This window comes from Porites lutea, chromosome 7, assembly GCF_958299795.1.
Source record: "Porites lutea chromosome 7, jaPorLute2.1, whole genome shotgun sequence".
Lineage (NCBI taxonomy): Eukaryota > Metazoa > Cnidaria > Anthozoa > Scleractinia > Poritidae > Porites > Porites lutea.
In genome coordinates, this window is record NC_133207.1 from 34,383,859 (window position 1) to 34,507,892 (window position 124,034).

Consider the following 124,034-nt stretch of genomic DNA (forward strand, 5'->3'; position numbering starts at 1 on the left):
AGACTGTAGATAAATTTCACAAAACATAACCCCGCCCCCTGTACTGAGCCCTAAATTTAAGTTAACTACTCCGAGTCTGACTGAGTCAGTGATTGTTTTGACGAGAAACTGAAATTTTCCTGGAAAAATGGCTTTATACCAGTTATACTGTGATAAAACGCATGCTGTGTACAGCTCTACCATTGTACTCTCTGAGATCGCGTAAACATCAACTGTATGCAGGAGCCGATTACGGCTCCTGCTGTATGAAGATACTGAAAGCAGATACTAAGCAGCCATGGAACGTGTAATTACTTTCACGCAATTTTGAACGGAAAACAAATTCAACAGGAATACTCGTGAACTGATTTAAATGTCTGTTGAATAAGCTTCTGCTATAAAACTTACACACTTTGCCTGTGCTGAACAAAAAGTGTACCGAGCCGCATCTTGTCCGCTACATAGAAGGTACATATATTTATACTAATATTAAAAATCAATGGTCAGTTTTTTGAGTGTAAAATCCTTGAAAGAGTTCTTCTCACTGGAGAATATCAAATGCAGAAGGTTTTCTTGTCTCTTCTTGCAATTTTACGTTTAACACTCGTTTTGTATTCCAAACGAAAAAGCAGCTGACAATAAAACTTATCTCCAAGCAAGCGAGACTCACCGTTACTAAGAGCGTTCTTGTTTATTATCATCCATCTCTGCACGATGTTTACATGAACTAAATTGTTTTATCTCACATAGTATGCAACAGTTTTCCTTTCTTTTACTTTCTTGGGGCGAACGTTAAGTTTTGTTTTATTGACAAACTGCCTGACTATAAGCTATGCTAACTGCGGGTTGTCAACGTCTGTAATACTGTTAATAAAGGTGCTGTTTAAGCCTTAAACTCCTTACCAGTATTAAAGATCTTGAATGGCTACATGCTTTTTAAAAATATTTCGCAACATAGTGTTTTTTTGTGTGTATTTCGAAATTGAGAAATAAAAGGATAAACAATCCTTCGAAAAGATAGAGGAGCTTTCATAAAAGGTCTCAAACATTCCAAATTAGTTTTTGCACGTTGCCGTTAATGTTAGTGTTGTCGTTGGCTTTTTGAAGCTTAGCTGTGTCGAATTCGGTTGGAGTTAGGAATGGCCAAACTATTTTCAGCAGTTACCTTCGGCCGTACATTTTAACCAAATTATTTGATTAAGCATAATGCTACTGTATTTTGAGGACTTTAAGTCATAGAACGGCAAATCCTTGACCCCTTAACTAATTCGTGCATAGGAACACGATTCATTTTGCAAACAGTCCAGATACACAATCCAACTTACCTAGGGAACTCGTTGCAAGCTTAGTTCGATTTACAAAGGTTGTTATTCCCTGTTGGATCAGTAAGACCATGAGGAGATAACGAAGTTTCACAGCTTTCAACTCCATGATCCAATGACTAATGGTGTGAGTCTTAGGTCACCCAGTCACTTGCTGATTTAATCAATTCAGTATCAGCTTTTGTGGCTCTGGATCACAAACAGTGGACATGTTAATGACCATGATCTTGAGTAATAAAAACAATCAGACCGCAGTGTGACGTCAAAAGCTTATATGCTTGAGTTCGCACGTGTCAAAGAAGTGAGGAGCGGGGCTTTTCAGTGATACAAGACAAAGCTATACTTCATCATCGATTATACATAAAAATAACTACCTAAAAAAAAGGAAAATTACCAAAGTTTCCGTTTAAAATTCTTCTGATACCAAGGGGGGGGGGGGGGGGGGTTCCGGATTTCAAGTGACAGGGATGATCGAATGGGGGCAAAAATCAAAACCCAAAAACATCTCTAGGGTTTCATACAAAACCTAATAAAATCCCTGGACCAAAATTTAACCCCCAAAAAATCCCATGCCGAAATTCCGAGCCATAAAAATTTCAGTTTACTTTATTCGTGGAACTACGAGGCTGGGCGTACGTGGCAACTATCACGAATCTTCAGATTGTTTTGAATACCCAAAAAATTCCCACTTAAATCAGGCTACTCAAAATAAAAAAAACTTGCCAAAATGTCCCTACCAAAAAAATTCCAGAATCAAAAACTTCAAACCAAGAAAAATCATTCGATCATGGCTGTCACTTCAAATCCGGAGTACCCCCCCCCCCCCCCCCCCCCCCCGTAGGCTTTTTTACATATGATCAAAGAAGTTTCTAAACTGATTAATGTTTGCCTAAGACTTTTGTGTCACGTTCACTAGATTGATTATCATTTTGAATGACGCCTTTAGGCCCCTCTGATCAGATGTATCCCAACCTACAAATATTGCTTGCAGAATATTACAGCTTAGCTGTTATGATTTTTGTTAAAATATTGTATTATAAATGTAGTTAAACCCGATTCCGGGTGATGGGAAGAAAACGGTTTCCTTATCACCTGCTTATTCCCGGCTCTGAAGATATCTCAACGCTTTTTTTAGCTAGGTTTAAATGCCGACTAGCACGAAACCTAAAGTGAAGTTATAAAACAAACACCATCAAATGAAATCATTGAGAATAGTTCTCCCCTTTCTAGTTCCTCTCCTCGCGGCCGTCTCCTTCCTCTACACGCACTGCCTAAAAAGTCGTATGTAAGGGTCAGCTCCCAGAGGTTGGTCGAGTTGTTGCGGATGATATTATTCTTATCATTCAAGTTCCCTTTTTCCATCAGCCACTGCTGCAATAATTTAGAATGGAGCCCACTGACTGACTAGGCTACTAAATACGTTCGTCCGGTGTTATTCCATTCACTACCGACCAAAACGAACTTAGTGGCGGGAAGAGAACTTTGTTTCTCTTACCTACACCAAAACAAAGACTATAAAACCAATCACTATTTATCTGGGTGAAATTTTGAAAAAAAAATGTTATTGATTTGTCGTTTCCACTTCATCCCACTCCTTGCGAGAGAATTGTAATTAGTGTTTCTCTACCCCTTATCCTCAAATGTCCCTTCGATTCGCCGGAAAAAGATAATTATGTTCCTCCACTTCTCCGGCCCTTCACCCTCAAGCAAGTTTTTTTAGCATCACAAAGAGAAGCCGGAGAATTAACGTGCAGAAAAACGTTTTCCACTACCCTTAGCATGAGTCAGCGCTTGCTTGGAAACTGACACGGGAAGATTAAATGCTCAATATATTTTAAGACATTGAAAACATTTCGAAAAAAAGAAAACTTTCAGTTACTTATTCCGGGCAAGTGTTTTTCTATTAAATTAAATTAAATTGCCTCAAGGATCTCCGTAAGTATCCTGTATGCGTGTGAGTAAATGATACTTTAGAGGAGAAACTTTTAAAAACCTCTTCCCCAATATAATGCCCCAATGATGAAATATCAAATGGTGGATTTATGTCAGTTTTGAGTCTGTAAACGAAATCCTATAAGGTTACCATTCAAATGAAAGGTCCTCGTCAGTAGTTGTTCCATATGATACTATTTTTTGTTAGCATTTTACAAAATGAAATTTGCTAATTTTGTTGAATTTTGACATTTTGGCCACAGTTTGGAAGTGAAATTGTTAAACACTCAAAATCCGACAAACTGAACTCCAAGATTAAATAGGTGATTTTCTTTAAATTCCAGATCCCTCTTATTCCACGAGACTCAGAGAAGATCAAGGCAGATTCTTCAAACACATTTCGTTAAATATGCTTTCAAAAAGAAAGCGTTCTGTTGTAGACCATTAAGGCAAGGTGTTTATTAATTCGATAGTTCACCAGCTGACTCGCACACTGTGTTTTGATATCAGCCGTATGGAAATTAGGTTCAGATTCATAGACGCTCAGCAAGTATTGACTACCATTTTTTTGCCAACGAAGACTGCCTTAAGGAAGCTTAGAAAAATAAGAAAGACTTTTAGAAGAAAGGTTTCACAAGGTAAAAAACTGATCATTTATTAACAGTCTTGCTCTGTGGCTAGTTCTATTCCGCTAAATTGTCAGTGTCTGACGGCGTATTCACGGCCGGTTGCTCGACTGTTTCAGAAAAGCAATATTTTTGTGGAAACAGTTTAATACCAAAAATGTTAGGTTTTATTCCTTTTAAATGTCGTTAACTGTACACATCATTCACGCTAGAAACAATACTTTCCTTTGAAGCAAAGAATTCTATAATATAAGCGCGCCTTTTTCACTTTTTTTATATGTGGTTGGGAAATTAAACGCTGAAGGCCGTAACAAGGCGGTATCACGAAATATTTCGTTCAAAACCGAGCTAAACTGATGAGTTTATTTGCCGTTTAATACAGTTTTTTGTAAAACTAGAGTACAAATGTGTTCAGTCACATAAAAAAATTCAACTCGGAATCAATTAGCAATGTTAAAGTGAACTTGTAAATTATTATGAGCTCTTCTCTTTAATCTCTTGGATGTTCTGGAATATTGCTTCAGGTATCTTATATCTTCGTTTGACTGCTTGGATCAGTCGTTGTGACAGAAAAAAAGGAAGAAAAAATTTTGAAAAAGAACGTCACTTGATCAGACAAAGCGAAAAGCGTAAAATTTGCATCTTGTCAGTTATTTTTCCGCCCATCAAATATTCCAAAAGATGGCAAAAAAGGAAATAAGACGCGCATCTGGCGTGAATAGCTTTTGAAATAAATTAGTGCGTCTAGTTTAACATCACGTTTTCTCTGATTTGCCAACAATGACGGAACAAACAAAGCATAAAGTGGACAGAACCTAGACTAAAAGACCGAACAACGTTGCAAATTCTTTATTTGGTTAGCGAATTATTTGTTCACGATTTCTCGTTTATTCTTTATGAGAATTAAGCAGTCAAGTTTGAACAAATATAAATGTCAAAATTTACTCATTGCTTCAAAATGCGTGTATAAAGCTAGCTGAACGGTGTAAATTATTTTAACTCCGTTCTTTGGTTGGTACTTCAGATTTAGCGTTGTTGGTTTACGAAATGATGTTGTTGAGCCGAGCAGTAGTAACTGTGGTCATCTTGGCGTCAGCATGTGATGTTTCTTTTCCCTACAGCAAGAAAAGGGTCTTGGGTAAGGAATTTCAGTTTTTTATTTCTGATCTCTGTCAAAAGATGTAGTTATAAAGTCTCGTTTTATTGACAGCAGGTGATCTGAGGTTGACTAAACTCGCTCCTTATAAATTCTCTCTTGTAGCGAGTGTGAAATAAGCAATAAAACAAAAGTGAAGAATCGTATACACAGCAACTATTAGAAGATTGTTTTGTTAGAGGGTCCTGAAGCGGGGGGGTACCAATCCCATTTCCCAGCCCATTTCTTCTCGAAATCCCACTTCCCAGTGCCCAAATCCCATTCCCAATAGCAGAATTCGGAAAAAATCCCAGTGCTACACATACCACCTCTTTTCGCTTCGCATCTGCAGAATTATGGCTTAACCCAACAAAGACCCAAAAAATTCACGAGGATTTACAAAGACGTTCTGAAGACGAGAGGATCACTTTAGACAGTAATAAAACTTGGAAGTGGCGAGTTTATAGCGATTAGCTCCTGTCACTTCACACTCCTGTCATTCCTGCCTGGAGGAAATCTGCCATTCGACTAGTAAGTGTTCTTACAGGCTTCCCAGTCTGGTCAGACGGATCATGTTCATTGTCACTCGCTTCAAAGTACCTGTTCTACCTGTTCGTTGTTAGGAGACTCTAGTACTCTGGTGGTAAACTAGCATCCTACTTTTAATTAGGTGGCTCATCACTTTCGCTTGGAACTCTTTCTACGCCTATCAGTAAATTCAAATTGACTGGTTTCAAGACCGTTTCAGTTTCATATAAGTTCAGAGGCAAAGTGCCCACCCTGTTCATGTGTTATCTTGTCTTACATTTCGTTGTCGTCTGACGGATTTAGGAGAACCACACAAGTATCGTTGACCGCAAATTGGGGCCATTCAGGGGAAATCTGGATAAAAATGCTAAAAATTGACTAGTCCAAGGTGCATGGACAATTTTCTCAAGTTTCTTAACTCCAGGAAATAAGTGACGCCTCGACTGGTCATGATTCCAAACTATTTATCTCATTCCCATTTTTGACATTTTATTCCCAATCCCAGTGACTTAAATTCCAATTTCCCAGGGCAAAAACCAGCCGATCCCAATTCCAATTTTACTTCTAGTTCAGGACCCTCTTGTTTATCTGGCGACAAGAAAAAGACCATATCTCCCGGCTTAGTGGATAAAGTCGGCTCAAACAATTCTATAGTTTAGACAGTTATTCGCTGTCAGTTTAAAACACTCATATGTGTTCATTGTAATGGGTTTCCAACAAAGAAAACTACTTTCAGACAGTTGTTGTTGAACACATGAAAAACGGAAACGTTTTAGAAAGATTTCCGCACCGCCTAGAGAGTGAAGCTATGAGTCGAAGACTGAAACATGAAACCAGCCTAAATGGAGTGAAGCACAAACGGAGAGAGAATGTTTCTCTTTCTGCTTAAATACCCAGGTTTTTCTATCAATTGTTCGCACTCAAACAGACGGAAAAGCAGTTTCCTTATTGGTTACTTACCATCTATACAAATCATAATGCTAGTATCTTGTTTTTATATATAGCTAAGCTTAAATGCAGTACAGGAGTTTTCCAGGGGAACACTACTACAGTTCCATCGTCGGGTTTTACATAACGCTTCCGGCTCAGCATGAATGAACAGAGCAGGGAAAACTAAGGCGGAGCGGGCCCGCTTTTTTTCAGCTTAATTCATGACACTTTCTATGACCTTCTATTCTCTCTGCAGGCAGGAAGAGACATTTACGGCAAAATCAGATTCAGGTTGACAGTTTCTCAAACTTTTTAGGAAACGAAATGATAAAAACTGTACGAAACAATACTTTTAGATAAACTTTGCAGCATGAAACTTCTTATTTTCGAGTAGATATTGAGGATAGTAAACGGCAAATGAAGTGAAAACTTTGTTGGTCAAGTTGAACGAACTGTCGTTGGCCGTCTAAGCGCTCGCTCTCCAAAAATACACCGACAAGTATTACCTAGTATAATGATTATTTGGCCGGCATTCTTTGTTGCTTGCGTCAAATCAGCTCAGCTCCGCCGAATTTTTTTTCAGAAGAACCCAAGTGTGGCGTGAGATTCCTAAGCAATGATTTAGAAGATAAGCGAATTGTTGGAGGGCATGTTAGTTCTCCTGGTGCTTGGCCCTGGCAAGTGGCTCTTCTTCTAAACGATAAACAGACATGTGGAGGATCGCTTATTTCTCCTCAATGGGTGGTGTCAGCTTCACATTGTTTTGTTGGTAAAAAAATACACTTCTTATCTGTGTTTCGCCAAATAGTATACAGTAGAATCCCGATTTCTCGAATCCTTGGTTCTTTCGGCAAAATCCCCGATCATTTAACTCAAACCCAACTTGCCTTCACCAGTCAAACACTAACCCCCCGATTTTTCAACCTCCCGATAATTCGTAACAATTTGCTTTTCCCGGCCTTCGAAAAATCAAGAATCAACTGTAATTGTCTACTACTAAACTAGAATGTGATTAAGACAAGATTTTCCTCAACCTAGGTGATTTGCTATTCATCTTAGTCAATTAATTAATTCAGCTTTTGTAAATAAAACGATCCCATTTATCGATGAAAAACTAGATTGTAGAATTTTGGCTCAAAGATTGAGAACTTAGTGTCGCTTCTGGTCCGTACGGAGCGCCACCATTTCTTCGGTTTTATGTAGAATTAACGCTGCCATGGCTCTGGTTGACCTGGTTATGATGGTTTCAGGTTCCCTGTTATCCAAAGATCCTAAAGACTGGACTGTGACACTAGGAGAACATCATCTCAAAAATGAAGACTGGTTTGAACAAACCAGAAAGGTAAAGGCAATTTACCTTCACCCAGAGTACAAAGAACCCGAAAATAAAGTCGCCGACAACAAGTTACATAGCATTCCACCAGACTATGACGTAGGTAAGATGGTTCCGTCATTTGTATAACAGATCCCCCAGGGTGTTTTAACGTTTTAAGATCTTAAGATGGCCAACAACAAAATCAGCAAAGATAGATCTGTCCACAGGTCCTGCCTCAACTAACAAATTTTGACCAATCCTGACAGAATTACACTCCAAATTGGCGAGCAACATTCAGGGAAAAAATCGCTGTCAATTTTGCTATTCACCTGCTGTTCTTTGCAGAGTAGATTTGTCCCTCTCCTAAAAAATTAGCCAGCCAAAAGTCCATGCAAAAAAAAAGAAACGATAAAGTGGGCAACAAATCGGGCTATAACGAGGAAAGACAAAGGGAAAACAAGAGAGTGAGCAAGAAAGATGGAAATAGATTTGCAGAAAAGATGACCAAGACTAATTAACATAGCGCTTTGAAAATAAAAGTATTAAAAAAAGAAGGAAAAAGTAAACATCAAAGAAATAAAAAGAAAGATCAACAAAATAGCTGAGTAATATGTTTTCTCAATGTTAAATCCAAGATAGAACTTAGTGAAAGTAACTTGTTTCGCTTTTCTACAGCTCTGTTGCAATTAGAAACTCCAGCCATTTTTGACAACTTTGTGTCGCCAATCTGCCTGCTTCCTCAAGGTGCTCAGTTCCTCGCTGGTAAGGAATGTTACGTCACAGGCTGGGGTCACACGCAATGGAGAGGGACTAAGCCCGACATTCTAAGAGAAGCTAAAGTAAAGCTTGTACATGAAGACAAGTGCAACGCAGAAAAATCATACGGCGGCGCTATACATAATAGGGCATTATGTGCTGGCTTTGAGGAAGGTGGGGTTGATGCATGCCAGTACGACAGTGGAGGGCCACTGGCTTGTCAACATGAAGGGCTTTGGTATTTGACAGGCGTGGTATCCTGGGGCCATAACTGTGGCCATCCACATAAGTATGGGGTGTACGCTGACATGCAAGTCATGACAGATTGGGTGCGGAAGATTATCAATGAAAATTAAATTTAAAAAAAACTTTAGGCCTGTTAAATTGCTAGACATTAAAAACATTAATATGCAACTATGACAACATTTGCAACCAACATAACCATAGGAAAACACCAAATATGTACGTTTATTGCTCAGTGGCAAACTAGTTTGAGCGAGTGTTGAAGCTGGTTCAACTGTCAGTGCTTTGGCTCACTAGAAATAATATTGTTGCTACAGTAACATCACCTCATCCATCAAACCATAAAACAAGATTTTAAAGCATTTATAGTAGACTAAAATAAATTTATAAATGATTTTTTTTTAAAAAAACATAACAATAATAAAAGAGAAAGTGAAAAAACAGTGAGAAGTGCCAGAGCATCTTGTGTCGATCTGAATCAGTAAACATCTTAATACTAAGTAAAAAAAAGTAAAGTGAACTTAACAGCAAGAAGACTGAGACAATAAATAAATAAATAAAAAACGAAAAAACAGATGGTAACTTGTATTTGCCCGATATTCCAGTTCGCAACACAAGCCTCCAAGGGGGAAGGTTTGTGTTGCAAAGACACTTCAATGAGTAAAACAAAGTTTCTTCATCTAATAAGCATGTGCGGTTCTGTCCATATCTGGAAACTTCTGAAAATGTGGAAGAAATTATTTCTCCGTCACCAAATTCATATTTTCTCTGCTCCACAATAGTTCAGTGAGGAATGCATTGGAACTCCACAGCAGAATGAGAATGCATGAAAACTGAAACAACCGATGCCTCCACACACTTTCAGTGGATTTTCAATAAAAAAAGCCCTTTGAGCCTTTGTAGAGGAGAGGGTATAACACGTTTGTCAATGTTTTCATATTAGCTTGAAACAGAAATCTTTATCAAATCAGGTCTAGATTAGTCTATGCAGAACTTCCAAACAGGGTACACATGAAGATGGTGAAGTTCTCTAGTAAAGTTCCTGTGGAAGAGTTCAGGTCCGTAATTTCTTTGGTTGAGGTTCCTGAGCTTCTCCGTTTACTCTTTCTGCGTCTTCAGAATCATCACTGTCATCATCTTCTTCATCACTTACTTCTAACAGAGGCATGAAATAAGAATTTTGTCAGTATACAGATAACTAATAAAAGGTGATGATAGTGGCTCAAGGATTGCTGATGGAACTCCATGAAAAAGCTATCAGTTCTGTGTTTAGAGAGCATCATCAAAAATCAAATTTTAGCAGCATAGCTTAGTCTGCCTGTCATCTTCCTGTGAGAAGACATATTATGTGTCCTCACGTGATAAAAAATAAACACCTTTAGATACATTGTTTGTTGTAATACATGAAGATAAATTACATGTAGACTGCCCAATAATAAATTAAATGAGGTGTACGATTTGAAAATGGTATCATTGTCCCACTGGGTAGGGAAATAATACCATTGTCAGAATTCATCAAACACTAAGCTCTATCAGATGGAAAATATATCCCTGTACTTGCACCTGTGGGCAGTATATCTTTTAAGGTCTCCTTAAGATACTATGCACTTGCAGTCCACTATCCACCCCAGCATGACTTTACTACAACAAATAGGTCCACAGGTACCCCAAGCTCACAAGTGAGAACAGTGTTATAAGGGTTTGTATGGGGATTTAAGTGATCATTATTTAGGGGTCAAAAATACCTCAGAATTTCTTACCTTGTGTCCTTGTCTAAATTTATGGTGCTTTCTTAGCATTTTTGGCCGATTCAGCAGGCATATGCACAAACTCTCGTATAAAGGCCCAATGTCTGAAACAAACTATCACCTATGCTCATTTTTCCCAAATACCATTATGGACTGGAACAGCCTATCCCTGAATGTTATTGAGGTACAATCCAAAACTCTTTCTGAACCCAGCTGGACATGTTTTGATTATTCTTATTTTATTCTTATTATTAGTTATTACCATTAGTAAGGCTGCTGACCTCTTGATAAGAACCATCGTATAGATGGAGAGCATGTACTTGGAAAATAAATAAATAAACTCTTATAAGGGTGACCCAAAAACACTAACCCCCGGTCCATGGACCCCCCCACGGACCTGGTCCATGGACCACTGTAAAAAAATGACAATTATAGATTTGACTTACCGTTTGTTTTGTTTTTTGTTATTGTTGCCTCCTTCACTGTGGCGATGAAATGAGGACCTGTCTACTTCGAAAAAGACCGATAACTTAGCTAACTTGTGTTTTTCCTTGTGCATTCGCTGCTACCACCGATAGCCTCTGCCATTTTGTTTGGCTCATTCCCCCACGTGCTCACTGACTCGTCCCAGGCTTCACAAAATCGTGCTCCTTTGAAAAAGAAAGATGCCGATGTCCACTAGAGAGCAATGCCCCTTATTTTCTTGACAGTTATGTGTTTAGTTGCCAAATCTTTCGGCAGAGCGACTTTGTGATGACTGATAGAGGAGGGAAAATACTGCAGACAGAATATTCCACACATCAAAGGCAGCAAGTTTTGTATAACCAGGTCTCCCTCAGCCTCACTCCTGTTCAAAGGCTTGGGAACTAAGTAGCCAACTGTCAAGTGGACATCACTATTAGAGCATTGAGTTGGACAAAGTATTAACATGAAACTTAAAAATAAGGAAGGTAAGAATTTTTTCTGCATTAGGTACATTGCATCTCTTTTTTGCCGAAAGAGCTTTTTAAAAACTCTTTTGTGTTGAAGAATTCAAGATACAGGACAGCCAACAGCAGCGAAAATGTCATTTAAAATCCACCTTGCTTTGCTTCACACTTCATCAAAATAATTTGAGTCCAATGATTCAAGAAAAATGAAAGATGGTTGAATCCTACTGCAGTTGAATTTTTTTTAAGGAATCTTTTGCATGAAAACAAGGGATGATACTGTGTCGTAGTTTTGAGGTCTGGAAAAAGTCACTGAACACAAGGAGGAATGAGCCGAACAAAATGGCAGAGGCAATCGGAAGCCAGCAGCAAAAACACAAGTTAGCTAAGTTATCGGTCTTTTCCGTAGTACGCAAGTCCTCCTTTCATCGCCACAGTGAAGGAGGAAACAATAACAAAAAACAAAGCAAAACAAATGGCAAGTTAATCTCTAATTGTAATAATTATTTTTATTATTGTCTTTTTATGAGGGGTTCATAAAGGGGGGGTCCATTGGGGGGGGTCCGTGGACCAGTCCATACAGTGGTCTGTGGACCAGGTCCATAGGGGGCTCCATGGACTGGGGGTCAGTGTTTTCGGGTCACCCCTCTTATAATATTTCTGTTACACAACAACGATTCTCACTTGTGAGCTTGGGGTACCTGTGGTAGGTCAAGGTTCATTATCCACCCCACTTCCAGGTTGACAACTAAGTCGCCAAGCGCATGACAGAAGCACGACGTCTGATTGCATTTGGTACAGCAGAGCGGTGGAGTTATTTTTAAAAGTTCAACAAGATCTGCCGTGCTACAAGACTAATTTGGCACGGCAAGATTTTCTTAGAGTTAAGAGAAAAACAAAAATTCTGAGGGTTATTACACATAATAAAAAATTTTCTGAGGGGTTGGATATTAAATAGAAAGGCGCTAAAACAATGAAAACAATGAAAAGCCTAACGAATTCGAATTGATTTTTACCTTTTGCAGGGACTGTTGATGTACTCTCTTGGTTAATGATGTCCGTTAAACAAGAATTAACATCATTTTGAAGCTTTTTAAGACACTGAGATAGGCAGCGTAAATGGTCATTCTTTTCCTGACTGTTTTCAGTCAAAACATGCCGAAATTCTACCAAATTGCCGCTTCTTCCAGTTAACACACCACTGACCGCCATATTGTATAGTGCACTGGTGCCCAGACTCTAGACCATCTCGGCCACAAAAACGCTCTTGGCTAAAGGATACGTAGCAGCTCGGTCCTTCGACTTTATTAAAACCTACTCTCTCACTCCGACATGAGTAAAGTGGAAATGCGAGTTGTTTGGTCATGGTTTACTAATTGGACTGACCAACAGAAGCATCAGTTTGTAGATATCCTGGTCAGCAAGGCGGTTCCTCGCAAAGTTTCATCGTTGCTCGGAGCAATGGAGTCGCTCTCTCTTCAGCAAACGCCGAACCAGAAAGATTTATTTCACTGCCAGCTTAGAATGTTCAAGGAATGGTTCGTGCGTTGGAGTGACGAGGAAAGAAACTTGTTCTTAAATGGGTTGGAAGAAAGAGATTACCAGGCAGTTCAGTATTTTTACGAGAAAGTATCACAGACTGCTCAGCTGGAATAAAATGTTTAAATGCCTGTCACGTGACTATTCGCGTGATCATCTCCCCGAGTAGCCTCACAGGCGTTATTTGTTTGCATTTTCACGCGAACAAAGGTACGCGCGAGGTGGGCATGGAGCACGAGACACAGACCACATACTGGACACATGTACCTTGATGTTTCTGACAGAGATAGATATGTCACCTAGGAGATATATCTAGGAAACAAATCAAAAGTTGGACATGAAGCTGCTAGCATTAAGGGTTGACAAACTGAGTAGACAGGGCTTGATAAAGCTTAGCCACTTTGAAGTTCTAGTCACAGCCCCATTGGCAAAATAACATCAATGTGTACAGTTTTGGCTACAGTAACAGTGGCTTGAGTTGTTAAATGTGACTTATGTTCAATCAACTCTTGCGTTACAGTTAGCTCACTGTTACAGACACCCCTGTAATATCGACAGCAGCTGATTCCCGTGAAAAAGTTAAGTAAAAATGTTGGACAGAAATGAACATCCACTTATAATGGACTCATGCTATTCAGTGACATTAACTCACAGCCAGGGGGTATCCTCAATAACGAGAGTTAGCCTGTGAACAGACTCTCTGTTTGGGGAAGGGGTGAAAAAATCGCAGTGAGGGAAAGGAAAGGCAGAGAACCTGTAGACAAACCTTTGAGGCCACTATTCTGCCATCTTGTAATTGCTGTTCAAAATCTGTCAGCAAGATTGTATTTATCACTTGGATAAATTGGAATGTTTTGATTTTCTGCGGTTATTGTTTCTGGTCAGCATTGTTTGCCCTCTGATGCAAGAGCATTTTCTTTGACCCCTTTTGAAATGTAAATCTCTTCATTGTGGTTAAATAAGGGTTTTAGGTTGTCTAATTTTCTCCAAAGTGCCTCCTGGAATCAATTTTCTTTTTTCTGTGAATGTGATGCCTTCCCGCTTTTCCTGATCCCCAGTTTCCCCCTTTCACTGAAGGCCTGTTCACAGGCTAAGGGAATTGACTACACTTATCACTACAAGTGTGGTTCCAGAAAATATCCATGCCCACCCAATGGAGGGCCATTGCAAATTCGATGGGGAGGGGGAAGGGTCTTTAAGGCCAATATTAATTTTAAAGGCACATCTGAGGCTAAACTTGAATTTCCAGAGGAGTGGGGTTTCAAATAAAAAAAATCCCTCTAAGGGAAAGTTTGGATCACTTTCATGAACGACACAACACAGAAAAAAAATTATAAAGAATAAGATAAAAAATATATTGGACACTTGATTCAGTGGAAGTTAGCCTTTTTTGTACTAAGAAATGGTCTGCTAAATAATAAGAAGCAACAAATAATTTGGCATATGACATATCTTTGTTTGAGAAAACATTGTTAAAGATTGTTGAGTTTATATGAAAATAAAACCATGCAGGATTTATTGACTGCTAGTCTAAGAGCAAAGGGGGGGGGGGGGGGGGGGGTGGGATGGATGGATAAATGAGAAAACAGTATCTTTTTGTTTTTCCTTCTGCTCTGTGCTCGCTTCCTTCATGCACTCACAAAATTTGTCTGTGGACCGCCTACAAAGAATCCAGATGTATCTGTTTTGATTGTAGTTTCCTGGTTTTGAAATAAACTCTGACCAAATATGTTAGACACTCAAGATGCGAACAGTATGCATCAAAATATCTTCTGAACAGTGAGGTTGATGTAACTGTTCCTTGTTTGAAACTCCAAGCAAGTCATTCATTGTCTTTAGACTCTCTTTGCTTTAACAAGGCATCTCTTCTTTTCAAAAGTTCTTTTCTCCTTTTTTGCCGCTGCTCTACTTCCTCGGTTCCCATAACCTGCCACACAGGTTTTTTAGATTTCATGTTTTCATCAAGAACTGTTAAAAACTGTTCAGTTCTCCTATTTGCAGCAGCTAATGCCTCTGGTGAACTTTCCTCATCTGGAAGGTTCTAAAAAAAATCAAAATATTAATTATTAGTTAGGCCATCCTCTTTTTTTTCTCCATTTACCATCATCCAACCGACCCAAATTTTTGCCATTTTCAAAAAGAAAAAAAAAGTAACAACGTAGTTACACCATTTTTCACTTGAAATAATTCTTTTAATCTGAAAAATGAGCATAGTAACAGCATACAGAAAAACAGGAACAAAAACATGAACATTTTTCACAGTATATTGTACATTTTGTTAATCCCAATATGTGAATGTTAACTTCTAACGTTGTCATGGGGTACCAGGGCCTACTATTCCGAGACTTCTTGTGATTTTTTTTTAGGTTGTTTTTTTTCAATCCGACCGGCCGACCCAATATCGCCCCATCTCATTATTACCAATAGTCTCAAAAGTCACTGAAAGGTTGGTACATGGACAACTTATGGAGCATCTAATTAGAAATAATAAACTGGCAGCACATCAGAGCGGAAATAGAAAGCTTCACTCGACAGAAACAGCTCTGTTGTACATTACGGATCAGTTGCTCCAGGCTATGGATAGCAAGAAAGTTTCCATCATGGTCTTATTAGATATGTCTAAGGCATTTGATAGTATTCGACACGACATCTTGTTATCCAAGCTACAATATCTCGATTTTTCCCAGGGTGCGTTGGATTGGTTTCAGAGTTACCTTTCTAACCGACAACAGTGCGTTCGAATTGGTGACGCAGTTTCTAAAGTACTCCCACTTGAGTTCAGAGTTCCGCAAGGCTCCATTTTAGGTCCGGTTTTGTTTACAATCTATGTTAACGACCTCCTCTCTGTTCCTAAACGTTGTCTATCTGCCCCCTATGTTGATGACTGTAAATTGTATTTGTCCTTTTCACCTGCCGAATTACCCACGTCCATCCTCGCCTTAAACGAAGATCTTACGAGAATATCTCAGTGGTGCTGTAAAAACTCTCTTTTGATTAATCCGGACAAAACTAAGGTTCTAGCTGTTGGATTACCACAACTTTTAAAGAAACTGTCATCATTCAGTATAACACTTTTTGACAAGGAAATAACACCTGCGCCTGTCGTTAAGGACTTGGGTGTTCTTCTCGACACACGCCTCAGTTATAACCAACATATCACTGAGACTGCCTCGAAATGCCTTTTTAAATTGTACCAAATTAACAGAATCAAGTATCTCCTGGATAGGAAAACACTTTTGTTAGTAATAAATTCATTTGTCTTTAGTAAACTCCAATATTGTAATAATAGACAAACTCGATCATCTGGTGCTTTAGATATACCTTTATGTCGCCTGTCAACAGGGCAGCGCTCCTTTGCTTTCAGAGGAGCAAAACTCTGGAACTCCTTGAATGATAATATTAAGTCCTTAAAATGCCCCAGGAATTTTAGACGTCATCTTACAAATGTTTTATTAAGTTGATATATTTTTTGTAATTATAATATTATGGCTTACATATTTAGTTAATTTATATAAATTTGTATTTTTATTCTATTGAGCTGAAAAGCCCACTTAGGGAGCATCAATAAAATGTATGTATGCATGTATGTATGTATGTATGTATGTATGTATGTATGTATGTATGTATGTATGTATGTATGTATGTATGTATGTATGTATGTATGTATGTATGTATGTATGTATGTATGTATGTATGTATGTATGTATGTATGTATGTATGTATGTATGTATGTATGTATGTATGTATGTATGTATGTATGTATGTATGTATGTATGTATGTATGTATGTATGTATGTATGTATGTATGTATGTATGTATGTATGTATGTATGTATGTATGTATGTATGTATGTATGTATGTATGTATGTATGTATGTATGTATGTATGTATGTATGTATGTATGTATGTATGTATGTATGTATGTATGTATGTATGTATGTATGTATGTATGTATGTATGTATGTATGTATGTATGTATGTATGTATGTATGTATGTATGTATGTATGTATGTATGTATGTATGTATGTATGTATGTATGTATGTATGTATGTATGTATGTATGTATGTATGTATGTATGTATGTATGTATGTATGTATGTATGTATGTATGTATGTATGTATGTATGTATGTATGTATGTATGTATGTATGTATGTATGTATGTATGTATGTATGTATGTATGTATGTATGTATGTATGTATGTATGTATGTATGTATGTATGTATGTATGTATGTATGTATGTATGTATGTATGTATGTATGTATGTATGTATGTATGTATGTATGTATGTATGTATGTATGTATGTATGTATGTATGTATGTATGTATGTATGTATGTATGTATGTATGTATGTATGTATGTATGTATGTATGTATGTATGTATGTATGTATGTATGTATGTATGTATGTATGTATGTATGTATGTATGTATGTATGTATGTATGTATGTATGTATGTATGTATGTATGTATGTATGTATGTATGTATGTATGTATGTATGTATGTATGTATGTATGTATGTATGTATGTATGTATGTATGTATGTATGTATGTATGTATGTATGTATGTATGTATGTATGTATGTATGTATGTATGTATGTATGTATGTATGTATGTATGTATGTATGTATGTATGTATGTATGTATGTATGTATGTATGTATGTATGTATGTATGTATGTATGTATGTATGTATGTATGTATGTATGTATGTATGTATGTATGTATGTATGTATGTATGTATGTATGTATGTATGTATGTATGTATGTATGTATGTATGTATGTATGTATGTATGTATGTATGTATGTATGTATGTATGTATGTATGTATGTATGTATGTATGTATGTATGTATGTATGTATGTATGTATGTATGTATGTATGTATGTATGTATATCGGGAAATGCATTCAACGTTAAATGAAGAAAAAAAGGGGATGGCCTTAACAATTACTTGTTAATGTTTGGGTGAAACATATGACTGAAACTGAAATAAACTTACTTACTCATTGGTCAATTGGGAACAAATGGAATTCTTCAGGGATATGTTATAAAAATCGAGAATTTCTTAAGGGGTAGAGTAAACAAAATATGGAATTTTTTGTGGGTGAAATTTTAATTTTCATGAAATTCTACAGGGGAAGACCCGTGATAGTCTTCAGGGATTGACAAATTTTGGACAAGGGGTAGACTCATATGAATGCGATTTTAATTAATCTTCAGGGGCAGGGGCAAGAAGAAAAGGTACGTCCTCAATGGCGGGGGGGGGGGTGGGGGGGCAGGGGGGTACGGATATTATGCAATAGCCCATTCAGATATACAGCTGTGGCTTAAGATAACATAATCTTATAAATACATGACCTGAGAGCCGTGGAAGGTTATAGTAAATTAGCAAAACAGATGGGCCAACCAGTTGCTCGCATTTCTGTATCAATGGTGCAAAGCTTTAAAAACTCAATACATTTTATAAAGCTTAGCTAATTTATGACATAACCTAATTTATGTTACTGTTTCTCCAAAGGCTTCAGTGAGCCGTTACCTTTAACATTTCTTCTTTAGATGGTACAATCATCTTCATAAAGAGCCAAGCCAGGCCTAGACCACCGGCAGTAAGGCCTGAACTTAGCAAAAGCCTGTAGGTTTTGTCGCTTATGGGCATATTCCCCGGTTACTCTGTTCTGTTCTTCCAAATAATATTGATTTTTCATGTATGGCAACACCATTGATCTCCAATGTCTGAGACCGCTGACAGAGCTGCAGTCTCACGAAAGCCCTATGCCCTAGTTATGTGCGTGACAAAGAACACGTTAACCAATAAAACATGGCGCTGTCTGACGCAGATGTTGCTTCTTCCTTGACCGAACCAGACCCTAGTACAAAGGACTTTATCTTTCAGCAGACTATGCTGCGAGTAAAGGATCCTAAGGCGTCACTGGATTTCTACACCCGTGTAATGGGCATGAGGTAAGCTTATGTAAAATGACAAAATATATAAGCTTAAGTCTTATATAAAGGCAGTCATTGCCCTAATAATGGGCAATAGGGTTTTGAATTATGCATGAGGGAGAAATTTTGGTTTAGAAAAGCTAGTTCGGGTGCAATTTGGAGAGGGTGATACCACTTACGTTATGCAGCAGGCTCTCCACACATCGCCATTAATTTAAAAATTTATGGTTGGTAGGGGTGGGGAGGGGGTGTGTCATCAAGTCAGCTGAATGGGGTGTACAACAGTTTTTCAGAAGGTGAAAAGTTCAAATCTTACTACAGTGTGACTTCTGTAACCGGGGCCACTGAGACAAAGTTGAATGATTGGATCACAGGGAAATAACATTAAATTCCGAGAAAGTTGGTCATGGGCCAATCAGCCGCTCATAAAAAAAAAAACAAAAAAACAATTTACTCGAAGCACAAAATTTTAATATCGACAGCAAGCATTTCTCAAGAAAGGAAAAGTGTTTCACCAAAAAAATGTTTTTCTATTCGAAACTTTACATATAACACCCAGGAGATATATTTGTTCGACACAAGTTGTTATTTTGTTATCTACCAGCAATTTCGTCGCTACCAGCTGCGCTTTCATCGTGACCTCAAGTCAAAAATTAACTAATATTTATATTTTTTGTTTGCATCATCCACTCTATCAGACCTCTCAGGTAACATGGTTTTTTTTTCAGAGGGTTCAAAAGGTCACATCTGTAGGTTGTAATTGGTTGATTTTGATCCATGTTGGGTCAATTGGATTATGATTGACAACTAACTTTCTCAGAATTTATTGTTATTTTCCTGTAATCTGATTGGTCAACTTTGTCTAGGTGGCCCTGGTTATAGTAGTCGCACTGTAAGTAAGCAATAAATTTTACTTAAGTGAATCAGGTCTGTCACTAAGGGCCAAGGGCTTGAAATTTCTGCTTACTATGAGCGCTACCCCCAGATACTTTAATAGAGATGAAACAAAAGGAAAATAGAACATAAATCACTTTTTAGCTGTTCAATTTCCTGCCTACTAATTGCATCCCTACCAAGCTGCTTTAAATCTACCAGATGACAGCTCTGCTTGATGGTTGATGCCAGTCATTTAATAACAACAATCTTCCAAATTTGGTCAGCTCTAGCTGGTTATGACAAATTAGGAAGGGGATTGAGGTCATTCAGAAATGGTTTCCCCTGAATGAATAACAATCCCATACACTTCTTAGTGCTGGCTTAAAATTGAAATCTGCTCTCCCTGTAAATTTTTGATTTTCACTAGAGTGACCTCTGCTACGACAATAAATCAGTGATGTGGTTAGCGTCCTGCATCCCTGGCGCATAAAAATCCCCAAAAAGGCAAAATAATTCATGGCATGCCTTTCTTAAGATGCAAAAATTGATTGATCGATCTGAACATGTTTTTTGTGAAATCATCCTGTTCATTAATTTCTGTGGCAGTTATTATGGCTTTTGTTTAACTATGCATATTTCTTTAAGCCATTGTTGTGCCTTAAAATAGAAGGACTATATTTTTATTTTAGTATACTGTAATATAGAGTTTTGGAGTCTGTCTTCAGATAAACTGTCTGGTTACATAAATTAAGGCCAAGCATTTTCAATTTTGGACTCTTTTTTTTTTTTTTAAACTGGTTCTGGACAGGGTCTCATGATTTTTCACAAGATGAGTCCTAGGACTCAACGTAACTATTTGTAACAAAATCACTGAATAAATGACAGCTATATTTTGCTTTTTTATGTACTTAGGCTTCTTAAAAAGTTACATTTCCATGAGATGAAATTTTCCCTTTATTTTCTGGGATTTGTGGATGCAGCCAGTATTCCAAGTGATGAAGATGAACGAACCAAATGGCTTTGTGCCCAGAAAGCAACTTTGGAACTAACTCAGTAAGCTGTGTCAACCTTATTATTAACTTACATTGCATAGAAGTGAGTAAAATGGGCTTTAAATTCATTGTTTCTTAATAAATCGGTAATACACCTATAAGGCTGTATCCCATTTGGGTGGGGTCACTTCCTTATTTAGCCTGCACCTGGGCAAGCCTCAGGGCAGGGTATAGGATTTGTCCTGTCAGTCCTGTCACTGATTTTCTGCCAGTGTTAGGTTTTGTCCTTTGTCATAAACAGGAAGCTATTCAGAACAGATGTCATTGACGTATACAGGGTGTTTAAATTATGTAGGATGAGCAGTATCCCAATGCCCAAATTTGGATCAAGTACCCTCTCCACCCCTGGAAAAGTTCCTAATTTGAAATTGTTCTGCTTTTAATCCTGACAGCAACTGGGGGAGTGAAAGTGATGATACAGTCAAATACCATGATGGAAATTCTGAACCAAAAGGATTTGGTGAGAAAATACTCGGCAGTAGTCCCTTCAATCATTCTTTTAATAACAATACCATACATCAATATTACGAACAATCAAATTTGATTTCAGGTTAATTTCAATTTAACCTAATTGTACGTTTAAAATTTTAACCTGAAATCAAATTTGACCAGTAACATAAACACCTTCATGTATGAAAGGCATCTAAGTGGTGTTCATCAGTTATCATCACCGTCTTATTATTCTTGTCTGTCCAGGGCATATTGGTTTTGCTGTACCAGATGTGGACAAGGCATGTGAACGGTTTGAGAAGATGGAAGTAAAGTTTGTAAAGAAACCTAATAATGGTAACCATGATTTTCTTGAGATTTTCCTTTACCAGGAGCCCATGTATGCCTATAATTTACTTAATATGAATGTAATTTGCAGTCAAATAACATTGCACTCACTGTCTTTCTTCTCACCGGTTAAGATCTTTCAAGTACAGTTAATATAATTTTGGAAAGCAGCACAGTGTAGAGATTAGTCACTGTCTAATCTGCTAGCAGATATAGGTGAATAATCTGTAAGGTGCAATGTATGTTTTCTACGAGAGAATGATAATTATGTTTCTTGTATTGGGAAACTTGTTGTTTGTGTCTTTTAGGCAATGTATTACAGTTATTAGGTTTGGTTTTATGACATCCAAAATAATCAAGGTCTTGGTAAAAGAACAGCTGAGGCATAACCTATTCCAGACATCACAATACTAATAATTTATATTGCTTAATAAAGTAACAAAATTTGGTTTTATCCAAGCAAAATTCTGATAAAGTTCTAGGTTTTGTAGGTTGTTTACTCGACTGTTCACAGTCCCCTATTTTTCCGTAAGATTGTCGAGATTGAGCGCTTTGTGTTACGGGCTGCCATCTTGCGTGAGTGTCAAAACTACTTAGGGGGTGGGGGTGGATGGGAGGAAGCGAGAAAAATATTTTTCACCCCCCCTGTATTTTTAAAAGCAAACTAATTTAGTTTTATTTTTATAAGTAGTTTTTAATAGTTTTTAATAGTTTTGTATATTTTAGTATAGTTTTATTTATTATTTGGCGTGATGTCCCAAACGATTTTGCCGACATAACGATATTTAGATTTAGATTTAGATTTAGAGCTATAATCCCGGATGTCCGCCCCCTCGGTACATTTGAAAATCAAAATGGCCACCATTAATGCTAAGATGCACTATATCTCGATGATCTCGCTGAAAAATAGAGGACTGTGAACAGTCTAGTTGTTTACTTACACGGTTGCTTTATGAATAATGTAAAATTTTAATGTTACTTTTGTCCTGGTTACAGGTAAAATCAAAGGCATAGCATTTGTTCAAGATCCTGATGGCTACTGGATTGAACTTCTTAATGGGGAAAACCTGCTGAAGGCTTCTAAAGAATGGTGTTCATAAAACTGCAGGACTATGACACCCTTAAAGTCCTACCACTACTGTCATAAGAAATGTATCAGATGCAAGTTATATTCTACGAAACTCTAGGTCAATATGGTATTTCATGTGATATCTAAAAACACCAAGGAGTGAATTTGGAAATTAAGGCACATCCAAGATGTTAAACCCAACAATGAGGCATTTGGATTTCAAATGAAACACTCTTAGCTTTAAAGGGATTATTTAGCTTCTGATATGATCAAAAGAAGAAATTGAAAGGTAAAGTGAAAGACATCATGGTTTGGGTCCTTTTGAGATTTACAAGCCTGCTCCAGGATATAAAGCATTCAAAGTAGTTTGTAGGAAAGCTATAAAACTAAAAAGCAATAGGTTGTCAGCAGACCAGCTTTGAGAAGGTCATTAATTTTTATTTAATGTAAGCACTGAAAATAACCAAATCCTGGGTCATTAAAATTCAAAGTTTTATACAAGGAGTAAGTCTTCCTGTTTAATTTAATCATTACTGATAACCCAATAGAGTATTTTCACTCCAGGGGCAGGGGAAGGGGAGGGTACTCTATTATATGGCCTGTATGGGGATGTGCCACTGGACTGGGTATGGTTTTTTATCTCTCTGTCCTAAACAGGGTATATAATTTCATGTGAGTCTGTCAACAGGGTCTTGCCTGCCTGATTGATTAAATTTGCCAGATGAAATTTGAGTGTACTCCAACTCTACAAAAGCAATGACCTTAATAAATTTGCTCTATTAAAAGATGGAGTGCATTTTCTATGTATGTATTTTAGGAATTTTTTGTCCTAAACAGGGTCAGGTTTTCAAACCCTCAGCAGCTCACCTATAGCCAAATATTCGTAGAGTACCCCATCCCCTTCCTGGGTTTCACTCACATGACAAATTGATACCAGTAGTTAAATGGAACAAAAGAAAGTGTGGACTAGCCCTCCGATCATGGGATTGACTTGCTAACAACACTGACAATTCATCATTTTGATGCAACAATATGGTCGATGTGGTTCCGTGAGGAAATGCTCTATAAATAATTGTGCAGCAGAATCACACAATCTTGAAAACAGAACTCTGTTGCTTTCTTTTTTATTATAACCTTTAAGCTTCTAGTAGAAAACTAAAGGAATGTGCTTTGACTGTACTTTCTTGTATTCATTTGTCACTTATGACTTATGAAGCCTTATTTCGAGGAGATGACATAGTTATGGGATAACTTGCATCTCCTCGTGCAGCCAGTGTTGCTTTGAACTGCTGGGGACTGCTGTAAATAGTCTTGGTGCCTTGGTTTAAATAAGGCATGTTGTGAGGAGTTGACTGCAGGCTGGGAATATTAAGCTTTGAGCCACTTGAGCTTCGTATCCAGTCATCTTTAAAAACTTGAACAGTAAGGTAAGTTACATGGCTGGATAACTTGTTGGTAACATGAGCAAGCACCATCTGTAAACAAAGAATGATATTTCAACAAGGCCTTTGTCTTCCCAGATGGTAGTATTCATTGTTACAAAGGTTAGAGGGGGTAAGCAAATGACTGAAAGAAATGATAAAAATTCATCATAACAAGGTCAAGAATCTCAGCTGACCAGAGGTGAAACAATTGGTTATTGCTGCCACGCGAGCAAGCCTGGGCAGCAGACCTAATCTGTTCAGGGACAATCTGTTCAGGGACAAAACTTTTCAATTTCTACCCACACTGCATCTGGATTTTTAACCACAATGCACTTTTTTTACCACCAGATTAGAATACGCAATTGAGTAGAAGTACAATGCCTTGATGTCGCAATATATAATGTACCATGATCATACCCAGCATGTTTAGTACCACTCCCCAAGTCAGTGAAAATCTGGTGTATTTCAAATACTGAATGATATTCAAGTGCAGAATGATGATAGACATCAGACACTAGACCCAGCTGAACTGAATGTGGCCTTTTAAAACTTTTACAATGAAAATGAATTTTAAATTTTTTCTTTTTAAAACTTTATTGGAACTTCTCATGCATGGTTGCCACAGGTCAGGGAAAAGTCAGGGAATTTCACCTAAAGTCAGGGGAAAGTTAAGTGTTTGAAAGAAGTCAAGGAAAAGAGAAAGTTTTAAGAGTACATATTTATTCTTTTCCCTCTACTTTTACTGTTTTCTAACATTAAAATTTTCTTGTACATTTTACAGACATGAATCGTGTTGTATTGGTAGAATATTGTTCATGAAATTGAATGACAAGCCGATGTTGGCTTACGTTGTGTAAACGAACTGTCAATTCATGTACAGTGTACTGACAGGGGTTTCTTTACAAGTAGGACGCTGGACACACATCTGGTTGTTTGATGTGTAAACATCCGGTAGTTCACACACAAAAATAATTTTTTGAATTATGAAAATCGTTTCCTTTTTTTTTCAATTTTTAAAATATTAAATAAAGTAAAAAATGGACAACTGCAAACAGACAGTTATAATGGCCAAATCAAATATTTCATTTTTTGTGAGCCTTTTTATTGCCTCAAAATACCTTTCTGGTTAACCAATTGTGATCCAGAGAATGTATGAAATTGCATTTTAGAGACTCCAATCATAAAAATTTCCAGGGGGAAGATGCCTCCTGACCCCCCCTAGAAGTTTTTGACTCCACCACTCAACATTAGCACCTGTGGCACAAAAGGTGCGAGTCCCCCAGATAAACCTCTTCATCCAGTACTTCCAAATGCTATGGATTAACCCTGATGCACACTGCACATGACTTGCTGAAAGCATAAATAAATAGGTTGAGGCAGGAGATGGCTGTGAGAGGAGAGTTGAGTCCATCATTATTCAGTTGGTCAGGGAATTTCAGGGAAAAAGTCAGGGAATTTCAGAAACCTCTGACTGTGGCAACCATGTCAAGGTCAGCATGCACATGCCATGTTTTTCTTCAATTTCATTTGAACATAACATTGTGTGTACATTTTTTCAGTTTCCTTTAAACCTTGGAGGAAAAGGGAGCACATGTCATACATTAAACATTACATCTTTGTTTTGAACTTTACTTGAACATTACATTGGACGTGCATTTTTTAGGTGCTTTTAAACGATTATTTGTGTCACCCAGTTTTTGTGACACTTCAGCACAGTTCACTAAGAGGCAAGGTAAGATCCTTTTCTTCATGGATTTATCTTTTTCTTTTCTTAACATTTTCGAATTCTTTCTCATCATGTCCTTGTGTTAATCTCTACACTCGTGCTTTTATTTACTGATATTTTTTTTCCTTTTTATTTGTCGCTGCGGTGCGAACGAGCCTGACACAGGCAAGCAAGGCAGCAGACCTAATCTGTACAGAGACAAAAATTTTCGAATTTTTTTTGTCCTTTTGATTATCTTCTACACCCGTGGTTTTATTAAACTATCATTTCACAATACTTTCACGAGATAATGTTCGAATAAAGCAGAGTAAAACTTCTGACGACTAGGCTAACAAATTGTGTCCTAAATGCTAAACAAGACGTGTTTTAATGGGCCATTTCGGAGTTCCCCCGGGTCTCTGTATCAAAATGAGGTTCGGTGCTCAGGCTTTGATATGGAAATGATTTTTCCTTTTCATGCAAATAAAACTCATTTTCACAAGAAAGGTTGTGCACTTGGCATCATTCTGAAAGTGAGGGTTTTTGGAACTCGGATGTGGCCTGTTGCACATGCTAGCTGAATCTCTCTATTAGGTACACTAGTTTATAAGTGTAGTTGAGGAGAAATCCAGCTTACAACCAAGGCAGAACTTAAAAATGAAGCCTTTGAAATACCGTAAAATTCCGAAAATAAGCCCCGGGGCTTATATTTTTCAAAGGCCCTTTTTGAGGGGCTTATTTTTGGAGGGGCTTATATTCGGAGGGGCTTATCTACGGAGGGAAATTTGCGTTTCAAAACCGATTGGGTTAGACTTAAAGTTGGACGTAAATTTACCATTTTTGCTTTGTTTTACTTTGTATTTGAGGGCAATTTTTCAAGTACAAGCCCCCGGGGGGCTTATATTTGGAGGGGCGATTTAACTGAGGGTTTTTTGCGTTACCGGTTTGGGGGGCTTATATTTGGAGGGGCTTATACATGGAGGGGCTTATTTTCGGAATTTTACGGTACATATTTAATGCCCTGATAACCATAATCCCTGGCTATGCTTCCTACTCTTCAAGTGGCCAAAATTAATAGTCAAAATTAATGGCCACGGGAAAAGAGAAACTTACCTGTTCACTGGCATCTCTCCTGATTCTAACATGCAGGGAGCCTGCCTATCAAGAAAGAAGTATCTCTTTTAATATTATTATGTAACTACTTATTAAATTCCATTTGTAGGCTCTGTGAGATGGAAGTGCAATATACCAGTGTAACTAAAATAATACACAGTATTTATCAGTTAAAAAGGATTGATTTTTTTTAACATCAAAAATGTTTGGTTTTTTTGGTTTGCATGGGTTTATAACAATTATTTAAAAAGGCACTCGGACCAATACTTATTGATCACATGGAACATTAAAGTCATATTGCTATAGCAGCAGTATTCTTTAGGCATTATTCTCTATCTAGGATCGAAGTGCCAGAGACCACAATACATGTATGTTTAAGCTTACTAACCATGCGACCAAATGACACTGTCCAGAAATGCTCATTTCTAAATTCTAAAACACCATCCAAGGTTGAAGCCTGAAAAAAAGGAGCCAAAACAGTTGTATGCACACATTAGTTCACTGAACTTACATGTATTGTCAGCTTTTTATGGCTGAATTAGCAAAGTTGCTGTTAAGAGGTCAAAAAACTCTTCTGCTCAAAGAAATTCTGTTGTATCTTACCTCACGGAGGCACTTGTCTATTTGGCTCATTATATCAGTGGGGCATGTCTAAATTTAAAAAAAAATTAATAGCAAAAAATTAAGGAAACCACAGGGCATTACTGTAGCAATTGTAGAGTCTCCCTAGATGGAAGAAGTGTGGAGAGCAAGACTGCTGTTGGAAGTGAAGAAATTCCAAATGTGAAGGAGATCTCTACTCTCCATAACTTTAACTCAGGAGTACTGCCTGATGGTGGGGAAAGGATATGAGTGTTTGTCTGGGTTTGTATTGTTTCATTTCTTTGTCAGAGCTATTGGGACAAAGGTTCAGGTTAGGGTTAAGTTAAAAATAATCTTTATCGCTAAGATTCACTTTTTACCTGTAATAATATCTGGCCACTGTATATACTGAGTGGAAACATGGTAGCCCACATCATAAATGCTGTCACTATTGCACAGAAACTATCAGCTATAAATGATTTACTGCCAAAGAGAAATACATTACAAAATAGTTACACCAGTGCTTATAAATTTGAAAATTGATCAAATACATGAATCCAGCAAAAATGAATTTGCCAAAATTAATAAATTATTAATGAGACAAGTATTCTGAATGAAGTCAACAAAGCTCCATTGTTTCAGTGAGTGATGCAATTGACACCCTTATTGATTAAGCTTGTTAGTGCAGTTTGCTCAAAGATTATAATTTACTTGAGAAACGTTTTGTCAAAGAGTACTGCTTCTTGTTCCTGGCAGAATCTTTGGCTCTTTCACCTCACCTCACCTCACCTCACCTCACCTCACCTCACCTCACCTCACCTCACCTCACCTCACCTCACCTCACCTCACCTCACCTCACCTCACCTCACCTCACCTCACCTCACCTCACCTCACCTCACCTCACCTCACCTCACCTCACCTCACCTCACCTCACCTCACCTCACCTCACCTCACCTCACCTCACCTCACCTCACCTCACCTCACCTCACCTCACCTCACCTCACCTCACCTCACCTCACCTCACCTCACCTCACCTCACCTCACCTCACCTCACCTCACCTCACCTCACCTCACCTCACCTCACCTCACCTCACCTCACCTCACCTCACCTCACCTCACCTCACCTATCCTATCCTCTTTGTGCCCCATGACACATAAGGCCTTGATAGAGTCCTACAATTGCCATCCTGCCTCTGCACTTTCCTTTTCAACCGTTCATCTGCAGGTGGTTTTGGTCTTCCTCTTCTTCTTTTTCCTTCTAGTGCCCAAGTTATTGCTATGTACAGTGTAGCAGTCGCTACTTTGGTCCTGTCTTAGTCTATGTCCAATCATCTTCCATCCATGCTGCTTCACCTCTTTACTCACAGGTTTCACGTCAGCTATCATAATCATTCCTGGTTCTTTGCATTAATTCTTATCACCTTTGTCTTAATTCTCATGACTGTTGTCTTTTACATGTTAATCCCACTCATCTGGCTTTGTCATACATTCTTGCTGTTTTGTCTTGAATCTGCTACTTGGTAGAGGATATTAGCACTACATCATCTGCAAAGTCTAGGTCGTCTAATTTAAATGTGAATTTCCACCTAATACCAATTCTCAGCATGATCAATCAAGAACAAAAAACCTGACATATTACATGTACATCCTGTTTGACGCCAGTTTTGATGTCAAACCACTCGTCTTTTTCTCCCTGGTCGTCTATAGCACACTTGAAGTCTTCATAGAATATTTTTATCATTCTAATGACATTTTCTGGGACTCCATATTTCTTCATGATTGCCCACATGCTTTCGTGGTGGATAGAGTTGAACACCATTTCAAAATCTATGAAGTTCAGATAGAGTGTTGCTTGCCACTTGTTAACCTGCTCATTGAAGTTCCGCAGTGTAAATACCTGTACTGTCGTCCTCCTGCCTTTTCTATATCCTGCCTCTTCTTTCCTCAACCTGTCATCAACTCCACTTCTCATGCTTTCAATAATAATCCTGTATAGCATCTCTCTCACAACAGAGAGTAAGGTTATGCCTCTCCAATTCGTGCAGTGTTTGGTATTTCTTTTCTTTGCTACATGTAGTCTGATGATTAGCCCTCACCTCAAACTCTTCAAGATCTTCTTATACTCCAATATTCTCATAATACCTTCAGTTGATGTATTTTCTCTGTTGAAAACTCTGTGTCACTCTGCTTTCTGTAACTCTGCTGTTATGGAGTCAATTTCCCATTCTGTAATCCTTTTATTGCAGCATTGACTTTGCCTAGTGTTGGTTCATTTACTGCTATCTCTTCAACTGTGTCACAGATGTCATCCTCCTGATTATCAGTTATTGGGTTTGCTTGTTCTTCTCTATTAAGCACCTCTTTAAAGTGTTCAGGCCATCTTGCCTTTACTTCACTTTACTACTGATGAGGTTTCCATTCTTGTACATGTTGAAAGTCACACTCTATTTCTTCATCTTCTTCTTTTATTGCTAGCCCTTCATCCTCAAGCACCTGGTATCTGTTCTTCAGGGCTATGCTAAATGTCTTCAAGATGTTTCCATTTTTCCTTTCCTGTTTTCCTTTCTTTTCCTTCGGTTGGTTCCTCATACACCTCAATTTGACTGTTGTGCATTACAAGACAATGGTACCTCTAGATGTCTGCAGACCTGTAAACCCTGGTGTCTTTCACTGAATTCCTTAATCGAATCTTATCAGTACATGACCAATCTGATTCCTGGTTATCCTGTTTGGTGATACACATGTTGCCTTGTGTATATTCTTATGTGGGAAGAGTGTTCCTGTGATAACTAAGCATATCACAAAGTTCACAAAACCCTTCTCCATCATCATTTTGCTGTCCCAGCCCATGCTTGCCCATCACTCTTTCATAATCCCAGTTTTCTTCTCCCATCTTACATGTAGCGTTCATGTCTCCAGTGACTATCATCAAATCATGTTTGTTCCTTTTGTCTGGTATATCTTGCAGCCTCATGTAGAATTCCTCTTTCACTTGCTCGTCTGCCTCTCCTGTGGGTGCATAGATGTGCACAATATTATTGTTAGCTTGATTTGTTGGGAATAGAACCATGCCTGAGTGATCCTTTTACTGATTGAAGTCCAGTCCATGAGGGCTTTTGCTGCACTTCTTGACATCAGTATACGACCTACTCCTCTATTATTGTCGTCATCTCTCCCAGAGTAAATGATGGTTTCTCCTTCTGTCAGTTGCATTTTTCCTTGCCCTGTCCAATGTGTTTCATTAATACCCATGATGTCTATGTTTCTACCAGTCATTTCTCTTGCTACCTGTGCAATTGTTACTACTTCTGTACGCTGTACATACATTCCAGTTTCCGACCTTCATGATGTTTTTGGAGTGTACCAATAGCCTATTGAGCTCGGTGGCAACCTGTTGGCTTTGGCCGCCGTACATCATAGAGTTACTCCGGTTGTGTGGACCACCTCTTTATTAACTGGTAATTAAAGTTTGTAAAAAGATATAAATAGATTAGCAGCAACACAAGAGATACTTACTTGTAACTTATCAATGCATCAGTAGTAAGCACTGACACTGCTCCTGCCATCCCCACAAGAGCTATGGGGTTAAACTTTTGAATGAGAACTTTGCCTAGGAATGGAGCAAACCCACAGACACTGCAAGTAACAGATCACAAAATCAATCAGCAAGTTAATTCTGTCTCTCATTGATCTGCAGTAACTTACAGAAACACTCCTTAAGAACGCTTTACTTTGTTCAACTAACTAAAATCAAGGAGAATCCCAAAGCAGAGAACTTTCTCAAAATAGACAGAAAAAGCTTTTCATATTTGTAAAACATTTCCAGGAGATTTAAGCTTGAACAACTCACCTATGTCCAAAATCATTCACAGCATCCTGGAGCCAATTGGACGATGCAGCTAAAACACAAAGTTTATGTAAAGAATTTTTTAGTAAGCATAAAGAGACTACATGAAAGTACAAAACTTGTCAAACTTTAACAAACTTTTCTCTTGTCTGGATTCACAGGCACGTTCTTTAAAAGAAGGACAAAATGTTCTTCCTGGTCTGTAAATGCATTTAGAATAAAGGATTTCTTCTAGTCACAGCATGTATATATACATGAACAATAACGTAGTTTTTAAATAGCTTACCTTGGGACACTATGATAAACGGTTTGTTTGTAACACCATATGTCACAAGTAAATGTAACAATAATCCAACTACTGTGACTGGAAGAAGGTTTTCCCTATTAAATAAAAAAACAGAAATAATGTATAATATGGAACTCTGCAAATCAACTCCATAATTAGAATTGTTATATAGCAAGAATTTTTTTTCCCAACAGCACATGCTCTCATTGGTTACTTCCACGTCACATGACATCTAACTATGAATTGTCTCCTGCCAAAATCTATGAGCGGGCAACTTTGCAAAATCTATGACGTCAGAGGATAACAGTGTCTGTTACCTGCGAATGTTGACCACCTGCGAGAGTCACTTTCATAAATTAATAATTATTTGTACATGACAAATCACTTAAAGACAGGTCCCTCACGGGGTAACAATCAATTTTGTTTCCTGAGAATCTCAATGTTTCAGCGAGATTCTTGGGAAAAAAATTAACCCTTTTCCTCAGGACCAGTTATCAAGTGCGTAATATTAGACAGTATTATGAAAAGTGTTACTAAAAATTTCCCAGTTTGTCTGGAATGCAAAGAAAATAGTTTACTAATCTTCTGCTAGTGATAGAACGAAACAGATTTAAAGCGATATAATTAATTTTGCAAACTTACGTTGTAACTTCTGGGGGCATAAGCATCCTTTCAATGCTGTAAAGTAAAAAATTCAATAGGAAGGCTTAAGAAAGTTCAAAATGTAAAAAACGCAAAAACCTTCTATGTTATGGTTCATGCCATGTGTGATCAAGAAAAGGACTAAGCTGAGTGGTAATAATTATACATAGTACAACTTCACGCCAAAAATATTGCAAAAAATAATAATAACAAAAAAGAGAGAATGCTCAAATTTTCAGAGGAGATTTAGTTATATCAAAAGGTAGTTTTCAATAAAATCTCCATGTATGATGGCAAAAAAGTACATTTAGATGTGTTACCTTTCTTTCACAATAAAAAGTGCTCCAAACATAACAAGAATAGTACTAGTAAACACAGCCAGTACTTCATATCTCTGATACCTAAGCAAGGAAAAACAATATTAACACACTAGTTATCACCTGTGTTTTGTCAATTTATTTTCTTTACATGTACATTTTTGTGACTTTTTTCAAAAAGTATTCATTATTGCAAACAACGTACAACAAGTCATGTGTGTACTGTTTAAAAATGAGCAGGAGTTTACTATCCCGTTTAAAAACTCGTGGCGAAGCCAAGAGTTTTTACACCTGATAATACACAACTGCGAGTTTTTTGAACGGCTTCAAAATCTCTGATATACATCAACTCATTCTTGCACTAATATTTACACTTGGGGTTATTTTGGTCTAAAAAATTGGACGTAAAGTTTAGCCACGTCTTTATCAGATATAACGACACTCATTAAACATTAATTTATTTTGTTTTTTCTTATGAATCATTAATAAGTTATTGAACTGTGAGTAATGTTTTCTTAGACATTTTTGGATTTTTATATTTATAATATTTGGTAAATGCAATGACAATAAATTATAACAAAATTCCTCACCCAAAAGAAAAGGAGGAGGAAGGTTTTTGAAGTGACACCCACAGAGATAAAAGACATGTAAAAAGACTGTAAATAAAAAGAAAGAATTATGGTTAGCTCATAGCAAGGAATCTGTTAGTAAAATTACAGTTTCATTAACCAAAAAATGAATTTCTTTGACAGTAGAGATTTCAAGAAAGAACATACCTTAATAGATCAAATATTGTCAAGTAACTAAATGATGTGAGAGCTGAAAAAAATATGAGAAAAATATGAGCTCATGGTTAATGTGCTGGCCAACATGTATAATTATGTAATAATTTATAATGTACCAGTTACCCTTCTGTTCGTAAGAGTCATTGATGCAACTTTTTTCTGTTACCTAAGCTGTTTGTTGATCCACTGTATACAAAAAGTCCAAAAGAGCAGAGTAAATTCAAAATGATCAGCCAAAATATTTTCCAGCCCTGAAAAAAAAACAAACAAAGGGGTAAGTTTGGATTGTTTATAAAACAACTCTTAAGTGCAGACTGTATCTTGTTTATTGTTCAAGCTTCACATCCATTTGTGTGTTGGTTCTGGATATAAACAACATGTGAGGATCCTGTAAAACAAGAATTACATTTTTCAAAGAAATAACAGCTGGGCTAAACCTCCAAAAATGAAAGCTTCCATACTAATAGAACTAAAAGCTACTCCACTATTTTCTTGTTTGATAACTTAAAGTAGTCTTCTTACCTGTCGCTCTGCAAGGACACTCTGAAGTTCCCTCTTAACTCTCTTCATGATTGGGTAAGATCTTTGTGGAAAAGGCTTTATAGCACTCTAAAAGGATAAAAATTTAATACATATATTATCATTACCTTGTTATTGCTTAATGTTATAGGTTTTTTTCTCTTCAACCAAGGCTGTGGTCTTAGAAGGGAGGGTGGAGGCAAAGGGTTAAACCTCAAGATGTCTAACATTCCATAATTTCTTGTTAAAATGCTAAGATTTCCCTCTTGCCCGAGTGAAATATCATCATGGAAGGATGGTGGCCAAGCAGTTGATGTCTTGCTGGTCACATTGTTTCCTTAGACAAGAGAGTTTTCTCCACTGTCTCTCTTTATGGTTTACAGGATGTATAAATGGATATCTGACAGTTGAATACTGCTGGGGACTGGCAACCCAGTTTAAGGGTGGGGGTGGGGGAGGATGAGCAATGCTTCAAGCATTTCATGCTATAGAAACTGGGTTGAGGTTCACCTGGACCTTCAGGGCAAAAGTGTGTGGCGAAGGGCCACCAAAGACATGCGAACTCCTGCAAACAGACACCTCACATAGGTGAACAACAACTAAGAATCTTAAAAAAGACACTCAGTTATGGTCCCATCCACATACAAACACGATGTTATAAATCTCCCTTGGGCAGAAACCTCTCATAAGAAGACTCTCAGCTGTGGTCCCAATCACATAAAAACACTGCATTTTAAACCTCCCTTAAGTGAATACCTGTTATACAGCTGTAAGGAGACACTCAGTTATGGTCCCATCCACATACAAACACTGTGTTTTAAATCTCCCTTAGGCAGACATCTTTCACAAGTGAACACTCAGTCATGGTCCCAACCACAGATAAATACTGTTTTTTATTTAAACCTCCCTGAGACGGGGACCTCTCTCCTTGAAGTGCCAGACACTTTTCCTGCATCTAGAGAGTCTGCTTGTGAGAGGTTCAACTAAATATTGCAAGAAATGGAGTTTGGTAAAGAGGCCAGTTTAAAGTAAACAGAATTTCAATGTGACAATATAAACTCCCATAAAAACTTAGGAAATAAATGAAATAATTTAATGCAAGCCAAAGCTAAAAAAAAAAACTTGACCAGTTACTTACTGATAGAGTGGATCTGTCATTATCGTTCATTGTTCCTCTCATTCTTAAACTATTTGCTGTTAACAAGTACATAAAGCAACATTATTTCATTTATTCTAGTAATGAAAATAATTAATTTTTTTATCAATAATATACACCTTTCATTGTTTGATTAATATATTGTGAAGAGTCATGTCTAAAGTAGGTTCCTGGTTACTAGCCTTTCAACAACCTATGCAGTAAAAATCTTCATAGTCAAAGTGAGTTGTGTGTCATCAGTTTCTTCTATCTTGAACAGTTCTAGAATTTTTATATGTCAAGACCTGCACCTTTATGGAATTTTGATCCCTATTTTGTATGGATGTTGCTGCACTGTTCATCAAATCAGTTCTGTTAGTTTTTAGTTCAATCAGTCTATTGTTGTATATTTTGCTTTTGCTTGTCAATAAATTGGTTGCAGTCTGTAGAATACATAAAGCATTTGGCCAAGTCCCATTCAATGAAAGAGTCTGTCTGTACACATGTTTTGTATGTGGCGTTAAACTAGCTACTACGGGCTGAAATTTACAGTGCTTAGTGGTATTAACGCATCTCTTCAAAATGGAACCAATCCAAAAAAGTACTTGTTTGAATCACAGGAGATTGATTGATTTTTGAACATATTATTACATGTTTTTGAGAGTAGTGTAATCCCAAAGTAACTGGCATTTAAAAATTCTTTCGTGCATATAAATATACTTAGGTTTCGTATAAGAGTTGTAGGCGATTGAGAGCAAGCAAGCGCTTTTCATTCTAGAATTTCTTAAAAATTTAAATTTCAAATGCTATATGTAACCCTTTTTATCACGCGATCACTTTTCTTGATGTAGACCCTGACGCTTCAGTGTCATAATGGAGTTTAACTGAAGAGTAGGTCACCTTTTCGGTGGCCTACGAAACAGGCTTGTATTAAACACCATGCACTCAGGATTTGAGTAGTTCACGTACTGGTCTAAATATACTTATATGTATATACTATATTAATATACTCTATATAAGATGGACTTTTATTATGTAGCTGTATCCGTGAGCTGGCAAGATAAAGCGAATCGAATCAACGTGAAAAAGAACCTGGCCTACATCCTATTATCTTGACCTTACTCTTCTAGGTCAATAATGCATATGTTAGCCCGCGTAAACAGTTGTTTCTCCTCTCTCGTCACCACTAGAGATGCTTCACCAGGAGAGACGTTTGTATTTCAGCGAAAGACATTCCATACTGACAACGCAAATTAACATTAAACAAAATTCATCTGGTAGTCATGGATTTGTTTGATTTTATGTTTCTCCAGGTCAAATTTGGTAACGTTTTGCGGCCTGCAAAAACGAGCTCTAGCAAAACTCAAATGCTTCTTCTAGAGAAGAATATATTCCACAAATATTGACTGTTTTGTTTTTGATTCATCGCGTTTACATTAGACCTTTGTGGCCTTTTGTCTTTTGTCTGTCATTTGTAAAGAGAAGCTAAAACAATATAACTACTATGTCAACCAATCAGAGCTCCTGACTAGATTTCAGACAGATTTTATGTTGGACTATGAGCAGTCTCTCTTTTTTCTTAGTTCATTAGCAAGACGCGCAAGACACACAAATGACCACACGCATGACTGAAGGCATGAGATGGGAGAGACTTTTTGAGTTACTGCCCTCATTTCTTGCGTCTTGCAGCTTTGCGCGTGCACTCTCCGCACTAAATCCAAAGAAAAAGAGAGACTGCTCATAGTCTAATTTTACATCATCAGCATGAAATTTCTGTCCAGAAGGCGCAGATGTCTCTCCAGGTGAAACGTCCCAAGCGGCGAGGAGTGAGGAGAAACAGCTGTTTCTCAGGCTACGGATATGCATAATTTTATGTACAATTGCAAGAGACTGTTGGCTTTTGATTCTGAACACCTTTGATAAAACTAACCTCCTTCATCCTTCAAAGCATCTTGATTTCCAGTCAGGCTTCCTGTTTCTGGAATATCAATGGCAACTTGCCGAAGCTCTGTTTGTTTTTTAGGTAAATATCTGAGCAGTCTGTCTGTTCCTATAGTCGGTGCAGTTGCTGTGGCCGCACTGTTGTAGGAATGCAACAGTTGGGAATTATCCATACTTAGCGTGCTTGATCTCTTCTTCGAAGTTTCAAAATTTACGCTTTGTAACGATTTTTAACTTGCAATCCTCATAAGAGCCGTCATCTATACAGAGCAAAACGGAAAATCGCTATCATCTTGGTTTAGTGAATTTCGAACAGAAAGTCGCCATTTTGACGATTGAACCTGCAGTCAATCGCAGACGACACGTAAGTAGATCCCAGATCTCCTCGCACTCATGCTTCTGTCTCGTTGAGAACGCCTATACAATTTTTACTGTTTTCAGTCGTCATGTTTGGACAGACTAATTTTCGAAAATTTGTCAAAGCTGCGATAGTTGGGGAAGTGGTTCTCTGTTTGGGAGCGTACAGAGTTTGGCATCAGATGAACACTAGCAGAGGTACGGGTAATGCTTGTAACATCTGAAAAGCGTTGGTCAATACACAAAACTCTGAGAAGTTGTGGCAGTCGTCCCTAAATGGCCGGCCGCAGTGGTCCCTTACTGGTTGATCATGAAAATTGATGAATTTTGTAGCGAGCCCATGGTACGGAGAAAAGGAAATGCTACCTTTTCTCACGAAAAACCTTTTATCCCAACGAAATCCACAATGCACCAGTCATTTGACCCCCCCCCCCCCCCCCCCCCCCCCACACACACACACACACACACACTTCCCTTCTCGGGTATGACTGGTGCATTCACTTTTATGCAAGTGAAAGTATGTCCCTGGGGCTAAAGTGAATGGTGAACCCTTCTTGCCTTTATATGTCCCCACACACAGTACTTCATATGTCAACTAGCGGCTACTGTGACATGTAAAACCCCCGATGAAGGTTTCAAATGAGTCAGTGAGCCACCTTAACCCTAACCCTAGCCTGAGTCATACCACTGATAACACAAGGTTTCTCAGTCAGGTTCCATGCATCTTCTCTGTACTGCGCTTTTCAAAAACATGCAAACTCTGACACTCACAATTACGTTTTTTGCCGCCGTCAATCATACAATGTAATTATGATCACAAGCAACAAACTTTGAAACACAGAAACACACAAATGGATCAAAATCCACCAATCTCAAATCACAAACCATGACCTATTGAATCCGTTGAAGTAAACTTTTGTGTCCTAAGGGGTCCGCTAAGGTGATCAACAGCAGTGAAAAAAACAAATGTCAGTTGGCTTTTGAACTTCAGAATTTGCATGTTTATGAAAAGCACAGTAAACCAGATTTGCTTTTCTCTTCGTACCTCAGATGCTGCATCTTTACATCAGGTGGCTCATCCCTCCCTCCCTCCCTTCTCCCTGTTTATATCATAGACCCATCCCTGATTAGCCTTTTGATATTCCTTTTATGGTGTAGAGATCCTGATGATTTGTTTTGTTTTGCATGTTACAGATTATAGAAAGTGGATGAATGAAAATTACCCATCCATACTAGAAGGTAAATATGGGGACTTCTCCTATAAGAAAGAATGACTACAGAGTCTAGCACCATCAAAGGGTGTTTGGTAGATTTGGTGAGCATTATGGTTTATGAGTCCTCATCAAACTCAACTAAGTAACATACAGTGTGGTCTTGGTTGCCTTGGTTCATGGTCTTGGTTCAGAGTCATATCCACTCTGTGTCTTGGGTATGACCCAAGTTGTTGGAGAGGTTCATTTGACTTTTTGGCTACCTCACTGAATATCCTTTATCATAAGAGCTAGGAAAAGATTAATGTTGTTCTCCTCGCACACCACTCACTGTGATGTGTAATCTTTCATTCTTCTATTTTCTCTTTTCAGCCTTTTACAAAACAGCAGAGATAGGTGGTTACACTGGAGCACGTGAGGCTGATGCAGAGGCCTGGGCCAAATAAACACCAAGTTGCTTGACTCTGGAGATGAGGAAGTTGTTCACTGATCACCTGCCAGCAGCATCTACATTTGATCAAATATAGAAGAGTTTCGTTGAAAGAGGAGTGAGTGAAAACTGAAACGGCAAAAACACTCAGTACCTAAGCAGTACTAAATTGCAAACAGTCCCTTTTCAGTCACTCACGTCAATGCTTAGCAGAACTGGAGACAGAGCACACTTGTGTCTTGTTCACTCACTTGTAGATTGCATGTATAATAATCATGAGACATCATACTTCAGTACCGGATCCAGACCTTGAGATAAGGGGGGCCTAAGGGGGAGCTGGGCCCCCCAGGGCCCTCCCCTGGATCCGCTATTGTGCTTTCATGTTCAACATAGAATCCTGTTTGGTACCATAGTCGAGCAAGATGCAGAAGATGACTATTGCAAACCAGTGACACCATTTTCAAACAGGCTAGTGTCGTGTTATCATATTATGATAATATGCTTTGAGCTTTAAAAAAAAGTTACGACTGAAGTTTTATGTGCCATTTAGACTCACAGAAAATAATGTTGATCGGTAAGAAATGCTAGAAATGGTTGGCTGTGAAATAGTTCCAACATATGGCATAAGTTTGGAGCCCTCAAATAAAATGAGTCGACATATGGAAGTACAGTGTGGCATATCTCTGTTTTATTCTAGAGTGACATGTTAGTCAGTGGTCTGGAGTATTGTAGTCCTGTGGCTTGTTCAAATGCAAAATAATAATCTCTAATAAAAACTCTAATAAGGCTGTAAAAGCTAATACATAGTATACTTTCATTTCTTTTCATTTCCAAAGGTATAAAGCAGCTGAGGAGAACATCTCATTCAGTAGGATTTATCTTTCTGCAGGGCCCCACTGAAAACCGCTAAGGCGAGTGGGCTCCCTGGATAAATATTATTATTATTATTATTATTTGAGTGTATGTTCATTCTGAAATCTCTACTGATTACAGGTCATTACTTTACTCATCAGTAAATTAGTGTTCTGAAACTTCTCATTCGAATCTCTCATTTGGAATGCAAAAACAATAAGTGCAATTATTTTATTCAGTTTTATCATATTCTGTAGATATTCTTTTCCCGACGCAATAAGTTTTTCAGGGTTTGTAAAGCCATAATGGCAGTTGGATAGGAACAACAAAGGTGTGGTGGTGAAGAAATAAAAATATGGCAGCGTTGGTAGCAAACAGAAATGTAGAGTGACTAGAATGAAAGAATGTTAGACTAGCTCCTGATTGATGAACGAGGGAAATGAATAGAAGAAAAAGAAATGTTTAGTTTGAAGATGCTAATGGCACGTTCTCTCTTTTTTCGTAGTTTGTTTCAAAAAGTGTATTTTTGACTTTAATATCAAACCTCTCTTGTAATACGGACACCTGGTTAATACAAACACATTCTGTGCTCTACCGCATAGTTTCTGAAACCTCCATGGCTGTCACTGGCATCCGCATAACCAACATTAAAATAGCTGTTATTTTCATTTATTTCATCTATGTTTTATTTTCATCTATTGTTGCCTGATACAAGTGATTCTTGATTCCTCTGCTTTGCGGTAACTGTGGTACTTTTAGGAAGAAATTGATTGTCTTGTAAGCAAACAAAAAAGTAAATAAATATCCTGTCGCTGTAACCGTGACAGTTTGAGGGAGTTTATTCTTCCATTTATTTACTTTTCTTTTCGTGTTCAGTGAACTCCGAATATCTTACTAAACCAGTGGAGTAGTATAGCGATGTTTTAAACCCCTTTTCCGAAGTAGAATCTCATTAGTTTGAAATGGAATACATTTACTCCCATGACGTCATAGTCTTTTGTCTTTATCTCATAGATAAAATGCGAGTTGAATCCTTTAAAGATAAAGTCAAATGTTATGCGACATGTGACCCTCCACTTAAGACAAGGCGCAGCTTGGTTGCATTACAGAAAGTCTAACCTAAATCACCGTTCTTGTGTTTGAACAGAAGCCATATCCGGTACAGTTCTCGTGCCTGCACAAAACCTATCCGGTATACCTGAAGTGTTAACATAACCTAAGAAAGTTCCCGGTCTAGTCATTAATAAGTGGCCCAGGGCTCTCCCCCCTTGGGCGGAGCACTTAGTCCCCAGGGCTCTCCCCCCTTGGGCGGAGCACTTAGTCCCCAGGGCTCTCCCCCCTTGGGCGGAGCACTTAGTCCCCAGGGCTCTCCCCCCTTGGGCGGAGCACTTAGTCCCCAGGGCTCTCCCCCCTTGGGCGGAGCACTTAGTCCCCAGGGCTCTCCCCCCTTGGGCGGAGCACTTAGTCCCCAGGGCTCTCCCCCCTTGGGCGGAGCACTTAGTCCCCAGGGCTCTCCCCCCTTGGGCGGAGCACTTAGTCCCCAGGGCTCTCCCCCCTTGGGCGGAGCACTTAGTCCCCAGGGCTCTCCCCCCTTGGGCGGAGCACTTAGTCCCCAGGGCTCTCCCCCCTTGGGCGGAGCACTTAGTCCCCAGGGCTCTCCCCCCTTGGGCGGAGCACTTAGTCCCCAGGGCTCTCCCCCCTTGGGCGGAGCACTTAGTCCCCAGGGCTCTCCCCCCTTGGGCGGAGCACTTAGTCCCCAGGGCTCTCCCCCCTTGGGCGGAGCACTTAGTCCCCAGGGCTCTCCCCCCTTGGGCGGAGCACTTAGTCCCCAGGGCTCTCCCCCCTTGGGCGGAGCACTTAGTCCCCAGGGCTCTCCCCCCTTGGGCGGAGCACTTAGTCCCCAGGGCTCTCCCCCCTTGGGCGGAGCACTTAGTCCCCAGGGCTCTCCCCCCTTGGGCGGAGCACTTAGTCCCCAGGGCTCTCCCCCCTTGGGCGGAGCACTTAGTCCCCAGGGCTCTCCCCCCTTGGGCGGAGCACTTAGTCCCCAGGGCTCTCCCCCCTTGGGCGGAGCACTTAGTCCCCAGGGCTCTCCCCCCTTGGGCGGAGCACTTAGTCCCCAGGGCTCTCCCCCCTTGGGCGGAGCACTTAGTCCCCAGGGCTCTCCCCCCTTGGGCGGAGCACTTAGTCCCCAGGGCTCTCCCCCCTTGGGCGGAGCACTTAGTCCCCAGGGCTCTCCCCCCTTGGGCGGAGCACTTAGTCCCCAGGGCTCTCCCCCCTTGGGCGGAGCACTTAGTCCCCAGGGCTCTCCCCCCTTGGGCGGAGCACTTAGTCCCCAGGGCTCTCCCCCCTTGGGCGGAGCACTTAGTCCCCAGGGCTCTCCCCCCTTGGGCGGAGCACTTAGTCCCCAGGGCTCTCCCCCCTTGGGCGGAGCACTTAGTCCCCAGGGCTCTCCCCCCTTGGGCGGAGCACTTAGTCCCCAGGGCTCTCCCCCCTTGGGCGGAGCACTTAGTCCCCAGGGCTCTCCCCCCTTGGGCGGAGCACTTAGTCCCCAGGGCTCTCCCCCCTTGGGCGGAGCACTTAGTCCCCAGGGCTCTCCCCCCTTGGGCGGAGCACTTAGTCCCCAGGGCTCTCCCCCCTTGGGCGGAGCACTTAGTCCCCAGGGCTCTCCCCCCTTGGGCGGAGCACTTAGTCCCCAGGGCTCTCCCCCCTTGGGCGGAGCACTTAGTCCCCAGGGCTCTCCCCCCTTGGGCGGAGCACTTAGTCCCCAGGGCTCTCCCCCCTTGGGCGGAGCACTTAGTCCCCAGGGCTCTCCCCCCTTGGGCGGAGCACTTAGTCCCCAGGGCTCTCCCCCCTTGGGCGGAGCACTTAGTCCCCAGGGCTCTCCCCCCTTGGGCGGAGCACTTAGTCCCCAGGGCTCTCCCCCCTTGGGCGGAGCACTTAGTCCCCAGGGCTCTCCCCCCTTGGGCGGAGCACTTAGTCCCCAGGGCTCTCCCCCCTTGGGCGGAGCACTTAGTCCCCAGGGCTCTCCCCCCTTGGGCGGAGCACTTAGTCCCCAGGGCTCTCCCCCCTTGGGCGGAGCACTTAGTCCCCAGGGCTCTCCCCCCTTGGGCGGAGCACTTAGTCCCCAGGGCTCTCCCCCCTTGGGCGGAGCACTTAGTCCCCAGGGCTCTCCCCCCTTGGGCGGAGCACTTAGTCCCCAGGGCTCTCCCCCCTTGGGCGGAGCACTTAGTCCCCAGGGCTCTCCCCCCTTGGGCGGAGCACTTAGTCCCCAGGGCTCTCCCCCCTTGGGCGGAGCACTTAGTCCCCAGGGCTCTCCCCCCTTGGGCGGAGCACTTAGTCCCCAGGGCTCTCCCCCCTTGGGCGGAGCACTTAGTCCCCAGGGCTCTCCCCCCTTGGGCGGAGCACTTAGTCCCCAGGGCTCTCCCCCCTTGGGCGGAGCACTTAGTCCCCAGGGCTCTCCCCCCTTGGGCGGAGCACTTAGTCCCCAGGGCTCTCCCCCCTTGGGCGGAGCACTTAGTCCCCAGGGCTCTCCCCCCTTGGGCGGAGCACTTAGTCCCCAGGGCTCTCCCCCCTTGGGCGGAGCACTTAGTCCCCAGGGCTCTCCCCCCTTGGGCGGAGCACTTAGTCCCCAGGGCTCTCCCCCCTTGGGCGGAGCACTTAGTCCCCAGGGCTCTCCCCCCTTGGGCGGAGCACTTAGTCCCCAGGGCTCTCCCCCCTTGGGCGGAGCACTTAGTCCCCAGGGCTCTCCCCCCTTGGGCGGAGCACTTAGTCCCCAGGGCTCTCCCCCCTTGGGCGGAGCACTTAGTCCCCAGGGCTCTCCCCCCTTGGGCGGAGCACTTAGTCCCCAGGGCTCTCCCCCCTTGGGCGGAGCACTTAGTCCCCAGGGCTCAAGAAAATTACAGACTTACCTTATGTTTACGTACCTTCTTCGTGTTTCATCAGTTTTTTGTTTTCTCTTTTTAAATTTGTTTTGAATGTTTGTATTTTTTCTTTGTATATTTACAAAACCAGATTGGATATGCAAATATATTTTTTTAACATTGTTTTTAACCCACAATTATTTTCAAGGAATGCAAAAGCATTTCTTAGAATAAATTATGGGTCAATAATAATTACCTCCTAGTATGAAAACAATGTTTATATTCCTTACATCGCTTATGTCTAAGCTTGTTGGTGTTCTTCGTGAAGAGTAACAGTAATCGTTTTGGTAAGGATACCAAACCTGTGGTGTCGAAAAGAGAAAAATTTTAAGATATCAAATTGGAAAAAGCAAAGTGCTGCAATGATCGGGAGAGTAGTCATAAATATTTTCCTTATCTGAATGCATTTATACGAAAAAAGAGAGCACTTAACACAGGTTTGGCATGTAAAAATAATCAATAACACAGACAAAGAAGTTAGCTGCAAGTTCCTGTTAAGGACGGTGGAAGTTTTAATATTTTATTGTTTATGAAGGTTTTCTATCGTGGTATTTCTTGTCGTTCGCGTAATTCTGTAAACCTGTAAAGAAATAACAAGTTTTAGCATACGTTGTGAATACTACCATTTTAAATCATTGGCAATGGAAGTATTAATTTTTATTATTTGCTTGTTCGTTTTTTTCCCAAACCATTTCTTAGTCTTTCCTAACAATTGAATCGTCATGGAGCAGTGTTTAACTGGTGTATTACTCTTCCTTCCCGAAATACGGCCAAACGCTCTGCTCAGAGCAAAATTCTTAAGTTACCCGACAAGGACTATCTAAAATTTTGAACATTATGATGGCAAAACCCAATTATAATTAACTGAAGTACATTCGTTATCAATCAATAAAAATTAACTTTATTCTTGATCACGTTAAATAAGACTGTTTAAATTCCACTGATGATAGTATTTGAATCCTGTATACATCTCTGTGTAAAACGACGGAGTAGAAATCAACTCATTTTGATGAACTTCAGGAATACAAATAATTGCTTAGCTAATTAAGCTTCTTTAACTTTTTATACCGCTGTCAACATTTTCCATTATTCACTCTTTTGTTATAAATTTGTCCTTAGGTTACACCAAATAATCCTCATTCTTTAAAAACAGCTTAACCGAATTTTAAAAAGCACATTTTGAATATTTAAACAAAATAGGTATCGGGTGAAAATTGATTGTGTCAAAAAAATCCTCTGTTCCACTTTAATTTTCAGGTTTGGCAAATTTTGTCAAATTTCGACAAATTTTTAATGAGTACATATGAAAATATCGTCGTTTCTTTCAATGGCTATTGAAAGTCAACGAAACTTTCCCGTGAGTACGCATGCTCAACGATTGTGCGCGGCTGGGGTCACGCGATAGAACAAAAGGAGAAAACCGACTATATTTCTACAGACAACTGATAGCCATTTTTATCAGCTGGTACTCACATTTTTACTAGAAAATCCCATTGAATTGATATCTACTCATAATGAAAATGTTAACAGTAGGGGATAAAGTTATTTTATGGGGAGATTTTTTTTCAGATCACGTGTGCGCTGAAATAATTGCGTCAGAGAAACTGTGTTCAGCAACGTTAACAAAACTGGAAAACCACGCTTCGACTCCTGAAAAGACTTTGTGTTCTGTTTTAGCCGGAGCATGATATTATTTTATGTTCGATGGTAACTCCAAAATTGAACTAAAACGCTCTCAAGTAAACCCAAGCCAGTGCAATTAAATTCCAAGGCAGTTTCACACTTTTACAAATCGGCTTACTGATGCAGGGTAATCATTTAGACAGTTAATAGCACAAATGGTAGTTAACTTGATATAAACAAAACAATACTCTGAGAATATTGTTTAAGTCAAAGAAAACCTTCACAACTTTTGAATATACGGCTGTACGTGTTTTCTTTTCAACCGGCTAGCAGTTTATTTACTCTCTACCAAAAATTTCTATATTACAATGTTATGGTGATAAAAAAAAATCAAATCTGGCAACGTTAGTTTTTTTATGCTTTGTTCAGTGACAATTCTCATAGTTACATTTTGCCCTTCAATGTTTATCATCGAAGTAACATCAGTAGGCTGAAGTTTGGGACTGTTTTGCAGGTTCACAGAAAACTTCGGGCAGCCGGGATTTATTAAAACACTCAAAATAAATCATGCACAGAAACTCTGATCTGCTATGTAAAGTTTAAAAGAATCATAACTTTCTTCGGGAAACTGAATTAAGCAGTATGAGCCGTACAACTTGCGACTGATATCACCGTTTTCATCAATAAGATTTATTACCCGCAATTAGTCATCCAACAAGCCAAAGCAAAAAATATGAACTACGAACAAACCTGGCTTCGAAGAGGCAGACTTGAATCTTGACAATCCTTCCACGCCAGGGATAATTTGAAGTGGTATTTGATATTCACTGTGGACAGTCTTCGGACTAAAAACAGTTTGAATTACCTGAAATTGGTGTCTTCATTTATACGATCGCTTGATTAATATTCAATTGCTACACTATGAGAAATATTCTTGTTTTCATAAAAATATGACAATGAGTCACCAGAAAGGTTCTAATAAGACATCTCAATACTGCGACAAAAGCACGCACTCTAGGTTCAACGACTGGTAATCAACGCTTTAATATTTCATAACTGGACACGTTCAATAATTGCCGACTCGGTAAACTTGGCTCTTGGGAAAAAAGGGTGAATACGCATGGGACTTAGCGGAGTTTTTTTGAAAGTGATCCAAATTGCATAAAGTATGAGCGTTGCTGAGTATTGGCGCAGTGGGAAAAGGTCGCACTCTCCGCACTTTCACGTTCATCAGATAAACAATAAATGCTTGATTGGAAGCATTCACAAAAGCAAATTTGCCGACTCGATAAAACCTTGACATGAAAACTGGTGAACGAGTTTGCAGCTTGAAAGAATTAAAAATAGCCGCGTTTCCACCACCTTCTAAATAGAGCAAAAAGTACAATCAAAACTTCTTGGTGGACATTCAATACAGGACCCTTTTGATAACAGTCTTTTTTAATAGAACTGATTGGTTATCCTGTATAAATATTTGCGTTATTATTATTATCAAACAAATGTAGATTAGCGCCTGATGATTTATCCGCTCAAATATAAAGGCATGTTTAAAAGCTCATATGAGAGGAATCTTAATGGGGTAAGAGGTTCAGAAAATAAACTCTGGAACAATGATAAGGATTATATGAGAACCACATCGATAACATTTCTACACAGTCCCACTAAATACATTTACACGAACAGTTTACAGCTAACATTTCTACACAGCCCCATTAAAGACATTTACACAAACAGTTTACAGCTATTTCAAAAAAAAGTTAATCTTACGAGTCTAGTTATCTCTAGTATTGTCCTTTATCTATATCTGAATTGCAAATAACTTATAAATAGCCTGTAATCCCAGTCCCTCTGAAACAAATGTAATTTTATTTTTAGTTGTAACTTATGTAAGCACATTGTAATTCATAGTTTTTATGCCACCATGTGTATTTTAATAAACCATTATTATTATTATTATTATTATTATTATTTTGGGGGAAAATAAGAATGATCGTTTCTTTACCAGTCCAGCGACAAAATTAATGTCGGTTCGGTTTCACTTTGTTGATAATAATTTGTCCAGTTAAATCATTTAAATCTCCTTTGAAATTTCCCGCTGCCCTGTTTAAAATGTTTTCAAGGACATGTGATGTACGGCACGTCAGTATTATTTTTATTTTGTAATAAACTCGGGCTGGTTTCGAAAAAAATAGCGTTGCTTTCTTTTCCTTTCTCGTTCGCCTTAGGCTCGTAATTCTTTTTTATCATTTTTTTCGTTTGCTGGTTAGATTTTACCCTAACATCAGAAATTCTAACAGAAGCGTACATTCTTCGTATCTTCTTTGCTAAATGCGAGCTTCTCTTCGTTAAAACTTTACATTAATGGCCCTCAAGGTTATTCATTATTGGGAAAAGCCTTTTCACCTGTTAGCCCACAAACGGAGAGCCTGTTCAAAGGCTGGGCTGGAGAGCGGCATCAGAAACGATGAGCCTGTCAGTTGCCATGGCACTGAAAATCGCAGGATGATAAAAAAATGCTGTTATTTAAGTGTACTTCACCAGTTCATTAAATTATTGATTCATGTTTATTTTGAGCTTTCCTATTCACAGATATTTTCAGAGAAAGCCAGAACGTCCCCACCATTAAAGCAAAATACTCAGGAATTATGTCAAGAATGGTATTCGTAAAAATATAACGAGATCTTCCACAATTTTACATTTTGCTCGTCAATGATCAAAACGACACAAAAACCACTGGGTATGGTTTGTGAGTACGTCAGGCAAACAAGGGGACAATCCTAAGTAAATACCATACGACCTACGCTACTCTACCGTGATTATCTTGATATGAAATTGAAGATCTGAACACTCTCAAATCTAAAAGCACCGCGTTGCTTTAAACATGGAAGCTTCTTCTGCAGTGAAGGATCTTCAGCTGTGCTACTTTGGACTACAAATCCAAACCCTCTATTCTTTTACGCACTAGCACTTGTCATTCAAACAACTCCAGCGTTCGTACCCTTTTTTGAACAAAAAATTCAAGGACGTTTCAAGGACTTTCATGGACACATTTCCCGTTTTTCAAGGACTCCATTCAGTGCAAAAAAGAGCCTTGAGTCTATTTTTTTTTGGTTCTTCCACAACATAAGTAATTTTATCCCAAAGGTCTTTCTGTGTTTGCTCTTTTTTCTTTGAAGTTCTACTTAATCTTTCAGGTTAGCATTGAAATTCAAGGACTTTCCATCACCGACTGCAATTTTCAAGGACTTTCAAGGCCTTGAATTATTATTTTAAAATTCAGGACTTTCAAGGTGCGAGCAGACCGTGAACTCGCACGGAAGAACACTGGCAAAAAAGTTACAAAACAAAGACTTGTTTCGGTTGATTCAGATTCTATCTGCATGAGAACTTAGTACTTATCATCCTCATTATGTCGGGCTTAATCAGCCCATCCCCATAATTTTCTGTACAACACACGTTCTCATTCGCCGGTCTCCCTCAACGCCTACAATTGCCATTTGATGGTTGAATGTGGTGGATGGATACTTCCTCGGGTAGCCGTATAGTAATGACACTCTTCTCCAAGTTACCGGGAACTTACTTGCAAATGTACATGGCTTACGATAGTTCATGCTTAAGCGGTTAGCTGGATGCTGTACAGTTGATAACACATTGGGTTTTTCAAAGACAACTGGAGTCAAATCCACGATGGAAAAATGCCATGGGAAATTTACTCATTATCATCCGAAAAATTCTGTCTTTCTTCATCTTCGACTGAATTACAATCATTACCTTTAACTTGGCTCGCAATAAGATGGTTCCTTTCACAAGAACTTGAAGCATCTGATGTAACAGATGCACAGATTTCATCTTTGTGGTTAAATGTCATTTGCGTGTTTCCATTTACTCTTTCGGCTATTGTCTGTTTGTTTGATTCATTTTTTCTACACACACTTTCACATGTATCAGCGGAACTCTGTCCATTTATCTCTCTGGTCATTGTCTCTTTTTCACCCTCCGTAGCTGCATCACTGCCGCCGCTATTGTCGTTTTGTTTAGAACCCTCTGTATCACTACCGCTGCTTTCTTCCTCTTTCTTTGCTTTTATCCTTCGCAAAGTGACCCTATCTTCGCTGTCACTTGACGAGGAATCATGTATCTCTTGTCTGCAGCTGCTAGTGTTATTTTCACTCCTTACTCTATTATGAATGCGATAGCGTCTATTTGTACGGCGACCATGTCTATTAAACACAACCGGTTCGGTGTGTGAACTACCTTGGCTATTATCGCCCAAGTCTCTGGATACGGGTTCATTCATAGCTGCAGTGTTAGTCAGGTTCCTGTCAGCGGTCTCCTCATCACTGCTGCTGGAATCTGCATTCAGCAGATCTCTAATCACAGCAGTATCTCTCAGATGCCTAAGTCTTCGAAGTACTGAGCTGTTTGCAGCTGCTTCTCTGTCTGGAGACCCTAGTCCCGAACGATGAAGAATTTGCCTGGCGATAAGGCGGCTTACATTGGTTTCCACGGTATCACTGTCGCTAGAATCACTGCTACCAGCTTGAAGAATAAAACTAAGATGAAAGTCATCCCAGATACTATCATCGGAATCTGAATCAAGATTGTCTTTCTCGCGCTGGATAAGCGAGTCAAAGAAAGCTAACATTCGAGGATCCTCTTCAGTTGATCTGTTATTGTACTCATCATGTGATAGTGGTAGTCCACCATATCGGATAAAGCCCAGGTAATCACTGTGAGAATACAGATCACGAGCGGTTCCTTGGCAACCATCCACGCTACTTTGGCCGCCTGGGATCGGGAATGGGCTCCATACCTACATTAAAACAAAACGTAACAGAATATCGGCGTTATGTCCAGTGTCAATCGATTTAGCACGAAAGTACGAACTGTGGACACTATTTTGACGGGCCCGCCGCCATTTTACGTAGTCATCTGAACCACGTGAACGTCTACCAGTTTGCAGGGCAAAGGTAGTACCTTCATTTCTTAGTTATTTTATAAAGACCCTGAGTTTTGGTCCGGTCCCGGGAATCGAATCCACGATTTCTCGCCATGCAGTCAAACGCTCAACCGATTGAGCAAATCCTGGCGCGAAATTAGAGGAGGAGTAACGTAATTGCCTAGTCTCTTATATAAAAATAACAATTATTGACGACCAACCTTCAACACTTTCTCCACGCCTGCTGATATAAGCATGTGAGAAGCAGAATTAAAGCGCACTTGATTGACAATGGAACGATGGCCACGGAGCACCAAGAATGCTCTGCCTACAGTAATAAGTTTATCTTGATCAGCCCATTCGCCTGGCACTTCCCATATATACACATTGAAGTCATCTGAGCCAGACACAATATACTGCGGAAAACAAATTACAAAACTATAGACAAAGATTGGAGAGAAAATCCTGTTTAGTTTTAAAACGGGAATAGAGTTTGGATGTACGTGTACGGTGTACGGTGTAATTTGCTGATGAAACAAAATTCAGTCGACCTTTATTAGTTGGTGTAATCTTTACTTCTCGAAATTGTGTCAAATTTTCTTATAGTATTCAGTCACAACACGAACGCTAATATCAAAATCAGTTCAGAAAAACAGACTCGGATCAACTTTCCATGGAAGAAACTACTGTAAAAAGATTGAGACGTTTAATCTAACGTAACTTCATTATGAAGTCTATAGGCTGAATTTGAATACATTGTAGGTTGAAAGAACCAGTTAGGCTGTCACAAAGCCGGTCTAACTTACTTGATCTTTGCTTCCTGCAAAACAGTTGCTTTTCATAGTGCATACATTACTGTAACCAGGATGATGAAACTCAGCTATTGCTGCAGAGTGTTTGATATGATATAGAACAGGTGGAAGGCGACGACGAAGAGCTGTGATCATGTCACCAGTAGTATTCCACTTCAGCCCCATAGCACACATCTGAGTTACTCCTGAACTAAATTGCCTCAAACAACTGTGGAAACAACAACACCATGAAACTGTAGAGTTAAAACTTAAAGAGCACGTCCCACTTTTTTTGGTTCCTTTTTTCTTATTACTATTAAACTTCAACATTTACGCAAGTGCCATACAAGCATAAAGGGAGACACGCTCTTGTATGGTTAACTAAAATTACGTTGGCCAGAAGACCTGTGGACGAGGTTGAGTTGTTTGGTAGTGGGTACAAAATGGCAGAACATTTCCCTCGTTTCATGAGGAAGATAGGCGAACTACTGACTAATGACATAGAAAGAACTGCAAGAAGACAACTCGATGGACGAGATCTGCTATATGGAGGATATTAGCGGTGCTGAACAACCCTTTTTCTCCTAAACTTGAGGAACAACATGCACTATCGAAGGTGAACTTAACATCGATGGAGGTAAGCATGTTTTAGCTTGTTATTAAACTAGGAATTATTTTGAATGAATGATAAATCAATCATTGAATTCGGCTTTTGTATCATACGAAGAATTATGGAGATCTCGGAGGGTGTTATCCACCTTGGACGATAACACCCTCCTCGATCTCCAAAATTTTCAGATGACACTCAGCCTCATTCAATAATTGTTAATATTATCCATTCCAAATATTTCTCCGTTTCTGATTGGCTAAAATGACATGCATAATTTATCATAAGCAGCTACTGTTGACCAAATTTGGAAAAATTTTGCCATGTTGAACCAATGGCGTCAAAAGTGCAGCAAAGTTGAAGATTAATGAACCATTAACCAAGAAGACCTCAGAGGACGAGCTTGAGTTGTTTTAGAAGTGAGTAATGGCGGAGGAACATTTTACTTGTTTCAAGGTGAACTGTTGTCTAAAAACATAGCAAGAACAGCAGAAAGACAACTCGATGGAGGATATCTGATATTTCGAGTATATTTGCAGACCTGAACAGCCCTTTATGTCCTAAACTTCCTGATAAAGATGCACTAATGATATGAACTTAACATCGACAGAGGTAAGCATGTTTTAGCTTGCTTTTAAACTTGGAATTATTTTGAATGAATAATAACACAATTATTGAATTCGGCTTTTGTAGGATATGAAGAATTATGCAGATCTCGGAGGGTGTTATCCACCTCAGCACTCCCTGATCTGCATAATTCTTCATATCCTACTCAGCCTCATTCAATAATTGCTAAATACAATAATATTATTCTTCAAAATATTTTGCCATCCCCAAAAAAGGATCAACCTGTGGTGCACAGTTTTGTAGATGTGTACCTTATTGGGGCCCTGATATCCCATAACTGCACCCCCTTTCTTGAGTTGGCAGTGGCAATTAAGTTGCAGTCAACTGGATTAAAAACAGCAGCATGGAAGGCTGATTCATACTGAGCAATACAGCTTGATGAACCTAAAATGCACAAAACAAAGTGTCTGATTAACTTGATGGAGGTATTTGTTCATGTTTGAAACTTATGAGCAACAACTACCTTACCATGACAATATAGTAAGAACTAAAATATTGACCAGGGTGACCTGGGTAAGTAGTTGATGTGTTGTCACAGGTTTGTTATTTGGCATTGTTATAGCTTGGGCTTGATCTGCATAATTCTTCATAATCATACATCAGCTGAATGCAATTATTGATAAATTATTAATCATTCAAAATATTTCTAACTTTAAAACATGTTTACTTCAAACAACGCAGTTTCCATCTTCACTAACTCAGCCAGTTCCAGATATAAACGAATGTTCAGTTATGTGTAGATAGCAGATGTTCTGCAAATAATAGTGTCATCTGTTGAATGGTATTTTTGCTGTTCTTCCTATGATTTTTCTACTTCTTCTTTGCAAAGCCTGAAATTTTCCACCATTTTCTCCGTCTCTACAAAACAACTGATCTACTGCACCTTCTACTGTTCCCTTTAAAAACCACAAACAATAATTTTTGACTCATCTTTAAGGTTATGAAAAAATAGGTGGGGGATCTAAGCCGATTAAAGAAGCAGAGAAATGAAATCTTTTTTACTGAATAAGTAAATAATAAAAGATAATAAAATTATAAGCATACCATTAAGACAAGAGGTCCTAATATCCCAGAGCAACACTTTTCCATCATCAGAAGCTGTTAAAAACACATTACTGTTCTCTGGATGAACATGAAGTCCATACACCGGATCATCATGATAGTACATGCTAACAACTTGACCACTACAAAACAAAAGATACAAAAAAAATTCAAGCTAAACAAAGAACATATCTTTAATCCCTTTGCTGATAGACCAAATTGTGGCAGGATTATTTATCAGTTAAACTTCTAAATCTATGAATGGAATGATCCTGTAGTGTCACCATTGAGATAAAACCTCTTTGGAAATATTTCACACTTACTATCTGAATTATGAATTTTTTACTTGGCTGCTATTTGGAGTGAAAGGGTTAAAATGAACATTCACTGAACAATTTGAAATTTAAAAGCAAAAACTGGATTTGTGGTGTTACAGAAAACTGCAGGTAGATTGTTCCATAGTTTGGGTGCCCCAGGGCTGTGGTATTATTGTAATTGAACAGTCAATCAATATAGTGTATGTGAGCAAGAAGAGTAGCAATTGGGCAGCTTGAAAGTCTGTCAGTGACTATGCAGTCCATCTATATCAGGCTCAGGGGACAGCTGGATGAAACTAATATCAGATGTGACTTGAGTTTGACTGGGGTGAGCAAAAGATTTCAGTTACTACTCTATGTCTGATGGTAAGATTTATGCCACTCAGATCCTTTAGTGTACAACACAGGTGTTACGAAAACTAAGACCCTTAAAAACGAAGACCTAAGACCTAAGACCTGTCTTAGTTTTCGAGATTACAAAAACCAAGACCCCCTAAAATTGAATCTGTCGAAATGTGAAGCCAAATAAATTATTGTAACTGAAATAGGTCTAATCTGTCAAATTATCTTTTGTCCGATTCTTTCCACCGAATTTTAGGTCAAATTTAACGGTAAATTTAGGGGTCTTAGTTTTTGTAATTTTCAAAAACAAAGACCCCTCTTAGTTTTTATTATTACGAAAACTAAGACCCCCACAAAACCAATCCATAAAATATATATGGCTGTGAATTACGACCGTTCAAAGACTATAATCTGTAACACAACCAAAAACTACTATCCTTGCGCTGACGATCTGCTTCTTCCTAAAATTTGCAGAAAAAAGAGAATGAAAGCCATTACCTGTGTATAAGTGTACACTGAAAATATGCCTTACCCCGCCGATTGGTATATAATTTTAGTTGTTTATCCTTAAAAATCGTAAAATCAGCATTCCACTGGCGATGGATTTTTGCCTTTGTTGCCAACTGACACGTTGCTACGACCTGATGGCGTTACCTGAATATATCTTAATCGCTTCCGATCGTCAAATGGTCAATGGCGTTATCGGTTAAACATCACACAAAAATATGTTTTTTTTTGTTCCTGGCTAGTCAAAACAATCAAAACAAAACATCCCTTGGGTGATTTTTAGGTAATGCAATCACAATTGCAGAGACACGAAGGCAAAAATCCATCTCCATCACGTGGAAAGCCAATTTTACGATTTTTAAGGATAAACAACCAAAATTATAGTCAGAACAATTGGCGGGGTAAGGCATATTTTCAGTGTACAATTATACACCAGTGTAGGTAGTCTGTGGCTTTTCATCCTCTTTTTAAAGCCTCAATACTGATATGTGTCCAAATCTTTAGAAGAAGTGGATCGTCAGCACGCAGATGATAGTTTTTGGTTGTTTTACGGATTATAGTCTTTGAACGGTCGTAATTTGACTTCATACATATTTTACGGATTTGTTTTGTAGGGGGTCTTAGTTTTCGTAATGACGAAACTAAGAGGGGTCTTTGTTTTCGAAATTACAAAAACTAAGACCCCTAAATTTACCATTAAATTTGACCTAAACTCGGTGGAAAGAATCGGACAGAAGATAATTTGACAGATTAGACCTATTTTGGTTACAATTTGACTTCATATTTTGACAGATTCGATTTTAGGGGGTCTTGGTTTTCGTAACCTCGAAAACTAAGACAGGTCTTAGGTCTTAGTTTTCGTAACACCCTGTGCAACACTGTGCATTTAGAGTTGAAATAAATGCACATCCAGACAACACATAATAAAATTATACATAATTTCTGCCAATTCTACAACAATAACAACAACAACATTTCCAACTTACGTTAAAAAATCATGCCTGAGAGCTTGATTGTCATTACCTTGTAGCAGAGGGGAAAAAAAACAGAGCGTTATACAGTTCTAGCCTTACTTTCTTTTTAAAGCCATTGCTAGGGGAACACTTTCAAAAGAAAAACTAATTTATTTCAGTATTTATCTTTTTTCAAATTAATAGAGCATACCTAAACTGCCAACTTTGTTAATAGTTTTAATTGACTATTGTGTAACACACTACAGTAAAAACCCGCAACTAAGAACCTACATTTTCAGGAGTTAGTCTAAACAGGTTCTTATATAAATGGTAGTTAACAGAATTTTAGGCTATTTAGGTTCTTAAAATGGGTTCTTAATCCTGGAGAAAAAACAATTAAAACACAGCTGCAAAGAAGTTGGTCATTGGCCTATACTTTTATTTTCTTCAGCCCCACCCCACCCCCACCCCCCACCCCCATTGCACTCATTTTTCTTTAAAAAACATTTTTACAACAATGGCAATCTGCTTTTTTTGCTTCAAATATGATTCTTGCAATGCAGCTGTAATGTACTAGTATGATTTTAGAAAATGAGAACCTGTTTTAAATTTCTTGGGCTAAATAGGTTCTTGTTTATAGGGGGTATTAATGATCAATTTTAGGCTAACAGGTTCTTAATTTTTAGGTTTTTAGTTGCAGGTTTTTACTGTATTGTCTAAGAGGCTAGTTTATGAAAAAACTAGGCTGTGCAGTGAAATTGAAGCCAGTGGAGAATATAATGACTACAAAATTCGACGTACTTTCAAGTCTTCTTCTGTTACAAAATAGAACCCATAGAAACAGCGTTGCATCCATAGTAACCACATTTTAAATTTCAGTTATAATCACTGTACTGTTGTAATCTACCATTTGGCTATTTTATCTGAAGAGTGCTACACCATCATGTAGCATGAAACTATATTGTAATAAAATGCCTAGTCAAATCTTCAGTTGATAAAACATTGTACTTCTAGTACCTGCAGAATAGATGTGCGTGTTGTCATTATCAAATACTGTGCAGAATATATTGGACCTGTGCTCTCCCTTCATAACCACTGGAGAACCGCTACCATAGACACATTTTTCCACATTCCAGACAACAACACGACGATCATCACCACCTTGAATTATCAAAGAGAACAGAATAAAACACTTTCACTTTATTACAAACAAGGAGTTTCAACTCATCTTAGCTTGGTCTCCGATGATTTCATTGACAGCCATGTTAAACAAGAGAACTGTCATGATATAATGTTTATAGTGGCATTTATAGGACTTTGTCTGTTCAAGATAAAGGTATTTGAAACCAATAGCTTTATCACCATCAGAGCCTAGCAAATAAATGTTTGTCTATTTGAAAATCATTCCATGTTTGGACACAAGTTTATGCGGACATGCACTTACAGACTGTGAATTAGTGGCTTTCCTATGCACCTGACATGAATTTTGGCTCAATTGTGACTGACCTCAAAAATTTACAATTTTTTCCTCTGTCATAAGAGGAGATACAGTAACTAAGCCATGTAATTACATTTATTAGTATTAACAATAAAAAAGTTACAATTAGAAGTTAATAACAAAATCCAGAGTAACTCTCTGTATGGTACCTACCGGAGACAATGAATTCACCGCCATTGTTGGAGAATTCTATTGCATTAACACAGCCATAGTGGCCTATCAAATCATGGTGGAAGAGCCCTGAGGAACGACTGAAATAATCTGACATGTAGCTCTTGTGCACAAAGGGACATCCATAAACTTCTGACAAACTCTGGTATTGAGGAAAGCTCCAAATATGGTTCCCTTTTTTGCGATAAGAGGAACCATTGTTCACTGACATTTTAAAAAAACTGAATTATTGCCAAAATAAATCTGACTATTGTCTTTATGCACGTTCAGCCATTTCTTTCAGCCATTTCACGGTAATGCGAGATGGGACTACTAGGTTCAGTCTCCTCTCGTCTCATCACTGAATAGAGGTTACCAAGCTGTTGTTGCCAAGAAGATTCAAACAAAAAGCTCAGAGGAAAACTTCGGAACTTGTAAGGTGTAAATTGCATGTTCCCTTCCAAATTATTAGTATGGAAGCTCTGCAAAAAGAATTAGCCAAAATTCAAGTAACTGCGCCCGATGTTAACTCGCTACCGTAAGTATTCCACATTCTATTGGCTTCGATTTTGCTTAGTAGTTCAGACAGTTTATAGAAATATTTTTCATCGAATGTCTTCACTTCAATCAAGATTATATACAAGCTGATGTTTATCCTGTGGAGTTCCTACTAGTTAATTAGGACTTAACGTGTCTGTAAATGGACAAGCCAACACGCCCTCGAGAGTACAAATTACTGAGCAATGTATAGTTCTGTAGCTGGTGATGTTGATGTACGGTCAAATAGTGGGAACTGGGGTGGGGAAGGGGGTGTATGCTTTTGGCCTCGCTAGCTGGCACCCCTGGAGAAATCTGTCGAATCTGATCTTTTGAGTACTGGTATTTCCACCCGGGGAGGGTACTCCCATACATTACCTATACGGGTATTTGCCGCCCAACGGGGTAGTGATTTTGAAGCTCCTGATTTAGAACAGGGTATCCATTTTAGAGGCGTTTTCTAGAACAGGGTATAATATTTCGAACACAAGCTCCAGTTTTGTAAGCAGCTATTTGAAATTATTCAAAGACAGATTGCTTTTAAAAATACGGTTCAATGCGTGCGTTAACAAGCAAACTGTTGTACTCTTGTTGCACCCTGAACGGAGTATAAAAAATTGGCCCATTTCTAGAACAGGGTATCAGTTTTAGGGCGAATTCTAGAACGGGGTATAAAAAATTGGCCCATTTCTAGAACAGGCTATCAATTTTAGGGAATTTTTTTTTAGAACGGGGTACCAATTTGGAGGCCCAGGCGGCACATACCCACCCAAAAAATACCCAAGAGCCCCCCCCCCCCCCCCCCCGGGTATTTCCATCTGCATTAAGACTGGTATTTTAAATGGGACTTAAATTTGTACACTAATTAAGCAAAATATCTTCATCTCCTGCATTGTCAGAGGTACTCAAGTTAAGCAAATGTCTGTGATCCTGTTGGGGTAAATTCCAACAAGCAACAGGGCCTTGAAACAGTGACATAAGAAAGCTCTAAAGTGGTAACAAGTGACACAAAGGTGGATTAAAGCTGCAACAGAGATGAAGACAAGCACAATTAATATAAAGATTTAGCCAAGGCTAAAGGCCAAGCTCCTGCAAATGAAAAAAACATTGCAATGAAGAAATCCAATTAGAGTTGAGCCTGTGATCAGTTGAAACTAGAAACTTGTCAGCATAACCCATCACCTTGATTGGCCGACACCTGAGCCTACAATATGGTCATGTAATACTGGTCAGCAGATACCCTGTTTTGACAGCTGTCAATTGACCACAACATGGATGTGCAATATCAGGTTGCAGGCTCCCACACTAGCTAGATAGTGTAACATTTCACATTGGTTTCCTGGTGGTGCAAACAGAAGGATGGGCGGGCAGTTAATACTCATCTTCATACTTCAAAATGACATTGACACATTATGATTCATACACAAAGTAATTCTCTACAAAGGAAGCAGCCAGATTGACTATCAATACTGATTAGGGTTAAGCACTGACTCGCAAAACAGTTACCAGTAGCTTCAATTTAGGATTAAGGTTGTTGCTAAACCATCACTAGCCAGCAAATCCTCAGTGGCCTAGTGGTATACTAGGTAGGTGGTGGACCACAGACTCCATGCTCTGAGTTCGATTCCCACTCACGTTCTTTTGAATTTTTTTTTCCCTTGAAAACTGAAAAGACTTAGACTTTCATAAACATTTTATCAAGCAGAAATTTCAACAGACAGAAATTTCATGTAGGAAAAGGGAATTGTCTTGTGATAGCCACTGAGGGGGAAATTAAATGTCAGTTTGAAGTAAGGAGGTGAGTGCTAACCTGGGCAGGTGGGCGGGTGGACGTATGGATCTCCGCTATAAAATAGTGCATGAAATGCCAGCCGGCAGGAATATGGCTTGCTCATCAAGGACATACATACTCATCCTGGCTTTCCCTAGGGGGTTTTTAATTGCAAAGCTTAGAAAATATCATGAAATTGATCTTATTTGTTTGTAACTGAAATTAAACTTTATACATGTAGTGTACATGTGGAAAGTGACATTTTGTAATCCAGTATTACTTTTCTGTGTCCTAGTTCTATAATTAACGGTACATGTAAGATTGCCCTTCCGATCAAGTTTTAGTCAAAATAACTTCTAGATCTTGTAACTCAATTCAGTGTACACGTTTATCATTATTATTTCCTTCAAAATGTCATTCAGCTATTATATATAAATAATTTTTAAAAAGCTAATTAATGCTTCATTTCAGGAACAAGAATGTGGATTATGCTTCACTTCCTGAATCATACAAGTCTAACACACCCAAGGAAAAGCTGGTGTTATCTTTTTGTGAAAATTTTAGAAGGCAATTTGTTCATCTGTACCGTGATCGCAAGCCGTTGTTTTTAAATCCTGTTAATGAGGCAGGAACAGAGGTAAGTTTATATTTATTTAACAAAAAAACAACAGCATACAGTGTACGTTAAATTTATTAATTTTTCCTATTTAAAGATCTACTGGACTGGCAGTGCTGTCCAAAGATGGAGGGGTGTTAATGAAATTGAAGGTCCCAAGCAATGTACTACCCTCTCCTCCCTAGCCAATCCTTCAGCCCATGAGAGGGTGCATAGCTTCTGTAGATGTTTTAGGTAAAATAAGTTATTAGCTTATACCAGTGTGCAATCTGGTTTGATTCCCTTGTTTCGTAGCCCTTATTATTCATAGGAGAGAAAGAGAATTCTGCTTTAACCAGAAAATCATAAATGGATTTTGGCATACAGCATGGACACTTAAGGAAAGGCTGTTGCCAGGGCTTGTTGCCTGCCTAATGGTTTCTTTATTGCTTACAAGAGAGAAAGAGAAAATAATAGATCAGTGATAGTTTAAGAATTGGTCCAGGGGAGTGGGGTACATGTGGCTTGAAAAATTTCCAGGCACAAAAATTAATTTCTGAAATTAAACCCTGCCTTTAGGGTGAGGTATTACCATCTCATCTTTTAAGGTACAGACTATATGCATACTGGCATACAGGTTTCTCAGCTCATATAGTCAACTGTTTTTTTTGTCATTCCCCAAGAAGACCAGAAAGACTAACCATCTGTAAATCTCTGAAGAATATGCAGCAAATTCTTCTAAATTATCTTCAACCTCAGAGCGTTAGTCCAGTTAAGAATTGAATGTGGGCGTACTACACTGAAACTGAATTCAACTTTAGGTTGAGACTTCCTTATGTTTTGGCATTTAGGACTTCTTGACCCTCTTTTAATTTTCAGTGAGTATTCATGGGGTTGGTGGGGATGGATATTATCTGGAGCTGCACGGTGCTCAAAAATGGAGATTCTTTAATTTAGTCTCATTCTTCTTCACTTTGAATTAATCTTCTATGATGTACATAACATTTCATTTTTGCTTTTGCAGAAATTTGTTTGTACAACTATACGCCCTACACTTTTGCCTTACAAAGAGGTTTATGATTATGATGGTTGTGCACAGTTTGTATCAGATTATCTAACATTTGTCTCTTTGGATCCACCTATTGACTTAGTAAGTACACTGTAAATGGGGAAATGTAAAATCTATTTAAACCCACATGTATGCAGTGTAGTACTGCAGTCAGCTTGTCTGCTGTGTAACAAGACCCACAAAAATACATCTATCACCCCCTACAGCAGCTGTGGCACATACCCTTCTGTCAGTGAGAGTATTTTAATCAGGTGTCTTAATTGGAACCCAATATTGTTGCCTTCTTTAGAAGTTCTATGTCTATTTAAAAAAAATAATTAAAAAAAAAAAACATTCAGAGAGTGGGAATTCATAAGAGGGAGTGTTCAATTTTTTTAAGACAGTATTAAGTAGTAAAAATGATATTAATAAAGCTTTAACTTCACAGATTTAACTCTAATGTTTCCTCCTCAAGAACCATTGCACGTATGTCTCTGACTCTTGTACTGTATATCCAACTTTTTCACTTGTTCCAGACAAATAAATGTTTCTACTATTTTATTAATTTTTTTTTATACCAGCCTAGTACCTTGGTGTCCCCTACCACTGTGCTGAGGAGCCAAAAAGGAAACTGTTTTGACTTTAGTGTTCTGCTTTGTTCTTTATTGATTGGAGCGGGTTATGATGCTTACTGTGTTTGTGGATATGCAACAAGAGAAACAACACTCACAGATGAAACACGAGAGATTTGCCCTCTTCTCAAGAAGAAAGATGAGGTTAGTTGCTTGAGAAATAATGCATATGTTGCAGTTAATTTTTTTTCTCGGGTAATTTTTGTTTTTCTTTCGTTTTTGGGTATGGTAATGTATGCAAATGAAGTTGAAACAAAGGAAAAATAAAAATTAACTACAACATATACACACATATATGTGGTGTACCTGTATTTGTCTTTCTGATTTGAAATATCCTGAGTAATATTTCATAAATTAAGTCTACTGACATTATTGACCAAGCTTTGTATATAAAGTTAATCTTAACTTGGCAGGACTTTACAAATCCGGTCCAGGATATTTAAGCCCAAATCTTGAAGAAATAGTCTATTACTTACAGTTATGATAAGGAAGGGTGGAAGTTTGGAAAGAATATTTTGCATTAATTATACATTTATTTTAAAAGGTGACAAAGGAGGAGGTTAAAAAGGAAGTAAAAAAGTACGCAGTAAAACCTCCAAAAGATTTAAGAAGCAAATTTGAGGCCAAAGTTGAAGCAAAGAAAAAGGCTGAAGAAGAGGAGAAAGAAAGAAAACGGCGTGATGAAGAGAATGCAAGAATTGCAGTGAGTTAAATCAATGTGTTTGTTATCACTCTTATTTACTATGTGATGAAATCATATGCCCAAAAAAACCAGGGGATTTTTTATTTTTTAAACTTATACTGCTACATGAGAAATTTCTGCAATTTGATTGGCTAAGAGCAGTGGTAGTTCAGCTTAATTTGAAATACCTACATGAGAAAATTACAAACCTTTTGCGAGTAGTAGTATAAACAAATAATAGCATGATTTGTATGTGATATTTGGCATAAATACCACTCGTGATATTTCAAAATTGTGTCAAATTTCACTTGCCTCACGGCTTGTGAAATTATGGATAACAATTTCGAAACATCTCTCTCGGTACTTATGCCAAATATCACTACAAATCATGCTATTACCTAATAAGGAGATACAAAATAAAAAGGCTTTAAAGTCATAGTGAAGGTGATTTTTAGATTGTTCATGATTGGATGTAGCTTTTAAAACATATTGGACAATGTACTTAATATTTTTCACAGGTCCAATAGACCTCTTAAAAACATAGAGTACATTGTCCACGGTGTGACATGACTTACAGTGTGGTAAGTTAGCGGTGGCTCACCTATAAACCATGCTCTCTGTTCTTATGTGTTTTCCACAGAGACACAACCTAGCTTCACATTATTTATTTGGATTTTAATTAGTGAAACCAGGGGCGGATACAGGATTTTTTTTAGGAGGGGGTGCACTCGTCTCTTGCTCTACTTCAACACCAATAAACCACATAGTTTTTTTTTTTTGGCAGAATACCAGTTGTATTAGAAAACCGCAGGTCATCTCAGCAGGGGGAGGGGGGGTGCGCACCCCCTGCACCCTCCCCCTAGATCCGCCCCTGGAAACGCAATTCAGCTTATCTTGAAATGCAATCATTTACTTTACCAAGGGTCACCTACATGTAGCAAGGGCAGCTCCAGAATATTCAGAAAGAGGGGACTGGTAGACTTGATAGCTATATGGGTCTTTTTAGTTGGCGTCAGTGGAACTCTGAGATCATCTTTGTCCAAAAATTAAGGCTCTAGAAGACAGATCTTACCAAGAATTTTTTAAAATTTTAACACAATGTCAGACAAAAAGGGTGTGGCCCCATCCAGCCACCTGCTGCTTTTGCATGGTAGCATCCAATTTATTTTTTTTATTGAGTTGCACTGAGTTGCTACATTTTGAAATTAATTGTTATTGAAATGTTTTCTTTTTTTAAGGAATTTGAAAAACCGAAGCCTGACAAGCTACATGGTTTAAGGGTGCACTGTTGGGTCTTAGTTCTGTCTGGGAAACGTGAAGTTCCCGAGAGTTTCTTTATAGAAACCCTGACAGGAAACTGTCATCCCTTAACACACAGTGCATATCTTGGTATTGAGAGTGTATGGAACCACAAGAACTACTGGGTCAACATGCAGGACTGTTCACACGGAGTTCAGGTACCTCTTTAAGTTTAGTGTGCCTAGTACATGGATCTTTTCCCTACTTAGACTGCAAAACAACGGTCATTGTGGGTTGGTTATGAACGAGCACATGGTGCGTCCCAAGAAAAAATTCGACGTTTGATCTTGGCCTCAAATTTCTTTTGATCATGTATTAAGCATAATTTTTATACTGCGTGCAAGCCTCTCTGAGAAGCAGCAGTGAGGGACATCTTTATTAAAATTACCACAAGCTCCATTAGAAAATTTGCTTAAAATTTGTACCCCAAAATTAGCTCTGAACTATCACCCCAGTTTTGTTAACTACTGCTTTAGCTACTGTACTCATTTTAAAGTAACTAGGAGTAATTAGACTCAGTTACTTCAATTTATGTAGTATAGTTATTTTACTGTGTCTTTAGAAATGTCGTAACAAAAGGTGAATACTTTGACACTTGATAGGACCTAGTGTATGATCTAGGTGATGCATCCAAGTGGGAGTTCATGTTCTCCACAACAGACAAACCACTACTGCTGATACCAACTTTAGATGAAGCTGATCCGTTAGAAATCGATGACGATGAGGTACTGTCTCTGCCGGCCGGTCTCTATCCAGGTCCTTCTCTCTCCATACAAGAGATTTTAAGCACCCAATACTGCGACTGCTGCAAGAACAGCTCACAAACATTACAATTGCCTCTGCCGCCCGTGTGTTTTATATGTTTTGTGCATTTCTCAGCTGTTCTCTTCCTAACATGAGATCGTGAACACACAGCGTTAACGTTTTGTTCTCTTTGTTAACCTGAAAACTTTCATCACGATTTTACCTCCGGACATTTCATTCAGGTCGGAACAAATAAAAATAAATATTATATTTGAAAGCGAGCTTTAAACAACTCTTTTATCCTTCTTGTCTACTACAGCTTAAGCTTGTCATACCTTAGCCAGTATTATTTGTAAGGTTGTTGGCCTGTTTGGTTTTCAGAATGATGACGATGGTTCTGATTTTGACTTGCCTCCTTCTTGGGTTTCTCCTCTAGAAATCTCCCTCAAAGGTTAGCCAACCACCATTTTGCTTACTTTCCTGCAAAAACAGTACTTTTCTCACTTCATGCATAATTAGTCCTAACGCGGGAAAAAAGAAACTCTTCTGATTCAATCATGTCGGGCTTGCGTGCATCGCGTCCCTCAACTAGAACTTCACGGTTTTACCTAGCTCTTGGCCGCTGATTCAATGGAGTTCAGTGAATCATGTGACCTCGAAGTTTCACCCCCTCCACCTCTCCACCCACGATAATCGGCATGATGCCTCTTGCCCTGCCGTCGCGGTTTTCCCTCAAAGCTTAGTTCCTCGTGCCGGGGTAATAGGTATGAAGTGCAAACATAGACCACTGCGAAAAATACCATAATATTCTCAAATTGCCGTTTGGGTAGAGCTTCATGATCCTAATCTTCTTTATCTATTTTACCTTAACTGTAGAGTTTCAAACAAGATGCCCGTACGGGAAAAAGACGAAGCTGTACAAGAAAGCAAAGCTGGAGAAATTTGCTGAATATCTGATCAAAGATGGTCTGGTGTCCAGTTTGGGAAGTTACAACGACTACGAATGTAAGCATACTCCAGTTCAAAATATCACGGTATAAATGAATTGTAACAATGAAACAAAGGAAAGAGCTTTGATTCAGTCACAAATAGTGGGGTTGAAAAAACTGCCGACCCTTAACCAGCCTCGAGGTGTTTGAATTCCTGGAGAAACACTTTTCGAGTGTTTGATGTCCCAACCAGTGAAAAATACAGTATTGGGAAAACTCTCCCTAAAAAGGAGATCAAGCACCTTTTATGGCAGTTAGGTAGTTTTCCATTTATCCTGTTCGTGTTTTATAAACGATTTTCAGGGGAAACGGACCTTAGACGCCTCTTCGGTTTACCCGCTCAGATTTGGTGTACCCCAGGGGTCCGTATTGGGTGGGTGACCTAATACGATGGCATGATATGAAGTTTCATACCTTTAGTTGTGATGATGGCGTGGGATTCAACACTGCAATTTCCCAGATTGGAAACTGTCTTGCTGATATCACTAACTGGATGACTACAAACAAACTAAAACCAGTAAAATATAGTAAATACTGATAAAACGGAACTTCTCACCCTTCATTCTAAGTTCAGACTGCCCCCACGGCTTCCATCGATACATCTTTTGTGCGTAGGTTTTTGCAAGATTTTAATAACGTTTTTGGTAATTATTAAGAAAAATTAATTAATATTAATAGTAATAATAATAAAAAAAACACGTTCACACATTGATACTTAACTGAATATTTGATTTCAGTGAAAGACATGATCGAAAAACGAGAAGTGTTCAAACACAGGATTGACAAACTGGAGACTAAAGTACATAACATGACAACCGGACTCATTACAGAATACTTTGCACCTGGCAGACCGGACTGTCTTAAAGGTATTCTGCATCTCTGCTTTTACATGTACGTTTCCGATTTATTTTCATGCTTATATCAGACTTATTCTGGCTATACACCATGTGTATTACAAGTGTCTGTCTTCAAGATGTTGACTGCCTTATAGACAGTCAAGGAAATGAAGCAGCAACCACTGCGCCAATAGCCTGCGAACGCAGACATATTTCCGGTCGTCACTTTTCTCCACCTGAAAAGTACCTTTTCGGGAGGAAGGGACGTCCGAATTACATCTGCGTTTGCAGGTTACTGCACCAACCCGAACGGATACATTTACAGCGGTGATTATATTGGCGTGAACACCTAAAATATGTCTGGAATGTTTATTGTGTTGCAACCAATCACAGGTGAGATCTTCACACCACAGAAACCACAGGCAACGAACGGTTTCCGATCGGTCATGGAACAAATTATTTTCGTTTTGTTTAAAGATACAAACTGCCTTATTAGGAATTAAAAACACCGCTGTTCCCCAAGATCAGTGCCAAGGACCGCATCTAGTACATCGTTCGATTTTAGAAAGAAAAGTTTTAGAAGCCAACGCGACGCGACGGCGACCAGCTTTCCATGTAACGACATATCACATGAAGACAATAAAAAATGAACAATCGTGATGTTTTCGTTTCTGATAGTACAATCCTTGCTAATATTTTTTGTAGAACAAGGGGATTTGATTTGTGTGAACTAACGATTGAACCTTCGAACTACTATCTACTACCTACGATCAGGCGTAACTACCAATATTTCGATCGTTACAAAAAGTTTGAAAACTCGCGCGCCAAACCGTCGCGTGCGTAGGCCCGGCACATCGGCTTTGTAATTTATTTCAAAATCGCTCAAACCTGTATTCTTCGCTCTTATAGCACATACTGTAAACAAATAGGAAGGAAAAGCAATTGTTTACTTGTAAAAACAAAATGAAAATAATTTGTTCCGTGACAGATAGGAAACCGTTCGTTGCCTGTGGTTTCTGTGGTGTGAAGATCTCACCTGTGATTGCTTGCAACACAATAAACATTCCAGACATATTTTAGGTGTTCACGCCAATATAATCACCGCTGTAAAAGGAGTCCGTTTTATGCAGGTTTATAAAGGTTTCTACTAAAAGACAACTGTCCCGGTGCTCCTCTATTTAAGTCGTTGGAAATTAGTGACATCGTTTTGAAATCACTTCATTTTAAAATCTTGATGCCTAACTCCTAGCGCAATTAGTTGATCTTGGCGTGAAATAGCATCAGTATATCTCGAAGCCAAATTTATTTTTTTTTAGTACAAGGATATTTAAGTTTTAATTGTCTCTATTTGTAGAACACACTTTCAAGGCGAATTCACCGGGTCCAGAATCTGACAGAACTATGACGTTCTACTCCAGGTGTGGTTGATTTTATCTCGCCCTTTTTCTATATTGTACGGGACCATGTGTCCTATTGTATACTAAACTTGACATTGTGTGGCTGATGAAATAAATGGTGAATAAATGAATAAATAAATAAGGGTGAGGTTGTTTTATTTGGGACATAAACGTGCCAAAAGGATTGTTGGGCTAATAATTATTACTGGATGTTCCTAAAACAACTGGTTGGCTGAGGATAGCTGGTCAGTGGCGGGAGAAAGGGTGTCAGTCTCAAACTAAAGTCAAGATCAGAGTAAAAATCGCGTGATTGTGAGATACACTTGAATTCTCACACTTTCACCTCCCTGGTGTCGCCCATGTCCGTTATTAAGATTCTTCCTTTAGGGCTTACTAGCTTCTGACCGTTTTCAGCGCCCGTATTGACGGATTAGTGAAGCGTGAAGAATCTCCCGAAGAAATGACAGAAGCATATGTTGACAGAGACGATTTCATGTACTTTCGACTGGTGACTTTCGGCAAGCGAGTGAAAAAATTTGGACCTCAAGAAGCCAATAACAGGCCAATTGTGGTAGGTCCTTAAAAATATTCGAATGATCAGGTTTAGATTTATTTTGTCACTTCAAAATGATGTCAAGGCGACATCAAAACGCTGTGAAAAATGTTTTGATATTCAAACTGTACGTTTTGAAAAATTTTTTCGCAAGGGTGGTGGAATTTTTGCACTTGAGAGGAAGATACTGGACAGATGACTCGTAAAGCACTCTAACTGAAGAACGCTTTGCATCTTTTATATACAGCTATTTCGAGAAAGGTTGTCGGATTAAGTGCACGTGACAACCCCGAAAGGTATTATGCGTGGTTTTGAGTTCATTGTTTTTCAAAGAAATTTAAAAGAACGGCAGGAGGGACCATGGACATATGTCTGTGAGTGCTTAAGGAAAGCAACCAAAGTAGGTTCGACAGCTACAGTGTCAGGAGCAGTGTATTGAACATATCCCATATTACCTTTCGAGATTATCGCGTGCACATTTTTTCCGACAACCTTTCTCGAAATAGCTGTATACTTAATGTAAAAGTGTCACGGCCAGGAGATTTTTTAACTACGTTATATCTTCTAACAGAAAATAGTGGAACGATTTCACCGCAATAAGACTAAAGAAGCAAATGAAGATGTAGCTGAAAGAGTCTTCCTCGTCTCTGATGAAAGAATTAACTTAACGTTTCACTTAGAGGATAACAGGGTTACAGCTTCGACTCGCGAATTCATTCGCCCTCCTCATACAACAGAAAAAGGAGGAACACTCACAATGACGCCTGATATGACTACCACTTTTCAAGTGAGTTGATTTATTAATTATTATCGTATCCCTTTGTTTCTGTGTTAGTTATGTCGACAGTTATCAGTGTCTACGTAGGCAGTTATCAGCGTCTACGTTGTAACATCGAAGTTCATTCATTTTTGTCCCAAGCTGACATACCATTTACTTTATAAAGCTCATCTTCGTTCATTCCTGTCAAGGAAACATTAAAGCTCACTAAACTGACTAACCTCCAACATTAGCTTAAGGAAGCCTATGTTAGGGTTCCTAGTCATACTAACTTACAATTAACACCTTTTTTAACGTCTTATTGTTTTGTTATGTGAGTTACTAAAAAACAAATAAATCAATAAATTGGTCGCTTTACAGCTCGGTTAGATAGAGCAGCGCACGTTAACTCATGGGGTCTCGTGAGTTATGAACCTTGATTTTTTTAGCCTTCGTTCTCTGATTGCTCAAATTACTTAACAGTTGTACTGTGATCACTCGGACAGGTAGACCCTCTGATTAAGCCCCATAAAAACTTGCATGTTTATGAGATGCTAGTGGAGCTTGTGGATGCTGAGGAACAAAGCACGAATCAAATACGAGCATCAGAGGAAGAGGTATGGTTACTTGGTTACATGTATTCAGAATACAAAAACTTCAAGCGGAATAAACTTCTCCAGTTTGGTATGATTTTTGATTGTCATTAGTCTTTCTTTTTGTTTGTGGAAACAGCTCAAAGTATGAAATTTAAGTGACCTTTTTTTTATTTTAATTTTGCTGTTTTCAAGAAGGAAGTTATACAGAATATATGCTCCAGGATACGATTAATTGAAACTAGGTTCATTAGCGTCAAGAAAGAAAGCCTCTCCTGTCTTTTGATAAGTAAATGGAGCCACAAATCGTAGCAAGAACAGCTCTTTTTCTGCTCTATCTTACCTCAGTTCTACAGGGGCTTGCTTGGTACTTTTCTACCCTGGATTTAGCAACTGGCTATTGGCAAGTCGAGCCTGAAATATAATAAATAATCACATTTTTCTCATTGACCTTTAGTCTTCCTCATATTCCCACACACAGAACTACAGACGTTATGCGGCACCCTGTTTCATTACAAGTAACTTCGTATATGAATTTCGGCTCAGAATTAATTTGCTTTTTTAGGTAAAGGAAATTCTGCAACAGCGAATCAAGGAAGAAGCAGCATCGCAATTAAGCGTATCGGTGTACGATACTGAAAGAAACGAGAAAGCCAAGCTACATCGCCAGGAACTGGTAAAACAAATAACCTCATATAAGTGTTATTTATTTGTTTTTTAACACTGATAAATTACTGATGTTTTTGTCAAAACATCGAACAATCTTTGCACAACAACATCGAAGTGTGTTAATATACGGAAAAACGGGTAACAAAAAACATCCAACTTGTTTTGCAACATTGCTGCAAAACGAGTTGAATAGCAATGTTGCCCGTTTTACCAGCCACATCAAACCTGTCTTACAACAAATCTGGTTGATAACAGGTTTGAACATGGGTTGTAAAACGCGCAACGTCGCTGTTTAACACGTTTTGCAGCAATGTTGCAAAACAAGTTGCATGTTTTTTGTTACCCGTTTTTCCGTATATTAACACACTTCGATGTTGTTGTGCAAAGATTGTTCGATGTTTTGACAATTTTTTTGTTGTCCGTTTTTCGGTACCTATTTAACACCAATGCAAGAATCGCTGCGCTTCAGTTTCACTGTCAATGTCTGCCTAAATTTATTCTGCCTTACATTCGCATGTAAGAATAGTAAATGAACAGGACAGAGCGCGAACGAATGGTTCGGATTTGGGGTTTAATCTTCGTTGTAGTTTTACGTAGATGAACAGAAAGAAAAATATTTGTTGACTCCATTATGGTGAAATGTTTTGTGTGCAATGACACCTGCATTGATTTGTGAAAAACGTTATTGTCACGGGCTTGCCTTAATGAATTGAAGTTTATTTATTCCAGGAACGTAAAGCAGCGGAGGAAGCAATGAAGAAACATGAATTAGAGTTGGATTACTTGGCACCGTTTCTGGCTCAGATTGGTGATCCGCCTCACATTAGCAAACAGGAGGCTTACAAACTAAAAGAGGAATGTCTTCAAGATCTTAAACATCGCCTTATTGACAAGGCAAACCTCATACAAGCAAGGTTTGAGAAGGTTGGTATTATGAAGATGGAAGTTATTCTAACAGTATGTAGCTTTCTGTAAGAACGTAAACGCTTGCCACAGGAACAAAACAAAATTGTAACAAAATCATTTAACAAGATTTCCGCGTCAAAATGGATTAATTGTGCCCAGTACGGGTATATCTGGTGTGGTTCAATTTGATCCTTGGTTTAAATTGTATTTCTCTTTGTGTTAACCTCATTATCGTACATTACCATACCCTTAAACAAAGGAAGATAAAATTGCACATACTGTTTACCCATCGTTTGTGTTATTATTCCTCAGGAAACACAAGAGCTACAACGAAAACAAAGTTGGTATCAACAGAATCAGGTATCTATGACAAAAGAAGACGAAGAAGAATACCTTAACTTCTGCAGCGAAGCCATGTTTAGGATCCATATCCTAGAACAGCGCCTTAACAGGTATTGTCAACAGGAGATCTATTCATTTGTGGTCTCCAGAAATACTGGTATCCCAACTGCCGGCGCACTGGCAGGTTGTGGCATTTTCCTCGAATCAGTAAAAGTGACGGAAAGAAAGATTCGCCTTATAGGGGCCAAGCTAGAAATTTTCAAGTGGTATGAAGAGTTTCTCGTGGTCATAGAAACGTGTTTTTCAAGCAGCAGTTAAAGTTTTCGCCGGTGACAAAATTGTAGAACATATTGTATTTGTTTTGAAAAATATCTGAGAGAAGTTTTAAAAGTGGAGTTGAATGGGCAATTGGGTATCCCTTACCGTTTGTTCATTTTGTCTGCTTTGTTTTTCTATTCTTCTTTTTTTTTTTTATCCCCGATATTTTTTAGGTACACATGTGCGCACTGCGTACTAGCACACACGTCGTTACCTACCACCCCTGTCATATACTTTCAGTAGTTAAGAAGGAAACCGTTGTATGGTGAGTTATATGTATTGCACTTTTTTTCCCCTAGGCACAAAGAGCTGGCACCACAGAAGTATGTTCAACTGGAACAAAAACTGAGGAACGACCCAAGACTATCCGAATATTTCTAATATTATGAAGTTATATAAACATGTACATTTTACTTGGTTTGCCTTTGTATAGAATGAAAATAAAGTCTGTTGAAAAAAAAATGCCTACTTCACCATTTGCTTGAAGATGTCTTGACAGTTCGTTCCCTAATTGCCACTGAGTGTCACACAGCAGAGAGCTAATTAAGAGAGAGCTTAAGTCCCCAGTTTTTAAAAATTCCCATAACAAGCAAAACTCAATCATAAAGAAAGTCAGAGAATGGTCAGGCTGTGATAAGATTCTTTGCTTTTTTGGTTGCTTATTGGATCAAATCGTTTAGCAGCTGGAAATTACGAGTACGTCGATAAAGTTATGGGCTTTGGTCTTCTCGCCTTGCCTTCTCTAATCTGTACCATTATATTCACGCAGCCTGACATCCGTATAAACCAAAAAAACTCACATATCACACCCTCATCATGGTTTTAACAAGCACCTTTGCTGCACAGTGAGTCATTTGAAATCAAGAGAAACTAGAAAACTTTATTAATTTTGTCTCTAAATTTGAAAATATTTGTTGACAGTTACAACAGTGTTATTTGACTATAAAACTTCACTTACTTTGCCATTTATGTACAACTGGAAAGATAAACTAATATTTCACACTACTGTCACTGCATGGTGTTTTTTTTTTTGCTTAAGCAAATGCCAGATTGCCATGATCTGAAGAATCCTTGAGTTGAATTTTACTAAAAGCAGTATCTCTCTCGGACTTAATCATGAGATGATGGGTTGATGGCGTTTTTAAGCCTGTGGCATCTGTAGATTGTATTTATCACTTTTTGTCATGATTTCTCTGGGATGGGAGGAGCTTCTGATTTCTCTTCATAGGGAGGTGGTGGGCTGTGTTGCAAGTTACCTATCACAGAAAAAGGAAAACAAAAGGCAGTAAGTCTGCATGAGAAGCAAACAAACATGTAAATGCTTTTCCTGGTTAGAATCTCACATTATGGTGTGAAACTTACCATGCACCCCAGAATGACAGAAAGGAACTCCAGGGCCATACAGATTGGCACTAATATGAGGAAGTTGTCCACTATAGGCTCCCTGGTTAGGATACAACTTAGTCAAGAACTTACCATGCACACTAGGATCTTTAAAGGTGTTCCAAGGGATAGTACTCTAGTATATATGGTCCCTGGTTATAAGCATCTAACATAGCCAGGAACTTACCATGTACTCTGGGATAATGTAAAGGCGCTCCAAAGCCATACACACTGGGGTGAATATGGGGTAGTACTCCAGTATATATGGTCCCTGGTTATAAGCATCTAACATAGCCAGGAACTTACCATGTACTCTGGGATAATGTAAAGGTGCTCCAAAGCCATACACACTGGGGTGAATATGGGGTAGTACTCCAGTATATATGGTCCCTGGTTATAAGCATCTAACATAGGCAGGAACTTACCATGTACTCTGGGATCATGTAAAGGCGCTCCAGGGCCATACAGACTGGGGTGAATACGGGCAGGGGCGGATCCAGGATTTTTTTTAGGAGGGGGTGCACCCGTCTCTTGCTCTACTTCAACACCAATAAACCACATAGTTTTTTTTTTTTTGGCAGAATACCAGTTGTATTAGAAAACCGCAGGTCATCTCAGGGGGGGGGGGGGGGTGCGCAACCCCTGCACCCTCCCCCTAGATCTGCCCCTGCATGGGGTAGTACTCCAGTATATATGGTCCCTGGTTATAGGGATCTATCATAGCCAGGAACTTACCATGTACTCTGAGATCATGTAAAGGAGCTCCAGGGCCATACAGACTGGGGTAAATATGGGGTAGTACTCCAGTATATATGGTCCCTGGTTATAAGTATCTAACATAGCCAGGAACTTACCATGTACTCTGGGATCATGTAAAGGAGCTCCAGGGCCATACAGACTGGGGTAAATATGGGGTAGTACTCCAGTATATATGGTCCCTGGTTATAAGGATCTAACCTAGCCAGGAACTTACCATGTACTCTGGGGTCATGTAAAGGAGCTCCAGGGCCATACAGACTGGGGTAAATATGGGGTAGTACTCCAGTATATATGGTCCCTGGTTATAAGGATCTAACATAGCCAGGAACTTACCATGTACTCTGGGATCATGTAAAGGAGCTCCAGGGCCATACAGACTGCGGTAAATATGGGGTAGTACTCCAGTATATATGGTCCCTGGTTATAAGTATCTAACATAGCCAGGAACTTACCATGTACTCTGGGATCATGTAAAGGAGCTCCAGGGCCATACAGACTGAGGTAAATATGGGGTAGTACTCCAGTATATATGGTCCCTGGTTATAAGGATCTAACATAGCCAGGAACTTACCATGTACTCTGGGGTCATGTAAAGGAGCTCCAGGGCCATACAGACTGGGGTAAATATGGGGTAGTACTCCAGTATAAATGGTCCCAGGTTATAAGGATCTAACATAGCCAGGAACTTACCATGTACTCTGGGATCATGTAAAGGAGCTCCAGGGCCATATAGATTGGGGTAAATATGAGGTAGTGGTCCAGTATAAGGTCCTTGGTTAGGATCTAACACAGGAGCAGAAGGTGGAGGTGCTGTTGGCTCAAGTGGCTCGGGAATCTGAAATACGACAAGTTAAGACTCGCTAAATGAATGAATAGATTTTACATTATCCCTGTTGTTCCCTTAAGACTTGTGCAGAAGGTTTTCTTGAAGTATGAGTAGTTTCATACAATATATAACATAGAAATATTGTATAAACCTTATATTGTTTATGCTTCATTGAGAAACTTGTTTCCACTCACAAATCATTGTTGCCTAATTCTGTCGGCCTAACATGAGTAAAAAAATATGGGTTTAAATTTGTATAGATAGATAAGCTAGGTCAACTGAACTTACTAAAAAATTCAAACATATTGCAGTAAGTAAGGTCCCTGGGATATGCCGAAGATTCACATAGGACTCAGGAATGGACAAAAACTTTGTGTAGTGTACAAACGTAGTTGTCAACTGAAAAAAGAATCTTAATCATGTAATGTACATTATGTCTTGGATTAAAGGACAACAAGACATGGCCTCTTTACATTATGTATTAAACATGTCAACAGTAAGCACGCACCTCAACAAACAAGGGTGCCACTGGCAGCCACTATCAGTCCATTTATGAGCTTTCTGTAACCCACCCATAACCCATGATATGAATGATTTGTGATACATCAAAGGTAGATCACACCACCACAGAAACTTCCCCTACTCTTTTTGAACAGTAGTGTGGGTTCTTTTACGTCCATTTGGATTTGACTAATGAAAGGATAAGGGAGACAATACCAATGGCTTAATGTCACCGCTGAATGACGCGATCATCTTAACTGAGTCAAGCTCTTACATCACAGGCAGAATGATCTCACCAGTTTTTTTATTAAAGACCCTGATTGTTGGTCTGGTTGGGGTTTGAACCCATGACCTCCCACTTGGCAGACCAGCACTCTACCAACTGATCTAACTGGGCAGGAGACACGTTTTAATTAGATAGCTGATTTCATCAAAAATTTTTCTGATCATCCTATCAAATAAATCTTTACATTTTCTGGATTAGCGCTGGTATACATATTCAGTGCTAATAAAATTGGTACAAGTACAGTAACATACCTGCGGAGAAACATTTTCAAATGTGGACTCCACATAACTTGGCATTAAAGCCTTCATCCAAGATAACATTTCCTCCTGCAGAAAAAGTGGAAGCTTGGATGAGCAATCTAGACGTAATTTTATTAAAGTCACTTTCTACCCCAACCCTAACAGATGACATTACTGGTACACAAACAACAGCCTTTAAGAGAGGAAAATGAAGTTTCAAAAATGGTAAACACACAATGGGCAACCACTGAGTGCACATGGGAGGTTACTAAGCAACAATGAAGTATAAGAATTGCCTTAAGTGGAGTGTTGAGAGTGTTGTAATGTAGGCAAAGCTTTTTATCTATTGTAACTAGGTGGAATGTATCATTATGAAAAACCTTTCTATGATTGTTCTCTCTTGGGAACTAGGGAGAGAGGGTTCCCTTCTCTTCCCCCTCTTTTTCATTATTTTATTCATTTGGCTCTCATCCTTACACCAGTGACTTCCCACTAACTAAACTCCTGGAACAGGTTGAATAAAATATACTGCATCACAACTGAACTTTCCCATAAAATTTTCCCTAAGAATAAAAGCATCAACTTATGACACTGCCCACCCGGACCTTGACCTTTTTCATTACATACACCTACTGGAGTGCAATGTGGAAAAGGTCTATTCACTAATTGAGACATATTTTCCATGAATTTCCCAAGCATTCCATATTAGCTAACTTACAGGTGAAGTTGATTGAAGATACCAAACTAATCCTGACTTTGTATGAACTTCAAAGACATTTCTCTTGTCTTGGAATGTACTTGATGGTTTAACAGAGGCAATGTCTCCTCTTGTAACTGTGGCTACAGGAGCAGGAGCCTGGTTAAAAATCACAAATAACTCACTGTAAAACATCACTCAACTTAAATTGTGTGTGGAACATGTACAGTGTACAGTGTACAAGAAGTAGATAAAATCGGAGCTGAGTTCTTAGTAAGCACTCTTGCCACTCACTCCTCTACTCCTACACCACTGTCATCGTCTCCTCCAAAAAATATGAATCATTACATGCCATGTAGCTTTCTTGATAATATTTGCTCTTAGTTTAATTACAAACCTTGAATAATATCCTGATCTGTAAAGCTGTTGCAGGCCATAAAAAAAGGGTGGCAAACAGACTGTTCTGAAAATATTTTTCTTTTCTCACAAGTCTCTGTCTTGAGTTTTGTTCATATGGTTCCCTTTCTACAGAGTTTTCTAGGAAGATTGCTAGGCCTGTTACCGTTGTGGGTAACAAATCTAGCCAGTTACCATGCAGCCAGACTAAAAACTCTTTGATGGGGAATTTTATCAACCAAGGTCATTGAGTCAAGGTCAGTGACTATTGACAGGGCTTCTGATCGATAGGTCACGGAAAAAAAAGTCAAATTTCGCAGGATTTTTAGGGACAAAATTGTGGAAAATCAGCTGATTTCGCGGGAATTTTGCGCGAATTTTCGGGGCAAACTTGGCTGGAAAGCAATCTGTAAAAAAACGGCGGATTTTAGGGTTATTTTCAGGGCAAATTTCGCTAGAAATCGATCAGTTTTGCTCTGATCAGACCAGCGTTTTTAATGTTTTCCTAACAGAGGTCATCATTTGCTCTTCCAGAAATGAACCAATGGCAAAGCCTTTCACATCATGGCTAGTGCCCAGTTTTTCGCAATATAATCTACGCCTGGTAGTTACGCAACATTGTTTGCACATTTCAGTGACGAAGTTTTGACATAAATTTGCGAGTTATGGCAAGTAAATACCCCCAGTAGCTTTCAAAATTGCTGTACAGACATGTATTTAATAAGATTTCTACCGAATTTCACGGTATTTCGCATGTTTTTGCGAATTTCACGAGATTTCGCGGATTAACCTGAATTTCACGGCTCCGCGACCACGCGAAATATCAGAAGCCCTGATATTGACTGTGTTCTACACCCAAGAAAGGTGTCCTTGTAGAAACCAAGTCGGAGTAAAAGGACATGGCGGTCAGCTAGCAGGAACCAGAAGGATTCAAGGTTTTTTCCAAAATCCTGAACAGGCAAGATAGGTCTGTCATGCACACTTGACCAGCCAATCAGAACATAGCATTCATTTCATCTTGCCTGCTTGTTATTAGTAGCCAGCCACATAACAAATAGCAATAATATTACATTATTTTTTATATAGAGTGGTAAACAATTTCATTAGACTATTGTGTATTATCACAAAGTGAGATCTGGTTTTTACCTGGGATGACAAGGGAACAAGTATGAAAGTGGACTGTATGATCTTTGCAATAGAATGAAAAAGAACCTAAAAAGCAGTAGGGCAAGCCTGAATGTTTTCAGGATTTTTAACCACTTTAAGGTTGCTCATTCTACAGCGAAGATCGTGTTCACCTTTATATCTTTATCCACAGTTCAAAATATGATTCATTTCATGTATTTCAATTCAATAGAACAATAAAGGATTGAAATGACAACAAGTAATCAATTTGTAGAATGCATACTCGTCATTTGCAAACATACTCACATCTTTGGACTCAAAGTAATGCAGATACATTCTTTCTAATTTAAAATATCTTTTCCCCCACCCAGACCATACGTTCTTGTACTTTTTAAGCTCTCCCTCTTTCTGAAAAATTAAATTAAAGCGGAGTTAATAACATAAAAATAAACAAATCAGCCACAAACAGGAACACTTCAACTAGGAAGTCTGATATTGAGAGAGCAGTTGCTAATTTTGAAGACGGAAAAGAGATGTAGCTCAGTAAGAGCAAGGATCAGAGCAAGGAGCTAGAAAACTACATTGGCCGTTTAAATGTACTTTTCACAAAATATAAGACAATAGAGGATGGAAGTGTTAAATCTATGCTCATCATAACGTATAAAGACAAGTATTTCGACCACTGTTATCATGGTCAACTCTTTGCGTGACAGGTTCAAGTTCAATTTAATCTGCCGTAAACTTAAAGAGAAACACAACCAAAAAAGCTGTCGAAGGGAAAATCGATATCGTATTATTATGCTTGCAACATTATCGAATTTAACAGTGAGTTACTACGTTCGAAGTATTAAGATTTACACAAACTTACCGTTGGCTTTGTAGGATTCATGTCAATTCTACGATAATATCTACGATATAACTGGTGTTACAATGTTCTTGGAAAGTCATAACCGACAAGATACATATTTGATAGTGTCACGAGCATACCTTCACGAAATGTAAAATTTAGGAATGACTACATCACTATGAAAACCTGGTTAGCCTGTGCAGAGGCAGTGGAGTACTGGATCTAATAGGGTTGAGTTGAAGAACGATGACGCCTTTAAGATGACGCTCGGTCCGCGGATTACGGACTACTCCGCGTACTACTCCACTGAGTACCCCTACGGATGGACTACCCCTAAAAGTCAACCAAATTCACCTCTTACGGGGGAAAGAGATACTAGAAAACCTACCTGTGTTTCTGCGCGATAAACATCCGCCATCTTTCTTTTTCCTGGACCCAGTCTTTCTTAGGGGTCGACCATTTGACTTTTGACGGGGGCGGGGGAGGTGTGGGTGATTGGGTTTGGTTAACACTTTTTTTCCCTCAAACATCTGGAGGTATCACTTTTTCCCCCGACATATAACGGTGTAAGCTTTTCTTATCCAGCATTACACGCCATGACAAAAGCAGACGGAGATTAAAAACTTTAATCCAACAAAGCGGCCATACCCGAGCCAAGAGAATGCTGAGAATGATTACATTGATGGGGTTTCTTCTTTTAGGACTCAACAGAAAAGACGTGGATCTTTTTATTGAAAAACATAGCAAATTAAATCTAGTAAAACTAAACACACTCTTGGCGACACCCTGTAAATTATCGCAGGGTACTGACAAACTATCAAATGTTGAAATTTATAACCTTATAAATTCTCTAATTTCTCTTGTTTGTTCGTCTGAAGGGCATCAAGGAGAGAGGTTTAAAAATGCGTGGCGCGCGTGGATCGCGCGTTGTGATTTTACTTTGGCTTTTTACATATATATGTCGGCGTGGGTGTATAACTAACTTGCTGGAAAGGTCTGAGGTTATATACTTGGACGCAGATTACTCACTTATCGCGCTTGTTACGTTGTTCATCAAGGGTTAAAGAGTAAGAGATTACACATAAGCTTGATATGCCGCCTGTTTCGTCTCATCATCGTTTGAAGAACGAGGCATGTTACGCATTCATTCCGCTTGTTTCGTCTCACGATGGTTTAAAGAACGAGATATATTACACACACTCATTAAATTTGTTTCTCTGTGCACTTCGCCTGATTGTAAAATTCGCGCTACATGACTCAGTATTTCGGGTGACTTAACTCTGGTTTCGAGGGACATAACTTTCGGGCAACTTAACCGGTTGCCAGTTGATTTATCAACTGCTTATTCTTAATTTAGCAGCCTGAGAAAACTGCCAATATTTCGCCAAATGTCGGCTGCTCTGTAAGACTATTAGGTTAGACGCTTTTTAAAATAAAACCAATCCAAAAATGACAATTTCACGCACATGATACTACAGAAATCACGCTTTATTAACTCAGATTCGATTCCACATCATATAAAGAAGTTGTGTTACGGCAAGCCCCACTCGCCACAGCAAACTCTGTTTCATTTAGTATAGTTTTCAGCTTCCTCGCATACTCTGTCAAACTTGGCTGCACGTTCACCTGTAAATCCAAACCAAGTAATTCATCAACTGTTAAAACCTTTCCTTGCAAAATCGAACTGTTGAATAATCTAAGAGAACTTCAGCAACGTCGACGGCGACGGCAACGAAAACTTCAAAAGAGTAATAGGTTTTTAAATAAAAAAGGTAACAACTTTGCACGCACAGTACACTTTTTTGCCACATTTGTTTTAAGTCAGCCCAATACTACCACGTGTGATTTCCTTATGCGACGTTTTTTGAAGGATGTAAACGCAAGACGACAACTTTTTCTTTCTTTTTCTTAACTTGGGTGCAGTCCTTAAGAAGTCAACTCTAGGGAAATTTACCTACATTTGACTTTTAAAGCCAGTGGGGATAAACGCGACAAAGTTTAAGGAAAGGCCTTTGCGCGATTTGCACCAGGGCGTCATTTCAGTAATAGTGCTACCAAAATCCTTGAGGGTTTTGCTTTCTTGTGCAACTTATGGCTTTCGTTATTCAAACTCCACAGGGTCAACCAAATTTAACTGATATGAGAAAAAAAAAACGAAATGTAAAAAGACGTCATCGTGCAATTTTAATACTAGACTGCGTTTTCGCTGCCCCCGCTGCCATTGTCGTTGCTTAAGCTCCCTTTTAATGGTAGTCAGCGAATCCAAGACAAACATCAAGTCACAGATCACAGGTTTGTGAATTGATAACGTACGGTTGAATATTCAGATTTTTATTCAAAACTTGAGAAGACGGTTACACTGGACTTCACAATAAATGTTTCGGTCGTGAGAGAGAGAAAGCTGATTTGCACATGCTATATAAAACACAAACATCAAAACATCCGAAATTTGCTGACTCTGCTCTGCAGAGCTTGCAAGTAACGATAAAGGTTCACTAGGACTGACTTGTGTTTTTCAAGAGCATGAGTTACCTTAGGAAGGTCTTCTAGCATCAACATAAGCGGCTCTTTCATAGTATTGGTGGCCTTTAAACAGACACTGGTCTGCAAACCGCTCTTGACAGCAAAGAGGAGCACTTCAGCCATGCACATTATACGAAATCGTACAATGTAGAGTTTGGGATTCTGAAGAGAGCCATATTCCTTGATACCTACAAAAGGAACAATTTTGGTTTGGAATTAGTTATAACCACTTTTCTGCAAGATCTTTTCAAAGTCCCCTAAATCCAAATTTCCCTGGATCCAAATTTCATCATGTGATTTATGTGCGCTTCAAACGTCAACCATAATTTTCCCTCCTCTATCCCCCCAAGCAATGCTGCGTCGGTGTTCAAGGTACCTGTAAGAAACCAAAAACTTGCCAAATTTGAATGAAGGGGAGAGGAGGGGATAGGGGCGAGGATTATTTGTTCTCTAAAGAACTCCGTTTGAGAAAAGTGTCTCAACAAGTTTGTCACCGATTGTTGCTCTTTGAATATAAATTAACGATCTGTAGTTCAGGTTAGTTATCTAGGTAAGATAACTATTCTGATTTTCAAAACAATTGTAAACTCTTAGGTAATGAGAAGACAGAGAGTGAGTTCAATGTATAACCGTTGATATTAGTATATTGAAATAACTATGTAAAATACCTGAATTAATCAGCGCCTGAACATTGTTGGTCAGTGTTTCGCATGCGGTTACAAACCAATTAGTAAATGGAGAGTTATCCAAGGCCTCACTTTCAGAAAAGCGAAGGATTTTGTTCACAATTTGCTGTGGTAAGAGGAGGAAAAACAAATTACTTTAATATGTACGATTTGCTACTTGATGCTTGTGATCATCCATGTTGCATTACAGTGCTGCTTTACAAAAAGGAGCTAAATGCTAAAGAACAGGTTCGTTCTGCTACAACCATACAGTAGCTGTTACGGGAATAAACCAAATTCATGTGTTTGTGAAACACCGGGTGCAGTGAAATTCAGGGGTACTCGTTACATCCTGGCCCCAGCCAATTCATCCCCTTGCACTTCTGACTCTTCCTCAGTCGTTCTTATCACTTTTAGGAGGTGGTGGATCGGTCGCGGATCGGTGGCGAGAGACTAGCAAAGCGTTTATAGTCACAAAAACAGACGAGGGGGGCCAAGTCAGTTTCCACATGGCATTTAACAGCATGCTCTTGAAAATAACTGTTTCCCAACTGTGTTATCAATCGATTAAACATTTGTTTTTGAACGATTTTGCAACGCAGGTAAAATATATAAGACAATGTGCTAGGACAAGATTTTATTTTGATTATGAGCGTTAACAGTTCACTGATTAAAAACACAAGCCGTACAAATTTTTACGCGCCAAGTTTACAAACCTTGAGGTAGTCGACCGCCATTTTCGCTAAAATTACTGGTTCAGCGTACAGATTTGAGTCCTCCTGCTCAAACAGCATTTGCCTAAAAGAATCAATGCCGAACATGAAGACGCTATAATCATTTGGCAAGGAAACAGTCAGTTTATTTCAAATAATAACATCAAACAATACGAAGAAACCTTTAACAGGCATCGCGCGTCCTCTTTAACAAATATAAACGCTAGTGTACATTTAACAAAACAATCAGTTCTAAAGTTCTTACTTCGACCGAACGTAAACTTTCAAAACGTCCTCTGTGGACTTTTGCCCCTTTGTTATGGTTTCCAAGGCAACCCAGCACTCTGGAATAAGGGAGAAATGTTCCACCATGTATTGCAGCACTAGTGGTATAGCCGCTGAGCAGGTCACACTACTTGTAGGCTCAGAAATAAAAGCTGCAAATTCTGCGGCAGTGTTTCGTATGTCTTCCTCCTCATCTTGAAGGAAAAACAACGTTGAATGCAAAATGCTAGAAGATAAAAGACAGAGGTGTGATTAGCATTAACAGAGGTGTGATTAGCATTTTGGCATTCGGCACAAAAAATCTCTCTTTCTTTTAAGGACAGGAGAGATGCGTCTATTAGGAAAAAAACAATTAAATAAGTTGAAACTTTCCTGTTTTGGTTTTCTTACCTCGTCTAAAACACGTTTGTCTATAGTGCGTATAAGCCGTTCAAAAAACTCGCAGTCGTGTATTATCAGGTGTAACAACTCTCGGCTTAGTCTCGAGTTTTGAAACCTGATAATACACTCCTGCTCGTTTTTTAAACAGTACTTCACTACTAATTGCAGCCTATTGATCTGATATTTAGGAAGTCCAAACAAAAGAGCATTACAATAGTCAATCTTAGACGTAACAAAGGAGTAAACTAAGGTTTCAGCAGAACCTTGATCTAAGAATTTTCTAATTTTCCCTATGTTTCGAAGGTGAAGATGGTGTTGGGAGGTTTTATAATCATAGTAATATATTTATCCATTACCATATCCTGGTCAAGTATCACTCCCGAATTTCTTACAAAGGGCTGGTGTTTCATAGTTTCAACTCCTTCTTGAATGGAAGTAACCATTGTTCTATTTTATCCTCGTCAAGCGTTAACTTGTTGTTAATCATCCATCTGTCAATATCCACGACCCTTAACCCTCCCCCTCGCCCCCACCCCCCCGGACGGGCCTGCTGCCTCCACATCAGAGTTAGTCTTAAAGGTGACGTATAATTGTGTGTCGTCAGCATAGAAGTGCTACTGTAGATTAGGAGACTACATAATGTCTGCAACGGGCGCAGTGTCTAATACATAAAGTGGGGGGCCCAAGACCGACCCCTGAGGAGCAACACATGTTACGCTACGCGTAGACGACTTACTGCCCTCCACACCTTAACTCGACACCAAGCAAGGGCCGTACCATTGACACAAAATCGGTCTGATAATCTAGATAACACAATAGAATCATAAATATAAAATAACTAGAACACGTGTCAAACACGTTAGCGTTGATCTTATCTTAATGAGATTCTCCTGCAGTTTCTTCACGAGATAAAGACAAAACGCTGTGACGTCATCGGCGGTGATGTATTCCTACGCAAAAATGGTCTAACCGGTCCCTATTATACTGTTGGTAACTTTTAAGAAACTTCGCTTGGTTGAAAAATTGCCGTTTCGACGAAACAAATTCCAGGACACTTCGTTTCAGCGAAAAACAACAAACAGTTAAGTCAACTTCTTACCTGACTGCAGCCTTGTAAAAATACAGCTCTTGACCTGGTGTTGATACACACTGTAGTAGAGTGATGCCGGCATGCTTTAATCCTTGAACAGCACCAAGCCTTAACAGTTCATCTTGATCCCACTGACAATAACAGGATACCAATTCTTTCCAATCAAACAACTTGGCTGCCACATCTAACCTGCCACGCATTTTCATTACATGATTCAGAATTACACTGCAGGCAGGGATGGCTCTACCAGCCACAGATATGCCACATGACTTTCTGGCACACATTGTTATCTTGGTCCAGAGTTTTTCTAAATCGACAGAAGACAATTTCAACATGTCTAGCCGACCAAACACTTCAACAAAGATGTCTAACGCCAGTATTAGACAAGTATAGTCTACATCTTTAATTAAAAGGTTGGCTAGATCCAACTGCAATGAGTTTGGTAGTACAAGAGGCGTTTCGTTTATAAGATACTCTTTGGATAAATATTGCAAGCAAACCAGTTTAATTTCGTGGAAAGGTGATGATAGAAGATGCGATGACAGGCCGCCCTCTTCACAAAAGTTGGTACCTGAAGAAAAAAAATCACAAAAATTGAAGTCAAGATCATATATCAAGTTAATCCATACAAAAAAAAACTAAAATATACAAGGAATGTTGGCGCCTCTTCGTTAACTCAACCAGGTATAGAAAACTACACTTACGAATTAGGTAACTTGACTTTTGTCTCTCCTTAAGCATATATCTTAACTTACAGAAAAAAACCTTTTAATCTGGACTTCCCATCTGTCTCGCGACAGAGTCTCATATGCTTACCTTCACAGCGAGAATGTTGAAAATAAAGCTCTAGGTAGGCTGTCACTAATTCACGAACCCATTGAGAATGACCAAGCTTGGAGTGAATTGATTCACAGTCTAAGGCCTGAAGACTGTTTACAACTATGGACCGAAGTGATGCAAAATCTGCCAGGAAACACATAACAATATTTGTTTTGAAATGAAACCGAGCATTACTAAACAGTGCGATTCTTCCCACAAAGAAACCTTTATGTTACGACAACAAGGTCCAAATATCCCACTTCTTTTGCTAAAGGCCCTGTTACAAGGTATGTTGCAACAAAATGACGCGCCATCAGATAATTTTTTATGACTTTAATGTTGCATACAAAAGAACGCCGATTCTTCACAACAGCGGCAGCTAAATGCGTCATTATCATAATCAATTTAAAAAAATCAATTGTCGACTTGCAGAGAAATATTAAAGAAAGAAGGAAATAGCCTACACACTCAAATCCAATATTTCAACTGTATCTTTCGATTAGCTAGAAAAAGAACTGGAATTCCGAATCTTAAAATAGGTAATGTCAATTTAATATGACAATACTGAGGAGTTCCCTTCAAAATGAACCAGCCATTTAAAATGACGGAAATATACAGGTACGAAACAAAGCTATTAAAAACAATTGCGACGATAGAAAACAAAAAACTTACCAAATTCAAAATCTCTTCTAAACGGAAGGCCAAACGAAGTGATTATGCTGAGGAAGGTAGCTCTAGTTAAATAGCAAGGATTACGTGCGGTACAAATCCAGATTTTATTTAGCATTTCCGTTAGGAAGTCACCATCACTCTTTCCTGAAGAATACGATTTGGCAGCTTCAAGAAGAATGCGAATTTGGAGCAGTGTTCCGTGTAGCAAGTTCTGCGAAAAAGCTGCCAACCCTGAAGGCAGCCGTGCGACCAGTTCCTTTGCTGTGTCCAACAAACGATCAGTGGGGATGAGTGGTACCAAAGCTTTTGCAGCAACCACACGCACTGCATAGGACGGGCAGGAAGACAGAGAAATAATGTGGGGCACAAAGCAGGACAGTAGACTGGATGAACTAAAGAGGGAAGACACGATGAGTCAGTAGGATGAGAAAAGTGCATAAGGTATAAACCAAGTTCAAAGGTTCGCACATCGATTGGCCAGTATTTCTTGACATCTCTGTACAGACCGAGTTTGAGACTATGACAACTATTATTCACAAGGAAGTTTGGGATACTGCCATACCAGACAACGATAATTTTATTCATTACTTTAGGCTCATTTCCTCTCACATAACTGATAAGTTATGAAAGAAAAGGATAATACCTACCTTTCGTCAGCTCTTGGACACGGGTGCAGTTTTGATAAAAGAGTCAAAATTGGAAACAATTCAGGTTTTGGCTGCAGTTGGCATAATGAGAGAGGACTGGAGATAGGATCTGCTGTGGACTGAATATGACTGAGAAAGAAGTTATGAAGATCAGGATGGCTGATAAAAAAGTCCCTGGCGCTGATCGTGTTCCTTTCACTATCATCGTCTGATCCTCTCTGATGACCAAGTAAACGTTTTACCAAAGAACCTTAAATAAGCAACCCCATATATATAATAAATACCACATGGAAGTGTTTTCTCATCAAAATTTTAATTCAAAATTGTAGAAACCTTACTAATGTCTAGAAACCACGCAAGCAATGCTTGATATATCACTTTCGCAGATACAACTGCTTTAGTATATTGCGAAGATGATAATAAGTTTTGTACAGAGCGAGATTTTCCATCTACACCCATTTGCTACTGTTAATCACGTGCCTTATCGATCACACACTTGTACAACACCTAGCCCTAGAACAGTTCTGGTTGTTCTGGGATATATCTTAGTTAAAAGGCAATTACACGTTCTTTGCAGATAGAATTGTGGGGAATGGAGGCGTCCTTTTACGAGTGAGTGAGTCACTTGTTTCATTTCGATAAGGAAAAGCCGGGAAATTGATGTAAAAGAAAATAAAATACTTTTGCAACTTCGCTTGCACCATATTAGGATCATTGCCCGAAGTCCCATCTTTCCCTAAATATTCATAAAACACAAGGTCGATTTCTCCGTGATGCCAGACATTGTCCGGCCAAGTCCCGTCAATACAGACACCCAAAGGTCATAAGGACTGTCCGTAATAATGAGGTATACGCATTAAGCGGGTGTCAGTAAAGCAGTGATTGACTTCAATTGGCTGCGGTCTTAGGACTTCACTGTATGTCTTGTATTAACCCTTTCACTGCCAATGTGACGAAAGGCAAATTCGACAAAAATCCCAAATTTCACTTCGTAAAATTTTTAAAAACATATAGCACCACATGAACGTACTTCCAAAGAGATTTCATTTGAATGGTCACACCATGGGATTTGTCTACAGACATAAAAGTTAGAGCTACCTTACAAAACTCCTTCATTCACTCTAGCAGTGAAAGGGTTAAACCTCTTACCAAATAACTGCATGGAAGCATTTCTGACGGCCCATGACAAAGATGCAAAACCACTGACGGCCATAATGGTCCCCTTTGAGGCATACTGCAGCACTGAAGGACCCAGGGATGCTTCTTGGTAAAGAGCCTTTAATATGTTAATGGCATGTACCTGTGTTTCCAAAAAAAAAACAATTCAAATGAATAACACTGATGCATTGTACTATAAAATAATACATATATAAAAGACTTTTAATACCTGAGGAAGATCCTTGTGTTGGTCAATAACCGATGGAAGAGGTAAGGCTGCAGTATTAAGAAGTGACTCCATACACTGCTGTAACAAAGGTCTTTGATTTGATGGTTGTTCACAGGACAAAACAACACAGATCACCACAGGCAAACCAGCACTGAAAAACAAAGAAATGTTAGTGATAGTCGTAAGGACCTAGTAAAGAAACAGAAAAATAAGCCCCTTAATACGAAATAATCAAAATTATTGGTACGAACTATTACTACATTTAGGTTTGAAACGATATTAGATGTAAAGTAAAAAAAACTGTATCTCTTACTCTACGCCACCTCCCTTTCAGGCTTGATTAAGACAGCACCTTACAAAGGATGAAATGGTTACCTGGGTCTAGTGACAGACGATACCGAACATGTTGAGGACACTGTGCTCAACACATCATTTCATCAGCTCTTAGGAAGCTTTCACCTGACGTACAACACTATACAAAGTCAGTAAAGTACGGTTGCACTACCTGCGTCTAGTAACAGACGTTACAGAGCTTGCTGAAGACACTGTACTCAACACATCATCTAACCAGCTCTTTGGTAATGTTTGAAGACAAGGATGCGATGATCGGAATAAACAGTGACAAATTCTTACAAAACTTCCTCTGCAATGTTGGACAACTCCCTGAGGAGAAAATGGAACACCTTTTCGTACACTTTAGCTAAGATTGACAAATGGAAAACATAAAAATTATTTATACCGTACAAACTGAAAACTGAAAAGTGGAAAGTGAATCGTATTACAACATTTTATCTTTCCAGTTAAACGCTATATTTAACAAATACCTTTCACAGGCCAATTTGGTGCACGAGACCAATATGGTGGGAGTCAAACTTTTATAATTTAGGCAATTTCTTTTGTTACAATATATTAACAATAGTGCTGGCCATGCGAATGAAAACACTCTACAGAAAAACCTGTATTAAGTACCGGGGTACCACCAAATAATTTTCAATATCTTTAGGTCAGTCTGCAGTGAGCGGTGAGTTAGCCATTTTCAAAGGCTGACCGCTTAACAAAGGTTTGGCTGTGTATGAGTATATAATGACAAAAGTAATCAAACGATTATACGCGAGAAATGTTGCTACCTGGTGTCTGCACTGTATAATAACTTTCCATGTTGTTTCTGCCATCAGCTTTAAAGTTTCTTCACTTACTACTCTCGCTTTTGACACGCAATCCAGATGCATGGAGGCCTTTTCAAAAATAGCTGCCAGAAGGTGACATGCACACTGCAGAAAAATGTACTTAAATTATGAGTTTCGTGTAGATCAACTGAAACGAAATGTAAAATTGTAAGTTAAGTGTCCCTGATCATTTTATCAATGTTCCCATGGATACTTTAGCCACAGCTTAAGTAGTAGACGTACTCAATAAGCAACAAAATTAGAATGTCTGACCTTGATATGAAGCCAGCAACATGAAATAACAGCGTCTTTGGAGGACTGAACATCCTCGGTTTCCACATCCATTTGTGATAGCGATAATATTTCCTCAAGAGCTTGTCCGATATCAGCAAACGATGCCCCACCAACTAAGTGACAATAATAAACGTAACAAAAAGTTAAAATACTCAATCACTAAAAGGATAAAAACCGGGAAAACTATAATCATTTTTCTTTTCTCTTCTTAAAGGTACTTTTATAACACTGCTTGCAGATTCCCTAGCAGTAACTTTAGCAGTGACTGGGACCCATTCCCTGAACACCAAGTAAAGCAATGATATATTATCGCATGACATGTAACGGGATACAATGCGATTTGCAGAAATTGTAAATGCATTACTTCGCTGATTCCAACGGCAAGCTGTATTAAAAAGTTCGGGGCATAAATGTTATTGACCTTCTAAGGCTTAATATACTTTCGGAAGCCTTAGATGTCGGGAAATTCATTGTCATCTTCATTAAACCCAGGCCCTTGTAACGAAAGCCCCATCATTGAAGAATACCATACTTGCTTCTGTTGAATGGTTCCCTGACAGCATGTCCAACATGTAATAAATAATATGAACAGCTGTATCAACAGTGTCTTTGATTAGAATCGGAAGATGATCCCTGCATTCTAAATCTTTACAGAATCCAGCCTCAATGCAATGCGCCAAAGCCAAGGAAATGCCTGCATAATATAAAAGAACAAAAATTCAAAAAAGTAAAAATATTTTACCTACTTGGAAGAAAAATTTACGCTCTCTTCCTCTAAACCAAACACTTCAAAAACAAGGCAAAAAAACTAAAACAAGGAATCCTTACACTTTATTAACCAGTGAATGGATAAATAACTGGGAAAATACATTGCTGCTTAACGACAGACCTAGGTGATTCATATTTTGACGCATAACTAAGCAACAGGAGAGCTGGGTGTGTTGATGGCAATCAAAATGGTTCGACGAATGTCACAAGTAAACCAGGCTCCCCCTCAAAACATGTTCCCTTCTCCTAGCTTACTTACCATGGCCTGGTGCATTTTGTGCAGCAACCTTAATGTCCTTCTCTGTAGCTTCCACGTGTAGTTTTAACTCTACCAACAACTGCTGTAATAGTTTAACTGAACTGCAGGGCCTTTCATCACCAAGCAATGCTCCATCGATGATTACGGGATCCGTGTCCACATCTGATAATTTCATTTCCCACCCCACCTCCAGGGCATACCTTCAAACGAAAACATATAATTCAATTAAACTAGTAATAACCAAAGGTTACGAAGTGCGGGCGACAACATGGAACTTAAGCTTCGAGGAAGAAATGAGACGACGAAGCCGACCGGAAGTGAAATTTTCCCGAGCGAACCTTGTGCCCATGGGTAAGGTTGTCGAAACATCGTCCAGCTTTTGTCGACGACGAAAGTCAGTGAGGTTTGCTGTTCTCGCTAAAACGTAAGTATAAAATTGTGCTTTATGCGTGCAAATCATCCTTTTTTCCCCTCGAAATTCAGTAAAAATAGAAATATATTCTTTGTAGATTAGCGAAATTTAAAGGTTTAGCGCTTTCTCCATTTCTTCGCTTAATAACTAGAATGTTTCTTTGGGGTCATCAGTTTGACTGAAACTCTAGCCGTCATGGCGCAGCAACCAGTCGAACGGATATGTGAGCTTTCCTCTGTGATTTCAGTAAGTTCATCATCATGGATTAAACCATAGTCATGGAGGTCTCTGAATGCCATAATAATAAGACTAAAGAAGACGTCGTCGAAAAACCGTCGTCTGTCAGGGAAGCTGCACCGCTTCAACTTCGTTTTCCCCGCCGAAAACGAAACGCTTGAATCAGTCTAGCTCGGTTGCAGCGTCGTCGTCGTCGTCGTCCGTTTCGTTGTCGTTCCTTAAGGTTCCTAACGATCGAAGGTCACAACGCTTTTGCTCCAGGGTTGTGCTTTGCTTAAGTTTCACGTGACAGATGGTCAAAACACGCGTGATCAGATAACGAGTGATAGAAGGTCCAAACGCGCGTGATCAAAGTGCGTTCTGTGCATTCCATACATTCTTAGTGGAAGTCTAAAAGAATGCTGGCTACATACATGCGACGCATGCGTAATAACAACCTGGAGATTAGGATTGCAGGCTCCTCTTGTCACCCGCAATAGTATAAAGTCGTGGGGTATACCACGGAAATGTTTATCAGTTGTGCTCTTTACCGCAACATCCATCGATAATCCCACTTTAAATAAGAACTGTTTAATCAAGATGTTTTAAGATGAACTTTTGGTCCAGGATTTAGTTTGTCATCCATCGTGGGGAGATGAAATTGGCTGATTATGACCAAAAACATTTAGCGCTCCATTTATTGAAGACAAACACCACCGACAAGGCTTCCTCTGAAGCAAACCATTGTCAATAAATGAATATGTGTCAACTATCGCAAACAACAACTAGCTTTAGGTAGTGGATACAAACCTGAGATACATTAGCTGAAACAGAACGGCTGCACTCTCACAGTCTTGCACTCTAGGGCTTCTTGCTAATGAAAGGGCCTTTCGTATAAGCATACGCGCAGCCAATACGCCGGTGGAATCATCCTCGGACAGTATCAGCGGCCATGGAAAGTATTCCTTCAGAAGATATACTCCTGTGCCTCGAATCTGCAATGACAGACATCTTAGCTCATTAAAAAAAGTCCACCAAGCTAAGACGCTTTTCTGTTGCACGTAGTATTAGGCCTGCCTCGAAATATTCACAATCATATTCAACTTCCACACTTTCAACGGCTCTTATCCATAAACCGCTTAAGTCGACCATAGAATAATCATGAAATGTCTCTCAGTCTATCTGTTTGCCTATATTTCTGTGTTTAAGCGCTCACTATAATGCAACTCCGTCGGCTTCCTTGTATGGCAACAAATATTGAAACTAGATGAGGAGCTCGATAATGAAACGAGGTAAATGTTTTTTTTTTATCATTACAACTTATTTCACATATGAACACGCGATGATTAAAATTAATCTGTCCGTAGTTCACATGATCTGTGCAGTCTGAGAGGTCCTGCAGGGTGGAATCACCTCGGACCTCAGCACGTGACGAAACGATAGAATAACACGGCCCTTTTAACAAACATTACTTACATCTGGATATGGACTCTCAATACAGCCACACAAGACTACACTACACCTAACGACGAACAAAAACCAAACATTTTAGGAACAAATGTCAAACTTCGCCCTTGAAAGCATTTCAGGATAGTTGCTTTATCAATTGCTTCCTCCCTGACCATTTTAGTGAGTAGTCTTCGTTACAGAAGAAGTTGTAATTTTAGTTACAGATGCTGTTTTGAATACCTAAAAGGTATTAGTACACCAGTCACCTGGAATTAAGTTTTTCAGAGGCCATTAAAAAGCTAATTCTCACCTGGGAGAAAAGAACTTTAAGTAGCCATGTTGATTGGCCAAAGAGAGTAGTATGTGGCAAGAAGCTGTGAGGAATAGAAGGCAATACCAGAATTACGAAACAAACTACAGAAATACATGACAACATTTTAAATATCACTACCTAATAAATCGTATTAATAATCCAGTACGGGACAGTTCTAAATAATCATGGGACACTTCGGGATGATGGATTGATCACAAACAGCTCACACACAGAAAGGAAGTCTCTTTTGACTCACCTGGTGGTTGGCCTTTTTTCTTGTCTGGTTGCCATTTTGCCCAAAACACCTCCAAAATTGCTTCTAAAACCTGAATGGCTAGGAAATGACGATAAACAGATTTCTTTTATGCAAGATGTGCCCTATCTTAATCAGCATGAAAATGGCATGAATGTTTCTGTTAGTACATTAACCTGACTGATCATGCGGGACTGGAGCTTGGCAAATAAATCTCACGGTTTAATGTTTGACTGGTGACGAAGTGAGGTAAAACCTTAACAAACTCTGGGCACATTTTTCCCCGAAAACTTTGACTGGGAATGTAACTAGTCAGGAAAAGAGGTATTGGAGGTGGAAATGCAAGTACCATGTAGTGGGGACACAAGGATGTTCGTTAAGGACACGAGACGTGAGGACTATACTACTGTAAGGAGGGGTAACAAGTACTTGTTGGAATAAGAACACTAGACTAGCCTGGAAAATGGTGAGACATGGGCTGGTTACAATTTTACTATAAGAATGTACGATTTTGGAGGCGCAATTCATTTTGAAAACTCACTTTCCCCGCAAGGTACAGTGTTAAAGTACATAAATATGACAAAAGGACGTAAATAAACAAATGTAGCACGTTTTTCTAAAATGTACAAAAACATATTAAACATACCATACCAACCACGTTGGGCAGTAAGGGAATTCTAGTTTTACACCTTCAAGAAAATTTCTAGTCCTTAGTGCTGTATACATTTTTATAACTTCCTAACTGTAATAGATAACCCGTTGAAAAACACATTAACAGCTTCTTACCACTCTTTTGTCTTTGATAGGTAGCTCCGGGAAAAAAGCATCCGACAGCGAGATCAAACAGCCATGTCACAAACTCTGCCACATAATCACGTCACGTGCACAAAACAGTATATTCAAATACGTGAATATAGGGTAAGTTTTCTTGGATGTTTATCGTTTTCTGGGATACCAGGTCCCATATTTTCCAATCGGACCCGAATAATAACTCGGACTCGACCTGCTTTATTCGGACACGAACTTAAATCGGGTCCGAATTGCACCAGTCGGGTCCTATATTTCAAATCGTAATCGGACCCGAATTGTTGTGAAATCGGGTCCGATTTAAATTAGTCGGACCCGATTTCACAACAATTCGGGTCCGATTTTTAATTGGTTCTGGGAAATTGATTGGGTCCGATTTCTCAGTAAAATCGGACTCGATCGTTTTTCAGGAAGAGAGGGAGCAGGGGGGGGGGGGGGTGGTCACTCAAAGGCTCCGATTTCGTTGGAGGAAGGTGTGGGTAGAGAACAAGGTGGAAAAAGGTATTTTTTTAACGAAATTAAAGGTGGTACTGAGCGTACAGGCGTTCAACGCTTTGGGACAAGGTATGTTGAAATTAATGCAGTAAAGGATAATTTTAACTTCTTCTATTGGATGCCCTTTTCCAACATTAAATGCTTCATCTTATGCCCCATTTTCCCTTTTAAATTCTCAGTCATCACGGAGAGGCTCGATTTAGAACAATATGAGGATCGATGTCCAGAAATTCAAGCGTTAAATAGTTCTAGGTTTTTGTGTTGAGCAATGACAGAAAAGCCTATGAATCTGACTTAAAATGTTCCAAAGTAGAATTTTTTTACTGGCTAATATGAGTTTTTATTTATTTTTATTATGAGTTTTTATTTTTTTATGAAATATGCAGTTTTATTTAAAATAATCATTTCATTTTACACCATTTAGTCAATTTCTTTTCCGCCCTTTCATTCTTAAAACTGCGCTAGGTTCTGCGATACATGTGGTTCTAGTCCCGCAAGTATGAGAAAATAAAAGTATGTGATACTAATATCTTGTTGGCTTAATTGATGATAAGTAATTGACTGACCGCAAGCAATGAAAAAGAAAAAGGGGAAAATAAATTTAAAACTTACTTTGTCTCCAATCGAGGGACATATTTTGGATTTTATTGCTTTTTCTTTGGGGGGGAGGGGTGACGATTTGTTAAATTGTATCCTGGTTCAACCCTGCTTTAATAACGTACATAGGGAAGACCTCCCAGTAAGGTGTATACTTAATTGATGCTGCAACGGTTACAGAATGTGATAAGAAAGCAAAAAGGGCATGCCAGTTACCGAAATTCTGAATACATGTAATCCATAGAGAAATAAACATAGACTAAAAATTTCATGTAAAAATAAAGTTTTGATCAAAAGTTATAGTGCATGAAATTAGAGGAACGAAATTATTATAATAATTATTATTTCTTTAGTACAAATTTAGGTATACATATGATAAATGCGCACTATAGCCATAAAATTTAGCTTAAAAAAATCCGAATAACCGTACAATACAAACGTCAATTAAAGGCATACAGATACTTATTACTTTCGTTTTTTAAATAAAGGGGGTATTTTGTTTTTAACACGTTTTCGTGAGGGAAATATCATTTCCCTCAACCCCCCCCCCCCCCCCCCAATCCTAAGTTAATTTTAGCCTGAACAAAGAAGAGGGACGTTTTTCGCGGGAACAATTATTTCCCCCTCCCCCCCCCCATCCTAATTAATCCACTCCTCCCTTCCCCCCCCCCCCCCCCCCCCCCCAATAGGAAGTCGGGCCCGATGTGAAACAATTCGGGCCCAAATTCTATTCGCGCCGACAAGTTGGGTCCAATTCTCAATCGGGCCTGATCAAAACAAATCGGACCCGATTACTTTAAATCGAGCCCGATTTCTTTGAGATCCCACCTGAGATAGATCGGACCCGATTTAAGTTCGTGTCCGAATAAAGCAGGTCGAGTCCGAGTTATTATTCGGGTCCGATTGGAAAATATGGGACCTGGTATCCCAGAAAACGATAAACATCCGTTTTCTTTAAAAACGCTTAAACTGGTGTGAGGTACCTAGCCAAACTATGAATAACTGTCAGCCAGTCAGACTCTTTGTTTTAATGTAGTTTAATTGAACTAATCCCTAATAATGTGAAAGAAAATTAGCCCGCTTTGATTTATTAATAGTTTAAGTTAACAAACCCAGACAAGGGTGGGACTTGAGTTCATAACTTCCAAAACATATAAAGAAAGGATAGAAACTTGTTAAGTAAGGGCAATAGCCAAACAGTAATAACCTCCCCTGGCCCAAGAAAAATATTGGGAAAGGGGGCTATTTAACAATTATTCCTCGAGCCCGAATGGGCTCTGAGTCAATAGCCCATGAAGCCGAAGGCCGAATGGGCTACTAACTCAGAGGCCATGAGGCCAAAAAATATCGAGAATAAAAAAACTTTCGCTAGTTAAGGCTAGACTTTAATCCTTTTTTGCCGCCAAAAAGCCCGCGCTTTTCGCTACTAGTAGGCTATAACATATAGCCTAGTAGTAGCTCAACCAATCAGAACGCAGCATTGATAATAGACCACTAGTTGGATTTTACTAAAAAGATATAAAGATGCTGGACACTCACCAAACATTGATTTTAGTGACAGATGAAGAGAATGCTGATTGATGGAAGAAGAGTGGTATGTTTTTTCCTGGCTGATAATTGGTTTGTTTTCTCTCAACAGGATAAGGCTTTTGTTTATTGAAAAGAAAAAAAAAACATAACTCATTACATTATAATTCATCATAATTTTTTAAATCTAAATTTATACAATTTAAAGCATACAAACCTACTGTCTCGAACTCTGCCAAGAATCTTTTTCAGAGATACGAACAACGTCTGTCGAAATGGAGCCGAAGCGGTGTTCAAGTTAAAAGGAAGAAATTCACGCAGGAGCTTCTGTTCAATTTCCGACAAGGGTTCTGAAAATTAGTAAGTGAGAAAGTATTAATAGGAACGGAAAGACAAGGCCAGAATGCCCATACTGTATAAACTTAAACAATTGCTGTGAACATGAACTGCAGTGTTTGACTGTGAAAGCCACGAAATAAGGTTCTGAAGAGGAATAATTATCTGCTGCCATCTGTCAAGGATAGTTTTCTCAATCACACGATGCTTTACTACAATAGATGTTAAAAACGGGTATTGGCAATTGTCGTCTTGGGTGTTTTGGGGTTCAAAGGACATTAGCACCAGTAGGGAAAACTCAGTCCTGTTAAGCCAAATAATACCAAACCTAAAACAGGAGGAGAGTTTTATATCCCACAAAGAATTCAAAAGAAAGCTTGTTTTCTACAGTGGTGCATCAAGCAGGGAATCCGATAATAATCTATCAGCTTTTGACTTTACTAATGAATCGTATATTACCCGGGACTTTACTTACCAGCAGTCTTGGGTGTAAAACTAATGACTGAAAGGGCAGTTGATCTGATGTCATCTTCTAAATGAGTCAATCCTTGATGCAAGGCAGCTTCATCCTAATGTATAGAGTCAGCAGTGTCAAAATCGAAGCTGTTCATGTACACTAGTAATTATCACTTGTTGTCAAGTCACTACATTTCATTGAATTAACGTGACAACTGGTCCAATTTAAGCGTTGAAGTTGACTGGCGAGACAATAACAAACTTCAGTTCTTCTAATTAGACCCCGTAATTAGAATTATTCTACAGAGAATCTGTAAACGATTTACAGTAAATCTATAATGTAAATGTGCCTACCAGGTCTTCAGCCTGCAGAAGGGACAGGGAACGGCTGACTTTTAAGACAGAGAGGTAAGCCAAAAAACACCTTGATGTTTCTGCTGCTCTAACGCACTTTTCATAAGCACTTCTTAGATGTTGAAGTAAAGAGTGAAGTAATTCAGGGTAACACTTCAGTGCACAAGGCAGCCAATACAAACATGCATTCTGTTGCAGTAAACTGTCAATAAAAAAGCACAAAGCAACAGCATCATCTAAACAGCTATACTATGAAAATGAACCTTTTTGTCCACAATAAAAAAAACAGAGAAGGATATCATCTCGTACAAGCTCACCGTTCTCTGCTGGTTAAGGCTCTATATAATGCACCTTTCCAAGTTTTTTGCCAGTCTTTGCTAATCTTGGATTGCTCCTGTAGAGAAGTTGGTGTTTAATAAGAAGCACAGTACACATCATGAATCACTTACAACGCAGGTAACCAAGCAAATTGTTCCTAACAGGTTCTATGTATTTTAGGGGAATATTTCAAGCATGTAAGACGGGCTCCTAGCTAAGAAACTTGTTTCACAAGGCTACATCAACTACGATACAAACCAGCAAAACGTCTGATAGAGACCTTTTTGTCAGTTTCTTCCTTTGAGGAGTCTAAGGGGACCCGTTATTAAGACAACGAATTCCCCGATCGAGCAAGGAGAACCAACCAATACACGCAAAAACAATCATGTAAACTAGGAGAAGCAAGTTAACTACAAAAGAACAAGAAACGGGAACCAGAGCTGCTACGAGAATCATAAAACTGGGAGGACCACAAGGAACACATATCATTACATTAAGACAAAGAATACTGTAGAATCATTTCCTTAGATTTATCAAGACGTTAAATGAACACACATGAAGTTTTTCCCAACAGAAAAGGAGCATGAAGCAAATGTGGTGTCTACCTGCTTGCCTGTCGCTGGTCCTTCCTGATGACTTCTACAGAAATAACAAACGGGTGTTTACTTACTTCGAGAAACTTTATTGATTAACACTATAAAGAGTGTGGACACAACCCATAAAATAATACTGGCGAATGTGCCTTCAGGGTCACTGCATTTACAGAAAACAAAAATGTTGAAAAGATATGGAACGATGAGAAGGTGACGGAGGAGATGTAGAAGGGGCTGTTAATCAAGCTACCAAAGAATAGCCACCAGAGCCACTGCAACAACTGGCGTATCATCATGCTGCTGAATGCTAAACATGACAAGTAAAGTGTTCTGCAGAGTGATTTTAAGGGGATTAAAACGGCATTAGTCAATGAGCTAAGAGGGTTTTCAAGCTGGTCGGAGTTGTATGGACTACTGAGCGACGCTGAGAATTACGGCGGAACAGAGTATCGAGTGGCAGTCCTCCGTGTACATCAGCTTTATAGAGTTTTCCTAAAGGCCTTTGACAGTGTTAGCAGAGGGTTGTTATAGCAGCTGTTGCGCCATTATGGAAAGCCTGTCCTCACAGCGACTATCATCATTGCTCTCCACAGTACGTTGGGTTTTTCCGAGTAGGTTGTACATAATGGACGGAAGGGCATGAAAACATCTCCAGGTCATCAGCGAAACCCAGAGTGACTAAAAACAGCAAAGGTAACTGCAGGCAACAGGACACAGTGCATGCGGGACAAGACACGTCTTTGGAGGAACAGATTGAGAAGGTTAGTTTAAACGTCAATGCCACAAAGACAATTTTCCATGTCGGTTCCAAGCAGGGTCAAGATGTAATGATTGCGAGGAAGCAAATTGAGGAGGTAGCGAGTTCAGGTACCTTGGAGTGTAGTGGCTAAGAAGGGGAAACTTAGGAGGGCACCCAGGCTCGCATTGAGAAGCTGAGGAGGGTGTTAATGACGCTGAGACTGATATGGCAGTCCATACCACTGAGAACGAGGACTAAGTGAAATGTGAAGGCAGTTCTCTTGTATGGTGCAGAAACTTATAGATTGACCCAGGAGCTGAAGCAAACGTTGCAGGTGATTATTAAGAAGTGCCTAAGGAGCATCCTGCAGATTTGGTGGCCATGAAGAATCCGAAATGAAGAGTTGTGGAGACAGGCAAGGCAGCAACCGATAGAGAAGGAGATAATATGGCCGCACACACTGAAGGTGATGTTACACGAGACGATTCGCAACGATTTTTAGCGCAACACAGCGTTGCAATATTCTTGCGACATTGTTTTGAATGGTTACATTGTTCCAGCATTGCAACGCTGTGTTGCGCTAAAAATCCTCGTTGCGAATCGTAACGTATAACATCACCTTGAGGAGACCAGACAGACATGAAGCCAAGACAGCCATTGAATGGAACTCACAGGGGAAACATGAGAGAGGGAGACACCGCCTAGTAGACTTGGAATCACAAAAAGATTATAGACCTTTAATCAGAGAAAGGACTTATGTGGCATTAGACGAGAGTCACTGCTCAAAATTCCACGGTTTATAAGAATGAGACTTTAAGTGAGCTTAGAACATTGCAAACGAAGCATTAATTAATGGCAACCTTGGCAGATGTCACACATGATTTGAGTTGCTTGAAAATTACCCCGTGCATGCAACAAGTTCCACAAAACGTTTCCTGCAAAGTTACCATAACAATTTGAGAAAAACGGAGAGAATATTCTAAAACTTAACTAATATCAAGGTATACCTTTCCCATTCAAGAAAAGCCTTGAATGCACTTGTTGAGGGTGAGGTTAGTTGATTCACTCCAAGGCAGTGAATCATGTCATCTAAGATAGTAGGGCTTTTACCTATGATCTGAAAATAGAAAGTCGCCTTACAAAAAACTTTTTTTAAAAAAAATTGAAAACTAACCACACTTGCAGTGACAATAAGCGATGAACACACTGACTGGAACCAGTCATGAGGAAGACAACCTATGCGGGATATTCTTTAGGCAAAAAACTAAATCTGTCACCACTCTAACTTTGCCGCTCGATTTAGAAATTATATATTACGTTTCTACTGCATAACTACGAAGGCTGCTTTTACAAACACAAGGGATTTTTTTAGGTCCACTCCATCTTTCTAAACTTTACTTGATGTAAAAAAGTGCTGCAAATAATGGTTGAAACTTAATTCAATAAAAAGTGGACGTCGGGTAAAACAAAGGTTTGAATATAAAAATGTTACTTCACAACTGATGAGAAAAATAGGTTTTAAAGAACAAAAATTGTTGTTGACAATATATTTTGGTAGTTAAGTAGGTTCATTTGTGAAATGTTTTTCAATACTTAAAGAGAAATTTACTACATCCAGGAGGGCCACATAATATCATCCACGTAACACATTTAAACCCAAACTGTACATTCAAATAGGTAACCTGTTGAAGTCCAACATATGGCAGAAGTGCGCAGATCAGGCCATATCTCCCTTTCACGTGCCAAGCAACACCAAGAGCCTTTTCTGTGAGTTCCTCATAAAACTGAAACAATAAATTCAATTGTGGCAAATGACTAGGTATAACAACCACGTTAACATAAGAAGCCTGGTTATTATAATATACAGGCGGAGACATGTTACAGAATTGCAAGACGCTTTTAACTTCGGTTTGTCTGAAAATGTCCAAAGTTTGTTGCAAATGGATAAATATTTCATGTTAACTTCTAAGTGCATTGCTCTTTTTCTTAACTAAGCATTCATCAATTAATATTAAATCCATGTGAAAATAATCAGACATTTGCTTTTGCTTTATTATTGCTGTATTTATTTTCGCCATTAAAAAATGGGTTATTGACAAAGACAAACGCTGCCAAATTAGATGGAAATCAAAGCAGTTTGTTTCCCAACTGCAAATTATTTGCATAACTCACACGTGAGTAAAGGGCCCTCATAATAAGCGGGTCTAAAATCATTAATACACAGGACTTTACAGTTTGAACAAAAACGTGTATGGCCCCAACAAGAGAAGATTAGTGTGGAGAAAGTGGGTCACAACAATCCACATCTGGCCCTTTTTTATTTGTTCTTCTAAAACCCACGTAAAATTTTTAGTTATTTTTTCTTTTGCTCCTACCTCAATATCGTTAAATAAATCCTAAAAATTTTCCAGTATTATACATATACTGATTCATCCTGACAAAGATGGGAAAAACATGCAGTCTTGCATTTTCTAAGTTTGCGAATTGTGCTAATCATAGCTCAGAATACTGTTATAATTTTTTTGGTAGCTTATGTTTCCAGTCTCAATAACTCTGTGTAGTTTCTAACCTGTTCGTCACTTAAACTTTTGAGAGCCTCTTCCTTTTTGTGTAATTCGAGTAACATTTCAAACAATGTAACAACCAGAGACGGCACACCATCTATCTAGGAATTAACATACAGTACAACTTTAAAGAAATGCTACAGCGTTCACTCGTTGAAACACTGAGTTTGACCATATGAAAGTAAGAGCAAACTTAAACTAGAACTTTAAAGTGACGGACTCTCCAACGCTTGCGTGACTGTGTTTATGTATGTCTACACCTGCACTTGGCAGTGAGCAACCCAAAAGCTTAAGCTACTTCCGTCACTTTGCACATTTAACTTTCCATCATTTGTTTAATTTGTTATTCTGTTTTTGTTCATCCAACGTATTTAGCCAGACTGTTTATGATGTTTGTTACTTGTGCCAAACAGTTGTAATAAATATGAAATGTTAAAAAGAAACTGTTTCAGTTCTCGAATAGACTTTACAGCAACTTATTAGGACATTGAAAAATCTTAACGGTGCCAACTGGTGACAGGTTAGCTCAAAATCAACCTGAGCAGGAAAAAAGGCAAAAACACTGCAAGTCACTGCTCACAAACAGTCATTGAGCACAGTAGAAAATGGAAAATGGGAAAAGTGATTGCCAACCACTTCACTCACTGGGTCTTCAAGATTTTCCCAAATAACATCAATAAGATGACTTGCATGAAAAGAATCAAGTCTTGTCAGCCATGTACTATCCTTAGGAAAGACATTGCACTGCAACAGATTCTTCATGCAAAGCAACCATTGTCTCATGGCTTTGGGAATAAACAAACGAAACAAATGTCAAGCCTCTACTAGCTAAGGCAAAGCACTGGCAAGTCAGTAGTTAGTAGCATTGATTTTACTTTCTTTTTACATCCTCCTTCAATAAACAATTATAGGGTGAGGTTTTTGTAATTTCCAGATTAATCAAGGTTGAGGTGAGTGTTACCAACCAAGCCAAAGGCCAAGGCTGATAACACTTACCCAGACCTTCAGTTGATTCAGTTCTGGACATCACAAAAACCGAATCTAATAATTGTTTTATTATACATTGTTTTGAAGAAAATAACAACAAACACACCATCACATAGAGTTTGAAATTGTTCTTGGAAATCATGCACTGTGCATGCAACCTACAGATTAGTCACTAATCTGCACGCAGAAACTAATCTGTAGGTTGTGCTGATTTCCAGAATTAACTGTAGGCTCCCAACCAATGAGAAGACAGATATGAGTAAAATGTATAATAATCAGGTTCAACAGGCTGACAATGGAAATTACCCAATAGGTTCTACAATGTTTAAGTTGAACAGACAAAGAAGGGGGTGAGGGTGGAGCAGCCATCCATATGCTGGAGGACATATCCTGGCCCAGGCTATGTTACATGTGGGTTCAGCTTGTTCTTGGTTATCACCCTTGGTCCAAGAGGATCTTCTCCAAGTTAGGATTGCATGGGTATTTTCTCCCTTCTTCTAAAACAAAGCATCAAAATTCCAGTTTGCTCTGGAATGCATGAGCACCTTGTTGAAAAAGGAGCATTGTGGATACACAAATAACATTTTGAGCTATTGCATGCCTCAGTAGACTTTGGACAGCTATAAAGAGATATTCAACTATAAGTAAATGTTTGTTTATGGTCAAGCTCACCAATATTTTCAAGATTAGCAAGTTACCTTCAAAAGCCAAGTAGTGAACTGGTGAATTCTTGCTCTCTAAGCAAAGGTCATAAATGGTTTTGAAGAGCAGTCCCTCTACAAGGGTAGTTTGTTTTTTACTTTCTTCCTGGGTACACAAATTTTCAGAAACCTGTTAAGTTGAATTACACCTGTGTGTCTTTGAGCACCTCTGGCGTTAAATCTATTATAAGCCACAGAGGCTGTTTTTACCTTTCTAACTAACTCCATTATAAGATCATAAAAATGTATTATCTGTACTGTTTCTTATCAAAAACCCGTCATTGGATAGTAAAAGCCTATTCCTGTCAAAAGAATTCATCAGTTTCCCTTAATGTTTTTTTGATAAGTTACAATTGTGAAACACTGAGGCAGTATGCCTTTTTAAAAAGTTACAAATAAATTTATTTTATTTATAAATGACTGTGTTATGTGCCTTCCTGACAGTTAAGGACTATTAAGCCAAAATAGTTCCTTACTTTTTAATAAAGACATACCTTGTGGAGCGTTTCACTGTATGTGGCCAGAAGCATTTTGTTCTTTTGTGACTTCAATATACCCATAACAATGGATAATTGTGTAGTGGGTTTGTACTTTGCTGCTGGCAGTCTAAATTTGAAACAACCAATTTTCAAGATGCCAGGATTTGTAACTTCTTGGTTTTTCACAGAAGAGGCACCTACAATCAACAATATATACTACCAGTCTATACCCTTTAGTTAAACAACCATGCTCCTAACATTAAAACAATAAAAAATACCAATTTATGCTGTTAACTCCAAGAATCATCTGCAGACAAAATCAAGGATAAAGAGAAAGATTGATATTGGAGAACTCAGGCAAAAAAGAAGTCACAGAGTGAAAGCAAAAGACACTGAAGAGATCAAACAAGACCTTGATCAAGCTGAGAGTCTACAAAAAGGGAGAAAAAGAAAGTCAAAGCCATAAATCTCGACAAGAAGTAAAGTCTTATAGGGTGCATGGCTTCAAGAGACTACCCCTTAGGGGATGAGGAATAACAGAGTATAAAGATATAATTATGGGAAACAAAGAGCTTGGTTAAATAAAAATAGCAAAATGGAAATAAGAAAATAAAAATACTCATCTTACCTGCTACTAACAGCAGCTGTATAATGGATTCCCTAGTGGAGACAAGTATCTTCAGCTCTGTGCAGATGATTCCCAATAACAAGCCAACAGCAGTTCCACAAAGCAATGTACATTCCTTAGGAAAGTCCTTTTTGGCAGAATACAATAGAGAGAATAAGAATCGCATTTAAGGTAAACGCAAATGTCAGATTGAAGTTGAAAATTTCTGAAAATTTCAAATGAGCAGAAAATAGCTGTACCAAATAATTCTCATGGATGAAACTGGCAAAGAAGAAACTATCATATTCTTGTGCAGACAATTAATGAATAGCACAGAACAAGTTATAGTAAAACACGGGCATCTGGAAAAACTAGGATTCTGGAACAGGAACCGGAACTGGAATGTTATCTTGTGGAAAAAGGCATAATCAGTGGCAAAAACTTTTTATGATAAGGAACCAACCATTTCACTGTTGACAGGGTACGGGGTGGCTTAAACAATAATTTATTTTCCACCCTGCTACTGAAGTCAATTTTTAATTCTATAGTAGATATAGTCTACCTGCAGATGTCCTTTGGGGTTCATTTGCGACGTATTCATTTCTCCCCCATGGACCAGATGTCCGTGGGGGAGAAATGAATACGTGACAAACGAACCCCAAAGGACATCTGCAGGGAGGCTATAGTAGATACAGCTGTATTTGATATTCTTCCATTACAAGACCAGTTTTTGTAACGGGCAGAAAGCTGTTGTTGTTTACTTTCAAGAAAAGGGTTTCAATAGTTTTGCAGATAACGTGATAAACTGGTGATCATTTAACAAAACAAAATGGACTGATTTGTAAGCTAGGATCCACACTTTTACATCACTAGTGGTAAGATACAGCAATTTGAAAAAATACTTAACCAAAAATTCTAACCTCACAAAATAATACTTTCCACAAATTACTGATGAATGTTTGTAGGATCTCTGCCAAATTACCTGTAAGATATGAGATTATTTATATTAGTGTATCTACAATAACAGTGCAGCAAGACTCACTATAGGCACACAGAAAACCTTTCTTTTAACTTACTTCTACCAATACATCTCACTAATCATCACTTTCACAGCAGGATCTCCCAGTGAGCTTATAACTTCAAAAAGACTATATTCAAGTTGTCTGGTTCATCAATTCATGTGTACATGTAAATATAACGTGCCAATGAAACTACTGACTGCAATTCGGCCACGTCTGATCTGAGTGAGTAAACCATTGGTTTATCCATGTTGTTCAGCAATGTGATTGTTGACATCACCATTTCTTGTTGTTTGTTTATATGTATTTGTAGTAATTACAATGTCTCATTATATTGTGTTATAATTTGCATGGAGTTTTACCCATGAAACAAAATTCACACACTCTGATGGCTAACTTTGTAAAAGAGAGTTTGCCAGGCAACTATGGTAACGTAACTAAACGTCCTTCTTATATTTGCTATTGTCATGGACGACATGGCATCACTGATGGGGTAGCCTTAATTCTCAAGAACACTTTAGTTTGTACTTAATATCCTCTCTGATTTCATAGCTTGTGTGGAAAATAAGCTAAATTTACTTTACCATGATCCACTGAATTAGGAGGTTCACCAGAGAGTAAGTGCTTAATTTCACTTGGGAAGTACTGGAATGTCTTCAGTGCTGCCTACATGAGTTACAACAGGTATGCTGCATTAGGCAAGGTATAGCTGCAGTATTAATGATTTTTTATATAGAGGAGGTAGACTCTGAGTATATGTAGCAAAACTGTGGAAGCAGAGAACAGAAATCTATAGGCTGCAAAGGCTTCAGCCAAGAATATCAGCATCCTTTAATCATCAACAACCACTCCCGCAAGGCAAAGTTAGCAGACAAAACATTTAATCTGGCCAAAGAGACACATGTCATCGACATGGTTTGTTTTACTTTATTTTGCCTTCTTTACTGTTGTAACTGCATTTTAATATCAAGAAAGAAATCCAGGGAAAATCCATGATAAACTCTATACACTGGTCAACAGATACCTTCAAAAAACCCTGGCAATTTTCTGTGTTATGAACTGTCAATAATTCTCCTCCTTCAGTGCACTGCAGCTTTGGAAAAAAGCAGATGAATAATTAGTATTGAAATTTAAACTTACGAGCTGCCCTAATTTTATTCCTCTAGGTGGATTGGTGCTAGCCAGATGGAATTCTTGCTTGTTTATAATAATATTATTATTATTATTATTATTATTATTATTATTATTATTATAAAAAAATTAACATGTCATTTTATTTAAAACGTGTTATATAATAATAATAATAATAATAATAATAATAATAATAATAATAATAAAATAATAGACAATTTTATTAAAAAACTATTAAAATCCTATTTACAATTAATTCACTTAAAAAAAGAAAAAACTATTCATTCAAAAACACTATTTACAATTTCTGTCGATTTAAAAAGCACTTAATTTAGCTTAAAAAAAAAGTTAATTAAAACTAAGAAAAATTTTTTGGAATTAAAAAACATTTCATTTTAATTAAAAAAAAACTGTCAACCTCTAAAATTCAAAAGTTTCTTTCAACTGCTAAAAAACAAAAAAAATAGTAATAATAATAATGAAATAAAAAGATATATATGAAGTAAGGAAACACATCAATAGTCCGATTTAATGGCTCCTTCAGCAACTTCGACGTCGATATTATTATTATTATTATTATTATTATTATTATTAAGAAGATATAACGAAGAGACAAAATTCTCTGTTACTCCAAGTTTTTTGTCTCTTCGTTATATCTTCTTATTCAAAGCTCTACACTTAAATAGTGTATTGAGCACTGTTTAACGGCTTTAGCCACTTTATTACACGTATTATTATTATTATTATTATTTATTTATTCACTTCTGTCCAAAATTTTTAGGCCACAGTGAAAACTATTTGGTCACCAGTAACTGTAACACCCCTTGTAAAGTCTAGTTTTCTATAAAGTAGTAGACCACACAGCAACATTAAGGAGCTGATTGAAGGAAATGAGATGAATTTCTGGAAAACCAAGCTCTTAGCTCTAATATAAAGAAAAAAAATTATCCTATAATGAGTATTTTTCATTAAAAATGTCAAAACAATATTGTAGTTGAATGTATTAGAGAATCTTCTGCTCTTAATTAGGCATATTAGAATTTCATGGACTAAAAAGGTACTCAATAAACCACTTTGACAAAAAACTGATAAATTCCATACCTCTTGACAAAAACTGTCCAGACAATGAGAAATAGTAGCAAGAAAATGATCAAATAGATCCTGCACACACTTCTGTCCAAGGTCACAAATATCAATTAGTTGACAAACTATTAAAATATAAAAACATAGAGTTTAAAAATTAATACTGCATTTGATGTTCACACAAAAAAACTTTACACTGACATGACACACTTAAGATAAGCATTAACTTTACAATGGTTATAGGCAATATTTATTCTCTACCCTTACTTGCTTCGATACTGCTGACATGTTCACTCATCTGTAAAGACAGAAGCTGTCTGATATTCCTTTTCATCTCATATTCTGTATGAGAGGGCTTGAAATTACTAATGGCAATAAATATCTGCAAATGAAAAGAATAAAAATTGTTACCCATTTGTAACAATTTGTGATATCATAAGTAAATCAGCACAAATTAGGACAATTTTGCTGTGAATTTTTTGTGTCATATAGATTTGTGAATTATTTTGATTATCTCCATTAGCCTGTGTCAGCTAGAACAGTTAAGTTAGTGTGAATACTGTGTGTTAGAAAATGATAGTAGACTATGAAGATCTTAATGGCTCATCAACACTCAAGCAGAAAAATTGTTTTAACTTATATATTAGGTCATTTTTCCAATGCATTAACCACTAATGACAAAACTATAAATCGTTTACCACTGCTGAGTAGCTAAAAACTTTGTTTTTGCCAACCAAAGTACATAGTAATTCTGGTTCTGTGGAATGGTAGACTTGTCATAACAGAGGATCTTCCTTCTGTAATTTGTCACTTTTACAAAGTCATTCACCTTGCTTGCCCCTAAAAACTTGTATAAGCATTGTACTCAATTTAATTGTCTTTTGATGACTGTAAAACCCACTGGCAGGAGAAATTAGGAACAATCATTAGGCAAATGAATTGTATCATGAATGATACACAAGTGGTGCATAGCATGTCTCTCTACTACTTGGCTTATTGTTGTCACTTTGCAGTTCAAGATCATGTGAAAAAAGAAAGAAAACATCAAAGACCAGGATAATACGAAGATCGAAATCACTTTACCTTTCTAACTTTTTGGCACAGCTTGAGATTTCTCAAGGAGCCAAGGTAGATTGTGCACCAAATACTGATGACAGTTTGCAGGTCATCTTCATTTAATAAGGCTGCAAAGTCACCATTCTTTAAAATATATGTCCTCAGTGCATCAAGGATTGATAACTTCTGCTTTAGAGAATTCTCCCTAATAAACACAACAAGATCACCATAAAATCTGATTCAATCTCAGATGTCTGGAACATTCAGTAAAGGCAACTACAATAACCATAATTTATAACCAGATTCCTTACTGTTGAAGACACAAACCAGAATAAATGCAGACTATCTTATAATTAGCATCAAAACATTTCTTCTTTGGGAGGGGTTCTTCACAGTTAAATTTAACATTAGGGTAAGGCATTTGAACACTTTTTTTGCCACTGGTGTAGGGAGTAACCTCTTGACAACGAACAGTTTTATTAGTATGGCACCTTGATGATTGACCGCGGCAATCGTATTTTAATTTTGTTTCATTTATACTGCTACGGAAAGTAAAGTGAATGTTGCCAACCTTTCTTGTTTTTTTATGTTACCATTTTGATTGAAAACATAATACAAGTTTTTTGTGAATTTTATCTATGGAAGACAGTAAGTATGAACTTAGCACAATAAACATGTTTTACACTCCCCCCCCCTATCCCCGCCCAAAAAAAGATTATTGTCATATTATGCCCCTACCTCCCCATAACAGCCACCTCTCTACAACAGCCACTTTCTTCTGTCTCCAAGGTGGCCATTGTGGAGAGGTTTGACTGTACATAAATTTGGGTTCAAAACACTGTTAACACTCTTTAAACCCCAGCTGTCTTCACTTTTTGAGCTTCAGGTTTTTGTACTATACAACACATTCAAATATAACATCATATTTAGAGGTAAAGTACCGGTAACCCCCCACCCCCGCCCCGCACCCACTTAAGTTTCTCTATATTAAAACCCTCACTATATTATAGAAATTATAGCCCACTACCTTGCACCTCCACAACCACATAGGTCGGAGGTCTGAGTATCCAACAAAAAAAGGAACTTCCGAAGTTCAAAAAAGTGCTTTCTCAAGCGACTGCGGACGAATCGAAAGTCATAAGATTATAACTGCACGTACGGTAGGCGAAAACTCACTGTAAATACTCCTCGGTCTTCAGAAATATCTCAAGCCATCTATGACGGTCAGAACCTCTGAAAGTCCTTATAAGATTTTGCACCTCTTGGATACAGGACTGTTCATCTACCATTGTTCTAACGACACTCAAATTTACGAGGAAAACAAAACTTTTCCTATCTCCGCACGTTCTCAATGTTCGTCCGCCATTGTTTCACATCGAAACGAGGTAGAGAACACGACTCGTGCCAGTCCCCAAAAAAAAGAAAGCGGAGAGCTGCTCATAAAAAATATTTTTATTTCCTTCTCAACTTTTCTGTCTATAAAAATGCATATCATTCTTTTTATTTACTTATTCAAATTATAGCTCAGATATGAACATTACCTCTGGATGAAACTCAAACATGGAAACTGAAAATTAAAAAAGGAACAAACATTGATAATCCGTGCAGAGAAAACATTGATGCAGGCTTTCTTCGATGTACTTCATCATTCATAGTCTTTCATTCTATCGCAAAAAGGGGTCAAAAACCGGGTTTTTCTATTTACACACTAAAATCGCTCGCACACGCGACACAAGCAAAAACATATCGCGCATAAAAAAATGACGTCATAGTGTGGTGATATAAATAGCAAGAAAACTGGGAAGACCGCGGTTTCTTACTATCCGACTGTAGCCTGGATCTAGTTAACTACAAAAATCTGTTGCAACTGTTAAGAAGCACTTTCCGAGAAATTTGTATGTTTCCCTTCTAAAAGGCATTTTATGAGGTAAATGCGCCTGAATGATCATTATTTTGAATGGGTGCATTTCTAGAAAAACCAAAGACTGAAAAAGATACAAAGTCTGCGTCGGGAAATGGACTTCGCTATGGAGTGGCGTCCATGCAAGGCTGGCGTATTGAAATGGAAGATGCTCACACGGATATCACTGCCTTGAATCAGGAGCTTCACGAATGGTCATTTTTTGGCATTTTTGACGGCCATGCAGGGTCTAATGCGAGTTTGTATTGTGCGGAGAATCTTTTAAAATGTGTTTTATCTAGCGACGACTTTAAAGCAGCCATCAAAAGTGGGCCATCATCGCCCGATTTGGAGCAGCTCAAAATTGGAATTAAGATGGGATTTTTTGAGCTGGACAAAACGATGAGAGAATGCCCGACCTGGTCAAACGGAGACGACAAAAGTGGCACGACAGCCGTTACCACTATGATTACTCCTGAACATTTTATCTTTGCCAACTGTGGGGACTCTAGAGCCATTTTATGCAGTGATAAGAAAGTGACTTTCAGCACAGTGGATCACAAACCGTCTAACCCAGACGAGAAACTTCGTATCGAAAAGGCTGGAGGTAGTGTTATGATTCAGAGGGTTAACGGTTCTTTGGCAGTTTCTAGGGCTTTGGGAGATTTCGAGTACAAGATGGACTTTACTATAGATCCTTCTGAACAACTGGTTTCTCCTGAACCAGAGATTTCAGTGGTTCCAAGGAGAGATCATGAGGATGAGTTTATTGTTATCGGCTGCGATGGTATCTGGGATGTGATGAGCAATGAAGAAGTGGCAGACTACATTCGGTCAAGAATGCTACTCTCTGACGATTTAGTACGGATTTGTAGCGACCTTCTCGATACCTGTTTAGCAAAGGTAAGTATAATGACGTTAATAAACTGTTGTTAATCTTGCGAGTCTTTCCGACTAATTTTCCATCGATTTCAAAGTGTATGTACGGTTAATTTTGTACGGATAATCTGGAACAAACTAAGTTAAGCTCATTGACCAATTGTTATTTTCATTTAATAAATTGTTATTTCAGCGTCATTAGTAAGGTCAAATACCACTTATGGAAATGTACGTGTATATTTCCTGCCAGAAAGGTTATATTGCATTTTGAAGAAGACGCACTTTACATTGTAGAGTTTGCTGTGTCAAATAATAAATTGTTGTCACTCAGCTGACCTTGTACACAACCTGAACGTGTACACTATTAATTCGTATAAATACGTTTGCTGAACTGCTTTTTGAATACAAGCATTCTGGCCTTGAATTCTCTGAAATTTTTATGGTCCATAGAACATGAATGGGTATGATCTTTCATAACGTATTGTACTGACTTCCTATATCAGTGTCCTTCACTCTCTCAATCCCTTTTGTACTTGTCTTCATCCCAGGGTCTCTTCTTAATGAATCTCGTCTCTGGACTTGTGGATTCATGGTGCCAGTTGGAATTTAACTAAAAAATATCAGCACATAATAATAATAATCCATTTATATAGCGCCTTTTCTACAAGATTCAGAGGCGCTGTTTACAAAAAATTAGATAGAACTAAAAAGTAAAAATAATCACAAGAAATTGACATTAAAACTAGACGCTAACTACAAAGTAGATAAATGTACACAATAGATAAAAAATCAGATAACAAATAAAAACGTCACGATTCATAAGCTCGCATAAAAAGAAATGCACATGAATTCTTAAAGTATCAAATTTAGCAGGCAATGACTAGCAGGTCTCTCTGCAGCTTTCATTGTCTTGCTTTGTCCATTTCTAATCACTGGTTAACTCATGAGTTACTTTCACAGATCCTTGCGATAGGCAACATCACTGAAGAGGGGTTGAACATATCCGACTAGGTTTAGTAATATCAAATAAAAACCATGCAAATTTAAGCCTTGGGTGCCTGCTACTCTTCCTATCGTGCCTACTTAATTATGATATGGCTGAGTCCACAAGCCGACAAGATGAAGCAAATCGTGTGTACGGATTTTCCATGTCGGTCCTGCAAGAGACAACAACAACAATAATCTTTACTTTCCCAATCATTAAGGTTTACAAAAGTGTACTGACCCACAGGTAGCTAGAGCTAATCTTGGCAGGCCAGTCAATGTACATGTTTGCCTATATATAATATAATCCGGCAAGATTATGCAAAGGGGGAAAGAATTTACAGTACATAAGGGATTTACAGTAAATAAAGTTTATCGGAAAAAGCTGTTGTCAGTTCATAATCTTGTTACTGACGATTTTATCTTAAAATTAATGATCTGGTGTACGGTGTATATCAATGAATGAATCTACTTCTTTGAAAATACTCAGTAGCACACTTTGAATTCCTTTTTTGAATGAAGGTTTTGGCAGTTCTCTCAAAGAACATGGTACCTCATTTCGGAGTTTTGCACCTATTTGTGAAAAAGCGTTTTTTTGTATTTCAAGCCTTGGTCGTTTTATGCAAAAATTGTTTGAGGCAGCAGAGTGAGTGTTGTATGAGTGGATGCTGCTTTAAATCAATGAATCCTTTATTGACCAAGCTTGTTCGCTGGTCAAAATGGCTGGATATTGGCCCCATCCTTTTTTGTGTTTTAATTGAGCTCAACTTCATCTCAGTCCATAAAAACACAAAAAAACTTGGCCAACATACAGCCCACCTTGACCTCAGTCCTGGTCAATAATGCATATGTACAGGTCACATACTTTTTAGAGTACCCTTTGCTAAGTCCCAGTCTTTCATGTAATCAAAGCTAGCCTACCAGGAGTATTTATTGCTTTATGTTTGATTTCACAGGGAAGTCGAGACAACATGAGTGTAATCTTGGTAACCTTTGGAGGGGCTCCTAAAGTGTGCGAGGAAGCTATCAAACAGGTAGTTTGGTTGACCAACATTCCATACTTACTAAGAAAAGCACCACTCTCAATGCTGACCTTCACCCTTTCCTCCATTATTTGCATTCCCCTTCTCTCCCTCTCTTTGTCCCCCACATTACAATTTGTGCTGTTTTCTATCCAGAAATTTCTTAGTGTCACATTTTAGTTCCTTTTCCCAACAATACTTCTTTTTCTCAACACATTAAATTTGGAAAAGAAAATACCTGTTTTTCTTGTTCTTTTCCAGCTATATTTCACTTGTTGTCATTAGCTACAATCAGCAACAAAATTGTTGACACATTTTACTCAAATAGGGTAACTTCAGAGAACAGAAGAATCCACACCCCTCCCCCATACTCTCTTTTCTCCATCTCTTGTGTTTTGTGCTTCACGATCATGCCACAAATCCCAACAACACTTGTTGTGCAGTCTACAAGTTACTACAGTGTCATGGTACATATTCTAGAACAATAAATTTGTAACCTTTAACCTTTAACATTATTTATAGGAAGCTGAACTTGAAGCTGACTTAGAGAAAAGAGTAGCTGGTAAGTTGAATTTGTTAACATAAAGAGTTAAAAATTTTCCAGTTAGTTTCTAATAAAAGCCATTCTAATGGGAGATCATTAAGAACAAACTTCTCACTAATTTAAACGTGAGCTACTCCCCCCTGCTCCCCGCCCCCCACAAAAAAAAACAACAACAAAATTAAAAAAGCTCACACAAGCCCTTTGAATAATCATGCAAAAAAAACCTAGGTGGAAAGATGAGGTTCAACACGTCTTGTCTTAGGAAAAATCAGTCACATCATAACTAAGGCTCATGCTAATCATAATCATCGTCATTATCCTTTGTTGTTCAAGGTGTTGAGTAGGGTTGTGTACTGCAGGGTATGAAATTTATTTCTTTTTCGGGAAGCCACTATCATAATCATTACGATTAAGGGGTGGACAATTCTGAAGAGTTTGTTTCCAGTTCTTTTTTGAAGCAATTTTAAGATATGTTTAGTTGTAGTGCACACCCCAGGTCAGCTGTCATCAAAAAGTGGCCTGTTTCAAACTAGTTTTTAATTTTTATCTGTTTAGGCTGAGACTTTGCACGATAATAGAACTTCATATTTCCAACAGGCGTATGTTTTTCGATTTTTTATTTTAACTGTTTTTGGCGGGAAAATGACGTCATAAGATCGACAGCAAAAAAGAGTTTTCAACTTATGGCATAACAAGCTAAAACTTTTAAAAGAGCTCACAGAGATGAGCTCAAAAATGTGACCCACCATGGTGGTAGAGCTGGAGATAATGGCGGAAAATTACACACATTTTGCAAAGAAGCAGAAGACAAACTTCTGCCAAAAAACATAGCAAGAACAGAAAAAATAAAATTGCTACTTGAAGAATATAAAATTATGTTAGAGTACGTCATCCCTTTATTTCCTGAAAACACAGGAACCCTCCGTCAATCAACTTATAGAGCTTGTTGTAGTTCAGCAGGGTGCGCCAAGACCTATGTCCGATTATCCGGGACTGGTAGAAATTTAGCTCGGACATGTAAATCTTTATGTTTTTAAGAAAAAGATTAAAACACTACTTTTTAGAGAGGCTTTTATTAGTTGGTTGCCACCCTTTTTTTCCTTTTATTGTATATATTTTCCTTAGTTAATCTTAGCAAGGCGTTTGCATCTTATTTTTTAGAAATTTATTTCTACAACTGTTATACATTCTCTGTAATAAGTCAAATATTTTAATTTATTTTTTTTTTTTTAGAATTACGATTATTGTAAAGCACCATTGAGCTCATGGAAATGGTGCTCTATAAATTTTTATGTTATATTATATGACTTGTCCATAGGACAAGCAAATTTTTAATTAGAAAAAATAAGGAAAACATTGAAAATTTACTTCAAATTGTCATAGAATTACTTCTGTTAAGATGTAACTCATGCCCAGGCCCAAAATTCAAGTGGATAGTAGCCGACCAAAAAAATTAGACAAAAACAACAGTCTTCATCGTTAGTTTTTCTTTCAAAGCATCCGAGAAAACAAGAAGTCTTGGATGCTAGCAAACAGTTTAAAGTGAATCAAGAGAAGATCATTTGAGCACTACCTTTTGGACAAGAACTCTTGGGTTTTGGACAACCAAATTTGATATAGTGCTTGTCGGAAGGACAAGTGGATAAAAAAATTTTTCTCTTGCTCTGAAAGTATGAATGATAAAACAGTTATTGAATTTGGCTTCCGTATGGCCTGAAGACTTATGCAGATCTCAGAGGGTGTTATCTGCCTTGAGCAGCCATTAACACCCTCTCCATTCTGCGTAATTCTTTAGATCATATTCAGTTTCATACAATAATTGCTAAATATTTTACTCTCAGTGTTCCTTGAAGAGTTATTTCCCAAACAAAACTTATATGAATACCTATCACTGCCATGGATTTATCTTTCATGGTCTTCCACTAATGTGCATTAAATGGCTACTCCAGCCTATCACAAAATTTGGCAAAGTCTGGATGAATCATCACGACTCTTCAATATTGTATTTATAGCTGTGCTTGAAGATAGCAGGGATCCTGGAGTTGTTGACCTGTATTACACCATGCACTGTCTATCAAGCGAAGACATCAAGAACTTGCCACCTGGTGGGGGACTTCCAGCTAAGTAAGAAACTTTACCTTACAACACTACATGACTTAATGAGAAAACAAAGATGTAATGATTTGGTCATACTGCATTACTGATTCTTAAGGACAAGCAGAGAGGAAAACTGGAATACCAAGTGAAACAACCTCTCAGAGCAAGGAAAAGAACCAAAAACTAGCTCATATGAAATGTCATGGACTTTTGTTGTTCATCTGCCCTCAAGTACCAAAATGACAACCTTTACAAAACTCTAGAGGGAAACAAAAAAAAAGTACAATAGCACAAAGGGGGATGGCATCACCTGGGAAAAAAATTTTATGTTTGCCCAGATTACATAGAAACTTGACTAACATTAGTGTCATGTTTGTCAAGTTCATCTTAATAATATTTTTGCAAACATGTAATTTATGAATGCTTGGAAGTCATTCTTGTTATCTATGTTATCCATATAAATGTTTTAAAAAACGACATTTGCTACAGTATATCCAGATTTGAAATTACAGTAGGGTTAGTAGCGTGTATAGTATGCTGTGATTAAACACAAAAAAAGCGCCTCAAACACCATGACCTAACTTTCTTTAAAAGTGTCTTCAACTACTCACACATGAACATAAAGGAAATAGTTATCTTGTTCTTCATGAGTAATGGCTGGCTTATCATTTTACAGACAAGTTTTCATTCACAAAACTTTGGAAAAACTGATAGCTAAACAATCAGAAGAGGTGAGTGTAAATAACTTTTGTCTATGTCAGACATTTCCACTGCTTTATATGCTTGGAACTCTGAGAATGTGATTGTATCTCAGGTTCCTCACAAATAGAATTTTTATGGTATAATAATTTGTGCACAGCTAAATAATTTGTTAAGAAAATGTCATAAGCTACAAGTGAGCTCTTTAAGGGTAATTTTGAGCAAACTCAGCCCTAAAATGTGTAAACTGTTTGTGCAAACATCTGTTATTTAGTTTCAAATATAGGTGCTTTCTAGTCTATTCTTGGGAGTTTGTTATGTGATTGTCTTGTTCCAAGTCCGACTGTCCTTTTCCTTATGGATTTTGGTGATAAAAAGGTGTCAGTCAATAATATATGTCTTTTGGAGAGGTTCATTCCTCAATGCAGGGGAGTGATGCAAGAAAAAAACTACAAGCAGAGAATTACAAAATTTGGCTGTTATCCTTGCCGTAGACCCTTGCAACTTTGTATCATATTTGGAAATAGCCAACTGTTTTGCCTTCTTTCTTTCAGGATTTTAGATACTGTTTTGTTCAGTTTGGATTATAATTTGCCATGTTAGCCATTGTGCTGTTAGTGGTGTAGATAGAAATCAATCTCTTCTCACATTTTTATTAGTGTGGGTAATAGCATGGTTTGTAGTGATATTTGGCATAAATACCACGAGTGATATTTCGAAATTGTTATATGTAATTTCACTCGCCTAACGGCTCGTGAAATTTGAGACAATTTTGAAATATCACGAGAGGTATTTATGCCAAATATCACGTACAAATCATGCTATTATTTGTTTATACTACTAACCGCAAAAGGTTTGAAATTTTGACATGTAGGTATTTCAAATTAAGCTGAAATACCACTGCTCTAAGCCAATCAAATTGCTGAAATTTCTCATGTAGTAGTATAACAGCTTAAACACTGACCAAGGATAAAAATAGAATTAATTTTTGTTTCGTTTTGTTGATAGTCCGATTGAAGGAATGCTGAAGAAGTAGCATCAAGCAATGAAGTATGTTAAGCTGACCTTGCTATTGACGATTTGTTTGTGTTTTAGTGTAGTTTCAGTAAGTTTCATCATAAATATTTGTGTATTAACTCATTTCCAGGAGTATAGTATAGTTTCAGGAGATTTGGTTGATAATCATTTAAATTATTAATGCATCAAGAAACTGAAAGTATTTTATTAGAAAAGAAACAAAACTGAATCGTGGCAGTTGACGTAATCAATTTCAAGATATCTGAGTGAAAACTTCTTATTGTGTTTTCCTCTAAAAGTGGAACGTTCGTTCTTGTTGACCTTGCACAAAGGCAGTTTTCCATAGTTTTGTCAGTTGTGACTATATGTATTGCCTTGAAATGCTTCCCGCGGAATGAGTGTGGTTAAAGTATCGCTACTAAATCTGAGTCAAACAAGGAGACAAGAATTCCACCTTTAAAGGAAAATACAAATAATTATTGTTAGCAGTGCTTGTAGTCAATGAAATTTTTCCAAATAAAAAGTGCCTTTACCTGGGAAAAATGTAATTTGTCCATTGAACATGACATATTACTAGGTACAGGCCGGTGTATCCTTACTGAGTAGTGCAACTTCTTGTGTTGTTCATCCAGTGTGATATAACGGGTTAGCCACGTTTCTTTTCTAGCTTTTCTTACATTTTTATCGAAGAAGTTTATTTTTACCTGGGAGTAACAATGTTAGAAAACTGTAGGTGTTCTTAAATTTCTGTTGTTACTTTCTTTTGTATAAGCATCTTTCCTGTCATGATAATTCTTTCAAGTGCTTGTAACTTTTTTTAAGACTATTAGCAGTCTATTTGCTGCCTTACTGTCAAACAGGGCTTAGCTAGTTGTCTCTCATATTACCTTGATAATTGCACACTGCTATTAATCAGTCTCAAACATCTTTAAAGTGGCTTTAGTTACTGAACCTTTAAGGTCGGTTTTCCCAGTAAAGCTTTATCGTATGCGATAAATCGTTGCAAGTAAATCAAACCTCCATCAATCATAAGTCAGTTGAAGTTTCATAGGTCACTTGCACTTGTAACAAAGTTGTATCGTGTAAATGGCCTTTTATAAGGACAAAAATTGGGTAGTTAATTCAACCCTGGGTTTGTCTGTTGTACGTCTTTTTAGACTTCGAACAATTTAATAGTAACTAAATGTGTTAATTTGTCGAGGAAGTTGACAAATACATGGGTGGAACTGAAACCAAGAAATGAAATGACTTTCAACAAAATACTTAACTTGCTGCCCTTGGCGTCGGTTGCCAATCAAGCTCGTACACGTACGGCACAATGAATGCGTATCATTTATTTCTCGCATTTCTATGAGATTTTTCTATTTCCTTCTTTCTTTTTTTGTTAAATCTCGCCTGAAACCTCAAGTGTACACGAAAGAGGCTGAGAAAAAAACACAAACAGACAAAGAGTTGGACTGAAGAAAGAAAGGAAAAGCATTTTAAAAGACGTCTGGGATTAGAAGTGTACCAATTGTTTTAACTGATAACAACATTCATTATATGGCTGGATCAGCGACGGAGCGAGTAAGATGAAGCCAATACTGTGTTCGATGGGCTTCGCGAGTGGGTAAGATCGGCCCATCTTGGTCGCTTGGTCCCGCAAGAAAAGTTCTCTTTTTGGCCATATAATAAATCCGTTATTGACCAAGGTTATTCTCTTTTTCGGTCAATATGGTTATTTACCTCGTCTCGATCCATAAAGACGTAAAAGACCTCAACCTTGTTCAAAAACGCCGATATACATTTATAAACGTAAAGGTAAACATCCTCGTTCAGACGTAGAAACCAAACCTTGGGACGGGGGGCGTGCTGCTGTTTATAGCAAGTTACAATAGTGTGTCAAGGATCTATTATACTTCGATCAGCCCGCTTTGTATATAGTGGACACAAGGGTAATGCATCTATCACAACTCTAATCGTACTAAGAAGTTGTTAAAAAAAAAGATTTGATTTCATCCATACCAAACCTCCTGCACACAGTCTCCTTGACGTGTTTGTTCAGACTGGACATGCGCAGAATCCCCTTGATTCGTCCTTGTCACGTGGCAGGTAATTAAAATCGAGCGTAGCATTTCTTTTGTTCGTTATTTAGTACCATATTTAATAATCGTGTTTCTAGTTAAATCGCAGACATTTTAGTAAACATTTCATTTTCCTCGTCGTGCAGGGATTCCTTTGCGCCGCCAGTTTGAAATAGGAGAAGGAGTTTGCTCTTATAGCAGAGGGAGTGAATAACGTAATACAAAGAATTGTCTTTTATGTGGAATTATAACGTGAAGATACACCGTGGACAGAGATAAATGAAACGACAAGGCAACAGTACACAAACAGAGTGGACACATTCTGTTTTGATGGTGTCACAACACAGGTGGCCCAAGCTGGAAATATGAGCATCGGCATTGTTGCGGTACATTCGAAATAAAAGGATTTGTATGGGGAAAAACACCTATTGTTTCTGTAACTTACGGTTTTCTCTCTAAGTACAACCCATAAAATGGCCATAAATCGGCCCATAGACCACACACGAGAGAGGTAACACACATTTGATGTAAGATAAGCTGTTTTTTATTGAAATCCTTTCATTTTCGTAGGTTAAGGAATCGATAGCTTTTTTTCCCCATACAAATCCTTTTATTATTCACCAAATCAGTGAATAGCAATTTTCGCGCGTTCTGATATGCTCCCGTAACTCGGAATATCCTTGGATATTCACTGTTTTGGGACGGGACTCAAAATGGCTTCTCGTTTCGCGACAGTTGCGAGAGACAAAATTTTAGCAGTAAATGAAGCAGCTGCACCAGCAAATACCAAGAAAGAGACAAAATTTGGCTTGTCGGTGTTTACTGGTCGATAAAAAAAAATTTTCTTACTAAATTTACAACAAAATCATGAAAAATGATTCCCCGAAACACTGTCAATTGAAACGTAAACAAACGCTAACTGAGTGACGTCTTTTATTTACAAAAAGTTCGTTTTTGATTTTTATCCAACTGATTTGGTTAATAATAAAACAACTATCCCCCTCAGGGTCGGTTCATAGCGCTAGATATATACCTCGACGCTTCCCGTCTCGGTATTTTTTCCCACCACTATTCACCTCCCCTTCGGGGAATAGTTGTATAATATTTCGAATGTTACGCTCGCCGATCCTCATATTTCGAGCTTGGGTTACCTGTGGTTACTATTTCAGTAGCACAAACAATATGCGGCTCACAGTTGTATGTGTTCTTGGTAACCAATGCGTAATGGGAAGTTATATGAAAGGGTTTGTGCGGACAAATAAAACGACTCACCAAACGTCTTCGCTTCACTTTTGTGTTGTGTCAGGTAAATTTTGCATGAATCAGTGAGAACTGAAACTCCTCTAAAAAATCACACAGGATACAAATAGGTAAACTCAAGTAGGAAAGATTTTTTTTTTCAGTACAAATCCCTATAAGGTCTTATAATTCCTTTAATACGCAACGGTTACTGTGCCTCGCAAGTAAGCCTAAAACGATTATTTCGTTGGATTTATGGGGTACGTGGTTTTTTCCAGTTACATTAAACCAGTAACGAATGGCTACAAGATCTCGTGAATATACAGCAGTTTAAAATCTTGTCTTGTTCACTGTTTAATCTGTTACTTAGTGAATGATCAGTTAAGCATTAAAAATTGAAGAAAAAAGACTTTATTACATTGTATTAGTGCTTTTTCTCCAGACAACTCTTGTTACAATGTGTGAGAATCGTGAGACCCAGTATATCATGACCTATTACCACGGTTACCACTATCGATCCTACTTTATTACGTGATTGATTGTGAGAAGATAAAACACTGTCTTGGGCTTGTGGCAAGAAATTATCCCGGTGACCGGCTTTTTGCGGACATAAGATAACTTCCTGTTTTATTTTACGGCCTATATTTGATACTAGCGTCTTGATATTTTGATCACTGACACTGGTTCGCTTACAAAATTTTCATGTAGTTGTTGAGTTTTCAAAGGATTATACTCGTTCCCAGGGGTACTTGCTTTGATGACCCGCTATACCGGGGTCGGGCAGGTTCCGCCCGAAGGGGTATCTTTTTAAGCTGCACGTATATAAAGGATAGGGAAATTTGACGCATCCAAGTTTGCTTTTTTAGTTTGCTTCGTTTTTAAGGCCTATGCTTTCCGTGTTGGCCACTCTCGTTTGTCTTTACCTCTCCGTACTAGGCATCCGCATTTCTGACAGAAAAGATTTTAATTCGTATCCCTCAACCAAGAAATGGTATTTCTTTGACATATCTAACTGTAAGAACACTGTCTCCCATTTTGGGCCAATTTTCTAAACTCTTGCAATAGCGTGTGTGAACGATATTAAGGGGAACAGGTATAAGGTACGTCTGTTCCAAACATTTCGTTTTAAGGACTGAACTTTTGAACACCTAAATGAACTATTTACCTACCCTTTTCTTCATACAGCTATTTCGAGAAAGGTTGTCGGAAAAAGTGCACGCGACAATCCCGAAAGGCATTGTGGGTGGTTTTGAGTTCACTTTTCTTCAAAGAAATTTGAAAGAATTGGCACGAAAGGCCATGAAAATGTGTTTTTGAGTGTTAAAGGAAAGCAACAAAAGTAGGTTCGACAGCTAAAGTCGTCAGAAACAGTGTATCGATCATATCCCATATTACCTTTCGGGATTGTCGCATGCACATTTTTCCGACAACCTTTCTCGAAATAGCTGTATACTTCAATTCGTGAAATCCCATCCCTTTTATTTACTTCAGAAAGGTATCTAAGGCCTTATGGGGCCCTATACACGGGCGCCATTAGAGGGATTTTGTATCTCGCGCGGGCGGTACCACAACTATTTTCAAACGTAGCCTCTACGCAAATGTCGAGTCTACTAGGCCTGGTTCCTAGAAAGATGGTTACATTTAACGCAAGATTAAGCCAAAAGTTACGCAAGGTTTTCTTGACTAACTGAACATACAACTCGAGCTTACAACACACACTTGAGCTTTTACTCCGAGATATAGGTATGATAACACGGCAAAATGTTACTCTAAGCAATGCATAGAAAGGTAAATACAACAAGTGGAAAAAAAAAACATTAATCCTGGATAAGCGCTAATCGGTCTTTCAGAACCTGGCCCTGTTGGCTAAGATTACGGAGTTTAGTTCAAACTCTTACAAAACGCCAACAGATGACAACTACGGAATGCATACTAAGGCCGGACACCGTTTTTTTCCGTTGTTAACTTCCCTTTTTTTCATTCATTTATAATGGATCCATATTCGTCTTTCAACACTGTGCAAACTCCTTTGACTTGGCATCATCGCGAGTTCCCGCTCTACCTAGTGTTGGATGACGGAGAAGGTCTCCAATAGCCTCCCACGCAGCCACGCACCTTGACAAAATCCGGCCAAAGAACGTCTGCATGAGTTAGGGTTAGCTAGGTCTCCGAGTGCCTCCCATCCGTAGTCAGTTTCCCCGCTAGAGTCGCTCAAAGTCCTTCAAGGAATAGGAAGCTGTTGTTTTTGTTTCTTATTTTCATGAGGCCTAATTCTCCAGGTTCACCAGCTTACCGGTCATGCCTTGAGGCGTTGTCCTTCTAAGAATAAGAAGGTTTTTTGTCTTTTAATTCTCTTCATCCCTTTTCATGCCACTTATTCTACAACAACAACACTTTATTTAACCCCATAATATGCAAGAAATAAAAATTTATAATAATAGTACAGACGATGATAGGGGCGCTGGCTGCCCGAAATAACCTAAGAGTTAAAAATGCCAGGCAGCCAGTTAAAAGAAAAGATATTTAAATGTTTAGG

The 124,034-nt window shown here is 38.5% G+C and overlaps 12 protein-coding genes across 18 annotated transcripts; 6 read left to right on the forward strand and 6 right to left on the reverse strand.

The window, feature by feature from the left end:
- The first annotated feature begins 3,711 nt into the window (after window positions 1-3,711).
- Window positions 3,712-9,164, forward strand: LOC140943144 (transmembrane protease serine 2-like). 4 transcript variants are annotated; one of them, XM_073392201.1, is made up of 5 exons: window positions 3,712-3,871; window positions 4,884-4,997; window positions 7,036-7,221; window positions 7,703-7,888; window positions 8,443-9,164. In XM_073392201.1, the coding sequence occupies exons 1-5, from the start codon at window positions 3,748-3,750 to the stop codon at window positions 8,877-8,879; spliced, it is 1,047 nt and encodes a 348-aa protein (XP_073248302.1). In that variant the 5' UTR covers window positions 3,712-3,747; the 3' UTR covers window positions 8,880-9,164. The 4 variants fall into 4 exon arrangements, with proteins under 4 accessions (XP_073248302.1, XP_073248303.1, XP_073248305.1 ...); XM_073392202.1 differs by having other exon boundaries at window positions 7,039-7,221; XM_073392204.1 differs by lacking the exon at window positions 3,712-3,871 and adding an exon at window positions 4,595-4,715 and having other exon boundaries at window positions 7,039-7,221.
- A 3,611-nt stretch (window positions 9,165-12,775) lies between these two features.
- Window positions 12,776-13,099, forward strand: LOC140944844 (uncharacterized protein C14orf119-like). The gene has a single exon (XM_073393946.1). The coding sequence runs from the start codon at window positions 12,776-12,778 to the stop codon at window positions 13,097-13,099; it is 324 nt and encodes a 107-aa protein (XP_073250047.1).
- Window positions 13,100-14,542: 1,443 nt separating this feature from the next.
- On the reverse strand, window positions 14,543-18,686 carry LOC140943148 (uncharacterized). The gene is made up of 2 exons (XM_073392207.1): window positions 18,525-18,686; window positions 14,543-15,023 (listed from the first exon to the last, which is right to left on the reverse strand). The coding sequence occupies exons 1-2, from the start codon at window positions 18,642-18,644 to the stop codon at window positions 14,805-14,807; spliced, it is 339 nt and encodes a 112-aa protein (XP_073248308.1). The 5' UTR covers window positions 18,645-18,686; the 3' UTR covers window positions 14,543-14,804.
- A 77-nt stretch (window positions 18,687-18,763) lies between these two features.
- LOC140943146 (lactoylglutathione lyase-like) lies at window positions 18,764-23,206 on the forward strand. Its single transcript, XM_073392206.1, has 5 exons — window positions 18,764-18,949; window positions 20,720-20,860; window positions 21,252-21,319; window positions 21,556-21,645; window positions 22,633-23,206. The coding sequence occupies exons 1-5, from the start codon at window positions 18,807-18,809 to the stop codon at window positions 22,734-22,736; spliced, it is 546 nt and encodes a 181-aa protein (XP_073248307.1). The 5' UTR covers window positions 18,764-18,806; the 3' UTR covers window positions 22,737-23,206.
- A 118-nt stretch (window positions 23,207-23,324) lies between these two features.
- On the reverse strand, window positions 23,325-37,333 carry LOC140943143 (zinc transporter 6-like). 2 transcript variants are annotated; one of them, XM_073392199.1, is made up of 16 exons: window positions 36,991-37,333; window positions 35,064-35,119; window positions 33,929-34,015; window positions 33,573-33,657; window positions 33,398-33,440; window positions 33,212-33,277; window positions 32,625-32,705; window positions 32,305-32,340; window positions 31,663-31,757; window positions 31,380-31,428; window positions 31,046-31,165; window positions 27,910-28,012; window positions 27,551-27,598; window positions 27,336-27,404; window positions 26,948-26,992; window positions 23,325-24,180 (listed from the first exon to the last, which is right to left on the reverse strand). In XM_073392199.1, the coding sequence occupies exons 1-16, from the start codon at window positions 37,172-37,174 to the stop codon at window positions 23,914-23,916; spliced, it is 1,434 nt and encodes a 477-aa protein (XP_073248300.1). In that variant the 5' UTR covers window positions 37,175-37,333; the 3' UTR covers window positions 23,325-23,913. The 2 variants fall into 2 exon arrangements, with proteins under 2 accessions (XP_073248300.1, XP_073248301.1); XM_073392200.1 differs by lacking the exon at window positions 27,551-27,598.
- An 83-nt stretch (window positions 37,334-37,416) lies between these two features.
- On the forward strand, window positions 37,417-39,320 carry LOC140943644 (protein CEBPZOS-like). The gene is made up of 3 exons (XM_073392766.1): window positions 37,417-37,556; window positions 38,553-38,597; window positions 38,942-39,320. Exons 1-3 carry the CDS (start codon window positions 37,448-37,450, stop codon window positions 39,013-39,015), a joined length of 228 nt encoding a protein of 75 aa, XP_073248867.1. The 5' UTR covers window positions 37,417-37,447; the 3' UTR covers window positions 39,016-39,320.
- Window positions 39,321-47,935: 8,615 nt separating this feature from the next.
- On the reverse strand, window positions 47,936-57,492 carry LOC140944936 (DDB1- and CUL4-associated factor 5-like). The gene is made up of 8 exons (XM_073394044.1): window positions 57,170-57,492; window positions 56,536-56,679; window positions 55,552-55,588; window positions 53,403-53,542; window positions 52,610-52,742; window positions 51,140-51,353; window positions 50,555-50,749; window positions 47,936-50,207 (listed from the first exon to the last, which is right to left on the reverse strand). The coding sequence occupies exons 1-8, from the start codon at window positions 57,396-57,398 to the stop codon at window positions 49,104-49,106; spliced, it is 2,196 nt and encodes a 731-aa protein (XP_073250145.1). The 5' UTR covers window positions 57,399-57,492; the 3' UTR covers window positions 47,936-49,103.
- Window positions 57,493-57,549: 57 nt separating this feature from the next.
- Window positions 57,550-72,290, forward strand: LOC140944937 (dynein regulatory complex subunit 7-like). Its single transcript, XM_073394045.1, has 18 exons — window positions 57,550-57,704; window positions 59,946-60,111; window positions 61,094-61,219; window positions 61,699-61,893; window positions 62,294-62,452; window positions 63,670-63,888; window positions 64,333-64,455; window positions 64,856-64,925; window positions 65,351-65,479; window positions 66,201-66,329; window positions 67,654-67,717; window positions 68,111-68,267; window positions 68,821-69,036; window positions 69,513-69,623; window positions 70,165-70,275; window positions 70,998-71,192; window positions 71,487-71,626; window positions 72,134-72,290. Exons 1-18 carry the CDS (start codon window positions 57,640-57,642, stop codon window positions 72,213-72,215), a joined length of 2,457 nt encoding a protein of 818 aa, XP_073250146.1. The 5' UTR covers window positions 57,550-57,639; the 3' UTR covers window positions 72,216-72,290.
- A 404-nt stretch (window positions 72,291-72,694) lies between these two features.
- Window positions 72,695-79,078, reverse strand: LOC140944938 (pleckstrin homology domain-containing family A member 2-like). Of its 2 annotated transcripts, XM_073394046.1 has the most exons (6): window positions 78,915-79,075; window positions 78,353-78,454; window positions 76,547-76,684; window positions 75,841-75,915; window positions 74,667-74,811; window positions 72,695-73,090 (listed from the first exon to the last, which is right to left on the reverse strand). In XM_073394046.1, exons 1-6 carry the CDS (start codon window positions 78,933-78,935, stop codon window positions 73,017-73,019), a joined length of 555 nt encoding a protein of 184 aa, XP_073250147.1. In that variant the 5' UTR covers window positions 78,936-79,075; the 3' UTR covers window positions 72,695-73,016. The 2 variants fall into 2 exon arrangements, with proteins under 2 accessions (XP_073250147.1, XP_073250148.1); XM_073394047.1 differs by lacking the exon at window positions 75,841-75,915 and having other exon boundaries at window positions 78,915-79,078.
- Window positions 79,079-80,264: 1,186 nt separating this feature from the next.
- Window positions 80,265-104,351, reverse strand: LOC140943194 (tRNA (32-2'-O)-methyltransferase regulator THADA-like). 2 transcript variants are annotated; one of them, XM_073392264.1, is made up of 33 exons: window positions 104,174-104,351; window positions 103,677-103,785; window positions 102,637-102,776; window positions 101,997-102,092; window positions 101,110-101,211; window positions 100,435-100,544; window positions 98,701-98,734; window positions 98,095-98,171; window positions 97,778-97,979; window positions 97,443-97,536; window positions 96,849-96,981; window positions 96,644-96,750; window positions 93,992-94,066; window positions 93,209-93,286; window positions 92,950-93,013; window positions 92,667-92,712; window positions 92,001-92,185; window positions 90,563-90,762; window positions 90,068-90,229; window positions 89,515-89,648; window positions 89,203-89,346; window positions 88,581-88,738; window positions 88,076-88,226; window positions 87,838-87,988; window positions 86,689-86,938; window positions 86,042-86,433; window positions 85,367-85,513; window positions 84,560-85,121; window positions 83,060-83,305; window positions 82,798-82,879; window positions 82,085-82,208; window positions 81,426-81,604; window positions 80,265-80,519 (listed from the first exon to the last, which is right to left on the reverse strand). In XM_073392264.1, exons 1-33 carry the CDS (start codon window positions 104,237-104,239, stop codon window positions 80,385-80,387), a joined length of 4,935 nt encoding a protein of 1,644 aa, XP_073248365.1. In that variant the 5' UTR covers window positions 104,240-104,351; the 3' UTR covers window positions 80,265-80,384. The 2 variants fall into 2 exon arrangements, 1 of the variants encoding a protein (XP_073248365.1); XR_012166598.1 differs by lacking the exons at window positions 80,265-80,519; window positions 82,798-82,879 and having other exon boundaries at window positions 81,579-81,604.
- Window positions 104,352-104,559: 208 nt separating this feature from the next.
- LOC140944845 (uncharacterized) lies at window positions 104,560-110,422 on the reverse strand. The gene is made up of 9 exons (XM_073393947.1): window positions 110,231-110,422; window positions 109,082-109,259; window positions 108,266-108,380; window positions 108,017-108,123; window positions 106,809-106,877; window positions 106,369-106,450; window positions 105,686-105,747; window positions 104,787-104,913; window positions 104,560-104,588 (listed from the first exon to the last, which is right to left on the reverse strand). The coding sequence occupies exons 1-9, from the start codon at window positions 110,341-110,343 to the stop codon at window positions 104,560-104,562; spliced, it is 882 nt and encodes a 293-aa protein (XP_073250048.1). The 5' UTR covers window positions 110,344-110,422.
- A 461-nt stretch (window positions 110,423-110,883) lies between these two features.
- LOC140944171 (protein phosphatase 1B-like) lies at window positions 110,884-118,794 on the forward strand. Its single transcript, XM_073393300.1, has 6 exons — window positions 110,884-111,857; window positions 113,774-113,851; window positions 114,362-114,401; window positions 116,396-116,507; window positions 117,157-117,211; window positions 118,188-118,794. The coding sequence occupies exons 1-6, from the start codon at window positions 111,012-111,014 to the stop codon at window positions 118,194-118,196; spliced, it is 1,140 nt and encodes a 379-aa protein (XP_073249401.1). The 5' UTR covers window positions 110,884-111,011; the 3' UTR covers window positions 118,197-118,794.
- The last annotated feature ends 5,240 nt before the right edge of the window (window positions 118,795-124,034 follow it).

What these genes read in the sequence shown, in the direction of transcription:
- LOC140943644 (XM_073392766.1), top strand. Translation starts at nt 37,448, where the DNA reads ATGTTTGGACAGACTAATTTTCGAAAATTTGTCAAAGCTGCGATAGTT. An exon ending in TCAGATGAACACTAGCAGAG is followed by an intron (nt 37,557 to 38,552) that starts GTACGGGTAATG and finishes TGCATGTTACAG; the next exon opens with ATTATAGAAAGTGGATGAAT. An exon ending in TTACCCATCCATACTAGAAG is followed by an intron (nt 38,598 to 38,941) that starts GTAAATATGGGG and finishes TTCTCTTTTCAG; the next exon opens with CCTTTTACAAAACAGCAGAG.
- LOC140944171 (XM_073393300.1), top strand. Translation starts at nt 111,012, where the DNA reads ATGGGTGCATTTCTAGAAAAACCAAAGACTGAAAAAGATACAAAGTCT. An exon ending in GCGAGGAAGCTATCAAACAG is followed by an intron (nt 113,852 to 114,361) that starts GTAGTTTGGTTG and finishes CATTATTTATAG; the next exon opens with GAAGCTGAACTTGAAGCTGA. An exon ending in CTTAGAGAAAAGAGTAGCTG is followed by an intron (nt 114,402 to 116,395) that starts GTAAGTTGAATT and finishes TTGTATTTATAG; the next exon opens with CTGTGCTTGAAGATAGCAGG.
- LOC140944938 (XM_073394046.1), bottom strand. Translation starts at nt 78,935, where the DNA reads ATGAATCCTACAAAGCCAACG. An exon ending in TGAATCCTACAAAGCCAACG is followed by an intron (nt 78,455 to 78,914) that starts GTAAGTTTGTGT and finishes TTAATTTTTCAG; the next exon opens with AAAGAGGGAGAGCTTAAAAA. An exon ending in ATCTTCAATCAACTTCACCT is followed by an intron (nt 75,916 to 76,546) that starts GTAAGTTAGCTA and finishes CTTTTTCTGCAG; the next exon opens with GAGGAAATGTTATCTTGGAT.
- LOC140943194 (XM_073392264.1), bottom strand. Translation starts at nt 104,239, where the DNA reads ATGGGTATATTGAAGTCACAAAAGAACAAAATGCTTCTGGCCACATAC. An exon ending in TTGAGAGTCCATATCCAGAT is followed by an intron (nt 92,186 to 92,666) that starts GTAAGTAATGTT and finishes CTGTCATTGCAG; the next exon opens with ATTCGAGGCACAGGAGTATA. An exon ending in TTTCAGCTAATGTATCTCAG is followed by an intron (nt 90,763 to 92,000) that starts GTTTGTATCCAC and finishes TTTCGTTTGAAG; the next exon opens with GTATGCCCTGGAGGTGGGGT.
- LOC140944845 (XM_073393947.1), bottom strand. Translation starts at nt 110,343, where the DNA reads ATGGTAGATGAACAGTCCTGTATCCAAGAGGTGCAAAATCTTATAAGG. An exon ending in TGGACAGTTTTTGTCAAGAG is followed by an intron (nt 106,878 to 108,016) that starts GTATGGAATTTA and finishes TTTTTTCCAAAG; the next exon opens with CTGCAGTGCACTGAAGGAGG. An exon ending in ATTGCCAGGGTTTTTTGAAG is followed by an intron (nt 106,451 to 106,808) that starts GTATCTGTTGAC and finishes TAACTCATGTAG; the next exon opens with GCAGCACTGAAGACATTCCA.
- LOC140943148 (XM_073392207.1), bottom strand. Translation starts at nt 18,644, where the DNA reads ATGCCCATAAGCGACAAAACCTACAGGCTTTTGCTAAGTTCAGGCCTT. An exon ending in CTAAAGAAGAAATGTTAAAG is followed by an intron (nt 15,024 to 18,524) that starts GTAACGGCTCAC and finishes GATTTTTTTTAG; the next exon opens with AACCTTCCAGATGAGGAAAG.
- LOC140944844 (XM_073393946.1), top strand. Translation starts at nt 12,776, where the DNA reads ATGAGTAAAGTGGAAATGCGAGTTGTTTGGTCATGGTTTACTAATTGG.
- LOC140943144 (XM_073392201.1), top strand. Translation starts at nt 3,748, where the DNA reads ATGGAAATTAGGTTCAGATTCATAGACGCTCAGCAAGTATTGACTACC. An exon ending in AGCTTCACATTGTTTTGTTG is followed by an intron (nt 7,222 to 7,702) that starts GTAAAAAAATAC and finishes TGATGGTTTCAG; the next exon opens with GTTCCCTGTTATCCAAAGAT. An exon ending in TCCACCAGACTATGACGTAG is followed by an intron (nt 7,889 to 8,442) that starts GTAAGATGGTTC and finishes GCTTTTCTACAG; the next exon opens with CTCTGTTGCAATTAGAAACT.
- LOC140943143 (XM_073392199.1), bottom strand. Translation starts at nt 37,174, where the DNA reads ATGGATAATTCCCAACTGTTGCATTCCTACAACAGTGCGGCCACAGCA. An exon ending in TGGATCAACAAACAGCTTAG is followed by an intron (nt 33,441 to 33,572) that starts GTAACAGAAAAA and finishes TATTTTTTTCAG; the next exon opens with CTCTCACATCATTTAGTTAC. An exon ending in GTTTATCATAGTGTCCCAAG is followed by an intron (nt 31,429 to 31,662) that starts GTAAGCTATTTA and finishes TTTGTGTTTTAG; the next exon opens with CTGCATCGTCCAATTGGCTC.
- LOC140944936 (XM_073394044.1), bottom strand. Translation starts at nt 57,398, where the DNA reads ATGTCAGTGAACAATGGTTCCTCTTATCGCAAAAAAGGGAACCATATT. An exon ending in CACGCACATCTATTCTGCAG is followed by an intron (nt 55,589 to 56,535) that starts GTACTAGAAGTA and finishes CTCTGCTACAAG; the next exon opens with GTAATGACAATCAAGCTCTC. An exon ending in GCGTGGAGAAAGTGTTGAAG is followed by an intron (nt 50,208 to 50,554) that starts GTTGGTCGTCAA and finishes GTTTTAATGTAG; the next exon opens with GTATGGAGCCCATTCCCGAT.
- LOC140943146 (XM_073392206.1), top strand. Translation starts at nt 18,807, where the DNA reads ATGGCGCTGTCTGACGCAGATGTTGCTTCTTCCTTGACCGAACCAGAC. An exon ending in ACCCGTGTAATGGGCATGAG is followed by an intron (nt 18,950 to 20,719) that starts GTAAGCTTATGT and finishes TTATGTACTTAG; the next exon opens with GCTTCTTAAAAAGTTACATT. An exon ending in GCAACTTTGGAACTAACTCA is followed by an intron (nt 20,861 to 21,251) that starts GTAAGCTGTGTC and finishes TAATCCTGACAG; the next exon opens with CAACTGGGGGAGTGAAAGTG.
- LOC140944937 (XM_073394045.1), top strand. Translation starts at nt 57,640, where the DNA reads ATGGAAGCTCTGCAAAAAGAATTAGCCAAAATTCAAGTAACTGCGCCC. An exon ending in TTAATGAGGCAGGAACAGAG is followed by an intron (nt 60,112 to 61,093) that starts GTAAGTTTATAT and finishes TTGCTTTTGCAG; the next exon opens with AAATTTGTTTGTACAACTAT. An exon ending in AGCTACATCGCCAGGAACTG is followed by an intron (nt 70,276 to 70,997) that starts GTAAAACAAATA and finishes TATTTATTCCAG; the next exon opens with GAACGTAAAGCAGCGGAGGA.